At 37.6% G+C, this 144179-nt stretch overlaps 1 protein-coding gene across 5 annotated transcripts; it reads right to left on the minus strand.

The window, feature by feature from the left end:
- Window positions 1-17740: 17740 nt before the first annotated feature.
- On the minus strand, window positions 17741-81107 carry CEP162 (centrosomal protein 162). 5 transcript variants are annotated; one of them, XM_055136842.1, is made up of 29 exons: window positions 80893-81107; window positions 80532-80691; window positions 80270-80434; window positions 79777-79893; window positions 77163-77277; window positions 75624-75770; window positions 75117-75297; window positions 72600-72679; window positions 71354-71463; window positions 69761-69791; window positions 67988-68101; window positions 64111-64302; window positions 62840-62921; window positions 54946-55228; window positions 54321-54579; window positions 53449-53582; window positions 52952-53179; window positions 52292-52429; window positions 51433-51545; window positions 51233-51338; window positions 45967-46093; window positions 44140-44303; window positions 43211-43315; window positions 39041-39253; window positions 32488-33134; window positions 29527-29668; window positions 26353-26451; window positions 21031-21165; window positions 17741-19488 (listed from the first exon to the last, which is right to left on the minus strand). In XM_055136842.1, the coding sequence occupies exons 4-29, from the start codon at window positions 79831-79833 to the stop codon at window positions 19279-19281; spliced, it is 4212 nt and encodes a 1403-aa protein (XP_054992817.1). In that variant the 5' UTR covers window positions 79834-79893; window positions 80270-80434; window positions 80532-80691; window positions 80893-81107; the 3' UTR covers window positions 17741-19278. The 5 variants fall into 5 exon arrangements, with proteins under 5 accessions (XP_054992817.1, XP_054992818.1, XP_054992816.1 ...); XM_055136843.1 differs by lacking the exon at window positions 80532-80691 and having other exon boundaries at window positions 79777-79872; XM_055136841.1 differs by lacking the exon at window positions 80532-80691.
- Between the last annotated feature and the right edge of the window lie 63072 nt (window positions 81108-144179).

Genomic DNA, 144179 nt, shown 5'->3' on the forward strand with positions numbered 1-144179 from the left:
ATGCACTAGTTCTTTTTGTAACCTACAGGTATTTTTAGGGTTGTTATCACCATTCCTTTTATGCTTCTTGTGTTCAGTTGTTATTCATCCTGAGATTGGGATCAGACATAATTTTTCATTTGTCTTTGTTTACATGTTCTAATATTGTTTAATTTCTGAAAAGTGATCTTATTTGTGGTTGCAAACATAAGTAAAATTAGCATCTGCATCATATTAAATATATCTAAATTATATATATTTGCTATTATATAAGTTATTATATATTTATATATTATACATGATATATATCCATGGTACCTCTGCAAAATAGAAACATCAGCAATGTTTAGTCAAAAACCTTGGCTACATATTTATTTCACCATGGCAAGACTCCATGAAACCTATATCTTTTGTATGCATGACTACACTTTTCGACGAGACTATGCTTCAATCTATGATGCAAAAGCATTTGGAAAAGTTTCATAAAGACAAGGCTGAACCACTAGAATATTTTTGATCTTTTCAAGTTAAGCTCAAAACTAGACCTATGTTAAAGGTAATGTCTATTCAGAAATCAGTTTTACTTGGGGCTGGAGAAATAGTAGCAAGTTGGCACTAGCTGTGCATACAGCTGACCTGGGCTCAGTCCCCAGCACCACATATGGTCCTCCACCAGGAATGATCCCTGATGCAGAGCCAGGGGTCAGCCCTAGATACTTCTGGGTATGGTCCGAAATCCAAACCAAATTAAACAGACAAAATATTAAAAAAGAGAAATTGGTTTTGATCATTTGTTCTATTTTTTGTTTCATTTTGGGGCCACACCCACCAGTGATTAGGACTTACTCCTGTTAAAAGATCATTCCTGGCATGCTTGGAGAAAAACATTTTTTCTGAACAGTGCCCGAAATCAAACCCAGGTCAGCCATTTGCAAGGCAAGCACCTCAATATCTGTATTACCTCTCCAGATAGAATCAGTTTTATTTATTTTACTGGTTTTCTCAGGTGGTGCTTAGGAGGTCTGGGGCCCACACCATTGACTCTTAGCCTACTGGGCAAGCAGTTTAATTAGGAGGACTTGCCATGCTGCTTGGGCCCTGCAGGGCCAGGGCTTACAAGGGCCATCCTAGCAGAGCTGGGTCCCCATGACTGCTCCTGCTGATGCTTGGGAGAGACAATGTGGCACCAGGGGTTGAACCGTTGGTCCCCGAAACTATATTTTGTGTCCCTCCACAATGAGTTTCAGACTAGAGCGGTAGCACAGTGGGTAGGGCGTTTGCCTTGCATGCAGCTGACCCGGGTTCGATTCCTCCGTCCCTCTCAGATAGCCCGGCAAGCTACCGAGAGCATCTCGCCTGCCCAGCAGAGCCTCACAAGCTCCCTGTGGCCTATTTAATAGGCCAAAAACAGTAACAAATCTCACAATGGAGACATTACTGGTGCCCACGAGCACATCGATGAACAATGGGATGACAGATGACAGACAGATAGTGCCCCAATGAGTTTTAAATGAAAAAAGGCTTAATTGCATCTTCTGAGTTATCCAAACTTATAGCCAATGAAGGAAAAGCACACATTATAAGGGAATCTTGCATTTTGCTGGCAATGTCTGCTGTTATTCCAACTGTCATGAAATGATCAACTCCATTACTTAAAGTTCATCAGTGTCTAGGTATGCTGAAAAATTGGCAGATGTTGAAAACTAATTTGGCTCTCAGTTGAAAGTTAGTAAGTTTGCTTTGCAAATTGATGAATTGTGTTTTCCAGAAAACAGCATGATTGATGGCTTAATTTAGATACTTGTACAATGACAAATTGAAAGAGGCACTTTATGAGAAAAGATATTGTGCTTCAGAATATCTAGCCTATGCTACTGATGGTGCTGCTTCTGTGATAAGTAAATACCTTGAATTTTCTGCGTGCTTAAAAATGATTTTTCCAAAAGTATTCTTTCTATATTCACTGCATAGTTCACTGAGAACAACCCCCAGTTTCAAAACTGTCAGCATATTTGCATGGGTCCCTACAGACTCATAAAATAAAAGCATAAAAATACACTAAATCAAATGCACTTTAAGACCTTCTATTTGGACAGTTTGTGAGCACAATAGCAAAGATTGCACACAGAAGTTTGTTGGCAGTCCAAAAGCCTTCGTCACGTTGTTGCTTTGTGCGACTCCTTTGTGAACAGAGCAAGGAATTGGGAGAAAAGTTGGCCTTTGTTAAATGGCCTATATTTCATCAGTGGATGTCGTCACATTTTCATTCTGCTTATATTTTTGTTGCTGTTGTTATTTTGGGACCACACACTTGGCTGTGCTCAGATAACTCCTATCCCTCCCGGTAGCTTGCTGGGCTCTCCAAGAGGGACGGAGGAATCAAACCCAAGTTGGCCACATGCAAAGCAAACACCCTACCTGCTGTGCTATCGTGCCAAATAATTATGTAAATGAATAATTTGAAGCAATTTTATAATGCTATGGGAGTTCACTTTCATGATCTGCTAAACATGGTATGTGGGCCTGGGTCGTTGATCTATTTTCTGTCAATACTGTTGAAGCAAATGTTTCTTTGCATACACCTACAAAGCAACACTGCAGCCAAAATAACTTGCAATTTAAAAAATGCACTATTTTTGGCTAAAGAATATATATAATACCTAAGAATTTTCCATAGCTTTGGGGTAGGTTGTTTCTGATTTTGTATTTGGTAGAATCAGTCATGTCTGTGAATGACTCAGCTTAACTCAGAATCACCAGAACATAATGGACAGAGGTGATCCTCTGTTACCCCATCAAAGCAATAAAAGGGATACTTAAAAAGTCTTGTTTCTGTGCTGTGGGGTCACTTAAGGAGTTGCTCAAGAAATCATGTGGTTCTAAGGACCAAACCTCTGCCTCCTGAATACAAAACATGAACCATTCTACTGAGCTATCTCCTCAACCTCCAATTTATATATTTTGTACAAGTTATTTGTTATATTTTAATACTCATGTATATATTCAACACTATGCCATGATCAGGATAATGAACATATGTATTATCACCCACAAAAATGTTCACATGCCTTTTTACAATCTCTCCCTACCTATGAAAACTATTTTCTGTCACTATATTACTTTGCAATTTCAAGATATGTATTTATATGAACACATCATGTAGAATCTACTATTTAATCTAAATTCAGCATAATTATTTTGAGTTTTTTATGTTGTGTGAATAAATAGTTGATATATTTTTATTACTGAAGAGTTTTCATTGTGTGGTATAGCATATTTTGTTTCTATTATCTTATTGATGAACTGTCACTATTGACACGCAGGAGTTCCTGGGCTGACCAAGAGGCCAGCTTCTGAATCAGCTGTCCAAACTCTGATTATTGAGCACCGTCTCCAAGGAGGCAAGCAGCCTTTTATTTTTATTTATTTTTAAAATTTTTATTAGTGAATCACCGTAGGGTACAGTTACAAACTTATGAACTTTCATGTTTGCATTTCGTTTACATCCCTCCACCAGTGCCCATTCTCTTCCACCAATTTTCCCAGTATCTCTCCGACCACCCCCACCCCAACCCCCACCACCCCACCCTACATCTGCAGCCGGGCATTCCCTTTTGTTCTCTCTCCGGTTGGATGTTGTAGTTTGCAATAGAGGTATTGAGTGGCCATCATGTTCGATCTATAGTCTACTTTTGGTCCACAGCTTTCAAACCTAGTGGGTCCTTCCAACATTCTCTGCTAGGTGTTCCCTTCTCTGCTGCCTTTTCCCCCAGCACCTGAAGCCAGTTTCCAAGCTGTGGGGCAGACCTCCTGGTTCTTATCTCTACTACTCTTGGGTGTTAGTGTCCCATTCTGCTACTTTATATTCCACATATGAGTGCAATCTTTCTATGTCTTCTTTCTTTGGGGGAGGGGCGGTGTGTTGGACTGCATCCAACTGTGCTGAGGGCTTACTCCTGGCTCTGTGCTTAGGGATCACTCCTGGTGGGGCTCAGGATGCTGGGATCAAATCCAGGTCAGCTGAATGCAATGCAAGTATCCAATCTGCTGTACTATCTCTCCCACCTATTTGTTTTCCTAAGAAAACGAAGAGGAATGTCTAGGTCATATAACAAATAGGTGTTTACTATTTCTAATGTAGGGTCATACATGGCAGTGCTTCTGATGGGGTGCTCAGAGGCCCTAACGTAAAAGCAATTGAATTCAGGTTCTTGACCTGTTTAATATGTGCTCTTCTACTCAAGCCAAACACTTGACCAGGTGTTGAGCTTGTTAGGGAAACTGCTAAATGGCTTTCCAAAAACAATTGTTACATCTTACAATTTTTTGCAGGAAAGATGAATTCTGGTGGCTATTCTTTCTTGCCAATGTTCTAAAGTCTTTTATTTTTAATAATGTAGGAGCACTGTTATTTATTCAGCCATTTATTAAGCTAATTGAATTGGACATGAACTCCACATTACTTTTTTTAAAAATTGTTTAATTTTATAAGTTAGTTCACAATGTTTGATTATAGTCAATATTCAAACACCAATCCCACCACCATTACACCTTCCTACCACCAAATTCGGGATGTTTCCATCCCAAGTCCCAATCCCTGTCCCAAAACACAACCAAAATAATATATTCCCTATTGTCTGTTATGAAGAGCTGCTGAACATGCTTACAAAAAAGTGTTCATAAAGAAAACAGTGTGAAGATTGTTCTATTTTGGCAGGAGCCAGTAAGATATTCTATAGGATATTACTAACATGTTATTAAAGTTTGGGTGATGTGAGTTTTGGTATACATGTATCTGAAAATATGTATATATGAATATATATATTTCCCTCTATGATTTGTTGCCTACTATCTGAACCCCATCAAATATGGTATGGTTATTATAGAGAATGGATAGGGAGTGTTTACTCATATGTGAGGCTCAGCCTGAGCGTGTGGGGAGTGGCCTTGAGCATGGCAGCGGTCCGGTTGTGGAGGTTTTTGGCTGCCGGAACTGGGTCCAATGGGGCAGGGAGGGGGCTCCCTATGTGAAACAGCCTTGTTTGAAGTCTGGTGGCATGGTTATGGGGGCCTCATGTTATGCTCCCTTTTGGGAGAAGCAACTGTGTGATCTGGATGGTGGCCGATGGTGAGATAATCTGGCGCTGGTGGAAGGTGGTTTATGGGCGTGACCCCTAGGTCACTAGAGACTGGGGAAAGAAGGCAGAGGACCTCCACTCCTGGTCTCATTGAACTCAGAGTCCAAGGTCACAAAGTTCCAAATTACTTAGGTCCCATAGGACTTCACTCATGCGTGAGATTCGACCCGAGTGCGTGGGGAGCTGCCTTGAGTGTGGCAGCAGTTGGATTGCAGAGGTTTTTGTCTGCTGGAGCTGGGTCCTTTTGGGTGGGGAGGGCTCCCACCCGCCCCTTCTGGGGTACCTCTGTGAAAAAAGTCTGGCGAGGGGTCAGGACATTCTGCAGCGCTCTCTTTTGGGATTTTTAGTCCCTGGGTCTTGGCTGTTGATGAAATTACATGGTGCTGGAGTTGGGGTTGGGGGGAATGCAGTTTGTGGGTGTGACTGCCAAGCTACTGGAAGACTGAGTAACTGGGGAGGGGAGGCCCAGTCCCAATCCAAGTGGGCCTGGAGCTCTCAGTCACGGGTTCCCTCCTACCTCTGTGCTACAGGCCCTAACTGCATCTTTTGATCTCTTTTGAGATATATGGGTCTCCAAAATAGGGCCAATAAATGAGCTCATATAGCTGAGCTGGAGGTGGTTTGTGGATGTGGCTCCCACATATCTAATTTTTAGCCATTTGATTTCTCGGTAAACTTGGCCCCAAGTTGCTGGGGTCTGGCCAAAGGCATAGCAGCAATTTTGGGGTATCTGGAAGTCTGAGAGCACCATCAGGCTGCTGGTGTACTCGCCCCACAGGTACAGGTTGACTAATAGTGGCACCATACCCCCTTTCCAAAGTCTTTTTAACTTACACATTTTAATCTGCCTGCAAAGGTATTTCACTTTGGCCTCCAGTTGCATTTTGTTGGTGATAAATGATATTTACCATGATAGTTACCATCTTACTATATGGTTGATTTTGTAGCTCTGTATCTTTGGCAAAGCGTTTTTTATTTTTTGTTTTGGCACATAGTGTTGTGGTGTTTTGTTACTGAGTTTTGAGAGTTCTTTATCGTGAAGTAAATCCTTTATCACATATATGATCCTAAAATAGTTTGTTTTCAACTTGTCTCATCTACTTAACAGTGTCATTGAAGAGCAGACCTTTGCATTCAAATAATGTCCAACTTTTCAAAAGTAGATTCTACTTTTGGCAAAACCATTGTCAAACTAAAAAATCATAAAGGCTTAATCCTAAAAGCTTTTAATCATGGTTTTTCCTTTTTGGAATTTGAGATTTTCTACTTAGTTTAGGGTATACTTTGAATTCTTCTATATTATGACATTGATTAAAATTCTTTTTTAAAAAAGATGTACAAATATCCTTTGTTCTAGCATGCTTAGTTTATTGAAAAGATGCCTTTCCCCTTGAGTTTCTAATGAATCAGATTCTTACTGAAAATTATTTATATATGTGTCGATTTATTTCAGTTTCTTCTATTCTACTTTTTTTGGCCTAAAACTTGCTTGGTAATTGTAGCTTTATAATAACTACTGAAATCATATAGTATAAATTCTCTATTTTTATTTATTTATTTTTGCTTTTTGGGTCACATCAGTGATGTACAGGGGTTACTCCTGGCTCAGGAATTATTCCTGGTGGTGCTCGGGGGACCATATGGGATGCTGGGAATCAACCAGTTCGGCCACGTGCAAGGCAAATGCTCTACCCACTGTACTATCACTCCAGCCTCATCTAACTTTATTCTTGTCTAACATTTTTAAATTACTTTGGATCCTCTGTGGTTTTTATTTATTGGTTTTGGGCAATATCTCCCTGACAGTGCTCAGGGCTTACTCCTGATTCTACAATCAGAGATCACTCCTGGCAAGACTCGGGATATTATGTGGTGCTGGAGATCAAACCTAGGTTGATGTATACTGCTCCAACCCCTCTGCCCTTTGTTTGTTTTTATATGAATTTTAGAATGTTTAAAATTTATTTCTTTACACCTTTCGTGTGAAAATTATTTAAGATTAATTCCCAAAGGTATCCTTTCCAAAGAAGTTTCTTTAGATAATTCTGAAGGGAGTTTTTTTTTTTGTGTGCGTTCTATTTATGCTTCACAAATTCTTTTTTTGTGTGTGAATTCATATTTGGCTTTATTTACTTATCTCTTCATTCCTACTTCTCAAGATAAAGAATTTTTTCTTGGCTGGAGCGATAGCACAGCAGGTAGGGCGTTTGCCTTGCACGCGGCCAACCCGGGTTTGAATCCCAGCATCCCATATCGTCCCCTGAGCACCGCCAGGAGTAATTCCTGAGTGTAGAACCAGGAGTAACCCCTGTGCATCGCCGGGTGTGACCCAAAAAGAAAAAAAATAATTTTTTTGGAGGGCCACACCCTGAGTACCTCAGAGGCTCAGCATAAGGAATCTTATTTCCTCTGCTGAAAAAGCTACTTTTATTCTTTATAGGAATGAACTGTGTATTTAAGAGAGAGCTACAATAGACATCTAGCTAAATTCACACATATTGTCAAGAATCCAACAGATTTAGAATTTTTATTTTGTTTGACTACGACTCAGTCTTTATTATTTCTTTTGCTACTTCTGTACTTTAAGAATTCTGGAATAATCACTTTCCAAATTCACAGTACAGTTGACTTGTGATGCTAATTATATGCAGGATGTCTTAATAATCTATTGTCAACATATTCCCTCCTTACTAAACTCTTGAAAGGCTATCATATCCAGGCAGACAGTGATATTTTTGGTTATAATAGACTGTATCTCAAATGATACCAACTGTATTTTCACTAGTCCCCTAGACCTACTCTAAACTTACACTGGGAAAACTGCAGTTATGCCTTTGCCCTTAAAAAATCTTTTATTCTCAGGCAAACTTAATTTAGAGAATAATTATGGCTTTCTTATGGTATGTAAGTAATGTGGCAGCATGGGGATATTTTTAACCTGTCTTTTGTACAGTAAAACTGTTACATTAGGAACTGTTTATTAGCAACGTATATAATGAGGAAATTGTTCATCACCTATCAAATTAGCAGCATAGCTCTGAGCAGTTTTCTCAGCATATCCAATATTGATGAAACACTCACCTCAGGTAATGACTTCTGTGAGTGATTTGAAGCTCTACTACAGTTAAGAATGACTTTTTGTTTTTTCCTCACTTCTATTATATCTGGTGAAATATAAATCCTGTTTACACTACAGCATTAATTTTAAAGTCTCATGTTTTTAAAAGACTATTAGACATTGGTTTGACGCTAGAAATGCTCATAGACATTTCTCTTAAAGTAGAATCTTAAAGTAGTTACATCAGGAGTAAGCCCTAGACACAGTGCCAGAGTAAGCCCTGAGCACAGTTGGGGGTTCCCTTCCCACCCCCCCCAACAAAACAAAACAAAACTAAAGCTAAACTAGAATCTTGGTTGGTGGGTAAGGAAAATTCACATTAAAATCTTTTGTTTATGTGTTTTGGGTTACACTCTGTGATACTCAGGGCTTACTCTTGGCTCTGAGCTCGGGGATCAGTCCTAGTGGTGCTCAGGGGATGCTAAGGGGTGCTGGGAATTGAACCTGGGCCAACCGTGGGCAAAGCAAATGTCCTATCTGTTGTAGTATCATTCTGGAACCTGAAATCTTAAATAAAATTATATCACTTTAAAAATAATGAGCTGTTGAGGGCTGAATGAGGGCTAGAGACTGAGCACAGTGGCCACTCAACACCTTTATTGCGGGCCGTAGAAGCTAAATAGAGAGAGAGAACAGAAGGGAATGCCCTGCCACAGTGGCAGGGTGGGTTGGGGGGGGAGATGGGATTGGGGAGGGTGGGAGGGACGCTGGGTTTACGGGTGGTGGAGAATGGGCACTGGTGAAGGGATAGGTTCCCGAACTTTGTATGAGGGAAGTATAAGCACAAAAGTGTATAAATCTGTAACTGTACCCTCACGGTGATTCTCAATTAAAAATAAATAAATTTAAAAAAAAGAAAAAATAAATAAAAATAATGAGCTAATGGAGAATATCATTAAATAATATAGAAGTTTACTTCTATGCTAGACCTAATTTTGCATTAACTTTGCAGTAAGGAGCTAGTCTCATAATTGTCATCATTGAATTAATAGATGATTCTCGAAAAAAATATGAACAGAGGATGTGTGTGTTGTATGATGAGAACAATAATTAGATATTAGATACATGTGCACCATCCAGAGAACATAATCATGACAATAGATTGTGGTAAATAAAGGAATTGAGAGTTAGATGATCAAATGGGAAGAACATAAGCACAGGTGATGATATAGATGTCAAAGTCAGTAAATTAGAGGACTGGTTCTGTGAATGGAGTGTGGTAGTCAAATATTAAAATAGTTACTTATGAAAATGAACCCCCAGTGGTGGCTTTTGTGATGCTGGGAGGAGAGAGATAGTTACTTTCTCCCAATCCACCTCTGCCACCTGGGCTGGGAAGGCTAGGACTGATAGTCTCTGGATGAGCCCCTGCCCGGTACAGACCAGAACCCTGCCAGCTCCACCAGGTGACCATCAAGCCACACTTGATTTACGCTTGGTCTTCATGGTGTGAGAGCTAATCCCCACCAACCTGCTTTCTTGGGGAGGCTTGGACTCAGGCTGGAGTGAGGAATGCTCTTTGCAGGAAAGGAGAACCAGTCCTAGGCCTTACCCCGGATTTCCAGGTTCTTACCTTATCTCTCAGAAAGGAGTTTCAGGAGTAGACAAGTAGTGAAGTGAAAGCAAATTTTATTTGGAAGCTTTTAGGAAAGGGAAGGAAGGAGAGCAAAGGGAGAGAGAGAGTAATGTGCTCAAGGGAGAACAGGGGCTTCTCCAGAGATGGAGAGAGCCTCAGTACACATTTCAAGAGAGAAGATTCGGTGACACAAGTGCTCAGGCACATGTGCTCAGCCACGTGGGCACAAGCAGCACATGAGCTCGGGCAGCATATACACAAAATTCTTTGGTTCAAAAGTAGCCTTTAAAGGTTTTTTTTCCCAAAGTGCCCCAAGTGGGGCTTTCTAGCTAGGTAAGAGTCAGTTGCTAGGGTGGTTGCCAAGGGGATTGACTTGGGAATGATTTATGGCCTTCTTTGAAACTCCATTCCAGGCTTTTGATCCTGCTGGAGCTTCTCTGGAGGGGGGAGGGGTCCAGCCTCCTCTGGGTCTCTTGGAGGCAGGTGAAGGTGCTCCCAAGGTAAGTCCTTGATGGCCTTAGGACTATGTGGTTTTACTACTCCTTAGGAATTCTATAGGCATGGGGGTCTTTGCATGTCTAACTACCTACATCCAAAATATTACTATACATGACAAAAGGGACTATGAAGGCATGACTTCTTAAAGGCATTTGAGATGGTGAAATGGGAAAAGTAGCCTCAGTTGTGCAGGGGAGGCCTCTCTATTCTCAGGAATCCTTAAAACTGGAGAACCATTACTGCACTTAGAGTCAGAGGGAGATGTGACCAGAGGAGAAAGCTCAGGATGCAAGTTTTCTGGAATGATATGGATAAAGTGGGCAACTAGATGTGGGTGAGCTCTAGAACTTGAGAAAGTGCACAGCCCCCAGAAAGGATGTAGCTTTGTTGAAGATATCTTGATTGTAGCCCAGTGAGATCTGTGTTGGACCTCTGACCTACAAATCTGTGTGCTGTAAATCATTTTCTGATAGTGCGTTGTGAGCAGTAACAGAAAATGAATAAGGATTTGTTCAAGAGATGATAGGTTGAATTGAGAGTGGAGAGAAAGGCTGGTGTAAGACTGAATATAGTGTCCTGAAGGCTAGAGCAGAGATTTTTAAAGATTAGGAACAGGGTGAGTTGTCGGCAACACCTCAGGGCTTACTCCTTGCAGAATGTGTGCTAGAGGCCACATATACTGTCAGGGATTAAACCTGGATCAGGGTCAGCTGTGTGCAAGACAGCTAGACTAGCTCTCTGGCACTTAAGAGTAGGTATTTTTTTTTTTTACATTTACACATAGAACTATAAAGTGAAGAGGAAGCTGTTATGTCAAGCACAGACCATACATTAAGAATTGTGTAAAAACTGAAATTTGTTTACAAATCAAAATGTGTTTTTTTGGGGGGTGGGGCACATCTAGCAGTGCTCAGGGTTACTCCTGGTAGGTTTGGGGGGATCATAGTGGTTGCCAGAGTCCAAACCTGGGTCAGCACCTTATTTGCTTTACTATCTCTCTAGCCTGTCTGTGGTTTTCTTTAGGAAACAATTCTACCAAAACCCAGCATAGGAACAGAAATAATCTTTTTTTAAAAATTATTTATTTATTTTAAATTTTTTTATTTTTTAATGAGTCACCGTGAGACACATTTACAGACTTAAAAACTTTGGCTTTTACGTTTCAGTCATACAATGATCGAGTACCCATCCCTCCACCAGTGCCCATTCTCCACCACCGATGTTCCCATTATCCCTCCCCCCTGCCGCCTTCCTCCCCCCACCTTTGTGGCAGGTGCACTCCCTTTTACTCTCTCTCTCCCCTTTAGGGTGTTGTGGTCTGCAATACAAGTATTGACTAGCCATCATGATCAGTCTATAGTCTACTTTGACCATGCATTTCCCATCCAGAGTGGGCCTCTAAACACCCTTTACTTGGTGTTCCCTTCTCTATCCTGAACTGCCGTTTCCCCCAGCATGTGAGGCCAGCTTCCAAGCCATGGAGCAAACCTCCTGGTACAGATCTCTATTTTCTTGGTTGTTAATCTCCCATTCTGTTAATATAAATATAAATGTTCCACAGATGAGTGCAATCTTTCTTTGTCCCTCTTTCTGACTCATTTCACTTAACATTATACTTTCCATGTTGATCCACTTATATGTAAATTTCATGACTTCATCTTTTCTAACAGCTGCATAGCATTCCATTGTGCAGATGTACCAAAGTATCTTTAGCCAGTCATCTGTTCTTAGGCACTCGGTTTTTTTCCAGATTCTGGCTATTGTAAACAGTGCTGCGATGAATATACAAATGCAGATGTCATTTCTACTATACTTTTTTGCATCTCCGGGATATATTCCCAGCAGTGGTACTGCTGGGTCAAATGAGAGCTCAATTTCTAATTTTTTGAGAAATGTCCATACTATTTTCCAAAAGGGCTGAACCAGTCGGCATTCCCACCAGCGGTGAAGGTGAGTCCCTTTTTCCTCATATCTGTGCCAACACTGGTTGGTTTTGTTCTTTTGAACGTGGGTAGTCCCTGCAGTGTGAGATGATATCTCACTGTTGTTTTAATCTGCATCTCCCTGATTAGTGATGAAGAGCGTTTGTTCATGTGCCTTTTGGCCATTCAGATATCTTCTTTGAGAAAGTTTCTGTTCATTTCATTGTCCTATTTTCTGATGGGGTTGGATATTTTCTTCTTGTAGAGTTCAATCAGTGCCTTCTATATCCTTGATGTCAACACCTTATCAGATTGGTATTAGGTGAATATCCTTTCCCATTCTGTAGACTGTCTTTGTCTTCTAGTCACTGTTTCTTTTTAGGTGCAGAAGCTTCTTAGTTTAAGTCAGTCCCATTTGTTTATCTGTTTCCACTTGCTTGGCCAGTGGAGTGTCATCTTTGAAGACACCTTTAGCTTCAATGTCGTGAATGGTTTGCCGACCTTGTCTTCAAGTACCTAATGGATTCTGGTCTGGTGTTGAAGTCTTTAATCCATTTTGATCTGACTTTCGTACATGGTGTTAGATGGGGGTCTGAGTCCATTATTTGCATGTTACTGTCCAGTTCTGCCAGCACCATTTGTTAAAGAGGCTTTCCTTGCTCCACTCCGCATTTCTTGCTCCCCTTTTAAAGAAGAGATGATCATATATTTGGGGGTCTGTTAGGATATTCAACCCTGTTCCACGGTATGCAGCTCTTTGTTCCAGTATCATGCTGTTTAAATTATTACCGCTTTATAGTACAGTTTGAGGTTGGGGAAGGTGATGCCTCCCATCTTTTTTTTTTTTCAAGAATTGCTTTAGCTATTCAAGGGGGCTTATTGTTCCAGATGAATTTCACGAGTGTTTGCTCCATTTCTTTGAAAAATGTCATGAGTATCCTTATAGGGATCGCATTGAATGTGTACAATGCTTTGGGGAGTGTTGCCATTTTGACAATGTTAATTCTCCCAATCCCCCATGAGTTGGGGATATGTTTCCATTTCCGCGTGTCCTCTTTTATTACTTGTAGTGTTTTGTAGTTTTCTTTGTACAGGTCCTTTAACTCCTTGGTTAAGCTGATTCGAAGGTACTTGATTTTCTGAGAAATGACTGTGAACGGGATTGCTTTTTTTTTCATGTCACTTTCTTCTCTCTTATTTGCATATAGAAAAGCCATGGACTTTTGGGTATTGATTTTATAGCCTGTGACTTTACTATACAAGTCTATAGTTTCTAGGAGTTTCTTGGTAGAGACTTTAGGGTTCTCTAAATACAGTATCATATCATCTGTGAATAGTGAGAGCTTGATTTCTTCCTTTCCTACTTGGATTCCCTCAATATCTTTTCTTGCCTAACAGCTATTACAAGTACTTCCAGTATTATATTGAACAGAGTGGTGAGAGTGGGCATTCTTGTCTCATCCCTGATCTTAGAGAGAAGGCTCTTAGTTTTTCCCCATTAAGGATAATGTTTGCCATAGAATTGTGGTAGTTGGCTTTAACTATATTGAGGAAAGTTCCTTCAGTACTTATTTTGGTGAGAGTTTTCAACATAAACAGGTGCTAGATCTTGTCAAATCCTTTCTCTGCATCTACTGATATTATTATACGGTTTTTATATTTTATTTTGTTAATATGATGAGTTATGTTGATTTTCTGAATGTTAAACCATCCTTGCATCCCTGGGATGAATACCACTTGGTCATGGTCTATGATCTTTTTGATGAGTTGTTGGATTCTATTTGCTAATATTTTGTTGAGGATCTTTGCATCCATGTTCATCAGGGATATTGGCCTGCGGTTTTCACTTTTTGTGGTGTCTTTGCTTGCTTTTGGTATTAGGGAGATATGAGGCCTCGTAGAAACTGTTTGGGAGAGTTTCTGTTTCTTCAATTTCCTGGAAAAGCTTGAGAAGAACTGGCAATAAGGTCCTCTCTAAATGTTTGGAAAAATTTGCTAGTGAATCCATCTGGACCTGGGCTTTTGTTTTTGGGAAGACTTTTGATTACAGCATCAATCTCCTTGTTATTAATAGGTCTATTCAGGTATTCCAGATCTTTTTGGTTAAGCCTTGGGAGATTAATCCAGGAATTAACCCATTTCTTCTAGGTTCTCTTGTTTCACGGCATACAGACATTCAAATTAGTCTCTGATAATGTTTTGAATTTCTTTGGTTTCTGTTGTGATGTCCCCCTTTAATTTCTGATTCGGTTTATTAGGGTTCTCCCTCTCTCATTCTTTGTGAGTCTTGCTAGTGGCTTATCAATCTTGTTTATTTTCTCAAAGAACCAGCTCTTGGTTTCATTGATCTTTCGGATTGATTTTTGGGTTTCCATGTCATTGATTTCAGCTCTAAGTTTTATTATTTCTTTCCTTCTGCCTGGTTTGGTCTCCTTTTGTTGGTCCTTTTCTAAGACCTTGAGCTGTGAAGTCAAGTCATTTATGTGGGCCCTTTCTTCCTTCCTGAGAAATGCTTGCAGAGCTATAAATTTTCCCCTTAACACGGCTTTAGCTGTGTTCCAAGGAACATAAATAATCTTAAATATTCAAGAATATTCAATATTAAATATAACTCCAAATTATTTGCCTCTATGCTACTATGTTGCCTCTTTGTTATTTCTAAACTGAGACTATAAGGTGAGGACCCCTTGGATCTGTGAGCTGTAACAGTTACCATTTGGGGAGTTAGTTGATGTTATAAACTGAACTATTGTTATATTTATATTTATATTGTTATTGTTATATTTAAATTTATTTTTATTTGTTTTTTGGGCCATACCCAGTGATGCTCAACTGCAATTCTTAGCTCTGTGTTCAGCAATTACTGTTGGTGATGCTCAGATCATATGGAATTCTGAGGATCAAAGCCAGGTTGGCTGCATGCAAGACAAGTGCCTTGCCTGATGTACTATTCTCTCCAGCCCTAATAATTTCAACTTCAGGACTAGTGTGTTAAAACTCAAGGAATATGTGTGTCTCTCTCTTTCAGACATAGAAGGACTGCACTTATTTATAGAGTATAGAATAACATCACATGAGGCTGACACCCAAGGACAGTAGATACAAGGGCCAGGAGGATTGCCCCATAGCTGGAAGACTGCTTAATGAGCAGAGGGAAGAAGGCAGATGGAATAGAGAAGGGATCACTAAGAAAATGATGGCTGGAGGAATCAGTCGGGATAGAAGATGTGTGCCGAAAGAAGATAATGGACCAAACATGATGACCTCTCAGTGTCTGCGTTGCAAGCCATAATTCCCAAAATTAGAGAGAGTATGGGGAATACTGTCTGCCATGGAGGCAGGGGGAGCGTGGGGAAGGGAGAGTATACCGGGGATATTGGTGGTGGGGAATGTGCACTGGTGGAGGGATGGGTGTTTGATCGTTGTGTGATTGTGACCCAAACATGAAAGCTTGTTACTATCTCACAGTGATTCAATAAAATTTTAAAAAAAACCAAAACAAACTTAAGGAGTAGGGCAGCTAGTTTCAGTGGTTTGGGAAAAGAGCTGGTTTCAAATAGATTGAGACTAATGGGCAATTTTGGCATGGGTTGTGAATAGGTTCAGCATTTAGAGAGCAGAGTTACAGGTCCAATGTTAAGCTCTATCCCACAGGTTGTGATAGGTGGGCCCTAATGTAGAATAGATATGATCTAGGGGGCTGGAGGAAGAGTGGGGTTGTATTTGCTGATGGAAATTAAAAGGGAAGACAGCAATAAAGAGGTGAGAAGTGGGTATGCAAATATGATTTACATCTCATTGCCCAGGGATAGTGAGAGAATAAAAACTAACCTTTGAGTGCCTTCACTGCTCTCTCTGATTAAGGTTCAATGGAACCCTTACATTCTTTTCGCATGACTTCATTTTGCTATCTCACAAATCCTTCTCACAATCCTTCCCAGGCTTTCTTTTTCTCTCTTTTTTTTTTTTTACAAGTTACATAGACCTTGTCCTGTTTTACTTCTTGATCTTGTCCTTGGCATCAGGAGTTTCTCATTATAATACTAGTACATAGGATGGGAACCACTGTCAGGGAGACCAGGAGAGGTTCATGTGCAGTGTATTTTAAGCTTAGTTTTCTCTCTTCACTTTTGTTCTCCAAGGCTTTATACCCGCTATTTTGTTTTCTTGCTTCTGCTTTTCTATAAAGCTGACTCCATTTATCCTGCAACATAATTTACTAACTCATTCTACAATGTAAACTAACTATTTTACCTCTTATTATGCTACTTCTCAACAAACTTACTTTTTGAAGCAATCCTAATAAAAGGTATGGGTTGCAAAGAACAGATATAACACTAAGACTTAATCCCTTACTAAGCTGACATGCCCAGACAGGTGCTAGGAAGGATTATGTGTTTGTCACTGAACTCCCATCTCTGGGCTGGAGAGATAGAACAGGGGCAGTGCACTTGCCTTGGAGGTGGCTGATCCAGGCTCAGGTCCCCTGAGCACTGCATCAGGAGTGATCCCTGAGCATGGAGCCAATAGTAAGACCTCAGTTCCTCTAGGTGTAGCCTCAGAAAACCCACCAAAATACCAAAAAAATTTCCTGGGCTGCAAAGGCCACACAAAGGGCTAAAGCACATGCTTTGCAATGGGGGGGGGGGGGGAGGATGTCCAGGCACTTCAAGGTCCCCAAACACCAGGCCAGGAGGAGTCCCTGACCATTACTTTTAGTTTTATTATGTGGTCCCCAAATCAAAACACTGAAAATAGGGGCTGGAGCGATAGCACAGCGGGTAGGGCGTTTGCCTTGCACGCAGCCAACCCTGGTTCGATTCCCAGCATCCCATATGGTCCCCCGAACACTGCCAGGAGTAATTCCTGAGTGCAGAGCCAGGAGTAACCCCTGTGCATCGCCAGGTGTGACCCAAAAAGAAAAAAAAAACACTGAAAATAAATACTAATGGAAACTAAGGGCTATTAATGGATTCAAGCACTTAAAAAGAAATTACCAGCAATTTGGAAGGATTAGATAACTGGGAAACTTCACCCCTTCCACAGTCCATTGCTAAGGGGACTCTAAACAGGATCCGTAAAGCTCTGTAGCCACACAATGATTTTCCTTGTTATCCAACGTGCGTCAGAACTTTGGGTTTTAATTAGAGCCATTAGTAATTATGGATGGGAGAGAGGAAAACCTACTTTACTGTCTGAGGTTTTTTGTTGTAACTATCACAGTTCTGATATTTCTGATCTAAATACACTTATGAATTTTTCATCTTTATGTAGAATTGAATATACCTGCCATGAGCATGGTTAATTACAAAATGGATTACAGGATCCTCATCAAAGTAGGATGTACTTTCTTATAAGTAATGTTTAAGGCTTGACTTTTCTTATGTTACGGAACCACTCATGGTTATGGTTGGCTTGAACCACACAATTGGTTGTCAAAAGGACAAAGAGGGGAGGGGAAGTGGTAGGCTCGCAGATAAAAACTACATGAAACTGCATCCAAATAATAAAAATATTTATAACTTAAAAATTCTTTCACAATAAAAAATGTAAACTATAATGTTCTTTCTACCCTTAGGAAAAAGACATTTAAAAATGATAAATGTCAAGACATCAATTACATTTTTTATATTTAATTTTTGCATTTTATATCTGTTACCCATAATTTCACAAATCTTATTTCTTTATATTTTATAACTGTTGTTTTATTTTACTTCATGCTTACTGTTTTTGAATTGTACTTACTGGAGTTTGGTATTTAAAACCTGGAATATGGTTAGTTCACACTAATACAGTTAATACAGTTAAATGTAAAGCATATCAAAGTTTGAAGACTTCACATAGAAAAATTATTTTTATTGCTACTTTAGGTATGTTAAACTATATAACTCAAAATGTTGCATATTTGATGGTCACTTACTACCTGTATTGCAAACCATATCACCCAAAAGAAGAGAGAGAGTAAATGGGGAATGTGCTTGCCACAGAGGCGGGCTGTAAGGGGTATGGGGGGTGGGGATGGGGTAGGGATGGTGGGAGGGATACTGGGAACATTGTGGTGGAGAATGGGCAGTGTTGGAGGGATGGGTATCACTATCTTAATGAGACATAATCACAAAAGTTTGTAAGTCTGTAACAGTATTTCATGGTGATTCATTAAAAAACATTTAAAAAATTTGCATATTTTTAAATCTTTTCAAGCAAGTCTAATAAAGTTAAAAATCATATGTGGCTTACCAATATAGTTTTATTGGGCAATGTTAGCTCAAAACACTTGTAAACAAAGCGGCTACCATATTAATTTACTAGTGTCTTATATACCCACCATCTTCTTTTTTACCATAACAATTCAGCTTTTATGCATCCTTTGCTTTCTGAAAAATATATTACTTTTAAATAAATAAAAATGATATTTGTAATTTAGAATTTCAATAAATGATTAGCATTTAAGACACATACAATGAAAGATTAAAATAAAGTAATAAACCAAATTTCTGACTAAGTATAAAATATATTTTATACCTTGTGTCAGTGTAAAAACGAGGCACTTCAAGGTAGAAGTGGAAATCTGGAAGAATACAATCATCACTGTTTTCTTGTGCAGAAGTGACAAGTCTTGCTAAATTTTTGTGGAAGGTACATTTTTGTACTTGGCTAACTGTTAGTGTGACTGTCCACACCACTGCATTCACATACTTGTTTCCAGGAGAAAGAAGTGCAATTTTTCTGGCACCAGGAATTAACAACACCTAACTGGTCAAAATGTTGGTGTGGAAAAATTATCTTTCTTTCCATACCTATGGGGTCCACATATAAGGCTTTTTGCACTAAATCTCATTCTAATGGTCTGATATTAAAGGACACATAAATTATTTAAAATGTGACAATAATTTTCAGTAAAATACGTTATAATGCTCTTTTTCTCTTGGCAAAGGGCAATTTATTTTGAAATGTTGCTTTTGTGTTTGTTTTCAGGAAACATTGCGCACACCTGTTTTCAAAGGCTTCCTTTTGATTGTGACACAATTTCAGATGCAATACAAATTCCTAGTAATATTCTGGTACATTAACTTCATCTGCAAAAGCAACTGGTACAACAACCCCCTGCTGGTGCAGCTCTCGAAGAACATCCAGTATTGAGTCTAGTTCTCTGCGGAAATGATCTAGTTCTCGGTTCTTCAATTGTGCAAGTCTTTTCCATTTTTCAATTTCCTTGTTTTGCTCAGTTTCTACTACTTGGCGTGTCTGCTGTATTATCTACCAAAAAGAAAATTCAAATTATTGTTAGAGTTCATAGTGTTTAGGGTAAAGAACACTTGGAGGACCTCCAGGGCGAATGTGGAGCAAATGTAAGCTGTATGTCAGAGATATCGGAGCACTGGGAGCAGAGAAATCCCGACAGCACGCTAGTGGCTAGATTTTTATCTCCATTTCACAGGTAGGGAAATGGAGGCACTGAAAAGCTTAAAAAAAAAAACTGCCAATGGTCAGCTATAAGCACTGGATAGAAACTCAGGATTCAATCCCAGGTGGCCTGGCCCCAGAGTTCCTGCTCTTAACTACCCCATTTATGTTTGGCTCATATGGATTGATTTTCTCAACTGTGAAATGAAACCCTCTCCAGAGTTAACTTACAATACAGCTCTTATGACTTCAAAGTACTGTACTACAAAGAGAATTTGAGTTATAAGCATTACCAACCACAGAAGGCTAAGACATAAAAATAGGGGCACAAAAACAGTGTTTCTTAATAACAAGCATGCTTATCCCTCCTAAGATAACTTAGAATTTTGATTGAGTATAGAATAACAATTTTAAAATAGGAATGACCCAGAAATACTGTGCAAAAAAGGTGAGTGGGTTAAGGGAAAATAAAAATGCTGTATGATTAAAGACAGCGAGGGTTCCTGTGGTAGTGAGATCCACCATGAAATTGTGCATACTTTTGGTGCGTTTTCAGAATATATTACACATTGAAGCCTTAACTCTCAGTCTGGTTATATTTGGAGTAAGGAACAATGGTTGAGTGAGATGATGAGGAAAGGACCCTAATCAGATGGATAAGTCTCCTTATGAGATAGCACACAGTTCTTGTGCTCGATCTTCTCCCTTTCTCCATTCACAAAGTATATATACCAACACAGGCAATAAGCAAGTCAGAAAATACTTATACCAAAAACCAATTCAGCTACAACCATAATACTATACTTCTATTCTTCAGAACTGTGAGAATATGGATTATTTTCTTAACTGCCCCTTCTGTGGTGCGTGGTGATGGTAGGTAGAACAAGCAAACTGCTCTAATAAAGCTAAATTTCAGCACCCAGGCAGATGAATAAAAATAATAGCCTTTTTTCAGTTATCTATTATTTTATCTGTTTTTAATTAAGTGCATCAATTATAATTATCACTAGTGTTACACATAAAGTTTAAATTTATAAATTTGAAATGATTGTTTTAATGCGTAATCACTTCTGATAGAGCTGGGTGGAAAATGCTGGGGATTAAACACAAGTCAGCCACATGCAAGGCGAGTGCCCTACCCACTGGACTATCCACAATCCACTGTATAACAATTTATATACCCATCTATAATTAAGAACAGTATACAATTTGAGATTGAAAGTCTTATGTCAACAGCTCCAGATTTATTTGTCACAATAAAAAATAAAACGGAACCACAGATATTTTATTAGGAATGACAAAATCAAAGTAAGATAGAGGCACTTTAAAAAGTTATATAATTATTTACTTCTTAAGTAAATAATTATACAGATATAAAACATGATTTTACTTTACCCGTTGAAGTTCCTGCTCTCTTTGCTCATGTCTTATTTCCATCTGTTTAATTTTCTTTTCTAAGCCCGTGAAATGTTTCATTTCTGGTGTATGATTTTCTTTGGCTTCTTTCAATTCTTCGATAAGTTTTGTAATCTAAAATTGAAGTGTTTAGTAATTAAAGATTACAGTTACAAGGGAATAATTACAAAATTTTAAATAATCTTTTTTTTTTTTTTCAGAGGAGAGTGCTGGGACACACCTGGCAGTGCTCTGGAGACCATGTGGTGCTGAGGATTGAACCCAGATCTCCTGCATGTGAAGCATGCACTCAGCCCACTGAGCTATCCCTAGACGCTTAGGCAAGAATGTTCACTATATCTTGAATACATAGGGAAGAGGCATTTGTTAACAACAAAGGTATTTTGAGTATCAGAGTTACTATTTGCATTCCCTGTGTTCAGGAAATAATGGATTTTCTGAGTTGGTTCTGAAGAGATCTTATACATTGCAAATGTTTGTAATACTGGAATACTTTCTGCCCTTCCTGCATATTAGGTAATATAAGAACAATATAGCACCCCTCTTTTTTGGCAGTCAACCTTGCTATAAGGTTTTTGCCAAAAGGGCAGTTACGAATACATTTAAAGTAGTGAACATAGTATAGAAGAGAGTTCAATAAATATTATTGTTCTTTATTCAATTCCCTATAATTCTATTTATCTCTTAAAACTTATTATATACTTATAGCAAGTCAGTCCAAAATATGCACGCATATTAATAAAGTGGAGCTATGAAGTAATGTGGGGCTCTTTCTCCATTGGCTGCTGTCTTAGGTCATCAGGATAGAGATGAAGCCAGTCTCTGGGGTTGCTCAAAGAGGCAGAGTGCATAGCACTGCCTGGTTCCCGAGCACTGCTGAGAGCAGCCCCACACATTCTCCAAGAGTAGCCCCTGAATACCACGGGGGGTGGTCCAACCACAAAAACAATAAAGCAAAGGCAGGGTGTCTTCCTCCTTAGAGGTTAGAGTCCAGTGCAGTACCTCCTTCCCATGGCTCAAAGAGAAAACTAATATCTTTAGAGTACCAAAGTGAAAAACTGAGGAAATTAAATTATGTTTTATATGTGAACAACCAGAACCTAGTAGAATAATGCAGATAATATGAAATGGCCACAAACAAAACCACAAACTCTTTCTAAGGTAGGTTAAAAATTTTTTTTGGATCATTGTGAATTCCCAAATTGCAAAGTTATTCATGATTTTTAGGCATACAACATTTCAACACCACTCCCTTCACCAGAATCCTCTTCTCTCTACTGATGTCCCCAGTTTTCCTTGTAACCCCAGATCTGCCCCTCTATCGCAGGCACTTTCTCCCATTTTCTTTTTTTAGTTTGAGGCATAGCGATTTGCAAAACTGTTTCTGAAAGCATATCATGCATATCAGCTTATACTTTCATTCAGCACCCAATTCTCATCCAAACTTGACCACTTCCCAGTGTCATAATGGTTCCTTCCCTGTCCTATACACCCTCCCACCTCACCCCCGCAGTACACACACACACACACACACAACACACACACACACACACACACACACACTGTGACAAGTTTCCTACAAAGGAACAGTACTGCTGTCCCTTGGTTTCTATTGTTTTTGGATATTATTCTCCTATAATGTTTCTTTATACTCTGCAAATGAGTGCAATCATTCTGTGTCTCTCTCTCTCTCACATTTTACTCAGCATGATACTATGTCCATCCATGTATAAGCAAATTTTGTGACTTTTGCTGTGTAGTATTCCATTGTGTTTATGTTCCTAAAGCAGTTTTTAAAATATGAGGGGATCAGAGAGATAATAAAGTGCGTAAGGTGCTTGCCTTGCACATGGCTGACCTGGGTTTGATCCCCAGAACCTTATATAACACCCATTACACTAGGAGTTATCTCTGAGCACAGAATCAGGAATAAACCTTGAGGACCACTGGAAGTGGTCAAAAAAAAAAAAGACTATAAAAAAAGCACAAACTGTATATATATACATATATATGTGTGTGTGTGTGTGTATATGTATATACATATGCAAAGCAGAGGCAAATCAAAATACTTTTATTTCTTGGTACAGCCACACTCAGCTGTGCCCAAGCTTATTCCTGGTTCTTCATTCAGGGATCAAGCCTGGTGGTGCGTGAAGGGGGATGTGGGTGGGCAGGTGGTTCTGGAGATCAAACCAGGGCTGGTCACATAATCTCTGCACTATCTCTCTGGCTTCTGTAAATTTTTAAATGACTAAAAGTGATTTTTAATTGTTTTGGATAACATCTCTAGCCACCACTGTCTCATGATATTCAAAAGGAAACTACTTCTGGTATACCAGCTGGGAAATTCTTACTCGGACAAGTGAAAGAAGCAATTAGATGATTGAGAAATCTACTATGGGGTTGTACAATAGAGTTCACAAGGAGAGTCACCCAACTGGAAGCTGAAAAGGGCAACAGGTCTGAGGGAGCTGTACTTAAATGGAGGCTTCACAGGCAGAGGTGGGCTTATCATGTGCTATGCTAAGCACTTTGCTGATGTCTCAGTTAATTTTATGCATAAAGTCAGCCATTAATTTACTCATCTAATCCCCCAAAACGATAATTTCCATGGGAGCAGGAATGTCATCTATTTTATTCTCCTCATTTTGCTTAGTACTTAGACCTGTGTACAGCATGGCAGGTGTTTACCAATATTCATAAATAAGTGAATATATCTTTGACTGACCAAAGAGACATTCATTAGTAAATTACATAAATTCAGTTCAGGACAAAGCACTGACAGATTTTGCTTGTACTGACTTAAAAGCAACTTTAAGTTCACTAGCTGTGCTAGTTCACTAGCTGTGCTATTTTTTAGGGGTGGGGTTGGAAGAGGGCTTCCAATGTAGTGCTCAGGAGATACCAGGGGCCCCTCTTGGGCAAGCTGGTGGATGGTTCAGTGCACAGGCCTTTGGGTATGATGCATCACAGGTCCTGCAGTGCCAAGGTACTCAAGTCACCTGGGTGATGCTATGTGCCAGCTGCTGCACATCTCTGGCCCCTGTTGAGCTATGTTTTAATATACTTACATTTTAATAAACTCACAGTGCATGGAGTCAAGAAGGTGAACACTGTAATTTAATTTTGTTCCTGTGTTGTGGGCCATATCCAGTGGTGCTTGGGAGCTACTCTAGGCTGTGTTTAGGAGTCATTCTCTGAGGTGCGCAGAGGACCAGGTGGTGCCCGGGATTGAACTTGGGTTACCTATATTCAATGCATAAACTCAATTCTTTGAGGTACCTATCTGGACCTTGCATGTTTCATTGATCTATTTTCACTTTTGGCGTGGGGCAGGGCAGCACACCTGGCTCTTGCTTAGCGGGTCACATCTGACTCTGTGACTCAATATTTACTTGAACTTGCTAGGGAGTTTTACAATGGCAATCAACATCTGAAATCCAGATTTTATCATGAACTTTATAATCATTCTACTTCACTCATAAAATAATAGTAGCTAGCTACAGAATATTTCATATAAATTATATGGATTTTGATTCTTTTCATGAATGGTCAGAGTAGCCTGTCTTATTTGAGAAGTCAATCTCTCATGTTAATGAAAACTTAGTAGTATTATAAAGATTAAAACAAAACAAAACAAAATCTCACTGATGGAAGCAATTTGACCAGTCAAAATGCATATAATAATGCTTAATTGAAAAATAAAAAGTAACAGCATTATTTCTCTAAGTTGTTGATAGGGAATCTGAGTATAAATTGAAGTTCTTTTTCTTTATCCTTAGGGTACAAGGGAAAAATTAACAGTAGTTATTGTTGGAGTCAACTCAGATGGAAAAATAAAATCTAAAATCTAAAGTGCCAAAACATGAAATTATCATCTTTTTACCAGAATATTTAAAAAACACAGGTGTGAGGAATACACACCCGAGCAGCATCAACTGAATGAAGATACATGCTAAATACATGTTTGAGCTATGATGGACAAGTCTTTAAAAGGAAATTTTCTTAAGCTCTATATGAATATTTTAAAAACAAAGCTTGGGATGCTGCTCAGAAAATACTCGCCTTGCATTCAAACCTGATTCAATTGCTGGCACCAAAACACCCTTCCCAAATGAAAGAAATAAACAAACAGTCAAAACTCAACATTTTACCATTGTTTAAAAATGTTTTTAAAAGCAAAATGCTTTCACATGGAGCCATGAAGAGTCAGTGATTTATCTCCCCTCCTCCTTTCCATCAACTTCCAGAAAAAAACAAAAGCCGAAGGAAACCACTATTTCCTGCCTAACAGCTCTGCAGGACTACAGATCTGGAGAGGGGAAACAAACAAGATGAATGGAGACTGCCTAGTTTGTTGCCTAGAGAGACAGTGTCACAGCCAGTTGCTGTATAGATGAAACAATTTTGTTTGTTTGTTTGTTTTTTGGGTCACACCTGGTGATGCTCAAGGGTCACTCCTGGCTCTGCACTCAGGAATTACTCCTGATGGTGTTTAGGGGACCATATGGGATGCTGGGAATTGAACCTGGGTTGGCTGCATGCAAGGCAAATGGCCTACCCGCTGTGCTATTGCTTCAGCCCCAGATGAAACAATTTTTTGAGCTCCTACAGAAGTCAGAAAAAAGTTGGTATCTTCAAACCAATCTGAGAAAGAAAAATCTTGTAACACAGAGGGAATCAGGGATCTCAGTGGTGTCCTAGCAATGAGAAGATATTAGACCTGTTACAACAGCTAGCATAGATATGCTCCTTATTAAAAGATTATCATTATCTTTATTGAAGAGACAGAATAGGAATCTCTCTCACTCTCTCTCTCTCTCTCTCTCTCTCTCTCACACACACACACACACAAACACACACACAGAGGTGTATATGTGTCAAAACACAGGAAGCATAGCCTATCTGGTTCTTCACATTTTCTAAAATAAAGTATCTTAGAGTGATAATGATGGTGAGTTTCAGGAAGATCTATTTCCTGTAACAGTGTTATTAGTGATGCAGTATGACCATCATGATTGTTTTCTTTACAGAGTAGTATTAGTACTTCATGCAGATATGGTCAGAGCCATCCAATTTCACCTCCTGAACAGGCAAGAGATTTCTTCAAAAAATACCCAACCAACTGCTCAAAAAAATCTCAACAACAAATACAAACATATGAATAACTTAAGCTCATATTTATATTGTTTTGACAGATTGTCTATATGCAGTTAAGTCAAAAATATTAAACAAATATGACTATGACTGAAAATGGCTAACAAAAGTCTACATCAGCCCTATATTTTGTATATTTCCTACCTCTTTTTGTAAAATTTCTTCTCGAACTTGAGAAACTGCAAGAGACTCTTGTTTTTCCTGCAGCTCATTAACTTGACTTTGGAAATGTTTTATAAGTACCTAGGAAATTGTATTAGAAGTACTGAATTAGTAAAGCTCTTCCTTGCACATTATTTGAAAAATATACAAGCATCAACTATAATTTTTTGTACTAAAAATTGATTATTTTTAAGTTACCTGTTTTAAACACAAAAATAAATAAAAGAATATCAACTTTGAATGAATGAAACTGAGTAAGTCCATCATTTCCATTTCTTTCAACCACTATAATGAAACACCATACTTAGTACAAATGAATGACTATGTTAACTTTTTTGTACTTTTCTTCTGGACGCCTAAAACACATGACTCCTGAAATTAACCTCTATACAGTTTGAACATTTTGAAGAAAGTAGCATTTGAAGCATTTATAGTTGGCATCTGATTATGATTATCACGCTACTGACAAAAAAAAAGATAACATAAGCCTAATATCTCTGTAAAAGAAGTCAGTTCCATACTTTTTGACAAAAAAACAGAAGTAAACAAAAAAAATTTGTATTAAGAAACTGTAAAACTAGGAAAAGTGATTATCTCTTCTTTCTAATGCTTTCCTTTGACCAAAACAACTATGTTGAATTTAAATTATAATTGATAATATTTAGAAAATTGAGAAAGTAACCCTTATGGCACTATGGCATAATGACATTGTTTTTCCATCCAGGCTGCTTCTTACTACATACTTTATATAATGCTGGCAATGCCCACTGATACCCCAAAGTTGTAAAGTACATTAAAGAAAACAATGGGAGAACACTCCAAGATTTGTACCTCAAAGGTATCTGTACTGCAACCATAATACCCAAAAGGGTATGGAGAGGGGGGAGGGGGGAGAGAGAGAGAGACAGAGACAGAGAGAGAGGCAGAGGCAGAAACAGAGACACAGAGAGAGGCAGAGGCAGAAACAGAGACAGAGAGGCAGAGACAGAGAGATAGAGACAGAGAAAGAGAGAAGGAGGGATGGATAAAGAGAGAGAGGGAAGGAGGGAAAGAGCCATAAAGGCAGACTGGGGTGGGTAAAAGAAGACAAACTGGGAACACTGGTGGTTGAACCACTATGATCAAAACCCAATCATGAACAACTTTGCAACTATGTATCTCATGGTAGTTTAATTAAAAAAAAGATTAAAAAATGTATTTTCAATGATGTTATTTCATTGGCAAAGGAAGCAGAAACAAAAATAAATGGGATCACATCAAATTAAAGAGTGTCTGCATAGTGAAAATACAAAAAAAATCTAAATGAACCCAAGTGGTTGGGAGAAAGTATTTGTGTTTAACACATCAGACAGAGGTTTAATATTCAAGGTATGTAAAGAACTCACAAAGATGAACAGCAACAACAAAAGTCCCCACAATACTATGAAAAAGTGGGGAGAGGTAATGAACACTCTGAAGACAGAAGATTGATCAATAGGCACATGAAAACAAGATGCTCATTACTTATCTTCAGGGAAATTCAAATCAAGACAAGATACCATTTCATACCAGTGAGAAAGGCACCTTATCAAAATAAAAATAAAAACAAAAAGAAAAATAAAAAACAACCAAAAACAAAAAAACCAACCCCAAACTGGAAACAATCTGTATTGGCGGGCATGTAGAGAAAAAGCAACTCTCATCCACTGCTGGTGGGAATGCTGTCTGGTTCAACCCCTATGATTTTTCAGAAAAGTATGAATAGATTGTTGTTTTTTTAATTGAATCACTGTGAGCTACAGTTACAAAGCCTTCATGTTTGAGTTTCAGTCATACAATGATCGAACACCTATCCCTCTGTCAGTGCACATTTTCCACCACCAATATCCCCAGCAAGTATCCCCCGCCCTCAGCCCTCCCCCTGCCTCTATGGCAGACAACTTCCCCCATACTCTCTCTACTTTGCGGCATTATGGTTTGCAATATAGACACTGAGAGGCTATAACATTTGGTCCTTATCTACTTTCAGCACACATCTCCCATCCCCAGTGATCCCTCCAACCATCACTGACTTAGTGATCCCTTCTCTATTCCAGCTGCCTTCTCCCCCGGCTCATAAGACAGGCTTCAAACTACGGAGCAATATTCCTGACCCTTGTGTCCACTGGCCTTGAGTGTCAGTCTCATAATTATGTCATCTTATATTCCACAAAGGACTGCAGCGATAGCCCAGAGGATAGTCTATCCCACTCCTTCTGACTCATTTCACTTAGCATGATACTCTCCATGACCATCCACTTATAAGCAAATTTCATGACTTCATCTTTCCTAACAGCTGCATAGTACTCCATTGTATAGATGTACCAAAGTTTATTTAACCAGTCGTCTGTTCTCGGGCACTCAGGTTTTTCCAGATTTTGGCTACTGTGAACAGTGCTGCAATGAACATAGATGTGCAAATATCATTTCTAATGTGCTTTTTTGCACCTTCGGGATATATTCCCAGAAGTGGTATTTTGGGGTCATATGGAAGCTCAATTTCTAGTTTTTTAAGGAATGCCCATACTATTTTCCAAAAAGACTGGACCAATCGGCATTCTGGTCAACAATGAAATAGAGTCCCTTTGTCTCCATATCCACACCAGCACTGGTTGTTCTTGTTCTTTTTGATGTATGCCAGTTGAATACAACCCAACAATTCCACTCTGGGTATATACTCTCGGGATACAAAAAATTTATTCAAAAGAACATATGCACACTGTATTGCAGTGAGCTAAAAAACAAAAAACAAAAATAAAAAAACAAATGAACACCTGAAAGGGGTAAGGAAGAAGAGGTGGATTGAAGGGGCAGGAGCCTTGGACTTGGTGAAGAGGATTTACTTAACTATATAAACAAGCATGAGATCCAGACTATAGTAACAAAACAAGAATGTATCTGTCAAAGAGGTAGGCCGAGTGGTGAGGGGGATAAAGGGGGTCACTGGTGGAGGAACGCTGACACTGATGATGACAAAGATACTGAAAAACTGTATACCTGAAACCGAACTATGAATAACTTTGTATAAATCATGGTACCTAAATGAAAAAACTAATTTACAAATTAATTTTCTGTTAAAGAGTTCCACAAGAAAAAAAATCAGGAAAAGTAATGAAATATTGTTACAAAGTCACCTACCTCTTGAGATGCTATTTTACGATTTAGTTCAGCTACTTTGGAAGAAGAATTTTCTAGTGCATTCTGGCAAAGGAGTTTCTCTATTTCCCTCTGGTGAGATGCCTTGAGAGATGTGATTTGTGCTGTAGTATCTTCCTTGACCCTTTAGAGAAAGAGACCCATCTATGAGTATTTCTTTAACCTCTAATTCACAGGAAGCCCAATCGCAGCATAAGAAGTCAGTATAAAAATTAAACAAGGGGACTTGTTTCTGCTATCCTTGGGTATTAGTCTCATATTATTATTGTTGTATTTATTATTATTATTTTACTATCCTACAAATGAGTGCAATCATCTGTCTGTCCCTTTCTGAGTCATTTCACTCAGCATGATACTCTCCATGTCCATCTATTTATAAGCAAATCCCATGGCTTCATTTTTCCTAAGAGCTACATTGTATTCCATTGTTTAGATGTACCATAGTGTTTTTAAACCAGTTGCCTATTCTCAGAGGACTGGTCCATGGTTAGAAGCCTGCTTCAAGTGCTGGGGGAAAAGACAGTTGGCATAAAGAAGGGACCACTATGACACGATAGTTGGAAATGCTCATTTCTGGATAAGAACTACATGCTGAAAGTAGGTGAGGAAACAAAAATGAAAACCTCTCAGTATCTATATTGCCCAAAAAAGGAGACGGGGCGGGGGGTGGGGGGGAGAGAGAGCCTCTCTCTCTGTGTCTCCTTTTTTGGGCATTATAGTTTGCAATAATTATAGTTTGCGATGATCTTTTCTTTTTCTTTGGAGAAGAGTGGACTCACCTGGAACACGCTTGTGTTTTCTGCCCTCTCCTCTCCTCTCCTCTCCTCTCCTCTCCTCTCCTCTCCTCTCCTCTCCTCTCCTCTCCTCTCCTCTCCTCTCCTCTCCTCGCCTTTCCTCTCCTCTCCCTCACATCCCCTGCAGCATTAGCACTAAGGAGCTGACACACTTATTTTATTTATTTTTTCAGCCAAGCAGTGCCTAGAGGTCCCTGGGGACCAATCCTAGTGATACTTGACCTCTTGGGCCAGGAAATTTAATGCTCAGGCTGAGGAATAAGGTGATGTTAACTTATGGCCACTCAGGAAAATACTCAGGCTTGGCGGGGAGGTGGGAAACTGGAGACAGTGGGGGAGGGAAAGTCATAGAGGTGAGATTGGTGTTGGGACATTGAATGCTTGAAATTAACTGTATTATGAACAATTTTATAAACCAAGGTTCAAATAAATAAAATGACAATTGGAAAAAAATAAACAAGAGTTCTAAAAATTGAGATCATAGAAGGGACGGAGCGACAGCACAGCAGGTAGGGCATTTGCCTTGCATGCAGCCGACCTGGGTTCGATTTCTCCGCCCCTCTCGGAGTATCTTGACTGCACAGCAGAGCCTGGCAAGCTATCTGTTGCCATATTTGATATGCCAAAAACAGTAACAAGTCTCACAATAGAGACGTTACTGGTGCCTGCTCGAGCAAATTGATGAACAATGAACAACGGGAAGACAGTGCTACAGTGTGATATTAAAGTGGTGATGAGACTTGATATTCAAGTAAATATGTTTTAAAATGCCTCTTTCTTTCTTTCTTTCTTTCTTTCTTTCTTTCTTTCTTTCTTTCTTTCTTTCTTTCTTTCTTTCTTTCTTTCTTTCATTTGTGTGTGTGTGTGTGTGTGTGTGTGTGTGCGCGCGCGTGCGCGCGCGAATGTTTGGGCCACACCTAGTGATGCTCAGGGATCACTCCTGGAGATGCTTGGGAAAATATGTAGCACTAAGGACTAGAATCAGCAGCAGCCATGTGCCAAGATAAGTGCCTTATTCCCTGTACTATCTCTGGTGACTCCAGAAAAATGGCTGTAACATTTGGTTCTTTATACACCTGAGAGTCACTAGACTGACTCAGAGAACAATATAAATACTGATTTTTTTTTTCTTCTATAAGCAAGAAGACTTGGAGAAACAGAAACTGAATCTGGGAACTCAGTGTAGGGAAAGTGAAATAAATGTTAAGTAATATTTTTGAGGAGAGTGAAAAGGAATCAGGAAAAAGAACAAAAATAGGAATTGTAGAACTGCCATGTCTTTGAGGTTAAAGTAGAAAGTAATGCAGCAGATCTGATACTGTCAAGGAAAATGAGAACGGAGAAAACTCTGGAATGGGAAAAGACTAGTTTTAAAATAGTGGTGAAGATACAGGCCATATTTAACATATTTAAGGAAGTGAGGTGGAATGAAAGAAGAGTCTACTTATGGAAAATTGGTATTGAAAAGTGGACATGAATTAGAGTACTGTCTGATCGTCTGAAAAAGACTAACTACATTAGACAGTGGTTAGTATTTGGAGACTAGGAGAAAGAAAGGGAGGAGTAAAAGACTTCCATAGCAAGGGGCCAGAGAAATAGTCCAAGGTTATTAAGGCACTATTTTGCATAGCCCTTGAGCCCAGAGTCAGGAGTAAGCCCTAAACACCACCTGGTATAGTCCAGAACAACAACAAAAAACTCAAAACTAAACTTCAGTGGATGAATGTAAACTCAAGGTCATTGTGAAGAGTTATTTGGGAAGAGCAGAGGGTTCACTCTTAGCAGTATTTCAGGTAGTTTTAATGATGGCTGTTCTCTGATAGTCATGGGCTTGTGGTGATAATCAGTAATGATTTTCATTTACAAGATAGGCCAATGAGCCTGCTTATCAACAGTTTGGAGAGGTGCGGGAAGAGAAGAGTAGTCAGCCCTCAGATATGGTCTGGGTTGACATAGGTTCACCCAAGTCTAGGCTTTTAGCATATAAAGAATCCTATTCTGAAACATATTCATGTTCAACAATGGAATACAGTATCTTAAGAGCTGGTTATAATTTCAGTTCAGGGCTTAACTATTTTTAGGGAACAGACCTTTAGGATTATTTTCACTTTTATCCTTTAATATCCCCAAGCTAAAAATTTCATTTTACCTTTTTATGGAATCTTCAAGTTGGCTCACTGTTTCAGATTTCTTCTTCAGTTCATTCCTCTCCAAAATTAACCCTTCTAGTTCATTTTTAAGTCTGCAGTTTTCTTGTAAAATCTCTGAAATATGGGAGTCTGTGAAAGTATATGGCTGGTAAAGCTTGCCATTCTGGGTTCCAGAGAAGGTATTACTACCCCCTTTACTTGGGTGAGGAACATCTTTCTTTGCCCTTTTTGAAGTCACTTCTTCTCTGCTCTTGGAGTTCTGACTGGATAACATCACTCTTCTCTCCTTCTGAAGCCTTTCAACAGTTTTTGAAAGGTTTTGTATTTCTCTGCCCTTTGCAGCCAGCTCTTCATTGAGCCGTACTAATTTAGCTTTTGCATGTGCCTGTTCCACCCGGAATTCTATAGACTGGAAATCTTTATTATCTTTAGCATTTTTCTTGAGTTCTAGTTTTGCATTCTGATGTTTGAGAACGTCTATTTCAGCTTCAAGGTTTTTGACAGTGATTTGATGGGCTTCCTTAATTTCGCTCAGTTCCTCTTCTAGTGCTTTAACCCTAGAGTCATCACGTTGGTGCTGGGATGCTTCCTTCAATTTGCAGGCAAGTAGCTTCTCTTGCTCCTCTACTCTCTGTTCATACTGAATCTAAAGAAAAGAATCAACATAATGCCAAAAGTACTGCTATGTTAGCTCTTGCAGCCATGTTTTCTATCAAGTTCCGTCTCTCCCTTCAACCAAGCACTCACTATACATTTTGTGACTTTCAACAGAATTTATATCCTGTTCCTTGAGTCAGCCAAATATATTAAAATCTTGATCTATGAGAGGCCTAACACGGATCCTCAATTTTCGTTATGCAAATTCCACCACTCACGAATTCTTTATAAATATGAAGTTACATATGAATTTGTATAACCTACTGCCCTGTCTTTTAGGTCACATCCAGCAGTGCTGGCGGCCATGTGGTCAGGAGTTGCTCCTGCCAGTAATCAGGGGGCAATGAGTATCAGGACTATGCCAAGCATGCATGTGCTCAGCCCTCCCATTCATTTCTCTGGTCCTCAGTACCCTTCTTTTTATCCCAGAGTTTAGATAAAAAGAGTATACAACTCTTTAGAATAAAAAGAGTATATATACAGTTAGGGCATTGCTATCTCTGAGGAACAACTTTTTTTTTTTTTGCTTTTTGGGTCACACCCAGCAATGCACAGGGGTTACTCCTGGCTCGTGCACTCAGGAATTACTCCTGGTGGTGCTTAGGGGACCATATGGGATGCTGGGAATCGAACCTGGGTTGGCTGCGTGCAAGGCAAACGCCCTACCTGCTGTGCTATTGCTCCAGCCCCTCTCTGAGGAACAACTTACGTTCAACTTTCGAACATCAATTTAGAGACCTCACAGGGTAAAAGTCAGCATGGAATTCATATACTCTGGTGAACAACCTACGTAGTTTTCTCTAGGGAGAGAGGTTTCAATATTGCTTGTTCATTTATTTGTCCAATACTGTCTGAGCTACAACTGGATGTCAGACACTGATTCTCAAGACAGATCAAGCCTTACCTTCAAAGAGTAACATGCTAACAGATCAGTGTCCTATGAGAACTGTGATAATGGGTCCATGAATTTGTACAGAATAGATGAAGGACTGTAGGGTCTGTGCGTTTGAGGAATGTGGAAAAACAAAATAGAAGGAACATTTAGGTTCAACCTTGAGAGATGGGTGTCAATTTAAAGGTAAGTGAAAGTAGGGTTACTGTGGAGCAGAAAGAACATGGGTGAAGGGAAGTCAGTATTTGGTATACACAGGGAACCAGAAATTAAAGGAAGAAGTGGCTGGAAGTGAGCAAGAGGAAAAGGGAAACAGGCAAGAGGATAATTAGGGCAGACAGATTTAGAGACATAAAAATGAGGCTGGAATACTAATTCATAATATAATAATTAGAATTATTATAATTTTTTATTAAGTCTTTGGTTACTTCAGACATGGTACTGGGCTTTATATATTCTCAACTGTCAGTGCTTTACATAGACTCAACCATGTTCACCACTCACCCAACTACTCCATCAGTGAGAGGTTCATTTAAACACTTCCTCAGGATTTCCTCTCAGCCAGGTACCTAGCTAAATATGAAAACTGTAACAGTAACTAAAAACCAAACAGTTCTAGCCATAATGGCATACAGAATATGTGAAAGAAAGAGCACTAGTGATTCATTTTAAAATGACTGCGAATATAGAAAATGCAACGTAATGAAGGTCCATGGAGTTACAGTGCTTACAAAGGTACGTAATCTGTCTGGGAGTTCAGGGCAGGTGTCAACAGGAAGGCACTGCTTGGGCTGGGAGCTGAAGGGAAGAAATGCTTGACTGTGAGAAAGGAAGGCTAACTGTCAGTATAGCACACCTCAATGAAACCACAGGCTCTTTTTCCTAGATTACCACAATAAAGCAAATTTGCAATGCACAGAGTCATGGGAATATTTGTTTCCCAGTGTATGTAAAAGTTACACATCACTATGGTTATTAAGTGTATAATGACATTACACCTAAAAAAGTTATATAACTCAAAATAAAAACTAAAAAAAAGCTAAAAGAAGCCAAAATAAATAAAGTTAAAAAAGCCAAAAGAAACTAAGAAAAGTTACATACCTGAATTAAAAATCTTTTATCGCTTAGGGATAAAAAAAAACATCATCTGAACCTTGAACTAGTCATAAACTTTTGGTTCACAAGAGAACTTATTAAAAAAATGCCATTGGGCCAAGAAGATAGTACAGGAGTCAAGGCACTTGTCTTGCATGTGGCAAACTATGGTTTGATCTCTGGCTTAAGTCCTTCAGTCCGCCAGGATTGAGTGCAGAGCCAGGAGTCAGCCATGACATCTGTTGGCTGTGGCCAGCAAAAAGAAAAAAAAATTAAAATACCATTATTGTGAAGGGTACCTAAAGTGAAGCATAATATAATGAATTATATGAGTATATAATTTTTTTGGCTATAGAAAATATGGCAAAAAGAAGTAAGTTAGTATTAATGGATAAATGAAGCATGGTATGAGAAACACTGGAAAGAAATTCCCTGGCAATACACGGAATTACAGGGCTACCATTTATTATGAGAAAAATAGGATGTTATTGGGGACATAAACAAAGGTGTTTTTTTTTTTTTTACTTTTTGGGTCACACCCAGCAATACACAGGGGTTACTCCTCGCTCTGCACTCAGGAATTACTCCTGGTGGTGCTCTGGGGACCACTGGGATGCTGGGAATTGAACCTGGGTCAGCTGTGTGCAAGGCAAATGCCCTACTCGCTGTGCTATTGCTCCAGCCCCTCTTCCAAACATTTAAAGAGGACTTGTTGCCAGTTCTTCTCAAGCTTTTCCAGGAAATTGAAAAAAACAGCAACCTTCCCAAACAGTGCTCTAAGAGGTTCATATCTCCCTAATACCAAAAGCAAACAAAGACACCACAAAAAAAGAAAACTACAGGCCGATATCTCTGATGAACACGGATGCAAAGATTCTCACAAAATATTAGCAAACAAAATTCAACAACTCATCAAAAAGATCATACACCATGACCAAGTGGGATTCATCCTGGGGATGCAAGGATGGTTTAACATTCGGAAATCAATCAGCATAATCCATCATCATATCAACAAAGGAAAAGATAAGAACCATATGATCATATCAATAGATGCAGAGAAAGCATTTGACAAGATCCAGCACCCATTTATGATGAAAACTCTCGCCAAAATGGGTATAGAAGGGGCTTTCCTCAATATAGTTAAAGCCATCTACCACAAGCCTACGGCAAGCATCATCCTCAATGGGGAAAAACTAAGAACCTTCACTCTGAGATCAGGGACGAGACAAGGATGCCCAATCTCTCCACTCCTGTTCAATATAGTACTGGAAGTACTTGCAATAGTGGTTAGGCAAGAAAAAGGTATTAAGGGCATTCAGGTAGGAAAGGAAGAAATCAAATCCTCACTATTTGCAGACAATATGATACTATACTTAGAGAACCCTAAAACCTCTACCAAGAAACTCTTAGAAACAACAGACGTGTAAAGTTGCAGGTTATAAAATCAACACCCAAAAGTCCATGGCCTTCCTATACACAAATAATGAGAGAGAAGAAAGTGACCCCGTTCACAATTGTGCCTCAAACGATCAAATATCTCGGAATCAACTTAACTAAGGAGGTAAAGGACTTGTATAGTAAAAACTCCAAAATGCTACTCCAGGAAATAAAAGAGGACATGAGGAAATGGAAACATATCCCCTGCTCATGGATTGGAAGAATTAATATTATCAAAATGGCAATACTCCCCAAAGCACTGTACAAATTCAATGCAATCCCTATAAAGATACCCTTGACATTCTTCAAAGAAATGGAACAAGCACTCCTGAAATTCATATGGAACAATAAGCCACCACGAATAGCTAAATCAATCCTTGGGAAAAAGAAAATGGGAGGAATCAACCGCCTCAACTTCAAACTCTACTACAAAGCTGTAGCAATTAAAACAGCATGGTACTGGAACAAAGTCAGAGCTGCAGACCAATGGAACAGGGTTGAATACTCTGACATACACCCCCAAATATATGATCATCTAATCTTTAATAAGGGAGCAAGAAATGTGAAGTGGAGCAAGGAAAGCATGTTTAACAAATTGTGCTGGCAGAACTGGACAGCTACATGCAAAAAAAATAATCTCAGATCTCCACCTATCACCATGTACAAAAGTCCGATCAAAATGGATTAAAGACCTCAACATCAGACCAGAATCCCTAAGGTACATTGAAGACAAGGTCGGCAAAACCCTCCATGACATTGTAGCCAACGGTATCTGCAAAGCTGACACACCACTGGCCAAGCAAGTGAAAACAGAGATAAATAAATGGGACTACTTTAAACTAAGAAGCTTCTGCACCTCCAAAGATACTGTGACCAAAGTACAAAGACAGCCTACAGAATGGAAAAGGATATTTACCCAATACCCATGTGATAAGGGGTTGATATCAAGGATATACAAGGCACTGGCTGAACTTCACAAGAAGAAAACTGCGACCCGATCAAAACATGGGGTGATGAAATGAACAGAAACTTCCCCAATGAAGAAATCCGAATGGCTGAGAGGCACATGAGAAAATGCTTGACATCACTAATCATCAGGGAGATGCAGATCAAAACAACAATGAGATATCATCTTACACCACAGAGACTGGCCACATCCAAAATAACAAAAGCAACCGGTGTTGGCGTGGATGTGGGGAGAAAGGGACTCTTCTTCACTGCTGGTGGGAATGCTGACTTGTTCAGCCCTTTTGGAAAATAGTATGGACATTTCTCAAAAAATTAGAAATTGAGCTTCCATTTGACCCAGCAATACCACTCCTGGGAATATATCCTGGAGAGGCAAAAAGGTATAGTAGAAATGACATTTGCATTTCTATTTTCATTGCAGCACTGTTTATAATAGCCACAATCTGGAAAAAACTGGAGTGCCCCAAAATAGATGACTGGTTAAAGAAACTTTGGTACATCTACACAATGGAATACTATGCAGATGTTAGAAAAGATGAGGTCATGAAATGTGCATATAAGTGGATCAACATGGAAACTATCATGTTGAGTGAAAGGAGTCAGAAAGAGACAGACATAGAAAGATTGCACTCATATGTGGAATATAATGTAGCAGAGAGGTACGAGCTAACAATGATGCAACTTCTGGCAGAAATTTCTCTGGACTTAGTTACTAAAATACTAAAATACAGAAATCCAAAACCTTGCGGCCACTATTGTGGCCACACGACCTCATATCTCTTCATTCTCAGCAATGGAAAACAAATCATCAAATGCTTCCTTTCCAGCCGGTCTGTCTTTGGGGGGGGGGGGGGACTCCAAACAATAATAGTGAGTTTTTTGTTGAATATTGAATGTAGTCAAAGTAAAGAGAAAGTAAAGTGAAATTTATCAGCTACACAGGTGGGGTGGGCGGCCAGGGGGAGGCTTACTGTGGTTCTTGGTGGTGGAATATGTGCACTGGTGAAGGGATGGTGTTTGAGCATTGTGTAGCTGAGACTTAAGCCTGAAAACTTTGTAACTTTCCACATGGTGATTCAATAAAAAAAATAATAAAAAAATAAAATTACAAAAAAAAGTAAGAGAGGGAGGGAGAGAGGGACAGAAGAAGGAGAGAGGGTGAAGGAGGGAGGAAAAGGGAGAGAGAGAGAGCGCGAGCGAGAGAGAGAGCGCGCCTGTTATAGAAGCAGGCTGGGGACGATATGAGAGGTGATGGGAGGGAAACTGGAATTAGGGACACAGGTGCTCGGAAATGTACATTGGTGGAGGAATGGGTGTTGGAACAGTGTATGACTGAAACTTAATCATGAACCGCTTTGTAAGGGTCTATCTCACAGTGATTCAATAAAAAAAAGTTTTTTTAAAAAGAAAGTGTGAGAAAGCCATTTAGAGCAATCTATTAAATGTTATCTAAGAAGCCCCCAGGTCTTGCGTTTCATCTCTGAAGCACCATGGGGATTTACCTTCATCTTCTGAAACTGTTGTTCCATAGTACGAAGGCTTTTCTTTGCTTCTTCGTCTTTGCCCTCCAGGTCAGCTTCTAATTTTTTAATTCTTTTTTCCATAAATTCCACTGTATTTCTATCCACTGTATCACCAGCGGCAGATGCAGCCAATATTAAAGCTGGTAAAGAATTGGGGTATCTTCTCTTTAGAATTCCTTCCATTTCCTTAACCTATTAAGTATATTTGTATATGTGAAGGTCACGGATACATTATGATTAAGCATGCTTCTGTATAAATTTAGGTAATACTCTATTCAGTCATGCTTTGAATTTGAAGGAGTTTGTATTACATCTCAAGATTAAATCAAATACAGAGGAGCACAAGTTCATTTCAAAATTTTTATCTGTGGATTGTGACATTTATGTAAATGAACCAGTTTATTTACATAAACCCTCCTAGAATTTTTTGAAATGGATCTTGGGTTTTTTTTCTCTTATTCTGGTAATTGCTAGCCTTACTGAGAACAAACCGTTTCCCCATTTTTCCTCATGATGCCCCTGCTCAGATAATTATGTTTCTATGGTACTGATTGGAAAATCATATGCAAATAAATACGCCACTTTCTTGCAATAAATATAGATACGTAAGCACCTGTTCCTACAAGCAAAATCTTCACTATATCCCAAACCTTCTCCAACTGTCTCCTCCAAATGAAGCTTGAACTTTTAAAAATTGATTTTTTCCAATGTAAGAAAGAAGAATTAAATAGTATCTTATTATTATTATAAAAAGTTACTTTTCCTTTTTTTCTTTTCCTTTTGGGTCACACCCAGCGATGTACAGGGGTTACTCCTGGCTCATGCACTCAGGAATTACTCCTGGTGGTGCTTGGGGGACCATATGGGATGCTAGGAATCGAACCTGGGTCTGCCGCGTGCAAGACAAACGCCCTACCCGCTGTGCTATCGCTCCAGCCCCAAAAGCTACTTTTCTTAACAATGTAAGATTTTTAAAAATTTTAATAACTATGTATATATAATATGTGTATATATATATACATAAGCTACATACATGATTTTGCTAAAGGTATTATGGTTATTTTTGAAAAACACTGTAAAACACTAAACTCTTGAGTAAGTTTTTATTTTGTCTTCAAACAAGCAATAATATAAATAAAAGAACCCCCAAGAGGCAATTAGCATACAGCTGTTTGAGAAGATTTGGAGTTAGACTATGCCAGCAGCTTTATGACCTGTGCCAATTCTTCACTATAAATCTTTTGTTGGCAAAATGGGGATAAAATAGCACCAACTTGATGGATTTGGTGTCATTAAATAAGGGTCAAATGATTCACCTTGGTAAAGTGCTTTGCATCATACCTAGCACATGGCAAAGACTTGATAAGAATGTTTTTATTTTTTTTTTAAATGATCTGGGCTCAAAAATTATCTTTCTTAAAGCAAGATGGCTGTTGGTACTTAAAAAACCTGCTTACAAACTAAATAATGCTTAGAAGTATCATGTAATTTGTAAATTTAATAATACTTCTATTTATGAAGACTGTTTGAATATATTATTGATATTCTGAAGTGTATATTACATTTTTTTAGAGAGTGAATTTTGTATTATCTTTAATTTTACTTTTTCATATTATTAATGGTACTAGATAAGTGGCATAGAGAGTAATTTTGCAAAATTTAAAGAAAATTAAACTATAATAAAATATTCTAGTAAACAGAAGCATGAATCTGCACAGTATATAATGAATACATAAATTAATTAAATAATTTTAATTTATGTGCCACATAAGGAGAGAGTTTATTTAAAACTTTCAGAATTTGGTCACAAAAATAACTCTGAACATGCTGGAATATATCCTAGTGATAAAATATTTATTAATGTCTAAAACCCTAAGGACATAAACATTCATGGAAAGAGGATTATTAAGATCTGGAATGTACATGTAGTAAAGTAGAAAGTACTAATCAATGATATTTTTAAAAATATAATCTCAGATGATAAATCGATAAAATTTTAATGACAGTTAATCAAAGAGGGAGGTTACATTAAAAAAATATACTTCTGGGGCCGGAGCGATAGCACAGCGGGTAGGGCGTTTGCCTTGCACGCGGCCGACCTGGGTTCGATCCCCGGCATCCCATATGGTCCCCCAAGCACCGCCAGGAGTAATTCCTGAGCATCGCTGGGTGTGACCCCCCCCCAAAAAAAATATATACTTCTGGTCAATACGTATCAGTAGTATCAGTATTTCAGTCTTTTGCTACTAAGCATGCTCTATTTTTTATGTTCATCCATTTAGTTATATACTATTTCTTTAAGATCGACTAATGGAAAGCCATTTGCTTTGTTCTCGTCCCCAAGTTCTATACTGGCTAATCTAAATGTTAAGCACTAAATAAAAACCAAGCAATCTTGAACTAGAGTTCCTTCAAAATATTTCTAGTTCTTGAAACTACTTCTGTCCTGTCTCTTCCCAGCCACTGAATTAAATTATCCATCATACCTTTATATATAAAAACAGATCCAATGAAAGAAAGTTAATTTTGCTTTAAAGTTTGTTTTTTCTCATAAAATGAGGATAATATTCAGTTCAGTTAGGATCTACCTGGTCTTGGGTTTGTGATGTAATAATAGCTGTATATGTGTCATGATATGATTGATGGAATCTTCTCCCTGATAAACAGGACTCTAAAATTCTTTTAATGCAAACATTAAAGTTTTGAAAATAAGGAAAAAATTGTATATCTCACAAAATAACTGTTCCAATGAAAAAAAGTTTTCTTAAAAAGCATTATTAGATGATTAGAAAAAAATCTCCCACTCCAAAGGACCATAGCACTGTAGCACTGTAGCACTGTCGTCCCGTTGTTCATTGATTTGCTTGAGCAGCACTGGTAATGTCTCCATTGTGAGACTTGCTGTTACTGTTTTTGGCATATCGAATACGTCATGGGTAGCTTGCCAGGCTCTGCCGTGCAGGAGGAATACTCTCAGTAGTTTGCTGGGCTCTCCAAGAGGGACGGAGAAATCAAACCCAGGTCGGCCTCGTGCAAGACTAATGCCCTACCCATTGTGCTATCCAAAGGACCACAAAATGACTATTTCTAAACAATAAATGACAGAATTCACAATCATGGGCAGCTTTTAGGGATGCAAATGTTTCTACTTCAAGGGCATTTTACAAAACTTCCCAAGCATTTAGAACATGATTTCAATTCATGGATCTCCTTTCCTGTATGTTTTTCTCACTTATTTATCTCTGCTCAGGTGAAAGAAACCCCACTGACATATCCAGATTTTGAAATTCTGCTGATTCTCAAAAGTCTAAAAGTAGATGTCAATAATTTTTATCAATAGGTCTTCTCATAAGAAAGGCACATTACTCTAAAAATACTTTATTATTATTTTTGTTTTAGTTTGTTTTGGGGCCACACTGGCAATGCTCTGGGCTTACTCTTGGCGCTGCACTCAGCGATCAGTTCTGGCAGGGTTTTGGGCACCATATGAGATGCCAGGGATAAAACCCAGGTTAGCCATTCAAGTCAAGCACTCTAACCTGCTGTACTGTTGCTCCAGTCCCTGGTGCCCAAATTCTTTTCGTATAAAGTTGTATATTACATGAATGATGTAATTTGCTACTTTTAAAAATTATTATTATTATTAGGGCTACACCTGGTGGTGCTCAGGGCACTATAGGGGGTGCCAGAGATTGAACTTGAGTTAACCATGTAAAAGGCAAGTGCCCTATCTGTTGTACTATCTCTTCAGCCCTGCTGATGTTTTTTTAAAATGCAATATACCAAGTATGCTTAAAGAGGCAGTTCCATGAGTACTTAAAGGAGGTAAAGTGACATATAGAAACAGGCTGGGGGCAGATGGCAGGAGGGAAACTAGGAAAACTGGTGGTGGGAAATGTGCATTGGTGAAGGAATGGGTGTTGGAACATTCTATGATTGAAACCGAATCATAAACAACTTTGTAACTGTGTGTTTCATGTTGATTCAATAACAACAACAATAAAAGAGGTAGTTCCATATTAAAATAAATGGATAAAAACAAGAATATCTCAGGTTGGCTAAATCCTGTAAGAACTTCTGAAACGAAAGAGAAAAGCAAAGGTACACTGATATAAAATTCCTTGATAAAAATTTATTCTTAACACATACTTGTCGCTCCAGATCCTGAATCTTTTTGGCATCAGCTGCTTTATCTTTTAAACGTATCTTCTGCTGTAAAGATGGGTTTCCTGATTCAGTTTTCAGTTTTTCAACCTGTAAGTAATTAAAGAACCTATTAAGAGCCCAGGGTTAGAATGCAGAATGTAGCTCAGTGACAGAGGGCGGGTGTGCAACACAGGTTGTGATTCTCAGCATTAAAAGACAGAAGCTTGTTTAAATGTAGACAAGTTCCAGGAAGGAAGCAGATGTTTGTTTATTCATTCGTTTATAATTCTGGTTATTACACTGCACTGGGGATAGGGAAGACAAATAAGAGAAGCGAGGCCCTACTCTTATGAAGCTTATGCTTTAGTGAATGACTTAGTTGTTAGTTAATAGTTGTTAGTTAACAGAGTAAATTATAACTTTTAGAAGTGACAGGTTCTTTAAAGGAAATGACACAGTCAAGGAACAGGGAGAAAGAATTGGAAGAGGTAGGAGTGGCAGCCATGTCTGAAAAGGGCATTCAGGGAAAAAAAAAAATGGCTGAAATTCCAGAGTAAGATCTGGGAAGAACTGCAGCCAGAGAATTTCACACCAAGATAACACATTTAAGAATCAGAAGGTAATATGGTGAGTTTGAAGAGAGTGTCTTCCGGGGTATAGTACCAAAGGAAGCTGTAGAGACAGGCAGAGTTCTGTCTATATAGGGCTTAACATGTTGTGATTAGGAGTTTGGGTTTAGTTTACTCTAAAAAAATCAAGCTCAGTCTAATCTAAAATAGACTACATATTGAAAGCAAATAAAAATGAAACCCAGTTATTTTATTTAATGATGTTTAGAGTATTAATTAAATGACAATACAAGGGTAAGTAAAATTGATTTCTGAAAAAAACAGTGTTCACCCTCAGAAATACATTTTGAAATAACTTATTACCTCAAGTTTGAGCTTCTCAATTTCTTCATGTGCTTCTTTAAGCCGAACTGCATCTTTATCCAGAAGCTCCTGGTTTTCAGCATACCACTGCAATCTTTTTTGCAGACGAGCAACTTCTTGTTTATGTGTTTCTTCTAAAATCTTTATTTCATATAACTTTTCACCTAAAAAGTAAAGTAAATTAATAGTAATTCTTCAAAATATGAAAATAAACTTAGATTTTAAGATTACGGTCCTTTGTAATAGAAGTACTATGGAAAAATAAGAAAAACTAGCTGACATGTACATGACACTGTCTTATTCCACCTACTAGTGAAAGAAGGCAAAAACTGTAAATCCTTGCACTTAAAGCAATACTATGTAGAAATCTTTAAATCAAGAGTTAAAAAAAAATCACCTTTTCCAACAATTTCCACGAAAAAAGTAATTATTATTTTCATGGGAAGATGTTCGAGGTAAGAGATAAAAAAGAAGGATGCTTATAAGCATGTTGCACAGTAATGATGGGGAAGGCCTGGGAGATAACTCAAAGTGGACTGGAGTGTAGGCTTTCCACAAAACATAGAAGGCCCAGGTTCAGTTCCTGGTGCTACTAACTAAGCACCTTCAGCAGTGATCTGTGAGCACCTAGTCAGAAGCAGCTTCTCATTTTTCCTGGGTATGGCTCAAAATCAACAACAGCAACAACAAAACAAAACCCCCAAATACAGCAAAAACAAAAAAAGGGTAATGGTGGCAAACAGTTAGTTTACCAAGTATGAGTGAACTCAACAGACTTGTATGATGAATATCAATGTTCTATTTTACAGATGAGGAAAGCAAATGTAATTTTCTAATTAACATGTAGGAATGAATTTTATTATTTTAATTTTTACTTTTTTAAGTAAAATAATTTGGAGAAATATGAAGGGAGACAGAAATATGTATTCAAGAAAGGACATGGGCTTCTTTAGAGGAGAAAGCTGACATGGATTTTATTGTGCATGCTTTACATTGGTGATTATGTTATAGAGAAAACATCCATAATTTGGCTGAAAGGAACCCTTGCCCTGTGTCCTACCATCCAGTCCTCTAATCAGCAGGCACATTTAATAACAAGCTTACAAAATCTACGGGGTAGCCTTCCTCACTCTATTCCTGTATTTCTTTCTTGCTTTTTGGGTCATACCCGGTGATGCACAGGGGTTACTCCTGGCTCGTGCACTCAGGAATTACTCCTGGTGGTACTCGGGGGACCATATGGGATGCTGGGAATTGAACCCGGGTCAGACGCGTGCAAGGCAAACACCCTACCCACTGTGCTATCGCTTCAGCCCCCTATTCCTGTATTTCTAATGTTATCATCTAGCAACAGCTGGCCCTAAATGCCACCGCTCCCTCTCAAAACACTTATTAGCACTATCTCATGTTTACTTGCATTTTATTTTTTAAATTAAGCTTTTCTGCATTTTTATCTTTCCTTTGTTTTCCCTGTTGAGGAATGCCATATTTATCTTCTGTTTTCTACACAGTACAATGTATTCATTCATTTGGCAAATACTTGAGAGCGAAGGATTCGACAGGCCATGACTTTAGAAACATCTCAGTCTAGTTGGGATCATAGACATGTAAAATAAATTAAATTTAAAATAAAATAAACACAACACAAACTCAATGTACTGTTGGCTTTCTTGGATCTCTGATTACTCTCCTCAACAACTAATTAAATGCACATGTATCTAAATAACCAAGATTTAAAAATATTTCTGAAGATGTACTTCAAGGATGACGTTCAAGATGAAAACAATTACAAGTATAAAGGTAAACTGCTACAAGGCAGTGTTTTACCTGTGGCATAAGCAATCTGATCTTTGGCTTGATCTCGCTCTTTCTTCATTTTTTCCAAGTCTACTTCAAGAGCTTGTTTGTCTTGCTTCAGTCTTTTGATGTCTTCCAAAAAGCTGCTTTTTTCTTTCTTAATATTCAAAGAAATAAAAATGTCATATGAACCACAAACTGGGTTATAATCTTTTACCCAATCAATCATAGATACTGCAGCTTTTCCCCCCTATTTGTTATCACTTTATAATTCATCCCTTTGGAATAATTAATAGCTCCTATTACCTACAATAAAACCACCGAGAATCATTTCTAATCATCTTACCCACAACCTTAATGAATTCTAATTTTTTTTCAACCTTTTTACAACTGAGGATCACCAGTTCTAAATTGTTTTAACTTCTGGAACACTGTCTACAGTAATCTCCCAACAACCATCAGTCTTTCACCAGCCTCTCCTGTCAGCAGCCAGAAACTGTTCTGAAAAGACAGTACCGCTTATTTGCCTGAGACTCCTCTGAGTAACCCACAGTCCTTAACCATCACCTTCACCATCACATATCCCAGCCGTGCCTGTGTCTCTGATCCCACCTCCTACGAACATTCCTCTTCCCACTCCACTCCACTCTGCTTCTAGCTGTTCTTGCAGAGTGCCCAGCAAACTGTTACCCCAAGCTGTCTGCATTTAGAGTTTCCTCTCCCTCAGGACTCAGCCCAGGTAGAGCCAGGTACTCTAAATCAGTATCATGCTGTCCTTTCCCCCTACCCCCTGTACCCCTGCAACCCATGAGCGATTTTATTTTCCTGTCACAACATTCAATACCACCTGACATTAGACATTTCCTTGAAAGCAGGGTTTTATCTTGCCAATCCCATTATCATAAATGCTAAATGCTTGGAACATTGGAAAAAACCACTGGATTATTAAAATGCTCTACATTTCACAGCACTCTCAAAATCCCCATTCCTGTGCTTGATGAAAATTTTATTGTTCAACGCATAGTTCAATTGAGGTCATTCCTGAAAAATCCCCTCTGGTGCTCCCACTGAGGTACAAATTTTCACTGTACCTCTATGCTGCATTTATTACTTTCTGTTTCATATGACATTGATTTCTGTAGATGGCTTTTTATAGGCTAAAAGCTCTATAGAGAATCAGACTGATTTATTTCTGTTTATAGCACTAAGCACATGGCAGGTACTCAATAAATGCACATTGAACTAAACTCATAAGCAGTGAAGAAAATCATGAACTCATGGCAATACATCTGGTAAAGTTTCAAAATAAAACTTTTTTTAATGGACCGGTGTTTATTAAATTGGGGAGAAGTTCACAGATGTTTATTATATCCATCTATAGATCAGGTTGAACCACGGGAAATTGCCTATATTTGACTGTTTTAAACTACAAAAAGAGGTCAGTTCATATGGTTTGACTTAAGTTTTTGATCTGTGTTCCAAGAATACTACAGAAGAGGAGGCATAAACCTAGCACAGATTTTGTAGTGAAAAATATTACATACGATTGTACTGGTAATATGAATCCAACTGTTTTTTGTTTGGGGGCCACACCTGTCTGTTCTCAGGCTTATTCCTGGCCTTTTTTTTTGCTCAAGGGACCTCATGTGAATGGAACTAGAGTTAAATATATGCAAAGCAAGAGCCTTAAGGCCTGCACTAGCTCTCTGGCCCGTTACTGGTTTTTATTGTAGTTGAGGCAACCTGGTTACAAGAGTGATTATATACATTATGGTGTACATGATCACTGCTCCTCTACTACCCCTAGAAGAGTGCCCAAGACCCTTTCCCACTGTCCAGTGTCACTCCAGTCCAGCTCTCCTTCGACCATTACCCTTCTTCCACCTTGAACTCACATCTTTCTTAATTCAGAGTCCCAGAACTGGTTGCCACTAAGTATCATCTTTCCCTCACTATGCTTCTTTGAATAATGCATCTGAGTGAGATCATCCACTATTTTTCTTTCCTCTAAGGTATTTCACTAAACATGCCCAATTCTAGGTCTATCCAACTTGTAGCAATAAACAAAATTTCACTTTTTCTTACAGCTGGATGGTATTCCACTGTGGATATCTGCCACAATTTTTTTTTTCTTTTCTCACTCATCTGGACACCTGGCATGTTTCCGTATCTTTGCTACTGCAAACATAGCTGCATCAAACATAAGTGTGCACTTATCTTTGAGTCAGTATTTTTGTATTTGGGAGATAAATGCCAAGGAGTAGACTCGTTGGATCATATTGCAGTTTTATTTTAACTTTTTTTGACAAGCAGCAGCAGATGACAATTAAATCAAGAACAGATTAGTTCCTCTTCACTGCATGCCAGTCAACACTGGTTGATTATGCTTTTTTTTGTTTTTTTTAACGTTTTTCAGCTAACCAACTTTGCAGATCAACGAAAGGGTCTGAGGATGCAGTGCGGCTTGGATGCTGAGGTGCTGGGAAGACTGAGGTTGCCTCTCAGTGCTGAAGGCCTCTAGGGCCATATCCAACAATGCTCAGAGGACCATGTGGTGCCAAGAATCAAACCGCAATACTATCTCCTGGTTCTATTTCTGTTCTTTTTATACAGGCCTTTGTCACTGGTATGAGGTGGTATTTCATTTGACTTATATTTCTAAATTATAAAAAAGACAACAAGCAATTTTTCATAGGCTTATTCATCTGTCTTCTTCAAAGTGTTTATCTCCTCTTCCCATTTTTTGACAGGTTTTTGTTGTTGAACTTTCTAAGTGCTTTATACATTTTGAATAGTAGCTCTTTATCAGATATCGAAATGCAAACATTTTACCTCATTTAATAGCATGTATTTTTATCGTTGCCTGAGTTTCTGTGTATATATATGTATATATATATATAAACATACATATTATATATCACTGTGGTTTGATGATAGGGTTACATTCATTAAACATTCTGGTACCACAAATTCTAGCAGACTACTACCCTCCATTGTTGTCCCAATGTACCCCTCTCATCCTATTCCCTCCCATATGCACCAATGCACCCCTCCTCCATGCAGTAAGTTTTCTACGTAAGACCAGGTCTCAGTATCTGTCACCTTTGGATCTCTGTTCTTTCCCTACTGTGCTTCTTTATAATCCAGGTAGGAAAGTGAGCATTCTGTGTCTGTCCCTGTCTTCTGGCTGACTTCACTCAGCATGACAATCTTCAGATCTATCCACGTAGCAGAAAACTGCATGACTTTGTCTTTTCTCATAGCTGAGTAATATTTCATTGTGTACATGTACACAGTTACTTGATCTGGTCATCTTTTCTTAGACACTGAGTTATTTCCAGATTTTAGCGATTGTGAATAATGCTGAAATGAACATAAGGATGCAAACATCTTTTCTAAATAAAGTTTCTGGGCCTTAAGGATGGGTGCCAAGAAAGAAAATTTCTGGGTCATTATGAAAGCTCAATTTCCAGTTTTCTGAGAAGTGTCCATGTTATTTTCCCAAAAGGCTACACCAGCCAATATTCCCACCTGCAGTGTATAAGGGTCCCTTTCCCTCACATCCCTGCCAATACTGATTTTTTTCTTTTTGATGTATGCCTTTCTCATTGGTGTGAGAGAATTATTGTTTTTAATTTGTTTCCTTGATGATAAATGATAAAAAGCATTTTTTCCATATCCCATTTTGCAATGTGTCTTCTTTGAATAAGTTTTTTTAAAAACTTCTACCAGTGCTTTATATATCTTAGATATCAACCCTTTATTAAATAAGTAATAAGAAAAATTATCAACGAGTTCTTTTTGTTACCATCTGTAGAGATTGTTTGTGAGGCTTGTCTTGTTTTAAAGTAGCCCCTTCAAGGCTTCTTGTGAACTTGGTTTCAAGACTATGAAATTACTGAACTGTCACTTATGCATAAAGTCCTATGTCTATCCTTCAAATCTGAACCACAGGCTAGCGGGTATTCTTGGTGAGGTGTTCATATCATTGTGTGTATGGGTTTTTTGTTTTGTTTTGTTTTGTTTTTACAATATCCCATCATTTTCTCTTGACCTGTACAGCAGCACTTGATAAATCTGTTGTAAATCTTTCAACACAGTGTGTCTTGGATTCTTTTTATTTGGGTTTTGGGTTTCTTTTGACTGGGATGTCTTCAGGCCTTTAAAATCTGGATGCATACTCCTTACCTCTGGGAACTTCTCAGTTATAATTTCTCTGACCAATGATTCTTCATCAAGAGTGCCTTCTTGTTCCTTGGAGTCTCCAATAATTCGTATGTCACTCTTAAGCTCATCTCATAATTCTGTGGTGTGCTATTCATCTGAAATTTCCCACCTTATATTCTGTTTTTTCCTAAGAGTTTCCTGCATCCCCTCTTGGATCTCACTCACTTTATCTTCAGCGGCTGTTACTCTGCTGCCAGGACCGTCATGAGTTTTTTCTTTAGTTCTGCGACTTCTGATCATAGTTTTCTCATTTCCAACCTCTTGCTTTCTTGTACCTGTACTCTTGTTTCTTTGATCTCCTCAAGCATTACCTCAATCAGTTCTCTCTACAGTCATTACCTGAGAGGTGACAGAGCTGGTTAGTTTTGGTTGAGTCTTCACCCTCTCGTTACTTGTGCTGCTTTCTCACTGCATCTGTTGCAGTGTTGGGGGCATCTTCCGAACTCTCCCACCTAGGGAGCTCTGAGGAATACAGGTGTCACTCTCTTCCTTCCCTGTCAAGAGCTATCACAGTCAATTTTATTGTTTCTAATTTCTTGTTTGGAGTTTTGTGAGGGTTCCAGAGGTACTTTCAATGTCACTGGCCCTTTCTCCAGCTGCAATTTGGGATTCTATGATTTCGTACTAAAACATTTGTGAATTTTTCAGAGAATAGTGATTTGAAGCAGATTTAAGCTCAGTGTGACTGGGGACAGTCAAGCCACTGTCTGTGGGCAGCCAGAGTCTGTGGGTTCACTGCAGGACTCCTAAGGATATTTCAAATTAGGTATTAGGAAGGGAGCACGTACACTAAATTGTAATCTTAGAGATATTTCTTAATTTTTAAACAAAAGTAAACCTCTTGAATTATAAAACATGGGAATATGAGAATTTTTATTTAATATTATAAACAGGGTTGTGCTCAGTGATTACTCTTGGCTCTAAACTCAGGGATCACTCCGGGCAAGTCTGTGGGACCAGATGGGGTTACAGGAATAGAACCTAGGTCAGCCTCATGGTAAGGCAACTGTCCTACCCACTGTACTATCTCTCCAGGCTCGCTAATAGTTAAAATCCTTATAAAACTTACTTGTGCCAACCGTAATTCTGCTAACAGATCTGTAAAACTCTGGTTTCTTGTGGGCTCTGAATCTTCAACTACTTGAGACAGGAAATGACTTTTGTGCATCTGCTCTCTGATTTATTTTGAAAAATAAAAATATATTATTAACATTACATTTAATGCTTAGAAATAGTTTATTTGATTCTATGCATTTAAAAAGGACTTACTTTAAGGACGCTAACTCACTGAATAAACTCTGGTTTTCCTTGAACATTCGCTCCTCATTCTTCTTGTTCTGTTCTTGGAGATCTTTCACTTGTTTATATAACCTTTCATTTTCCTTTTTAGAAGTAGAGAATGTAGTTAAAAGCCATAGTACATGTAATATATGTATAGATGGTCACAATAAATAAATCCTTTAAAGGAAGTGGCAGGGAAGAATCAGGAAGATGTTTCACGTAACAGTAAGCCTGCCAGGTTATAAAGCCAGATGAATATTCCCAATATCACATCACACATCATAAATGTCTGCTTTCTAGGGACACGCAGGTTTTTTTTTTCTCATTTATGTCAGGTTCCTTTCCCACTCGTGGGTTGAAATTTATTTCAGATTCAGATTTGTAAATATAAACATCAAGCTAGTTAATTCACTTTTAAGAATTAAAAAACTAAATAAAAACAACAGTCTCTTAAGGAATGTGACTATTAAAAAATATTAACAAACAACTTTCACTGATGTGTACTGTGTGCCAGGCACTAAGAGATTGGTTTGCATTGTCTCGGTTTCATTCTACAACTAGCCTATGAGGCAGAAATTATTATTACCACTCTCATTTCAAAGATGTAGACTCTGGCTTAAAGAGGGGAAGGGATTTTTCCCAAGGCTTCACAGAGAGTGATGGGAGCTAAAACTAAATCTAGGTTCTTTGAATCTGAAATCCAGACTTCAGTTTTTCTCATGAGAAATGTGAAGACCAATCAAATCATTTCCTCACATATACTAGCCTGTTAAAATTAGTATTTTTATTTAAAAATTTTTAGACCTAGTACTTAAAGAACAAGCTCAAGGTTGAATAATAGTCATACCTGTTGATATCCCTGAAGAAGTGTCTCTTGTTCTTGTATTTCTTTTTGGATTTGCTTTAATTTTTCCTCCGTGATAGAATCAGTTGCTTCAAAATGTAACCACTTCTGTTTTCTGTTTGTCTCTTCAAAGCTATTTAACTTTGGGAAAACAAACCAATTGTTTTGTTTGAAGAAAGAAATGAAGTGAAAAGAGAGGAATAATAGGAGTTTTTCTGAGAACACAGTTCTAAAATTGTCTTATAATCACAATAAATGATTATAACACCACCCACAGTTAAATCATTATACTGTGTTAAGCTGATGGATCTGAGGATAGAAATCATTCAGGTATGCTATACTGTCATTTTCTGAATCTAGACTTTCAATAGCAGTTCTTTCCAAAACTATCTTCTATGAAGGTTACAACGTACTAGAAGGCTGTTTCCAAAACAAAACAATCAGTAGAACATTACCAAAATGATTCAAATTTTAAAAAATTTCCTCACAGAGAGATTAATTTAGGTCATACTACAAAGGAGGTACTCTTGGGGAACATGTTCATTTTTCATTCAACAAAATCATGACGTCAAACAGCCACAGGTTATCAGAATAACAATGTGCTTCACAGGAAGAATGCTTTTGATCAAAAAGGAAAAAAAATTCAGACAATTTGTTCTGTACCTTGGATTGAAGAATATAATTCTCTTGATTCAGCTTGAAGAGTTCTTTTTCCTGTTGTTTTTTCAGTTCTTCCATTTTATTTTCCAATCCTCTCTCTTTCTCTGAGAATGTAACTTTAATTTGTTCAATTAGAGATTGTGCACCCCTCCATTTGTCCTCTGCTTCCTGGACTCTTTTAAATAAAATTAATTCTGTTTCCTTGTTCCCACTTTGGTATTCTGAAGAATCCTTTATAGAAAAAACACATTTCATTAAAATAGTTTTCACACAGTTAAGATTTAAGCACTTGAAAAAAGTCTACAAAGAATAAAAATGAATGGTTAACAATAATTTACTATATAATAAAATCAATTAATGTTCAGTAAGAATGTCTTGACGTGATTAGAATATCACTCTTAAAGCAAATGAAATTTCATATATTGTATTTATTTATAATTTAGTTTTAGCTAATATTAGGACATAAAATTATGAATGCTATTCTGAAATTGAATACTTACATTCTGAAACTGATCACAGGAATCAACTTCTGTATTGTCTTTAGACTTCATAGGAATAGTCAGGAAACCTTCGGTTTTAAGAGATGGTTTATTCTGTGCTGCAGGCTTGATGAGCTTTGTTCCAGAGAAGATTTCTAAATAGTGTAAACAATTGATAAAAGCACTATAAATGCAAAGTTGAATATATTCAGTAATTATGTAAGTAGACATATAATGGGAACACTAAAATAAACGATCTCAAAATACTGATGAATGTGACACACCAACACAGCTGTTTCAGTACACTTAGAACTGCTTTCCATAATTAGCATCCTACTCAATTTGACAGTGACACTTGATTCAAGACTCATGTCAAAGAAAAATGAAGCTAAATATGAGGAGAAAGAGAAGTGGGAAAAATAGTGCATGGCTTTCAAAGTTGAAAGCCACTGTCAGTATAGTTACATTAGGAAATCACTAAAAGTGCTACTATGACATATAAAACTATTCATATATGATCATAAAACAGTGCATTTCCAAGCATATACCAAACTAATATCCAAGTAATATCCGTATTAGCCTACATTTGTGGATTGCCATTTGTATTCTGAGTTTATAGATCTTCTCTGATAAATATTTTGGATACTACAAAGTTAACCAGAAGAAAAGGAGTCTGATTCTCCTGTAGGCATTTCCTGAGTTTTTTGTAGGTCTCATTCAAGTAAATTAACTAGAATTAAAGATGAAAAGGAATCTTTCAGAAATGTAATATAGTATCTTAAGAGAAATTCTTTTATACAAATAATGAAAGTTCACAGGAATGAAGAAAACAGGCAAAATAAAACAATACACTATGTACACAGGCTTTTATTATGAAAACAAAAGAGGGCTACCTTTTTTCCTAGCTTGATTTGAGGTGGGAATGGATCTCAAGTTTTTGCCTTTCATAATATCCTTTGAAGTTTTCTTTTCAAGAGCAGAGAATGTCTTGAATGGTGAACTGGGTTTGCCATAGCCTGAGCTTCTTACTGATGCATATAATCCACTGTGAGGTTTCCTTTTAAGTAAAGGAGGTGCACTTCTGGCCTTCTTGTATGGTACCTGCTTATCAGCTGCAGCACCTTCTTCAGAACTGAGTTGTGATTTAAAAGTCTGTACAAACACAGACTATTTAGTATTTACATAAACTTCATACAGTTTCAATGGAGATTTAAAAGGTGGCAAAACACTGTGATTTTTAAATAATGTGGACAGCAGAAGGCCAACCTCTACTTAGTTAAGGCCAACCCTAAATTTTCTAAATGTAATTCATCAAAATTTTAATATCTTAAACTTATACTCAAAGTCAGGAATAAAAGTAAGCAAATTATATAACTATAATGAAAATGGAAGAGAACAAGGAAGCATACATTTTGAAATTATTATATTATATAAAATTAAGCTAATTTACATATGGATCAACAGTACATATATAACTTTATGAATCAAGTCAAGGAAATATAGATTATAAACACTTACTTTATTTACTTTGTTATCCTGAGGTAGTAATGAAGGAACAATAGATATTTTTTTCCTCAAAATATCAAGACATGTTTTATCTATCTCTTCTTCCATAGTGCTTACTCCTGGATCACTATTTTCCATATTTTTATTTGTTGTCTTTTGCAAAACCACATTCTCTTCAGTTTTATGAGAAAATTGGTTTACGTTTTGTGGCTCTTGAGACATAACATTTTGGTTCACCTCAAGTGGGAAAGGGCTAATGAATTCAGTTTCTTTGCTACCAGCCAGTTTCTTATTGCTATAAAACAAAACAACAAAAAGAATATGAACACTATATGACACATTTAATATGTATTTGTTTTAGAGTCACACCTGGTGGCACTCAGGGCTGACTCCTGGCTCTGTGCTCAGGAATCATGCCTGGTGGGGCTCAGGGGACCATATGTGATGTTGGGGATTACACATAGGTCAACCATAGGCAAAGCAAATGCATTCCCCATCCATGATACTATTGCTCCAACCCTTCTTTAATATATTTCATATATTATACATATATACACATACATATATATATACATACACACTATGTAAGTACATGTATGTAACAATTTATGTATGTACATATTTGTTGCTATTAAAACTAGGTCAATAATATTAAAAACATTATTTATGATTTTAACTCACAAAAGTATGCTCAAGGTGTAATACAACTGTTTTAAATTTAAGATAATTTTCAGGCAGTATAATGCAAAGAATTATGTGAAAGATGAGACTTATTTCAAAACTACAAATCAGAGTACATATTTTGTTGAAGTATGAGAAAAAATTTAAAACAGAGAAATCACTAGGCTTTTTAAAAATACATTTTTGTGGTTTAGAATTCAAATATAATATTTCATACCACTAAGATTTAAAAATATGGATATATCCTTTAAGAAAAATTTTAAATCTGGTTAGATATCAACATATTCTATATAAGTTTCAAAAATAGTGTCATTTTCATATTATTTATCCACTGTCAATTAGTTCATTTAGTTTTGCAACTTTCAAAATAAAACTAAAGTTTAAAAGACTACCATTTTCTTATATGGTAAATCTGTCTTGCAGCAATTGTTAGAAGCTTTCTAAGTAGTTAGAATCATCAAGAAATAATATTATTTCCTTCTTCCTGGGAATAAAACATGGTTGATGTTCATCAAAGATTTTCTGTTCTTGCTGAGTACAAACAAAACTACATTTCCTTGCCACGGAATATAGAGGTGGTCATGGTTACTATTTTTAGAATGTGTGCTATGGTGACAAGAACTTAAAATATGTGTGATTAACTCAGTGGTTTTGGGTGGCAAGGAATTGATATAGAAGCATGAGAGATAGCACCCTTCCTTTTCCCCTCTAACATTTTCAAAGCATTTGCTGAAATGTCAGCTAAGAGAAATACCAGAAGAGAACAGGGAGCTTTTGATTGTGAGCTACTTCTGACTACTTTTGACAACATTATGAGAAAGATGAACTGAAGACAAAAATATACTGGTTTCTGCATCAAAGAGAACAGAGTGTAAGGAAATCAAAGGGAACATATTGTTCAAAGGGTCTAGAAATATATAGCCTCAATTTTATATTTAGACTGAAACAGTAAGATCTTGCACTGAAAGAGGCAATATGAATGATAATTTCATTAAATGTCCTTATGGAAAAAAGCAAAATAGTCCCTTGGCAAAGATTAATGGTGCCATCTTCATACTTCAAGTACTGTTTTCAACAAGATCCAGGCATCTGTAATTAAACTGAGAAAAGAAACAGAGAGGAGAAAACAAGGAAGAAAAGACATAAAGCAGATTTAAAACCTTGTCTAGCAAAGAACTCTAAGAATAGTTCCTGGAGTTAATTGGAACCAATCATATCAGAAGCCTCAGAGCTTTTGGAGTAATTTAAGATGACAACAAAACTCTAACTATATATTTTTTAAAAAGACAGTGAGCAGAAGTAGACTAAGAAAGAGCACATCCTCCAAGATGGACATATCTTTCCTCATTACTCATGATAACAGGATAAAAAATCTGAAGAACTGGAACTAGGAGTTATATGGAACAACATATTTATAAAGCAGTACAATAATGATCTAATTAAGGAAAACTCACAACTTGAAGATAAATGGTTATTACAAAGATTTCCAGCCAAAATCTGGAATCAACCTGAGTGCCCTAAAACAGATGACTGGTTAAAGAAACTTTGGTACATTTACACAATGAAATACTATGCAGCTGTTAGGAGAGATGAAGTAATGAAATTTGCTTATAAATGAATAGACATGGAGAGTATCATGCCAAGTGAAATGAGTCAGAAAGAGAGGGACAGACATAGAAAGACTGCACTCATTTGTGGAGTATAGAATAACATCACATGAGGCTGACACCCAAGGACAGTAGATACAAGGGCCAGGGGGATTGCCCCATAGCTGGAAGACTGCTTCATGAGTGGAGGGGAGAAGGCAGATGGAATAGAGAAGGGATCACTAAGAAAATGATGGCTGAAGGAACCAGTTAGGATGGGAGATGCATGCCGAAAGTAGATAATGGACCAAACATGATGACCTCTCAGTGTCTGTGTTGCAAGCCATAATGCCCAAAAGTAGAGTATGGGGAATATGTCTGCCATGGAGGCAGGGGGAGGGTAGAAAGGGGGGGGTATACCGGGGATATTGGTGGTGGAAAATGTGCACTGGTGGAGGGATGAGTGTTTGATCATTGTGAGATTGGATTGTAACCCAAACATGAAAGCTTATAACTATCTCACAGTGATTCAGTAAAATTATAAAAAAAAAAAAAAGAAAAGATTTCCAAGTGGTTTTTAAGAGTGCACTGGTAACTACTCTTCTTATACTTTCCCCTTCTGAAATAAATATATTTGTTGCAGCTCTAACACTACATATTGGGCAGGGATGAGTAAATATATAAGCAGTCTTTTAAAATTCTTATTTAAGTAAGTATTAAGCAGTCTTTCTTAATTCTCTGATTAGCAGAGCTACCTTCAAACCTGAGAGGACTGTGCTTCACTTGAGTATTGTGACCTTTGAGGACATGCTCCTATATGAGGTACTTTGGGGAGGGGATGATAAGTATGAAGAGTGAAATAAAATGAAAGGGTATTATGGTAAAGACTGATTAGATGCACACCAAACTCATTTATTTTTCCTCTGGACACCTGAACATTCCCAATTTTTTTTTAAATTTTTTTTTATTTTATTGAATCACTATGTGATGGGGCATTACAAAGCTATTTGAGTTTTAGTCATACAATGTTCTAACACCCGTCCCTCGACCAGTGTGTAATTTCCCAGCACCAATGTCCCCAATTTTCTTCCCACGTCCCCCAGACACTCCCACCCCCTAAATCTTTTTGGTCTTTTTAGCTCCCGGGCTTACTCCTTAGAGTGGAACATAAGGTGAAGTAATATCATTTTTATGTTTGAACAATTAAAAGGAAGTAGAATAAATGATCTTCTTTCCTGTTTGGAATCTCCTTAGACCATGTATTGATGACAGAAACAGCATCGGTTTCCTCCAAATGACTGGAACAGGGACTCACTCAAAATCCACTGACACAAATAGGAGCAGACAGGACACTTGCCTTATACGTGGCTGACCTGGGTTTGATCCTCGGCAGTGCACATGGATCCCCACGCCCACAGGGGTAATCTGAATGCAGAGCCAGGAATCAGCCCTGAAGACAGCTGAGTGTGGCCCCAAATCCAAAACAAAACAATTAAAATATGGGATCCATATGATATGATCATATGTTTTTAATAAAATAATTCTGGGCTGAAGACACAGTAGGGGTTAAGTCACTTGACCTATACATGGCCGACACTGGTTTGGTCCCTGGGATGACATATAGTTCCCTAAGCAATGGTAAGTGAAGCACAATGTGCCCTTTAAAATACTGGGGCCACAAACTTAGTCCTGTGGATTAGTTCTGTGATGTTTTGTTTTGTTTTGTTTTGTTTTGCTTTTTGGGTCACACCCAGTGATGCACAGGGGTTACTCCCGGCTCTGCACTCAGGAATTACTCCTGGCGGTGCTAAGGGGACCAAATGGGATGCTGGGAATCAAACCTGGGTTGGCCGTGTGCAAAGCAAACACCCTATCTGTTGTGCTATCATTCCAGTCCCAGTTCTGTGATGGAATTATATAAACATGAAACTACCATTAGCAATATTTTAATTCAAATAATTAACCTATAAAATTAAAAAATTAATAAAGGGGCCGGAGCAATAGTACATCATGTAGGGCTGATCCAGGTTTGATCCCTGGCATCCCATATGGTTCCCCAAGCACTGCCAGAATTAATTCCTGAGTGCAGAGCCAGGAGTAACCTCTCAGCATGGCTGGGTGTGACCCCAAAAGCAAACAAAACAAAACAAAACAAAATAAGAGTTAAAAAAAACAACAACAACCACAAGGGCTGGAGAAATAGGCATTAAGGTGCTTGACTTGCATGCACTCTGGCTTGATTTCCTGCATTACAAAGTGTCCCCCAGAACACCACTCAAGGATCACTCTTGATCCTTGAGCACAGAACAAGGACTAAGTCCCAGGCCATAAGCCAAGTCTGGCCCCCAAACCTAAATAAAATTTGAAAAATTGCTAACTAGCATGGCAGCTCAGTGGGAGAATAGTAGTAATTTGGGAAGATGAACTTTATTTATTTTTGTTTGGGGGTCATACATGGTAACACTCAGGGGTAACCCCTAGCTCTGCACTTGGGAATCACTCCCGAAAGTGCTAAGAGAAGCCGTTTGGGATGCCAGGAATCAAACCCGGGTTGGCAGCATGCAAGGCAAATGCCTTATAGACAGCACTATCTGGCCCCAAGATAGATGAACTTTAGAGTAGCCTTATTTTCTATGCTAGCATAAACGAAGAAAGAAAGCCATAAAATCACTGCAACAAGGTTTACAGTGAGGGGAAGGTGGCATGAGAACTTGCTCAAAATGTGTCTGGTAAAAACATAAATGAACAGATGAACACGTAAACAGATGACAGACTTTTCATAGAATTATTTCATGGATATAAGAGATCTTACATTAGGTGCTCAAGCACATGTATCTTCTATATTCTCTGGTTATAGCCTTATGACCTAGCACAATTTATTTAACCTCTTCACACCTCATTTTCTTGATGTCCTGCAATGCAAGGGATCAAACCCAAGGCCTCACACATGCAAATCATATGCTCTAACACTGAAATTCATGCCTGGGCTCATCTTTATTTTTTTTCTTTTTCTTTCATGGGGTGCAGCCAGTTGAGTCATACCCAAAGGTGCTCAAGATTTATTCCTGACTGCTCTCAGGGGACCATATGCAGCTCTGGGTTAAGATCTTGAGTTGACTATATCCAAAGTATCTTTTTTTTTTTTTTTAGGTCACACCCAGCGATGCACAGGGGCTACTCCTGGCTTTGCACTCAGGAATTACTCCTGGCGGTGCTCAGGGGACCATATGGGATGCTAGGAATCAAACCCGGGTCGGCTGTGTGCAAGGCAAACATCCTACCCGCTGTGCTATCGCTCCAGCCCCCAAAGTATCTTAACCCCTGTACTATTTCTCTGGCCCTGTCCTCAGTTTTTTTATATGAGAAATGGAGATAATGAAATATGCCTCACGAAGCTGATGTAAGATGAAATGAAGTAGCATATGCAAACAACTTTGCACAATACTTGGCCTCTACTAAGTATGAGAAGAATGGCAACTACCAACATCATCTTTCATTATCATTGGCTCTTGTGAGAGCCCCATCATTAAATAAGGTTTACCTTAATATCATCTTGAACGATGGAGATAAATACGCCTGTCTTGTCTGTTATAAAGATCTCATGAGATAATGTCTATGACACTGTAATCTCACCACAAACCCATATTGTCCCAGGACAAGTGTATGGTAATGTGCTACTCTGGCTGGGGAAGAGAGCAGGATCCCATACTAAAATGAAATGTAGCTGAAACATTTTCACGAGCCTAGTTTATGTTGTGACCAAAAGGCTCACTCATAAGAAAACAGCTGGTTTGTGACTAAGTACAAAACTTACTGGTTTATAAGAAGAGGTAAATCTATAACTCATGCACAGAACAAAACGGATTTTCCTTCTTAGTATTTAAAGTAACTGTCCGTGTACTAATTAAAGGTAAAGGACTTGCATTTTTCAAGTGAAGAGCCTTAAGACTACCTAAAGGCAGCAATGTTTTTAGTAGCCTTTTAAAAAAAATTGGCACTTTTTTGTTAAAATATTGAATGTAATCAAAGTAAAGTGAAAGTAAATTGAAATTTACCAATTATACATGCCGGGTGGGGGGCTGGGGAGGTGGGGGGGAAGGGGGAGGTATACCGTGATTCTTGGTGGTGGATTATGTGCACTGGTGAAGGGATGGGTGTTTGAGCATTGTATAACTGAGACTTAAACCTGAAACTTTTGTAACTTTCCACATGGTGATTCAATAAAAAAGTAAAATTAAAAAAAAAATTAGCACAGAAGAATTTTGATGAACTGAGTAAAGACTAATAACAAAGACAGAGCAGTGCCTAACTAGTGGTCTCAGACATATTACCCATTAACTGTTCTCTGGGAACGATATTGTTAACATGATTGAGGAAACTTTGGTACATCTATACAATGGAATACTATGCAGCTGTTAGAAAAAAGGAAGTCAAGAATTTTGTAGTTAAGTGGATGGGCATGAAAAGTTTCATGCTGAGTGAAATGAGTCAGAAAGAGAGAGACAGACATAGAAAGACTGCACTCATCTATGGTATATAGAATATCAGAGTGGGAGACTAATACCCAAGAACTGTAGAAATAAGTACCAGGAGGTTGACCCCATGGCTTCGCGGCTGGCCTCATGTTCCGGGGAAAGGGCAACTCAGAGAAGCGATCACCAACTACATTGTAGTTGAAGGCCATGTGGGGGAAGGGAGTTGCGGGCTGAATGAGGGCTAGAGACTGAGCACAGAGGCCACTCAACACCTTTATTGCAAACCACAACAGCTAATTAGAGAGAGAGAACAGAAGGGAATGCCCTGCCACAGTGGCAGGGTGGGGTGGGGGGGAGATGGGATTGGGGAGGGTGGGAGGGACGCCGGGTTTACGGGTGGTGGAGAATGGGCACTGGTGAAGGGATGGGTTCCCGAACTTTGTATGAGGGAAGTATAAGCACAAAAGTGTATAAATCTGTAACTGTACCCTCACGGTGATTCTCTAATTAAAAATAAATAAATTATAAAAAAAAATAAAATAAAAAATAAAAAATAAAAAATAAAGTGAAATGAAGTAAAAAGTGAAGAAAAAAAAAAGAATCTGTGCCTGAAATAATCTGAGACACACCTCGGTTTATAGCCATAAATTGCCCTCCAAACACATTCTTCTTTTATTGGTGGGAAATACAGTATTGGGATATTCTTAATCTTTTAGAATCCTTATTATTTGGCTGTGGCATATTATATTGATTTTAGTCCAATAATTGAAGTGTACAATAATTTATTTTATTTTGTTTAGCTTGACAATATTTTCCTTATGATTTTTTGTCGGTGTTTGTTAAAGGAATTATAACATATGCACTACTTTCTTGTGTTACACTTCATATATTATGAAGTGCATTAATTATCATTTTGCAACTTGAATTATTTCATCAAATGAATACTTTTGGTAGTTTGTAATGAATTCTTCAAACTGTTGTAAGTTTCCCTGATACTTGAAATAAAGAAATAAAGGTAAAATACTTTTTCTGAAAAAAAAAAACAACAAAAAAAAAACCTCATGAATAACATGACCTAAAATCGTAACATAAAAAAAAAACTACAATAAATATGCAGCATACACAATTCATTACAAAAAACACATAAAACCCCAAGACGCATACCTGACAGGTTTGAAGTCAAATTTACTGACCCCAAAGGAATCTATTCTGATAGGTCTCATCAGCTCCTCTACTGTTGGCAGATCTGAGGGGCAAAATTTCAAAATAGCAAACAAAAACAATTTGTAAATTGCTTAATCTAATCCCTAATACCATCAAAATTAATTTTCTCTATGTAACATAATTAACAAAATGACAAATACAACAAACTAGGTTTCAGCCTGTAAAATTTTCCTATACGAAGAAAAATGCATATATAGATGTAATATACATATATTATGTATATCAAAACATCAAATATATGTGTATAGATCTGCTAAATATGTTCTTGATCCCAAAGTACCCACTACTTCTCCTCCTCCTCCTCCTCCTCTACTTCCTTCCTCCTTAACTCCCTCTCCCCGACCCCTCATGACTGAACTCAGGTCCATGCATGCAAGGCTTGTGCCCTATTCCTGGCTCCAATAGTCTCTATTTTTAAAATGATTATAATAGATGAACAAGGGAAAGATTAAAAAATGTGAAAAAAAATTGGGAATAGGGTCAACATCTGGCAGTGGTCAGAGCTTAATCCTAGCTCTTCATTCAAGGTTCACATCTTACAGTGCCTGGAAAATCATATGCGGTGCTAGGAATCAAAGCAGGGTTTGCGACATGCAAGGCAAGTATCTGCTAAACTCTCTCTTCATACAATCATAAAATGATTTCTTAATTTGATTAAGGTATACTGAGCCTGGCAAGCTACTCATGGCATATTTGATACGCCAGAAACAGTAACAACAAGTCTCACTTGGAGACATTACTGGTGCCCGCTGGAATAAAAAAATGAGCAATGGGATGACAGTGATACAGTGACAGTGATACTGGAGGAAGCACTAAAATCTTACCCTATACATTTGGTTCTGAATTTATGGGTAAGCCAGTAACTTCCAGGTTTCATTTGAACAAACGCTTTATATAATTTAGGATTGAAAAATCACTGCAGAAAATTATACTCATTTGTTTTGGGGGCCTTGAAAGCAGTGTTCAGAAGGTCTTAGGGGCCACTTGTGGCACACTTGGCCAATGCTAGGAGCTGCTGGCACCCAGGGTGCCTGGGGACTTCCAGGGCTACACCTATCAATGCTTGTGGGGAGGGATATGAGACATGTGTTGCAGGGCTGGAACGTTGCTCCCTATGCAAGGAAGGTCTACCAACCCACTCCTGAGCTACCTCCTGACTGTGCAGATAGAATAAAAACTGTCCCAGAAGTTTCAAAGAAATAAGCTTTTACCAGATTCTGTAGTGGAGAAGTTTTTAGAGGACTCTTCATTTTCTTGAGAATGTTCTTTTAGTAAGCTCTTGATATTTCCCATCTCAGTACTCTCAATTCTTTCTTCCCCTCCATCTCCCAAAGAATGGGCTATGTGACAATAAGCCTGATGGAGAGCTTCAATGTCACTATTGCTTTGTCCATAAGAAAGAGCTGTTGAAAATAAATGTCATTCCTCACATGATCATGCAAGAACAAGAGAAATACAAAACATTAGAACCATCTATTAAGGTCAATAAGAAGATAGGACAAAAAGAAAAAAACATGAGGCTTAAATACATATCTTGGCAATATGTTGCTATAGCCTACCAAAGTGAAACTCAAAGAGCAGGTTAAATGATTATAGAACTTTGCATCAAGTTTAGGTACATGATAGCTTTGTGTTTTGATTTCATAAGTTATAACCATCTTTTCCTACTACTTGATCCTTTATTTTTCTTTCTTAATGGTGCTGGGGATTGGACCCCAGGACTTTATGCATGTGACACATGGACTTTAGGACTAAGCCGAATTCTCAATTCACATCCCATTACTTTATTCTATACATCTGTATTGGAGAAAACTTCTCTAAAATTGTCTGAACTGACTAGTCCTTTCAAAGACTCTGCCTCTTCTTTATTACTATCAGTAACTATCAGTCACTTATTCCTTCCTCTCGATGTCTGCTTCCCCGTGCCACTAAGCATCTTGTGGTCTACATTTCACTCTTTAACCTTTGCAGTGCAGTATGAGGCCGAAAGAATTTCCTTATGAGCAAATCTAGTCATGGCTCATTTTCTTCAATACTATGAGGAATTGGGTACTGAACTAGAACTGGGAATTGTCCTCTGCATCACTTCTCCTTTCACCACTCTGATGGCTACTAGTCGATCTTTCTTGGTCAGGGGCACATCTCAAAGCTCTATCTTTAACCCTCCTTTTAAACTTACCCTTTATTTTCAACCTGGCTAATTTCACTAAGACCTTTGCATATGATGACCAAATCAGTCTTTTGTGCATATTTCAACTTTTGTATATTAACAGACAGTTGGACTATTTTGTATAAATAAATCACATATAACATAGCCCAATTGTGCTAGTCATGAAGTCATAGCAAAAAAAAAAAATTGGTACTTGCTTGTGATCTAACTATCCAAGTAAAAGGCAAGATATTCACTAGTGTTAGGAAAAAATGTCATTTTAAAAATAATCAAGTTCATTAAATGAAAGAAAGCACATAGAATTTCTCTCTCTATAAAAGTATGTATTACATATATAATGCAAATATATATTGCTTGGCTATGGGGTCATACCCAGCTGTGCTCAGGGCAGCTTAATTTTGGCTCTGTGCTCAGAAATTACTCCTGCTGGAACTCAGGGACCATGTGGGATGCCAACGCTCAAAGCCAGTCAGCTGCATGAAAGGCAAGCACACTCCTGCCGTACTATCTCTCCAGATCAATATTTTTAAAAAGATGATCTTTAACAAGGTATCACACACATGAATCTGCAAAATACCAGAAGAAACTGGCAAAAATAAAAGAAAACAAAACAACAAAGGGTTGGGGAGATAGCTCAAGAAATAGAGCGCATGCCCAGGTCAACATCCTGAGTTCTATCTCTAGGGCTGCATGGTCCCCGAGCACTGGCAGATGGTCTCTGAGCAACACTGGCCCAAGCACTGCTACTTAGGCTGAGCACTGCCAAGTAGGGCCTTGGGTCTCAGAGTATTTGGGGGTTGTGGTCCTTGTAACAAAAACAATGGGCCAGATAGTACAGGAGGTAAGGCACTTGCCTCACAGGCAGCTGCTTCCTATGGACCCTGGTTCGATCCTCTGCAGTACAAATAGTCTCCTAAGCACAGAGCCAGGAATATCACTTGAATACTACAGTGTATGGCTCCCAAACTGAAAAATGGAATAAAACAAAACCAACTGATTGTTTCAGTCATTAAACCATGTTCAAATGCTGATATGAGGATTTCACATTTATTTTTGAAATACTATGTAAATCCAATACCCCAGAGTCAATAATACTTGCATATTTATTGATAATTTTATTATGCATATTATATTTATTGCATAATATAATATTCAGGATATTAAATTCCAAAAGATGGAAAAATAACAACAATAATGAACACCAGAGAGGTTGCTACCGTTTGTTACTTTTTTTCTTCTTTTTTTTTTTTTTTTTTGGCAGCACCAGGAATTTAACACAGAACTTCATACACTTAAGGTAAGAACTCTACTCCCAGTTACAGTCCTATTCCTGCTTGTTAAGACTTATCAATGTACTATGTAATACTTCAGTAACTATCACAAAGTCTAATTTTAAAGAAAAGAAAAGAGACTTAGAGGAAGAATCAAATAACTATAGCATTATAGAACAGGTTGGATCATCTTAAGAGAATTTTTACTTTTAGAAATACACTTTTCATTTCTGAGTTTTTCTTACAACCTACAGTAGTGGTTTATTTTTTATTTTTTTTAATTGATCACTGTTAGATACAGTTACAAAGCTTTCATGCTTGAGTTTCAGTTATATAATGTTCGAACACCCATCCCTCCAACAGTTCACATTTTCCACCACCAATGTGCCCAGTATCCCTCCCACCGCACCCCAAACCTCCCCTCTGCCTCTGTGGCAGACAACTTCCCCTGTACTCTCTCTCTACTTTGGGGCATTATGGTTCAGCAGTGGTTTTCACGTTGCTTTCTGCTAAGTCATACTGTTTCAGAAAAAACTGTACATCCCACAAATGCTTGATTACAATTTCATCCGAAAACATGCTTTAAAACTTAAGAACTGTAATCAAATTAACCTGTAGATTCCAGTGCATCATTTATGTAAATGTGGTACATTCAAGACAAAATGAGTGCCAAAGATTAATATTCTCATTAATTTTGCAAGTAAATGTAGCAAATGTAAACATACTGTAATATTTAGCACAGTGGGTAGGGTATTTGCCTTGCACAAGGCCGACTCAGGTTCAATTCCTCCGTCCCTCTTGGAGAGCCCGGCAAGCTACTGAGAGTATCCCACCTGCATGGCAAAACCTGGCAAGCTACCTGTGGTGTATTCAATATGCCAAAAAAAGTAACAAGTCTCACAATGGAGACATTACTGGTGCCCTCTTGAGCAAATCGATGAACAATGGGATGACAGTGCTATAGTGCTATAGAGTTCTATATTTTATTTGGAGATAAGAGTTCTAGTCTATGTTTTGAAAGAGTCTGAAAAGGCATTGTCTTAAAGACCTTTATAACCTCCTAGAGTGATCTGAGGCATTTCAGAAATTGGGGATATTATCTATCTTTTCCCTACAGTAAAGGAGTTCTGAAAAGCAAATTATGTGTTTCTCTGCAACATCCCATGGCAAATACAATTTGAATACTCTAAATTTCTGAATACTCTTGAGGAACACAGAAAATAAGTTAATATTCATCCAGTACTATATCAAGGATTGTGTTACCATTAACAAGTTCAGATTAAATTGCTAAGAACAGGGGCTGGAGAGATAGCACAGCGGGTAGGGCGTTTGCCTTGCACGCGGCCGACCCGGGTTCAAATCCCAGCATCCCATATGGTCCCCTGAGCACGGCCAGGGGTGATTCCTGAGTGCATAGCCAGGAGTAACCCCTGTGCATCGCCAGGTGTGACCCAAAAAGCAAAAAAAAAAAAAAAAAAAAAAAAAAAACAATAAATTGCTAAGAACAGAATAAAATATGAATGCAAAATTTTACTGTGTATCTATCATATACCAATCATTACAAATTATGAATAAATCACTACAAACGAAGTCAATGAGGCATAAAATATTACATATTTTGAGAACAGACTCTTGCAAACACTTTACCTGTTCCTACCATTCCATTCCCAGTTATTTCTGGCAGGGTCAAGGGCTCAGTAGTTGCTTTATCTTCAGTAATGTTGGTCTCTGCAACGGAGTCTAGTGAATCAATCAACACCACTGCAATAATATAAAAGGAAAGCACATTAGGTGTGTAGAGAAATATGTACGGTTCCTTGAATGAAATATTTAATCATATTAAATTTAAAAGAAAACAAAAGATATTTTTATGTATAAAGTATATATGATATTGATTATAAACTGCATGCTTTTAATTCTCAGATATTCATGTGTATAATTATGATTATATGCATATGACTATGTACTAAAATCATCTATAATCAGCAATAAAAATATACAAAAGTAGACAAACATCAACATACGTATGCATGCATATATATGTATAGATATATACATATGCATGCATATATGTGCATGTATATATACATACGTGTGTGTATATATATATACACATATATATATATGCACTAGTCTTGCATGAGTGAGGCACTGGGTTTGATTTGCAGCATACCACACACACACACACACACACACACACACACAGAGTTTTTTACAGTCTTAGATCCTGTGTTCAAGGCATATTGGGTTGATTTGATTTTTTTAATTTAACGTAGGGTAAGATAGGGGTCTAACTTCATCTTCTGCTTATGACTACCTAGTATGTCATTTACCATCACTTAAAGAGGCTATCCTTTCCTCCCTGTGTATTCTAGGCCATAAATTCATTATTTATACATTAGGTTGATGTGTTGTTGTTTTCCAGGGCCTTACCCAAAAGTGCTCAAAAATCACTTCTGACAGTGCTCAGGAGAGTATAAAGGGTGTAGAGGATCAAACCTGGGTTGGCTGCATGCAAGGCAAGTAATTTCCATGCTGCACTATCTCTCCAGTGTGACTTTCCCCCAACAACATGCGATTTTTAACCTCCTTATTCGGATTCTGTTGAACTACGTATATAAATACCAACACCATGCTATTTTGATTATTATAGTGTTGCAAATACGTGTGAAATCAGGAAGCATGAGTTCTCCAATGTTCCGCTTATTTCTCAACATACTTTGTTTGTGACTTTTTTTCCCCTCAGTATCTGCAAAAATTGACATGCTATTTTAGTAGAGATTGCATTAAATTTGTAGGCCAGTTTGGGTACTATAGATTTTAAAAACAGTATTAATTCTTCCAATCTATAAAATACAATTTTTATCTATTTATATCTTGCACAATTTCTTACATTAGTGTTTTAAAAGCACCAGTATACAACCCTTTCATCTCTTTCTTATTTTTTTTTTTTGGATAATTTTTTAAACAGGATTTTCTTTTTCTAAAATAAAGAATTTAAAGATTCTTAACATATATATTTGATATATTTCATCCTAAAGTTATCTGGTCCCAAATTTATAAGAAAGAAATTTATTAAATATACAGCAAGAACTAAAGACTGGCATAAAGGAAATATAATTGAGAAAATATTTGAAATTGAACATATTAGTAATATTCAAAAATACAGATGTGATTAGGAATTATCCTGAACAGAGCAATGTTGCCAATTAAAAGATAAGAATATACACAATAGGGACCAGAGTGATAGTACAGCAGGTAGACGTTTGCTTTGTATGGGTCAATTTGGGTTCAATACCCGGCATCCCATATGGTTCCCCATGCACTGCCAGGAGTAAATTCCTGAGTACAAGCCAGGAGTAACTGCTATGCATTGCTAGGTGTGACCCCTCCCCACCAAAAAAAATACATAATATTTACCATTTGCCAGCATCCCAGTTTTCTCTTCTTCCTAAATCAAAACATGTAAATTATCATATCTATGATTTAAAATAAGGTTCTATTAAATGATCACAATGAAAACAATAGCAAAATATAAAATATATATTTTATTTTACCCCATTATGAAAATGGAATAGGAAATGTTTCGCTTTCTAGGTTTCTCTCATCACTCTCACCAATAATTCTTTAAAAGTAGAGAAGAGTTATGCGATAGCTCTTCTAGAAGTCTGTTAACTACTAGTAATTAGCCTAGGCCTGGACAAGTTTTATCTAAAGTATTTAAATGCTATATGCTCATCTACCTTGTAAAGAAACCTGTTTTGAACTATAAGATAACATAGCTATTTCACATAAATCACCTGGTATAGGAAAGTTACAAATCTCTTTTTCTCTCATATAACTTGTACTCATTGTTTCATCTAGCCTCTAATTTTTTAAAACCCTCAGGTTTTTAATCAGCAATATAGCTGAATTCATCATTATTATAGATTTATTTAAAATGATCTTGTTTAGTGTCATCTATATTTTTCACTTAGATAAGTGGAGTATAGGATCATCCCTTAAATTAAGAATTTTAATTACTTTCTATTTTGATCCTTTCTCAAAACGCTCTTTACTAAGGTTTCCACTTTTAGGTTCACAATTTTATAGCAGCTATGCTTTCTTAATCTCACCATCATGCCTCCTATTAACCTAGTTATTTTCCTTTTATTTAATAAAATCTTTATTTTTAAATTATATTTAGGTCACAGATTTATAATAGTGCTATGTTTATGTTTTTGATGACCTAGCTATTTTTAGAAATATACTGCAATTTCTGTGATCATTAAATTCCTAAGAATAATTATCAGTTACATTAATATTTTTCTATTTCTAAGTTGAACCTTCCTTTTTCTCCTCTACACTGACAGACAGTGACTTAAGGACTAAGTACTAGATAAAGTTATACACAAAAGCAGTAATAGCCTGGAAGTCTTCTTTGCTTCTGTTTGAAAGAGCTTATAATTTTACATATGGTCAATTACAGATCCTTATAAATAGTAATATAACAAATAGTGATTGTTCTAGAGACACCATAGGATAGCTAAAAGAACAGGTCCTATAAGGCTGCAATATAGTATCTTTAATCACCTTGATAAGAACTAAGAATTAAGAGAATTAAGGCACAGCAAGCTATTCTGAGCGTACTATTTAATTCATTATCTTACTTAAATAAACTCTAAACAATAATTCCAAATACTATGGAGGGAAATTAACTGTACTTCACAAGGAAGACTGACCAGAGAAAGGTGTAATTTAATACTGCTTAAAAATTAGATTTGAGATTTTAAATTAAGTTTTCAACTTCTAAAGCTTTTCTCAAGAAAACTACTTGGCAGAAAAAATTTAAAGAAAACAATTGTCATTTTTCATTAAGATGCACCCTAAAATTGACTTCCTGAGTAAGGAAAATACCACGTTTTAAAAGACCCTAACTTTACAGAATTGAGACTACGAAGATCTCTGATTTTGAGCTCTTCATACAGTAACAGTTAACAAGTGTTTAATGAAGTTTTAAAATGGTCTTTATACCTGTTTAGGTACATTTAATTTTTCTGAATTTTCTTTAGAATTAATCTCTTCATCTTTAGTAGCCAAAGATAAATCAATGTCCTCATCTTCAAAATCATCACTGTAGTTTTCTGAAGAATTAAAAAGAATTAAAAAGAATTTAAAAAGTAGGTAAGAATCACAAAGTCAAAAATGCCAAATTTTGGAAAAAGATTATTTATCCTCTTCCCATTTATACATTAAAACTATTTATTGAAATATTAACATAAAGGCACCTTTGGAGAACATAATGCTTTGTGCTTGGTATTTTGTTTTGTTTTGTTTTTTCAGAGATTTAAAAAATATCCAATTCATAAAACTATCTTAAGTCTTTTATTTTTGTGCTTTCAAGTAATTATGAGTTTTATGTGCTTGATCTTTTCTAAACAAAATGAAAAATTTCTACACCTGTCCAAAAGCTACACAACTTTAATAAGTTGTTAGACAAGATCTCAAACTGCTTACTTAAGAAAGATGGCATTTTTAATACTAATTCTTTTGAAAATATTTTTTTTTTTAAACCTATTTTTCAAAACCTACTTCTAGAAGTAGTACTTCTACTCTATGCTTTAAACAGTGTAAGAAAAGATGGTTTCTGACTGATTTACCTTTACTTCTCTCTTAGATAAAAAATGGTGACATGCACTGTTTCCTAATCCTGGTACTTCTTAGCTGAAATTCCAAATGACATGTCAGGGCTTTCTAACATGAGAGCTGTGTCCATGTTTTTTTTTTTGTTGTTGTTATTGTTATACAGTAGATATTTATTGACTCTCACTGCTGGCCATTGAAGTCTGGAACCAGACAGAGTCACATTAGCTCATATACTAGGGAAGACTCTATTTCAGACCACTCTACTGGCTGTTGCTTTTGTTGTTGTTGTTGGGGTCATGCTTGAAGGTGCAAGAAGGCTATTCCCAGCACTGTGCTTGGAGTTTTCCCCCAGCATTCAGGAGACTATGAATTCTGGGGCTCTAACCAGGACTGAATGCCCTCCTACTCCCCACTACCACCGCATTTAGTCCTTTGAGTTATTTCTTTACTCCATCTTCTTTACATATTTTTAAAGATGGTAACAGACTAGTAACATAAGAAATCCACTCTATCCTATCCAAAGCTCTTTCCAAGACAAGTGGATTTTTCTTTAATTCTCTCTTATCAATGTTTTTATTACTGAGTGCTATAGTATCACTTCAAATATTGCAAATAATAAAACCAATGACATTACCTGCCAGTTCTTCATGTTTTGATTCATTCTCATGTTTATCTTCAGTTAGTTCTTCAGTTAGTTTTATATTAGCTTGATTACTGGAAAAAATTTTAGTATAACAGGTTAATTTATTAATATTTCTATGCAATCCTTTCTGTACATATCTACATACACTTTAAAAATCTCAAACAGCATATATGTTTTTCAAGTACTCTTAAGCTTTACTGAAAGATAAAAACTGCGGTAGCAAAAGATATAGCTTCATGGTCTACAATACCTTACAAGTGTGAGGCCTTGAGTTCAATCCCTAACACTGAAAATAAAATACGGCAAAAATACAGGAAACTGTATAAAGAATCAAGAATCCTCAAAGCTTCAGGCTAGTCATAACTGCCAAATTAAAACAGGGAAAATGATTTTCTTTCCTAACTTTATATATAAATACAATTTTATATATAAATGTATGCATTTATATATGTATACACACACATATATATATATATATTAATAATCTTAGAACCCAGATATCCATTTGACACTAAAAATTAAGAATTGACCACAGGTTATGAAAACTAGTGAAGTCAATTTAGAGACCAGAAGAAAACAGCAGGGAAATTCAGAAATGAAGGCTGAAGAGAAGCTTATTTCAGAAAAATTCAGCCAGGTGGGAAAGGACCTTAAGAATTTTTCATTATAGTTGGACTAATTACCTCATGTATTGATTTCTTTCAACCCAATCTTAAGTGTGTTCATTAACAGATCCAAGAAACTATCATGACTATAATTCCAGTAGCAAATACTTGCTACAACGTGTTGCACTCTAAACTGTTCTAGAACAGAAGTATCAATAGAAATGAGAACAAGTTAAGAACTATTGCAGAGAGGCAATTGTTTGTGGCCAGCATACCCATGCAAGATTTATCTGTGTTGTCACCATTGGAGAGGCAATTACCATGGGCTAAGAAGGTTCCTGCCTGAACTGGCTGCAGGTGCCAAGATCTCTCTTTTCTATGTCATTTCTCTGAGTTAGGTGTGCAGTAAGTAACCCTGAGAAATGGAGCACTGTTTCAGTCCAAAGAGCAGGCTTGTTTCAATTTACTGGAGGTGTAATGGATTCCTCAAGCATAAGTAATCCTTTCCTGTAGAGCAACTCAGAGCATAGCTGACAACATATCCTTAGCACAGTCCCATGGAACTAGCAAGGGATAAAGAATGTGACACCAGGGTACTTAACATTGCGAGAAATAAAGTCCTTTGTTTCTGACTCAGAAATCTCGTGTCTACTTGCCTTTCTCCATAAAACTGGAAGGCAAACTTGTTAGATTACAAATACAGCAAAAATCTTGGATTCTGCACAGTCCACTACTGTGAACTGTACACAGTTCACACAGTGACTCTGGTACAAACCCATCTTCTAAAAATGTTGTTGATGGGTCTACAACCTGTGGAGCTTGAGGGTAAGACTTGAGATCCAGGTGGTGCCCAGGGACCACTAGGAATCCTGACAGTTCTTGGATGGCCCTGTGGTTCCAGGGATCAAACCCAGAGTTTCTGACATGCAAGGTTCATGCCGTACCATTGAGCCACAGCCCTGACTTGTTTTACTGTATTTCTATGTCTACATCTATAAGAAACTAAGCAGCTTAAGGAGACTGGGCAAGCTCCTAGCCAGAGGTTATGATTCTTCTTATCCTTACTATAGTTTGGAGTTCTCAATATCCTAAATTAAAGTGCAATTAAACTTTCACTCATTACTTAAAAAATTAAATGGAAACCTGCAAATGAATACATCGAGACATCTAATTTTACAAAGGTTTTGGGACAATAAAGGTCCCCTATTGAACAAAAGTGCTTAGAACAAAAGTGCTTAGTTGACTAGTAGGATTTCCAGGGTAACGGCTTCCTGGTAATCTTCAGGTTTAAATCATACACAAAGGTTGGACACAGACCAAATCTCTTTTTGCTCACTTGTTTTCCCCTCCCCTTTTAGTTTTTTTCTTCCGAAAATTAACAATATAGTTACCTAAACTCCCCTAAACACCTTCCTTGTGGAAAATCACTGAAGTTACTTCCAAGTAAGGTGTTTTTGACAAAGTGCTACTTATTAGTCATATCTCAGACAAAAATTTCAGGTATTTGAAGGCAATGTGTGCTATTAAATACAATCCAGCATATTCCTTGCATGTATAAAAAACCCTCTCCTGGGGCTGGAGAGATAGCACAGCGGGTAAGGCGTTTGCCTTGTATGCAGCTGACCTGGGTTCGATTCCCAGCATCCCATATGGTCCCCTGAGCACCGCCAGGGGTAATTCCTGAGTGCAGAGCCAGGAGTGACCCCCGTGCATCACCAGGTATGACCCAAAAAGAAAAAGAAAAAAAAAAAACCTCTGCCCAAAATAATGAGTGGAAAATAAAGTCAAAAGCAAGGTTTAATTTTTATCTGTTGATAATGTTTACCCCTAAGTTTATGCACATGCCAGCCTTGAAAATAAAAACACAAAATCATTTAATTAGTTTATATTATATTTCCATTACCTATGTAAATCTTTAAAGTGTGTTGAGTCGTTATAATCCAATTCCTTATTTAGTTTTGAGTAATCAATGGAAGATGTTATCCCTTTCTCAAGTCTGGCAAAAAATTGCTCTTTTTCTTCTTGTTCTTCTAATGTGTCCAACCCCAATCCAAGAACACTATGATTAAGATCAGAAACTATCTCTAAATAAAGAGAACACGTTTTGTGAGTCATAGGTTTTTGATAAAAAATTAATGCAATTATGTACTTATTGACATTATAATAGAATCTTTTAAATTAAAATATTTAATCCCTTATATATCAAATGCAGATTTATGTTCATAGTCAAAATGGGAGGTTGCATAAAGCTTCTCTATATGTGTAACTATAAATCTTCTCAAATGATTATTAGTCTACATGCTTCAGTAAAGTACACAGTAGTGATGAGTTAATTTTTGTAAAAAAATATACCATGATTATCAGCACAATAATTTATTACCTGTCAACTCATGTCCCTGACATTTCTTACCATTTGTTTCTAAGCTGTCAATGCTTAAGATAGAGGTTCCACTGCTCTTAAGAAATTGAATCCTTTCAGCAGACTCCTCTTCAATTTCCATAAGAGGCTGAGAAATCTTCTTTGTTTTCACATAGCTTACATTTGTTCCAAGCAATCCTTGGAATGAGATTTAATATAGTTAAATACTTATGTTCTAAAAACTGTTTTGGCCACACTGTCAACACCAGTAAAGTGTTACACTAATTATGTTCACAGTACTTATAAAACAAATCTAGTTTATTAAATAATAGACTAGTAGAATACATCAGACCCAAATTTTAAAAAGAATCTGTCACACCCAAAATGCACAAAAAAAACCCTATAATTCTATTTTGTTTGTAGGGCATCTTATTAAACAGAATGTTTCTAAAGTTGCTATAATAAAACAAATGTTTAAAAACCTTTTGATGTCATAGAGCCTATCAAGCCACTTTACAGTCTCTTCTGCGTCACATGATGCGTAGGAAAAGTCACATCCATGAGTCACCTCTGGTGCCAAGTAAGTTCACTCATCAGTGCTATACAGAGACTCATAAATAAATCTCGAAAGAGATAAACAAGTTTCAGAGACATGGCTGAGTAGGCTGGGGCACCCCTGAGGTATTGCCCAACAACAGAGCCCAGCATCTGCCCAAACCAAGCCCTAGCAGACAAAAACGTGTACAAAAATTTGCTAAACTGAAGCCAATGTGGTTCTTGGGAGATAACAGGAGATAGGGAACAATTATTAGAGCCCATGAGGCTAGAAAAGAGAGTTCCAGTCAGAATATACAGAAGCTTAACTGTTGCATTAAAATATCTGGACCCAAACTTATGCAAAAAAGCAAAAAAAGTCTAAAAAAGTAAAAAAAAGTCTAGTAATGAGTTTTTGTTATCATTAAGGAAGAAAATTACTTCTTTCCACTTCTGTTATTAACAGATATCAAAATCTATAGATATATTAAAATCTTCCTGATGTAACTTTATTAGTTCACCTTAAATCACTTTAATATTAAACATGATTACACATGTAATATGCATCATCTTAATTTATGTAAATAGAGTTATCTCAAGGACTAGAGGGGTAGCACTGCAGGTAGAGTGTTTGCTTTGCATGCAGATGACCCAGGCTTGATTCCTCCATCCCTCTGAGAGAGCCCGGCAAGATACCGAGAGTATCCCGCCTGCACAGCAGAGCCTGGCAAGCTACCTGTGGCATATTCAAGATGCCAAAAACAGTAACAAGTCTCACAATGGAGACGTTACTGGTGCCCGTTCGAGCAAATCCATGAAAAATGGAACAACAGTGCTATAGTGCTATATAGTTATCTCAAATGTAATACATCACAGGAAGTCCCAATTATAGAAAAAGTGAATTCAAAACTCAAGTCAAACATCAAAAATTAACATTATTAGTACTATGTTGGTTTTTTTTTAACTTATTTAGAGAACAGAAACAAGATCCAGAATTAGGTCTTGACTGACCCCTGGTGGTCAAAAACTTTAAAATTAAAAATCAACAATATTTACTGTCATCTTCCAAATCATCTTCAGTTAACCACCATGGCAATGCATCTTTCTTCTTCACTTCCTTCTTAGGTTGTCTGAGTGCTTTGTTTGAATTTTCAAAAGACTCATCAGAAAGCTAAATCAGATATAAAAATAAATATTCTTTAAACTTGTGAATCCAACATTCATCAATAAAAATGTTTTTAATTTTCAGTTCAGTGATAACTAGTATTACAATAGTGAATACATTCATATATCTAAAAACATGTAGAACTAATAATTTAAAAACCAAACACATATCTCTTAAAATCTATTTCACATTCAGATTCAAGCAGACCAGAGAAAAATGGCAATACAAAAAAGCAAAAATGAATATACAAACCAACCAAAGCATCCCTTTCATTCTTTTTATACTTGTCTTTTATATTCTAGCTTGTGGGTTGTGATTAAGGTTACTTTTGGTGGGTAGGGGAAACCTTGTGATGCTCAGGGTTACTCCTTAAAAACATATTTTTTTTCTCCCTCTCTCCTTTTGGGTATTGTGGTTTGCAATAGAGGTATTGAGCGGGGAGGAAAAGGGAATGCCCCGCCACAGAGATGGGACGGGGTGGAGGGGACGGGGTGGGAGTGCTGGGAGAAATACCAGGACCATTGGTGGTGGAGAAGGGCACTTGGGGAGGGATGGGTACGTGATCATTGTATGACTGAAATGTAAGTACAAATGTTTGTAGGCCTGTAACTGTACCTCATGGTGATTCACTAATTAAAAAAAATTTTTTTTCTTTATTGAATACACAGTTATATAGTTGTTCATGACTGGGTGTCACTCATATAATGTTCCAACACCCATCCCAGGGATCACGATTGACTGTGCTTGGGGACCATATGCCATGGCAGGGATCAAACCAGGGTCATCTGCATGAGAGGCTAGGGTCTTAACTCCTGTGCTATCCCTTCAGCCCAGAGAACATGGTTTTTTTGAAAACAACTTCTAGAAAAATAGGTTTAAAAATAATTTTAATGATTTATTATCAGTAAATGATTTTTAAACTAATTTCATATATATATAGCTATATATCCTGGGTCCTACAAAATTTCTGGATAAAAAGTAGAAAAGAAGCCCTGTTCATATAACCAACTTAAGGAGCTCAGCTCAACCCCTAAAAATCTGGTTCCGATATAGCAAATCTCCTGACCAAAGGCCTCCTAAATGTCACAGAAAAAGAACCACTGTCCTGAATCTTCCCTGATTACATCATGAAGTTGGTTGGTGACTCTTAATTCCCTTCCTGCAACGCTAGCACTGAATCCACAGCATCACTTCCTCCAGGTTATGCTCGAAGACCTTCCCCACCATCTATTTCACAGCTCTTCTACTACACTACACATCAAACTCCCTTTGGGAATAAGAAGATTAGTACAGGGATGCATAGAGAGCATTGGGTTAAGGCACTTGCTTTGTAAGCATCGGACCTCAATTCATTTTAAGGTAGCCCATATGATTCCCTGGGTCCCTGCATCACCCCATCAGGAGTGACCCCTGAGCGCAGAGATAGGAGTAATCTTTGAACATTGCCTGGTATGGCCTAGACACTCTTCCTTGCAATTTTTTTTTTTAAACTAGTATAATAATTTAAAGTATGATTCTCCTGAGTGCTGTATTCAAGGTCTATTTGTTTGTAGAAACATACAAAATATGTCAAGTAAACCCTCTAATTTATCCATTCTTCAAATATTAAGCCTCTAGCTACCATAGATCACAATTATTACAATGGAAGCAAAAACTGTACTCAAACCAGTAAATTACTGAATGGTGCTATGTATCACATACAGAAATATATTAGCTACTAAGAGTTGATTTGGTGATTACTTCTTATTGGATAAAAAATAAAATAACAACAACAACAACAAAAATAACCCTCTTTGAGATAGTTTTTCTTTTGTTTTTTGGGCCACACCCAGCTGTGCTAAGGACTTACTCCTGGCTCTGCACGCAGGGATCACTCCTGGCTGTGTTTGGGGAACTATATGAGATGCTGATGATCAAACCTGGGTGTGCTGCATGCAAGACAAATGCCCTATCCACTGTACTATCTCTCTGGCCCCATTGAGGTACTTAATTTAAGATAAGATCTTCAGTCAGGTTCAGAATATCTGAACGACATTATTGGCAGTCAATACAAAGATCCTGATGTGAAATGTATGGCAACCCTGGGAGTGTAAAAAGGCAATAGTTACATAAGTGAATGAGGGCAAAGAATAGTATAATGCCAGTTAGGCAGGCCTGAGAACAGTCATCCTACGCTATGTGAACCAGGGGAAGGGACCCATATGAGATGGAAGCCAAGGGAGTGTTTCACATCGTACATTCTAATTATGTCAAGATGTCCATTGCACTCTGCTGAAGAAGTTCAAGGAGAGTACCTGGAAATCATCACCGTACCCCAGTGTGTGAAGGTGGTCAGGACAAGAATGGGGACAGACAAAATGAGAGAACTAGAGGGATGGCTCAAATATGAAGATAGTGGTTACAGAGCTTGGTAATAAACTGATTCTATCTTAGAGGTAAGAGAACAGAAGGATGAGTCTCTTATAAGGCAATTTACAATGCAACTTATTGAAAATGAAAATTTACCTCTTTCATAAACTTGTCAAATTCTTCATCCAGCTCTTCCTTGGAATAGTGAGCCATAATCAATAATCTTCACTTCCCCAAAGTAAGCATTCCAAACTATTTATAACATTGGAAACACTAATGAGAAATATTGACATTTTGAGAAAATATTACTTGACATATAACCAAACCTCATAAATTTCTCTTATAACTTAGCAACTATATCTCAATTATTGTGCAGACTGATTTAGAAAAGATGTTTCCACATTTGATTAATACTCAAGATCCAGAATTACAATTTCACTGTTAATATCCAACTGCTGCTTTTTTTTTAAATATCTTTTGCTGTTTAGGTAACACGTGTCAACGTTTATGGTGCTGATGTACAAAGTTAATATAATACCCACCCCTTCACCAAAGTGCCCAAGACTACATTGCTGATGATATCCTACTGCTAATAGGTCTCGACAATATTTTCTACATCCATATTTGTGTGTGAGAGAGATTAACATACCTTATGCCAACCAGGTCCTCTCAAGAAATCTTCAAAAAATTATAAATCAGCAAATTCAAAAGTCAGTTTTCTTCTCGCAAAGCACTGTTCGAGCTGCCTTACAAGTTACGTATCTATCCATATTCAATAAGGGTAATTTTGCAGGTACGGACAACTGGAAATTACCTATAATAAAATTTCACGGAGTATTCAAGTGAGAACCAAACAACTCTGATTTGCAACAAGTAGGCCGATCAATACTATGCAATCACACAGCTCTCACCTCTGCTCCCTCATGAACCCAACTTGGAATTCTACCTCTCAAACCCCATCCTCCTTCTGCAAAGGCAGGGGTGCACTGTGCCTCACCGGATCTGCAAACTAGTACCCTGCCTCTGCTCACGAATAGCTTCGATCCGCGCAGGCAGGTGCGCCCGAGGTCTCTGGCACGAGAAGGGGGTCAGAATCAGAGTACAAGAGGAGTCAGTCGGTGGCTTTCAGCGGTGTTGAGGGGGGAAGACAGACACAATCGCCGTGGAGTCCGGAAGAAGGAGCGGGGGAGCCCCGGTAAATTAAAAGTCCGGAGTTGCATGTCTCAGGGCAGTCTGAACCCGGAGGAAAGCAACAATTCAGTCCTCACCTACCTTCGCTTCGGAATCCCGCGCTTTCCAGAAGGTCCGAAGGGCCCAACGGTTGCCAAGGTGATGCGGACCCCTCAGGTCACATGACCATCACCGGTCATGTGACCTCCTCCCGCAGGGACCCTTTGGTGCCTCTTGTAATGAAGATGACGAGCAGCCACGTTTGAGGGTGGTCCCCTGGCCGGTAAGAGCCGCAGCTGCCTCAGCCGTCGGGACTCCCCGACTTTCTCTGCGCCCCTGAAGAAGCGGAAGGCGCGAACGAGAGCCAGCGCAGGGGGTGATGGGAGTCGTAGGCGCGTTCGAGGCCTTCTGGGTAATGTAGTTCCCAGGATTTCCGTCCCCGCGACTGGCAGCTCCTGGGGTTTCCCCGCCCCGGTGCTTGGAACTACCTCAGGCTTTTCAGCCAAAATTGGGGGCACGTCTCAAGTGTTAGACTCTTTCTGTGCTCAATGCCCTGTGTAGGCGCTGTTGCCCTAGGTGGTGGTGGTGGCTGGAGGCCGGGGCTGGGAGTCGTTCTGCGCGAGGCTGGGAACGCTTCCACCATCTAGTGGACGAGCGTTCACACGAACGGGACGGTGAGACCCGCGCTGCTCCGAGCAGCAGGTGGGGCGCCCGCACCACCCATCTCCACCCATTCCGTTCGGGCTGCCACTCTCTCCAGTTTTAAAGGCGATCTTTATACTGTTGCACACCCCCAGTCCCATCCCAATCCCAACCCCATCGCAAGTACCAGCCGGAGACGGCTTGAGGATGATGGGAGCTGGAGATTGCGTGCACGCGGCCACATCCCCAGCTACCCCAACCCCAAATGCTCCCCCGAGCCCAGCCGGGTGTGGTCCAACGACAGAAACAAAGGCAAAAGAAAAAGAAAACGGTGGAAGTAAAGTCAATACAATTGAGAGAACTGCCGAAGGCTGATACAGCTCAGAATGTCATCATCTCTGCCCTAAACTTACTCAGCAAAAATATTTATCTAGGACTGGAGTGCTAGTAGAGCGGGCAGTGAGCTTGTCTTGCACGTGTCTGGCCCAGGTTCGACCCCCAGCTACCCACATGATCCTCTGAACCGGCCAGGAGTGAACCCGGAGCACAGAACCAGGAATAATCCCTGAGCAACGCCGGGTGTGCGCGCCCCCCCGCCAAGAAAAGAAAAAAAAAAAGATGTTTACTATAATTAAAATGTGACCTTATAATATAAACATGCATGCGTATAAAAGAATTTTAAAAGTTCTTATTTATTGACCATTTAAGTTAATAGAAGCTCCGTGAGCATGATTTTCACACAATCCTCAAAATCCACATCAGTTTAGATTTTTTAAAAGTTTGTACTAATCAACAAGTCAGTCATAATCCCTGCTCTAATAGAGTTTTACCAGATGGACTGATTTATAAGTAGATTCTTGCACTTCTCTATGACAACAGTTTTGATAAGAGAGAAATAGGGGGTGGGGCAGAGATGCACAGGTCGCCTTCTTTCCCGATGGACAGAGAAGACTTCCTAAAGACGAAGAAGCCCTGGGGCCGTTGTGATAGTACAGCAGGTAGGGTGCTTATGGTAGGTAGATCCGAGTTCGATCCTTGGCACCACGTGTGGTCCCACGAGGTCCAACAGGAGTTATTCCTAAACGCAGAACCAGGAGTAAGCTCTGGGTGTAACACACACAAAGAAAGAAAAGTCTTTACGGAAACCTAAACACTCACTGAGTGAAGAGAAAGTAGAAAGAGGTTTTTATGTTTTGGGTTTTTTTTTTTTTTTGGTCAGAAGGAATGCTTGTGAATACGATGAACAATATTTCAATGAAGCTGTCATAAGATAAAGTTGCCTTATTTGACAGATGGTGGAAAACGAAGCAGAAAGGTTAAGCAGCTTGGTCAAAGTCATAGTGGCTGAACCACATTCAAGCCTGTTTTCACTTATAAAACTTCTTCATTTCTATCATTCTTCCCATGTATTTGCCAAAAATGTTTGCAAATACTGCTGTATCCCATTGCCCTTCAAACTCACCTATCTAATGAAACACCTGCTATGGAGCCATTGAATATAACTTATAATCACCCAACAGACTGGACTATAACCAATTTTCTGAGATAACTCAGCTCCTTGGAGTATAAACATGAAGTAGTTTTCATTTTTTAAATCATTACTACTTTTAACAGTACTGCAAGGCATCCCTCCATCCCTTATCACTGTAGAATAATTTTAGCTTCCATAAATTTTTGTAGTATCCAGATGTTAAAATTTAGTTGGTAGTATAAAACAGAAAAAAAATTTAAATCACTGTTGTTTTTGTGTTTGCAAAGTTTTTTTTTTGGGGGGGTGGTGGTGGCTCAATCTACTCTACACAAATTTTTTTCTATCTATTCTAAAGGGATCTCTAAGAAATAGAATGGTTTGGGGGTAAGGGGAAATGACTTTTCATTAACTTTGATTATATTTTTCTTCTTATTGCTTGTCTATCTCTCTGGCTTATTAGGTAGCCAGAAATTTAACTCCAACGTCCTTCTGAGATTAAGCATCCAAATTTTGATTCTTGTGGGATGAAACTATAGTTTCTTCAGAGGTCCCAATATCGTTGCCTAAAGCATGGCATCCAGATCAGGCTAAGTTTTACATTATTACCTCTGTAAATTTCTATCACAAAACATCATAAGGCCACAACCTCACACTCTCTGTTCTACCATATCTGACCACTGAGCTGTTCTTGTCAGAGACATCCCTCAGTAAAATATCAGCACTAATTTAAGCCCAGCTACATTCTGGACTCTTCGTGTGACACATGGAAAGTGAACCCATATATGCCATGACAAATGGTGAAAATGCAGGATGCTGTAATTGTAATCCCTTTTCAGCCCTCTAGAATCCAATTTTATGACTTTCTTTCCCATCCATCTCTACTAGCAATTGTGGCTTCTTTCTTATATACCTATTTATGTCTTCCTGTCTGTATCTATATATCACCATAATATTTTCTTTATTCTGGAGGATCTTTTTGCTGTGCCTTTTAGTCTAGTCTCAATGACTGGGGACACTTCCACTAAGGTTTTTATTAGATTCATACAGGGGTAAAAAGGCAGTATGCTTGCTTTGTACATGCAGTGTGGATCATTTGTCAGATGATTCCGAGGACTTCTCTGATTATTGAAAGAATCGCTTTTGTACTCAATATTTGCAGCTTTTTAGTGTGAGGAACTTTCTTAGGTGGGTTGGAGCTGATAAATCAATGATTTGCCTTTTCATCGCTGTTATGGTATATTAATATCCATTTCTTAGACTTCTCCCATATGATCCCAAAACTTTTATTCACAACGGCATCCAGCCTGATAACTGGATTAGGGCTAACTATTTTTTTTTGTATTAACTTTCCATCCTCTTAAATTTCTTATTCCTTCATAAGCTATTCCTGAATAAATTGCATATGCAGGACTTTGTCTTAGTCAATCTCTTAGAGAAATTTTTGGAAAGATAGGTAATACTAAGATTAGCCACAGAAAAAAGACCCTCAGGCTAGTACTTAGGAATTAATAATTCAACAGTCATCTAGAAATGAAGACCGAAGACCTGTTGTTAAAGTGAAATGGAGATAAAGTGGTGGTAACAGTGGCATTCAGCTACCAAAATTCACAAGTAAGGTTAGTTGGGTTCAGATGCAGGTGAAATTATAGAGCTGAATCACACTCAGTATTATTCTTGAATGATGTGGGATAATTATGATATATGACAATTAAGCAATGATAATTATTAGGATTATAGAGAAGTCTAGATTACTTGGATGTTTTGAAATAAACTTGCTTGATTTAGTCAGACAAACTTAAGGCACACTGTAAGTACCAAGGACCTTTCTTCACCTTTCTTTGAGGAATTAATCACTTTCTTACAGCTGCAGGAGAATGTGTAGTGAAATAGGCCCAGGATTAAAATGTCAGAACAGTACAGGCCCCAAAATGAAGACACAAACCCATCACACTGGGAAAATTTCCATTCTCCCTGCCAACAGGGAATATCCTCCAATAGCTTAGAGCCTCCACAAAGATCTGGAGTTCTCTCTATGGTAGATATCACTAAAGCAATTGCTAACACCAATTTTACTAGCTGTCATATGAGGATGTTTTTGGTTTTGTTTTTTGCTTTTTTTTACATTGCAAGCAATTAGTATAGTTCACACCACTTTGAATGCCAATGTCAGGCAAATACAAAATTTTTTATTTTCTTTAGAAAAAGCATCAAGACCATTATCATGCATCTGTGTAGTATATCAGCTTACATCCATGGTTTTCCCCAACACTATACTGTACACAACTGTGTACTCTTCCAAAAGTAGTATATAGAGACCTTAACTTTTTTCATATTTTTAGAGCATCATTGTGAAGTACTATATTGATATGCTCATTAATCTTGATGGGTAGGAAATGGAAATTCCACAAAAATTTCAAGGTAGTGTCTTATTGATCAAGTTTGAGGTGATGTGATGGGACCAAGCAGACAGAATAATAAATTGTTGTATATTGAAATCTGACATTAAAAAAGGACTAGTAAAAAATCACAAGGGGGGTCGCGCGTGGGAGGGGGAGGCGTGTTGGTGGTGTTCTGTTGTCTGGGGGCACTCGGGGCAGTTCTCTCTCGCACACGCTGCTCGAGACCGGTGTTCTCCAGCCACTGTATAAGGACTGGATTGGAATGGCTCCTCCTTGTGCTGTTTCTGTGTGTGCCACTGTGCTCTCTTCTGTCTGTCTCTCCATCTCTGTCTCTGTCTCTGTAGTCTCTCCTCTGGTCCTTCCCAACCTCTCTCTGTCTCTGCTTCTGTGTCCTCTCTGTTCTTCTCCCATGTCCTCTCGTGTGTCTTCTTCTCTGTCTCTTCTGTCTTCTTCTGTCTCCCGTCAGTGCTCCCTTCTTCTTCTGTCTCTCCTGTCTTCCACCACAGTCTTAGTTTATATAGCAAATTACATAGGGCGGTAACACAAAGGTGGGTTGAACATTAACAAATCAACAAAGAAGGGTAAGACCATTTCTAGAGGAGATTAACAAAATTTCACTAAGGAGATTACTAGGAGATCCACTCAAGGGTCGGATACAAACAAGGGTGTGTCAGGGTGTGAGCTAGTAATCTGCTTAAATAGTTATAGTAAATTTACTTCTAATAGTTCTAGCAATGTCATTCTGTATGAGCACAGTAAGAGATATATCAGACTTAAAGTTTGGTTCTTCCTGACGACATTCACTATATATTCCAGACCACAGTCCTCAGGCCAGGTTAGTCTTCCTAACCCCAGCAAGGTCCTAGTCTCGTCGTTACTTTTGGATCATGACAGCATTTGTCTATGACCATGCTCTCAACTTATTGTTGAGTATTGTGGCGCTTTGGCTTGGCCCATTTCAATGCCAGTATTGCTCACAGGTTGGCCTGGGTCCATTCTGTCCCTCGTCGGGACCCTGCTTTTGGGGTGTTAGGAACTAGGGGTAATTGAGTTGAGAAAGCAAGTGCCCTGGAGTAAATATTGGAGTAAATCAGTTCCCAAGTTACAAAGCATTTTACTAACTATCTTCCTGTGTCCATATAGAAAGGCCATTGCTTTAAGGTAAACTAAGTTCCCTGTGGCAAGGCTAAAAGAACAAACCCCATGTTATCCTACAGACATCTTTAGATTTTAAATCCAATGTATGTTGCACTAAGGACATACTATACCAACCCGTTCATTGCACTTGAATGTCATCCAAACTAACAAAAGATTCTGCAGCTGTCCAGGCAGTTGTGCAAACTGGAAGCTGGACCATTTGACCCAGCATCTTGGTGGTATAAAGATCTGTGCCAAGTAACTAAAGAGAAAAAAATCTGGTTTTCTTTACATAGTAGGTTAGAGTGATGTACTTATGTAGCTTTAGATAGACAAGTTATATTACTGCTGCACTTAGAAGTATCCCTAAAGGAATATAGAGAAGGAAAAACTTCCATTGGGAAGAGCTCCAAGGAGAACACTTCATCAATTACTTTATAGAGAGATAGAATTGGCTTGAGGTTTTGATATATGTAGACTACTGGACAATAACAAATGGTTAGATGTGTCTGGTGAGGAGCCTCGATAAAGCAAGATAAAAGAACAAGAGATGTGGTGATTACTTAGCAATAAATACAAAGATTAAATCATCATAATGTAAACAAGAAATTTCATATTAGATAGTAATGGTATCTAACTTTGAAAAATCAGATGAAAAAGTCTGGAGAAAGAGGCATATATATATAGCATATATATACACACATATATATAATCATAGGTGTATTGCTTACAGATCATTGTCTTATTTTATTGCCTTCCAAAGAAGATTCATTCTCTGAACAAGGCATATAACAACCAAGAAAACATTAATTTTTCCTGTTGTACATGAGTTATACTCTCTTCTCAACTTTCTAAAGACATTACTTTTTTTATTTTATTTTTTTCCAGTTTTCCATTTTTATTTTTATTTATTTATTGAATCACCATGTGAAAAGTTACAAAGCATTCAGGCTTAAGTCTCAGTTATACAATGATCAAACACCCCTTCACCGGTGCACATATTACACCACCAAGAACCCCAGTATACCTACCCTCCAGTATACCTCTCCTCCCGCCCCCACCCCCCTGCCTGTGCAGCTGATAATTTTCACTTTACTTTCTCTTTACTTTGATTACATTCAATATTTCCATAAAAAACTCACTATTATTGTTTGGAGTTTTCCCCCCAAAATCAGACCTGCTGAAAAGGAAGTATTTGATAATTTGTTTTCCATTGCTGAGAATGAAGAGTTATGAGGTTGCATGGCTGCGATCACTGCCGTGCAGTTTTGAATTTCTGTATTTTAGTATTTTAGTAACAAAGTCTAGGGAAATTTCTGCCAGAAATTGCATCATTGCAAGCTCGTACCTATTTTTAGTGATCCTTATAAGATGCCTTCCTCGCCTGGAAAGGAAAAGCTGAGAGAGAAAAACCTTTCCCCTCCTGGGGCAGCACAGGCCCATGGCTTAGTTCACTGTCTAGAGACATTTCTGCAAGAAGCTACTGGTACCAAAAGTAGCTTAGCTGGCCTCCAGGATCGTGGTCATCCAGCAACGGAGAGGCCTCACACGTGCAGCCACTCGGGTCACATCTTGGCGGAAAGACATTACTTTTTAAACTGTAAATAGATATGACATAGTGACTAGAAAAAAACTAATCTGTGAACATAATGTCAAGGTGAGGCGCAGAGAGTCTCTTGCCTGCACGCCTGGCTGTCTTCCCAGGGGCCCTTCAGAGGGGATGGGCTCCAACTTCCCTCCTCACCCCAAGCAGAGCTCCTGGCAGCCGAAGACCACCGGTACCTAGCTACAGCCATGCTTGAGGCCCCTCTCCACACGTTCGGATGGGCCTCGCACATGAAGGTACTGGCAGAGGAACCCAGGTGTGTGTAATGCCTTCAACGGCCAACATCCAGAGACTTAAAATCGAGCTCCCAGAAGCTCTTGTAGCCTACTTCTCCCTCTGGGAGAAACTGGCAAGCTTCTGAGAGTTTCCTTCCCACATGGGACAGCCTTGCAAGCTTCCCATGGTGTATTCATATGCTAAATACAGTAACAAGCTGGATCCCATTCCCCTGACCCTGAAAGAGCCTCCAGTGCGACATCATTGGGAGGGCCACATCGAGACTTCTAAGATCTCAGGGAAAGGACGAATGGAGAGGTTACTGAGCCTGCTCGAGAAATCGATGATTAACAGGATTTCATGATCGTGATCTTGATCGTGATGTCAAGGTAGTACTTTCCTCAATGCTTAGTCATTGCTACTTTCTAAATGTCCATCTTGTTGATAATAGTGACTACACTAAGGTCTTCATCTCCTCCAAGGAGACAAGTCATTCGTTTAATATATAGTTAACCTTATTTGGTCCCTTATACCCTAGGGTTATGATAATTTATTATTGGTGGAATAAAAGCTTTGAGTGATGATCAGTTTGCATTCTTTGCCAGCAAATTATGCACCAGAATGATCAACTGAGGGTTCTCAAAATACCTGTTGATATGGTATACCCCACAGTATTGTCTTTGCTCAAGGAATTTTTTTTACAACAAAGGTGGATAAAACAATAGATGTGTATTGTCACAGGACCCACTGGATTGCCTTCCATCTCATTACCCAGAGGCAGTGACATTTTTAAATGACCTGCTAAAGATTCCATTCATGTTCTAAGTTGGAGAAAGGAAGTGGTATATGTTTATATGCACTGTAGTGGTGTCTCACATGTGGTGCCATGTCCCTTCATGAGCCAAGACGTGGATATACAATTAGTTATTTAGCTCATAAATCCTAATACCTCATTTTCAAAGTTTATGTTTTTTGTACTTAAAAGATTACACTGCTGGATCTGGGGTTCTGGCTCCCACAGGAAGGACTCGAACTCTTTATGAAAAAATAGTTCAAATATTTCACAGAACTTTTGACTCTCATATGGAACTTGAGGTACATACCTCATTCAAGTGATATGACTCCTCATTCTTGAATCAAGCAAAAGGGAACTACATGTTAATAATTTGAAATACTATTTTACTCTTACGAACAAAATAATCCAAGTCTTTGCTATGTAATGGAGACAAGGAAGAACATCCAGAGATAGTGGTGATTAGTGTATCTCCTGAAAGTGGCAAATGGGCAATTAAAATGTTTGGACTAAATAGGGACAAAACAAACTTGGCGCAAAAAACTCTGAGTTATTCAAGCAGGCAGGCAATCTTCTATCCTCTAAGATGCTGGCCAAAGTTGAAATTTAGAGTTAGAAGTGGAGGAAAGAAATGGTCACTATCAATAAGCTTTGGGACAAGCTTCAGTATCAGGATCAGTAATTAGTTCTATGAACACATGTGGCTTAACAGCACCTTAAAGGTGGCTTAGTGATGTATTAGAGTTAATGGAGAGCTAGGGTGGGCCTAAGTAGTGCAGAAGTTCTACTATATCAACTATCATTTGTGCATCAGTTAATACAGTATTAACTTACATGTTACTTTAGTATATGTGTTTCTACAACAATTTCTCATAACCGCTAATCAACTTCCTGCAAGTGTAACTGGAGAATACTTCACCTTTGGGCAAGGCATGAAACTCCCTTCTTTCCCTAAAACTTTTATAATATAGAATAGTGGAAAACCAGTTGAAGGACCTGTCATACACATTCATCCAGAAGGAAGAGAAATGCATGGAAGAATTCTTTCACCTTTTATTTCAGTGATTACATGAAAACTTTTCAGAAAGCTTATGAAACTCTGTATAGGTTGGCCATAGCTATAGTCATTTTTATAATACACTCTTATTTCAGCTTTTCTTTCTTTCCTGTTTTTACCTTTCTTCTATTATTTCAAATCTCTGTAAACATGTTCTTGATAAATCACTGATGGGGAAGCTTTTTGGGGAGGACCTGAATCTCAATAATGTTATTTATTAATTGAAATAATAAATGGAAACAATTCAGGTCTTAAAATAAATTGTTTTTTTATTCTTATGCAAAAACGTAAACAGTTATTATTTTATAATAAAACATTTGTTTCAGGTCAGAGAGAGAGTATGGTGAATAAGATAATTGCCTTGCATGCTGCTGATTATGTTGGATCCCTGACACCTGATATGGTCCCCTGAGGCCGACCAGGATTGATACCTGAGTGAAGAATCAGGAGTAAACTCTGAGCGTAGAGTAATAATAATCTAACATTATAAACAGTATTTGAAATACTATGAAATCATCTAACATTGTATTCTATATTGTCCAATGATTGGCACTATTTTATTCTTAAGATAAATATAAAAAGAAGGGAAACATTCTTCAGTAAGTAAGTGATAGGAATCTGTGGCATTCTTTCTGTTGGTATCTATGTCAGTTTATACTTTCACCATCAGAGGTCATGAAAGGACAATGTAGAACAGAACATTTGAGCTTTGTTTAAAATAAACTTACACTTGAGTTGTAATTTATTATAAACCTTTTTTAAAAAGGGAAAACAATATCTACTAAATGTTATTTATAAAGAAAGAAAAAATTAAGAATAAAATTATCTGGTGCATTATAATAACATCAGGCCTTTTTTAACTTTGATGCTTTTTATCTTTAAGAATATCATTTTAAATGTAGAATTATGTACTGTCTTGGAAATACATAATATTTAATTTCACTGAGTTTTTCAGATATATAGTAAACAAATTATTTTACTTATTAAAAGGGAAGAATATTAATGCAACTAGTACCTAGAAGTGTTTGTTAAAATACGTCATGTGAACATAGCATATACTTTATAAAACATAGCAAAGTGTTTCATCAACTTTGCATCTGTGAAGCTGACAGTATAAAATGTATCATTCATATTTGTGATAAATTGTATTTAAAATATCTAATGTTGGTAGGTATTTTGATGGTTGTAGGTAACAGATTGATTTAAAGATTTTATTAATTTAGATAAATTGTTACACATATGCAAATACAAAAATAAGTTAAAATAATTTTCATTTGGGTTCTAAAACCATATGCCATCTATTGCCATGACTTTTTAAAAATAAAATTTAAAAATTCTTATGAAATGGTGGCTTTCATTATTTGCAATCACTTAGTTTGCTGTTTATAAAAATTCTATGAGATGCAAAATAAATGATTTGCAAAAAAAACAAAAGTGATGTGATTCCACATATGTGAGACAACTAGAGTCATCAAATTCATAGAGACAAGAACTAAACGATGGCTGCCAGCATCTGTGGGTTATTTGAAGGGTGTAGAGTTTTAGTTTTGCAAGATTTGTAGAGTTGTGGAGATTTGATGCAAAACAGAGTGAATGTAATTAATACCTGAACCATGCATTTAAAAGCGGTAATATGGCAATATGGTAAATTTCACACATGAGTGAAGCCCCACAGAACCAGGAAAAGCAGAACTTTTCGATCCTGGACTCCAGGCTCAACGAAACCAGGAAACAAGATCCTCTGTCAGCTTCCTCCAATCTCTGGTGCTCCAGGGATCAAACCCAGATGCACCACCCTACCGGAGCAAGATAAATACCTCACCCACAGACCTTCACTACCTCCACTACCCAGCCACCGCCATGCTCCAGACCGCTTTCCGGACTGCGCAGTCATGAACACATCATAGGACACTTAATACCAACTTTCCATAATTTCTGCAACATATTTGATGGGGTTCAAACATGGTATGAACAATGGGAACACCTAGAAGGGCAATTGGAAGCCACCCTAAAAGCCTCTATCCCTCTCAGAGAGACTGGCAAGCTACTGAGAATACCCCGCCAGCACAGCAGAGCCTGGCAAGCTACCTGTGGCGTATTCAACATGCCAAAAACAGTAACAAGAATGGGCCTCATCTGCCTGACACCGAAAGAGCCCCTGATACAGCAGAATTAAGAAGGATGAGCAAGGAGAGACTGATAAAATCTCAGGGACAAACTAGACTGCCAAAATGAAGAGAGACTAAAATGACTGTACTTTCAACACACGTATGCTGGCATTGGAAGCATCCATCGAGGACCTGATAACGCAAGTGCAGAAGATCAAGTATGACATCAATGGTTCTGACTGAAACAAGAAGGCATCAATAACATCACACCATTTTTGACACTGGAGAAGAACTCTTCCTTGAAACATGCGACAACAGAGGTGTCAGTGGCATCAGTGTCCTTGTCAACACAAAGGCCATGAGCATTGATTCATTCGAATGCCTACAACCTTAACCGGACGATTACATTTGAATAGATTTGGCTCACTGCCAGCAGTTTCTATCCTCATTGTCTATGCACTGACATCCAACTACGATGAAGAAGAAATTGAGAAGTTCTACATGGAGCTGGAGAAGTTCTATTAAAAAGACCGCACCTTCTACAAGATCATTGTCGGTGATTTTAATGCCAAGATAGGATCAAGACAGTTGCTCAAAGAACTCCACATTGGGACCCATGGCCTAGAATCGAACAAATAGGGTGAGAGACTGTCTGAGTTCATCATATCGACCAAGATCATCCATGCTAACTCACAGTTCCAGAAAGCCAAATCTAAAAGTTGGACATGGGAGTCTCCCAGTGGACAGTTCCACAATGAAACTGACCGCATCATATTCAATCGAAGGTTTTGCCTGACTGATGTCACTGTTGTCCCAAAATTCCAAACAGGATCAGACCACCATCTCCTTTGTGCAAAATTCTATTTCACAGAACTGGGAGAAGGGTCTGCAAAGTTTAAGTTTAAGAAGAGAACTCCCAGAATGACCACCAACTGGGAGCTCTTTGGAACTGTTGCAGCAACATGAGAAGATGTTGTCCTTGACAACATCAACGAGGAATACAATTGACTGGTTCAGCACCTCCATGACTGTGTGAAGAATGCTGAGAGTGGGAAAGCCACAAACAGATGCCTGTCTTCAAAAACTCTCAAGCTCATTCACCAGCGTGGTTTGGCACAAGCCTCAGGCAATCACAAGCTAACGTCCAAGGTAGCAAAACTGTGCAAAGAAGTGATAAAGGAAGACCTCAAAGAGAGAAGAGCAGCAGTGTTGGCTGATGCGGCAGAAGCCATTAAAAGTATTTGCAATGCTCGCCTGTCCTTCGCCAACTACAAGACCAAGATGATTGCCCTCCAACATCCTGATGGATCTATCACATCTTCCAGAAGGGCAATGGAGAGGATTATTCATGACTTCTACTTGTATCTTTTTGACAGCCACATCCATCTGCCCACATACCAAATTCTGCAGGACGGATATGTCCAAACGTTCTCCCTTCCGAAATATGACATGCCATTTCATCAGGAAAGACGTGTACAGCACCTGGTCCAGACAAAGTCAGACCCGAACACCTGAAGAATCTGCTGCCAGTACTTGTCAATACACTGGCTTGGCTCTTCACACACTACCTATCCGAATGCAAGGTTCCGTCCCAATGGAAAACCAGCAGGACCGTTCTGTTGTACAAAAAGGGAGACATCCACGTAACATTGGCAACTATTGCCCAATCTGCCTGTTGTCCATCATCTACAAGTTTTTCACTAGGGTCATCCTGAATAGAACAGGCAGAAGACTAGACAAAGGACAACCATGCCGGGTTCCCAAAAAAATTCAGCACAATCGACCATATCCACACAGTGACCAAGCTCATTGAAGTTTCACGAGAGTTTAAGATGCTGCTCTGTCTAACATTCATTGATTTAAAGAAGGCCTTTGATTCTGTTGAGACTGAAGCGGTCATCGAAGCCCTAGCCAAACAGGGTGTTTAAATTCAGTATATCAAGATCCTCTGCAAGCTGTATTTCGGATTCACCACCAGGATCTCACCTTTCTACAAGAAAAGAAAGTGATCATTGACGTGAAGAGAGGGGTTTGGCAGGGTGAAGCCATTTCACCAAAACTCTTCAGTGCTACCCTCGTGAATGTCATGTGATGACTGGAATAGGAAGGAATGGGAGTGAAGATAGACGATTGGCATCTATACCACCTCTGCTTCGATGATGACATCATTCTAATATCACCAAACATTAGCCAAGCAGTACAAATGCTGGCCCACTTCAACTGCAAGTGTGGAAAGGTTGGGCCGCAGTTGAATCTCAGCAAAACAATATCCATGAAAAGCGAACTAGTCCCTGATGTTCCATTTGCTCTCAGTGGAACAAACATCTCTGAATGCAGCAGTTTTGTGTACCTGGGTCGAGAACTCAACATGAGGAAAGCCTTAGTGCCAGAACTGTGCTGGAGGAAGAGAGCAGGGTGGAACGCCTTCAAGAGCATTGAAGAAGTGGTTATGAGGACAAAGAACCTCTGGCTCTGGGCACATCTTTTCGACTCCACCATTCTTCCTGCACTAACATATGACTCAGAGAACTAGGCCCTATGAAAACAGGATGAGAATACTATTCGGGTATCCCAAAGAGGAATGGAAAGAGCTATGTTTGGAGTATCACATTTCACTCAAGTGAGAGAAGGAATTCAAAGTTCCAACTTCTGGTGATGATCAAGAATTAGGGACGCTATCTTGTCTGCCAAGGTGTCAAAAAATCAGATGGGCTGGACATGTAATGCGATTCAGAGATGATTGCTGGACTAGAGCTGTTACTGACTGGATTCAACAGGACGTCAAAAGACTGCGTGGCCGCCCACCAACTAGATGATCATACTTATTCATCAAAACCCTTAACGAACGTTTTGAGGCTCTTCGTGTTCCTGGAGCAAGCAGATACCATTGGGTTACACTAGCACATTACAGGGACAAATGTAGACTTTAGTGGCGCTCGCTTGAGCAAATTGAAGATCAACGGGATGACAAGTGATACAAGTGATGGTAAATTTTACTTTAAATGTATTCTACCATTTTTTCATGGAGATAAAAAATAAGGTGGCACATGAGTTGTCACTGGAAAGTCAAAATTCTTTTTATGAGGTGGAAGTGCAGTGTTAACAACATTTGTGTTCACTTGTGGTGTCTCTTGGCAGTTTTGGGTGTGACCAACTAGAGAAGTTACTGTGGGCAAAAGAGTTCCTGCAGAAAGGATAACTGATTGGAAGAAAATACATTTAACTTAGACATGAAGTTCAGATTGAAGGTTGGAACTGGAAGATAGCATGTTGAGTGAAGTAAGCCAGAAGAAAGACAAACACAGGATGATCTCACTTATCTGTAACAAGTAGAATACTGAATAAAGAAATGTATTGTAAAAGGAGGATGACTAGATCACCTTTGACCTCAGTATTTAGAGAGAAGGACAGAGAAGGAAAAAATCAAGGGGGAGGGAGGGAGAAGAGAATGGGAGTAAGGGGTGAACAGGTCTCAAAGATTTAGTTACACCATTTATATGAGGGAGTGGTATAGTCATAAAACCAAAACACAGACTCAACAAAACTGAAAACATAAGATCTAAGCTACAACAACTGAAACTTTGTAATGGGCCTTCAGGTTGACAGGAATGTGCATGAGATGTGGAGGAATGGGAACTCTGGTGAAGAGAAGTTGACACTGGTGGAGTAATTGGTGTTGAAACTTCATATGCTTAAAACTCAACTATAAATAATTTTGTGAATCTCATTTTTTTTTAAAAATTAAAAACTAGAAGTTAAGATTGAAATGTGACACCATCTATCCCAATGTCTTTATTGATGTAATATTGGTAGCACTGGAGCACTGTTATCCTATTGCTTATTGACTTGCTCGAGCGGGTACCAGCAACATCTCCATTGTGAGACTTGTTGCTACTGTTTTTCGCATATTGAATATGCCACAGGGAGCTTGCCAGGCTCTGCTGTACGAGCATGATACTCTAGGTAGCTTGCTGGGCTCTCTGAGAGGGACAGAGGAATTGAACCTGGGTCAACCACATGCAAAGCAAACTCCCTACCCGCTGTGCTATTGCTCCAGTCTGTAATATAGGTAAACAATACGATTTAAACCATAGTTAAAACATGCTAAAATTTATGATAAATCAGTCATATGATAAATTTATATGAACTGTGACTCGGGTACAAAGTACTATATTTTTGCTCTAGTTATTTACTGTCACGTGGCCGACCCGTGTTCAATCCCTCCACCCCTCTCAAAGAGCCCAGCAAGCTACTGAGAGTATCGCACCCACACGGCAGAACCTAGCATATTGGATATGCCAAAAATGGTAACAATATGTCTCACAATGAGAGACGTTACTGGTGCCCTCTCAAACAAATCGATTAGCAACGGGATGACAGTGACAGTGACAGTTATTTACTATAGTGTTATTTATGAACCATATCATAGTGGATATATGGGAAACAACGAATTAATGACTATTATTGTCATAATTGTTATCATTTCTCACTTTTGGGTACAAGAATGCTACTATTAAAAAATTGATTTGTTGATTGGAATCTTAGAGGCATCACAGTCATGAAAAAAAAGCCTTACAAGCAATCAAAACTCAATTATTTATCTCCAATAGAAGAATCTACCTTTTGAAAACTTTTTAATCTTTCATAAATTTTTATTTTGATTTGAGTTTGGGTCATGCATAATGAACTCAGGAGCTAGTTGTGGTCCCACAGCCTCTCCCAAATCTAAAGCTATTAATTAATTAATTTACTATTTATTTCACCATATTAAGTAAATTAATATATATTAATGTTCAATAAACATATTAATGTTAATATATTTCAGACTCTTCTTCTCTAGTTTGAAGTCACTTTGTTATTTTTTCCAATTTAAATTTTCTGTTCTGTGATTAAATCCAGGGACTCATTTAATCATTTATTAAACTCATTTAATAAAGCGGGTAGGGGGTTTGCTTTGCACGCTGTTGAATCCAGAGTATTATGTAAAACATATACTCTTCCCAAGTTCAATCACTAAGTACTGCAAGCTATGATCCCTGAGCATTGAAGAATATGGCTCAATAAAACAATAAAATAGTTTAGACTTTTGTTGCCTATAGTTGATCAATTTATCAGTAAATTGAAGTCTTTCAATTATATATATCCTGCTGTCTGTATGTAAATACTAATATGTTCTCCTAGTTAATAAGTACTCAGTTTTGTCAGTATTTGGTTACTTAATTTTAAAGGAAAAATATAAATTAATATTTCATATGAAATTATTGAAGTCCTTCTCTAAAGAACTCCTTCATCCAAAAATTCAGGGCACATTTACCATTTTCTAGTCACTATATAAATCTCATTGATAGAAAACAAGGTTTCTTTGAAAGAAAAAGAAAATATTAAGACTGTTTCTACAATTCCACCAAACCTTTCACCAATGCTTCTAACAAGTTCTAAAATGAATTTCATCTCCATGCCCTCCTTTGATTGCCCTCTAAAGGAGATTTTAATGAGTGATGGGCTGTTATTCTGTGGTGACAGTCAAAGGAATGGAAGTCCTGAATAATCCATGCACCATTCCACATCAACAATCAAAAATACTGAGATTATCATTAGTTCTTTAACACCGTTGCCTTATTAAGGGGATCCATTCAACTTTGGGGAAACTGTATAAGGAAAAGAATTCATATTTCATGTTCACAACCAAGCTCTAAGTGACCTTCTGATACTTGAAGTTGAAAATAATAAGGCTCTCCTTTTCTTATATTGCCAGTAGAAAAGTTATTTTTGAATGCCTTCACTTTCTCCTTCTCCCATTAGTTCATAAGGTTTTTGAGAGTGATTACTGTGCTATTAATTTTTTATCACATCTTTTTGTCAAATTTTTTGCTCATTTGATAGTTAATAATTATTAACTTCAGGGTTAGGAGCAAAAGTACAGATAGGGAGCTTGCCTTGTACATAGCCAACCTGGATTCTATCCTTGGCACCCCATATAGCTCCTGAAGACCATCAGGAGTGATCCCTGAATGCAAAGTCAAAAGAAATCCCTGAGTTCCACCAAGTGTGATCCAAAAATAAAAATAAAAGTAAATTATTGGCTTTATGTCTTTTAATTATATCTGATTGTTTCTAATGGTTGTTATAATTTTCTTCTTGTCAATACTTCTTGAACAGTTGTCATATGCATGAAATAAGATTCTCCCACTAATGTCTATCCCATTTCTATACACGAGGGAAAGAGATAATCCTTTAATCTGTACATAGACAAAGCACATCAATTTGTGTAGGGAAGATCAGGTTAGAGTATGAAGGAGTTCCCAGGCCATGATATTTCTTTTTTCACATTGAAAGCTCTTAAAATATGGTACTTGATTAAAGACCTCAACATTAGACCAGAATCCATAAGGTACATTGAAGACATGGTCGGCAAAAGCCTCCATTGAATCTACAGGTATCTTCAAAGAGGACTCACCACTGACCAGGCAAGTGGAAACAGAGATAAACAAATGGGACTATCTTAAACTGAGAAGCTTTTGTGCCTCAAAAGATACAGTGACCAGAATACAAAGACAGTCTACAGAATGGGAAATGATATTCACCCAATACCCATCGGATAAGGGGTTGATATCAAGGATTTACAAGGCACTGGTTAAACTACTCAAGAAGAAAACATCCAACCCCATCAGAAAATGGGGCAATGAAATGAACAGAAACTTTCTCAAGGAAGAAATGCGAATGGCTAAAAGACACAGGAAAAAATGCTCCTCATCACTAATCATCAGGGAGATGCAGATCAAAACAACAATGAGATACCATCTCACACCACAGAGACTGGCCCACATCCAAAAGAACAAAAGTGACCAGTGTTGGCCCGGAATTGGAGAGAAAGGGACTCTCCTTCACTGCTGGTGGGAATGCCGACTGGTTCAGCCCTTTTGGAAAACAATATGGACGCTTCTCAAAAAATTAGAAATTGAGCTCCCATTTGACCCAGCAATACCATTTCTGAGAATATATCCCAGAAATGCAAAAACTATATAGTAAAAGTGACATCTGCACCTATATGTTCATTGCAGCACTGTTCACAATAGCCAGAATTTGGAAAAAACCCGAGTGTCCGAGAACAGATGACTGGCTAAAGAAACTTTGGTACATCTACACAATGGAATACTATGCAGCTGTTAGAAAAGATGAAGTCATGAAATTTGCATATAGTTGGATCAACATGGAATGTATCATGTTAAGTGAAATGAGTCAGAAAGAAAGGGACAGACATAGAAAGATTGCACTCATTGTGGGATATAAAGTAACAGAATGGGAGACTAACACCCAAGAATAGTAGAGATAAGTATCAAGAGGAGTACTTCACAGTTTGGAAGCTGACCTCACATGCTAGGTGAGGAAGTAGCTCTGATAGAGAAGGGATCACCAAGCAAAAGGTGCTAGGTGGGCCCACTAGGGATGGGAGATACAGGCTGAAAATAGACTATAGACTGAACAAGATTCCTACTTAATACCTCTGTAGCAAACCACAACAACCAAAAAGAGAGAGTGAGCAAATGGGAATGCCCTGCTACAGAGGCAGGGTGGGGTGAAGGGGACAGGGTGGAGGTGGTGGGAGGGATGTTGGGACCATTGGTGGTGGAAAATGGGCACTGGTGGAAGGATGGGCACTCAATCATTATATGTCTGAAATGTAAGCATGAAAACCTGTAAGTCTGTAACTTTGTCTCACGGTGATTCACTAATAAAATGAGAAAAAAAACCCCCAAAAATATGTTACTTGGATGGAGTGATAGTACAGCAGGTAAGTGCACTTGCCTTGCATACGACCAACTCAGGTTCATCTCTTGTACCATGTATGATCCCTTGAGCACTTCAAGGAGTGGTCCCTGAGTGTAGGACCAAGAGTAAACCCTGACCACTGCCAGCTATAGCCTAAAAATCAAAATTAAAATATGGGATTTATATTATCATATTTTTGTTTTTAAAAAATAATTTTGGGTTAAAGACAGTACAGAGTTTAAGTCATTTGATGTACACATGACTGGCCCGTGTTTGAACCCTGTGACCACATATGGGATCACAGTGTAGGGAGTGATGCTTGAGCATAGGTTTAGGCCAGGAGTAAGCCCTGATCACTAATGGGTGTGGGCCCATCTAATTCCCCAACCAAATAATTAAAATAAAAAGATAATTATGTGGTCTATTTAAAACTGACAAGTAGGAGACAAAAGAAAATGAGTACTAGTAAAATACTATTGTGATGGTTAGACATGAGATATCAAGGATTTTAACAGAGGCATTGAAATGAAAGAGAAAGATACCATGACACACAAAAGGAGAGAGAGAACATTAAGGAATTCCCTGTCCCGGGGCGGGGGCGGCCCCCCCCCCCCCGACAGCACTGGAGGGGGGAAGGGTGGAGGGAGGGACCCTGGGGCCATCAATGGAAGAGAATGAGTACTGGTGGAGGGATGGGTACTCGAGTATTGTATGACTGTAATACAGGCACGAAACTCTGTAACTGCACCCTCACAGTGACTCATTAATAAAAAAATTAAAAATTAAAAAAAAGAAATGAAAGAGAAAGAATATTTGAGAGCTTACCCAGAATCCAAAAGTTTTGGTTGGTCTAGGTAATCTATGTGGTGCAATAAAGAGTACTTGATGATGACTTTGAGGTTTCAAGTTCAGAGGAATGGATGAATAGTTAGATGGGGTCATTGCCCAAATAAATTTGAAAGGTTTAGGGTGCATTGAACTATTGATTGCATGTGGAAGGGTGAGAACAATAGCTCGTATTTCTGCTTAACACACGGAGACCTGGATTCTATTTCTGGTACACATGGACACCCTCCCCTGAAGCCCCACCTGAAGCAGATTCTGAGCACAGAGTCAGGAGTATCTCTTAAACCCTGATTATGTAGTCCCCTAAAATTTAGGTGAATTGGTCCACAAGCAACATGTAAATTGAGTATGAATGAGGGATGGCGAGGTATGGATTACCTTTTAGGTGGTTAAAGTGGATGAAAGCTAAAAACTGATAAACAGTTAATGATAAAAAATTATCCACAGGAATATCAACAGCTCAAATATACATTTAAATTGATTTCATTCCATTACAAGTTATCATGTGAAAAGGTATTAAAAATCATAATTAAGAAAAGAACTATGATTTGTCTTTGTAGTGTATCTTTTCAAAGCCATAGTTTGCTTTTCCAAATGATAGGTTGCATGTACCCTCAACTTAGGAAATTTATAACACAGAGAGTTTTGCCAAAGCAGCCAAGGTATTCAGGGTCCTATATTTTGGGCTTACCCTTTATTTCTCAATATAACTTTTGATATAGTTCCTCAGAATCCAATTTCTTGGTCCAATGCACACCTGTATCCATGCATATGAAAACCTGAAATGGTAGAACTACTGCCTCCCTTCAGACTTTCCCCTAATTTCTGTGTTCACCATTGGATGTGTCTTGTTGTTTTTCTGTTGCCCTTGATTGTCTCTCCAAAGCCAGGTAGATGAGCTTCACATGTTCACAGATGCCATGAAAGCATCAACTTCTGTCAAGAAATTGAGACATAAGAGAGACCCAAGTGTACTCATGAAGCTCCCCAATTGGGTGTCAGAACAAGTCTGGATATTAGGTGTAGGTGGGCGTCAAGACCTTTTCTACTCTAAAAAACATGTTTTTCTCTCATACCCCAAACCTATTTGAATATTTCCATATGCTTATAGTAATTGTTCTTTTCTTTTAAATAAAAATTTTATTTTATTAAATCACTGTGTGGAAGATTACAATGCTTTCAGGCTTAGGTCTCAGTTATACATGCTGAAACAAGCATCCCTTCACCAGTGCCCATATACCACCACCAAAAAAAAAAAAAAACCCACACAGTACACCTCCCATCCCGCACCCCCACCCCCTACCTTGTAACTGATCAGTTTCATTTTACATTCTGTTTACTTTGGTTACATTCAATATTTCAACACAAACCTCACTATTGTTGTTAGGAGTACCCCACTAGATTCAGACCTACTGTGAAGACAAATAAGGTCACGCGGCCGCAGTAGCGGCCACACGGTTTTGAATTTCTGTACTTTAACACTAAGTCCAGGGACATTTCTTCCAGATATTGGATCATTGCAAGCTTGAAAACCCAATCTGTGGTCATTCTGCGAGGAGTTGCCCATGCTGAAAGAGGTTTTGCTGGGTCTGGATTCGCGCTTGTGCAGCTGCGGAGAGGCCGCACACATGTGCGGCCCCTGGGATCACATCTCAGCGGTGGGAGGGGCCAGTGCCTCCCACCTTCCCAAGAGCACCCTCGTGTCTTTTTGCTGCAGTTTTTGTCATAAATCCCATCTGTGGTCGTCTTAATATGGCGGACACTGCGCCCTTCATCCCCGGAGAGAAAGAGGCGAGAGAGAGAGAGAGAGAGAAATACCTTTCCCCTCCTGAGCGGGCACGGGGCCAAGGCTTAGTTCTCAGGCTGGAGACATTCTGCGAGGAGTTGCCCATGCCAAAAGAGGTTTTGCTGGGTCTGGATTCACGCTTGTGCAGCTGCGGAGAGGCCGCACATGCGTACGGCCCCCGGGATCACATCTCGGCGGTGGGAGGGGCCGGTGCCTCCCCGTAATTGTTCTTAACAGCTATTTCAATGTTTCTTAAGTTTACAGTTCCTCACCATAATAAGAAATAAAAGTAAATAAAGAATAAATTCATTTGAATATATGTGGTTCAAAGTTGTGATGTGTATATGTACACATGAGAATATATGTGGATATCAAGCCATCATTATCCAGTAAAAAATGTCTGGCTACAGTGGAATATAACCTAAAAACAACTGGACTGTTATAGAAAAAACACGGACTTTGTGACCAGAGCAAGACCAAGGTCTTATATATATATATATATATATATATATATATATATGCTGTATGTGTGTGTATATATATATATGTGTATATATGTATATGTATACAGCTGTGTGACTTGGGTTTTTAGTTACTTTGCCTCCTTCAGTATTAATTTATCAGTAAAATGGAAATAACAATATTATTCCTAGGACTGTTAAGATAGCTTTGGTAAAATTCTTGGCAGTGGAAGATGTTTGACAAATAATTAAGAAAATGAGCATGGTATTTTTTCTAGATATTTAAAATAAATATACTTAAGCATATGTTTTTAAAGTGAATTTCTACTTTGTAATCTTTGTATCTTCATTCAAAATTTATTATTCTATGAATGTGCACATATGTATTACAGAGCAGATATGTACTTAATACAGATGAAAGAAATACAGAATATGTGAAATCAATTAATATGTATGGAAAACTATCTTTTCTTTAAAATGCAGATAAGGTGTTTTTAAAAATGCTGGTCTGCAAGATACAATTTCAAAAAGACTTGAACTCCATAAATATTTTAAAAATACTCTCAAGTAACAATCTATAAGCAAAGGTGAACTTAAAAAAACATTTTGTAGGTGCATTTATGTTTTTTGCCTCCAAATACGGAGCACATTTGGAAAAAACTATGCTTTTAGAACATTTTCAACAAAAAGATTTTGGGAATGAAAATGAACACAAGGCCTATTGGACAAAGCCAAAAAAAAAAAACCCAGATGTTGACCACTTTCATTTTCATAAAATAGTTTTTATATCATTTGCTGTGACCTTTTCATACCATATGCCTTTCTCTTTGTCTTACTATCAGACAAAGAAAGTTCCCCAAAGAAATTTCTGCTCCTTGTTAATCTATTTATTCTTTCTTTCTTTTAAACAAAACTTTGCATGGAATAACAATTTGGTAACAGAGGGATTTAGTTTGCAGATAATGGCTTAAATTATCTATTTCAACCTTTGCAAAATTTTAGATTAGAAAAGCATCTAAGAGTGAGAGAGAAAACAGAATGTTAGAAATACAAACAAAAGCCTTGTGATTGTTGTACTTCTTACTTAAAACATATCGCCAGAAATAAGGCCATCTCTATGAATTCTGTTCACACATTCATTTATTCCATACAAATTTTGTGAGTACTAGAGACTGATTAATTTTAAAGAGCTTTAAAGGATAGATTCTTGCCTTGGACAGAGCTTAAACATGATCAAAATTAGAAAAATGTTTGTAAAAGCCTTGCAGAGACTACAGAATCTGTAACCATTTGTTTGTGTGTGTGTGTGTGTGTGACTGCTTATGTAAAGCTCAAAAGGTATTGTGAAGAATACATTTCACTAATAATTGTTGAATATCTTATTAATTTTTCTCCTACCATATATTTAAGTCAATTTTATTATATTGATGTGTCAATTGGAACTTAGCTCAAACATAGAGAACATTTTGGCGAAACAATTATTGAATGCAATCATTTATATTTTAAATGTACAACTATGCCATATTTAAGAAAAAGTACTTATTAAAATTTTGCCATTGTATGCATATACCTTCCAGCAACAATGGCACTTTTTCATGTTATGCTTTTATCTTTTTTTCTATTGCTTAGTTTGGTAAGACAGATTATCACTGTGAACGTGACAAAGAAGTAGTTTGAACAAAGTTCTTAACTCACCACTGTTTGTTTGCTTTGAATTCAGTATGAAACTGTAACCTTTAGAAAAAGACAACTCAGAACATAGCTAAATATTTATTTTCATAATCTCTCGTTTCACATTATTGTAGGTTCAGAACTGAAATTCTATATCTCCTCTGACGCCCCAGCAGTTAATGGAACAAACTTCTTATTTGAACTTTTCCCCCTGACTTTGTCTCTTAATTTTTTATGACTCTAAAAAAATCAAACATGGAAAGGCAAAGCCAGATATATTTTATCTTTCTTGTATGGCAGATATTCCCTCACCCATGTTTCATTAGTATAATTCATCTTTTGAGAACACAGAGATAGAGATTTCGGCCTCATGAAAAGAGAACTGTTTGTCCTGATTAGCAAGTCTTTCATAATAAGTCGTAGGGCCACACACTTCAAGTTTCTGGAAGAGAATGTAAGTTGAATTGTAAAGGAAGGAGCATGATACTGACATGTTGAAAGTAAGTACAAATGGCAGAGTGGACATCTGAATACAATATCTTTCATTGATGTCATCTTCAACTTACTAGTTTTTTTTAACTTATAAACAATGGTGAAACTCAAGACTTAAAAGAAGTTTCACTACTTATAAAGGCATAGAAACATAGGCGTTCAACTAGGCAGTTTTAATGAAGAAAAATTACAGAGATTAAATATGAACATTGAACAAATCAGAGACGCTATCTCCCAAACTGGCTTGCGATACAAGTTTTGCTTTCATTGCCACTGAAGGACAGAGATATGCTTTCGTTGGGATAAGCCCGATCTTATCTCAGTATAATGCTGGCAGAGTGAGGAGCTTTGCCTTGCAGATTTTTACCCAGTTATTTTTAGTCCTTCTGAAGCCTGGGAAATAAGAAATATAACCTCCTTGAAAAATCCGAGCGAGCCAACCATAGCAGAGCCTCTGAATCTGATTAGATAAAACAACAAAGAGGTTCTGTCAGGGCAGAGGCAGGAAGAACCAAGGTGGGTGGCAATCTCTTCTTTACTCAAGGGAAATGTAGCCTCAAAGAATTCAAAAGTGGGTGAAAAAAATAACATAAGCAATAGACAAGTTTCCCACATCTCAGGTCACTCTCTAAATACAGCTAGAAAAATTTTCCCCACACTAAATTTTTTAAAAAGTGGGTTTTTTTTGAAGTATAATAAACAGTATGGGAATGTATGTTTATCCTGAGCACCACACTGTGAAAGATATTCCCTCTCTAGCAGCATTTTGTTCTACGTTCAACAGTTTCATCCCTCTTATTAGCTTTAGAAGCTAAACCAGAACAACACTCAAGTTATAAATAATGAATATTTGTTGAAATTTCTTGATACGGCGTTGGAATAATAATACTTAGCAGCCCTTCCCCTCAATTATTCAAATGGAAGAAGAATCACCTCAGTTGGGGTGGATGGAAATCTCCTCCTAGATAGAGTTAAGAAAGAAAGCTCTGCTGCTTTATTCCCTAATTTTCCAATTTGTAACCTGGTGAATGGGAGGCAGACTCTACTCAGGAAGATGGGGGTGGCTGGTATGCTGACAGTTGTCATCAGTTGCTTCGAGAGAGTGACTGAATAAGCAATGTTACGTATCTTTATCCTAGGCATCACCACTTTGTAAAAGAAAATAAATAAAGAGGAGCAGGGTACTGAAATCTAAGCTAGTAGACATCTGGCTTCTTCCAGGCTTGGGAAGTCACTGGAGTTCCCAAGATGGGATTGTGCAGGGAGGAGGGCATTGTCTTATACGTCACATTGATTGGATAATCTGAAAATCACTTCCAATTCTTACCCATTGTTGATGTCAGTGAGTCAAACCAGAGAAGGCAAAAAGAGTCCAATCATAATGATATTTGTTTGATCAGTTTTTTAGATATGAGTAAGCAGTCCCACTTTACTTCCTTCTTTTTCCGCGTTTCTCAGCTTCTCTCTTGACTTAGCATAATCTGATTCCTGTGTAATACATTCTAAGCAGCTAAGAGCGAGAAGGTCTCAGTGGAGGAACTAATACATACTCAGGCCTGGAAAGCATTCAGGCATCCTTCACGTAAGAGAACAGGGGGATTCGCTGAGAACCCAGCAGAAACTGACTCCATTGGGTTCCACTTGTGTGTCAGGCCTATTTTCTTGTTTCCTGTGGGTGCACATGTCTCTTGTACAGTTCCAGGTTCCATTGCTGTTCTGGATGCTATGGAAATGTCTAGAAATAAATGTACAGTGATTTTTACCTCCAGTCCTTCAATCCTCAGAGCATCACTCTGGGACCAAGCAATAGAGGTGGAGCTGCTTCTTGATTTCTATTTCTCCTGCAAGGTGTGCTTGGCTTGTGATCAGTCATAAAAGTTGCTCTGAGCTCTTTCTGAGCCCTTTTGATATTTCAGGCTCTTTCCTGTTTTCCCGTGGGATAGGATTGAGAATGGGCTCCGGAACTTGCTACTCGGTACCACAGTGGCTCACTTTAGGAATCCTTGCAGTCAGGCTTGGACATCTGAGGGCTCCACCCTGAACCATGATCTCCACCTCACCTTGAAGCCTTTGGAATTGAGGTACTTCTTTCTATACAAGAGCACTGGGAGATTTGTGGTACTAAAACCACACAATAATCTGTATCATACCCAAGTGTTATTATGTATGTTGTGAAATAGAAATAAGCTCCTAATGGATTCTTCTTTTGGCCAGATTTTATGACGTCTGTTAGAACCTAGAGGCATTCTGACTCTGGTTGACAATTTCATTGTAATGGCTTCTTTTATTGCTTGTCAGATAGGCTGTGTGCATAAAAATTCTTCAATCAAAATACATTTAAAATTAAAATAATGGAACTAATTTTAAACTTTTCAGGAAATTTCTAACAAAAATCTTGTAAGTAAGTACAAAATTGGATCTTTAGTTATCTTTGTAACTACAACTCATTGGTTCCTCATTTTTAAGCTAAAATATATTATTTTTAGGATAGTTTCTCAGTTCACAATGTGTTTTCACATGTATTATCATTTTTGATGCTTCAAGTTTGGGCTCTACCTCCTAAAAGTTCTGTACAGCTTTAAAATTCTGTTGAGTCCATACCTACATTTCTTTGCCAAGACATAAACTGAAAGGTGGATTTCTAACAAGGAAACAATGGAAGGAACTAACCCATGTAGCTGAATCACTTACAAGAGCTCTCCATATAGTCCTTGTAGCTTCAGATAGCAGTTCTTAAAACCACCATATGGTGCTCAGGCTTTTTGCTTAAAGGGTCAGAGAATCATCATCTGGGGGTTCTGAAGTGGGCGAGGCAGTCTGGCAGTGTTCTGGAAGGCAGAGCAGCTGAGTATTTGAAGTTGGACAACCACCCACATAGCTCCACATTTGTCGCCATGGAACTGGCTGCATAAGCTCTGCACAGGAGCCCAAAGAACATGACACCTGCCCCCTTGTTTATTCCGTTTCTTTCAGCATCTTTTTAACTAATCACCTCTGAACTGCATCAGTTTAAGAAATAAACATTACTGGAACAAGCGTCCAACAAGCACTCAAAGACACACTGCAGCGTGTCTTGAAAAATAATACCCAGATTAAACCTCAAAATCAGAATGTTCTCACTGTCATTACAAGCATTTTGAAACTGTTCATTTTCTTTATGATAAAAAATAGATACATTTTCAAAGAAATGAGTATTTGTCAGGATCAATAAAGTCTTGATCAGCCATTGTAAAGAATAAAAACAAAACCTCTCCCAGGCTTTTTGTTTTTATTTTCAAAATAATTTAACCAATGTTATGGAGTGTTTCCACTTTTGAAGTCTATGTGGAGGCTTATTCCCTAAGGAAAGATTTTTGCCACATAACTCTAGCAGGATGCTCACAGAGTTGAAAACTACATTTGTTACTTACAAATTATTAGAAGGATGTTGGCATCTTTTCATGTTCAGGACTATTTTTGAACTATTGTGTGTGTAGCTAATTCTATATCCTGTTGGGCTCTATGAGGAGTTCTCTTCAACACCAGAGCAAAGGCACAATGGTTGACTCATCTTTGAGTAAGTCATATGTGGGGTTGTGTTTTGGATGGAGCTTTCTGGAATAGCGACACTCCATCAGAAACACAGCAGCACACCTGTACTCCAAATGGCTGACTAAGGCAAAACATATGACATCAAACACTGAGAGTTATATTAAAAAGGTGGAGGGGCGATTGCAAGCTGTAGTGAAGATAAAGACAGTACCAAGTCACTTATATACACTAAGAGTTAAGATTTTTACCTGTGGTCCTCTTGAAATGATTTATCTGTCATTTAAGTACTACTCATAAGCCATGTTTGCTCTGTCTGATATTGACATGAATACCACACAGACAGTATGTGAAAAGTTGCTCAAATGGATGTTTTATCCTAAAGAATAAATCATCATCACAGCTTGCACAAAAAGAAATGACTGCTTCTTATATATCCGAAGACTTTTGAAAACCCACACAGAAGGTAACAAACAAACTTCTGGAATATGCAATGGCAATTGATGGAGTGAAATAGTGCTTTTTTCTTTCTTTTACTTTAAGCAGTAATGTGAAAATTAGTGTTTAAAGGGAATTTTTGCTGTTTTTGTCATATAAAGTTTTTGTGATTACCTTTTAAATGTATACTTAGGCTCTTTAATGAAAATGTTTATAGAGTTAATCTAGGTGAGATTTTATGTGATTTGTTTTTTGGTTATAGATTAAAACAAAGGCAATGCATTTTTTTTCTTTTTATATCACAGCCATCGATACTCAGGAATTACTCCTGGTTCTACACTCAGGAATTATTCCTGGCAGTGCTGTGTGGGCTGGCGGGGTGGAGGTGGGCGGGGGAGTCAGAAAGGGACCATACGGGATGCTGAGGATCGAATCCTAGTTTGTGGCATGCGAGGCAAATGCCCAGCCCACTGTAAATATCCCTCCAGCCCTCAGGTAATGAAAATATTTTGTTTGTTTGGGTAGGCATCTCTACTTAACTGGCAGAATGAGATTGTTCTTGCATGGAAGAAGTATATGTATGTAGATGTAAACATAGAATTTCTGAGAGATTAAAATTTTATTTCTAGACCAAAACCCAATTTACAGGTATTCTCTTTGTACTTATTTACATGAATTTCTATTGTTTTTCATTGTTATCTTCATATAAGTATTTATAACATTTTGGATAATATTTCTATATTTTTTTCTTCAGGAAATGTTTCTATTTAGAAATTGCAATGCATTTTGCATACTATCCCTTTTTTTCCTTGTAAGAGCAAGAAAGAAAATATTATCCAGCTTTGACCCTTGCTGTATTAATTTTTAGAGTTTGAAAATATGACTTCCTAGTAACCACATGCACTGTGACTGATTCTACATAAAATACCAAGTTTTGACATTAAATACTCTCCCTCTCTTCTTCCTTCTTTTCTTCTTCCTTCCTTCCCTCCTTCCTTCCTTCCCTCCTTCCTCCTTCCTTCCTTTCCTCCTTCCTCCTTCCTTCCTTCCCTCCTTCCTTCCTTCCTTCCTTCCTTCCTTCCTTCCTTCCTTCCTTCCTTCCTTCCTTCCTTCCTTCCTTCCTTCCTTCCTTCCTTCCTTCCTTCCTTCCTTCCTTCCTTCCTTCCTTCCTTCCCTCCTTCCCTCTTTCTCTCTTCCTTTCTTGCTCTCTTGGGACTGTCCCTAGTGGTGCTGAGATAGAGGTGAGGGAATGGAAGGCCTTGTGGTACAGGGGACTAAACGCAGCCTTGCACATGCTCAGTACATTTTCTTGAACTACATTCACTGCCCTAAACACAAACTCTAACCCCCAGAAAGAGTATGAAAATGATTGCAAATATGAGTTACTTTTTATATTGGACAGTAGTAACATATGCACAAAGCATCTAGCTTAGAAGTTTGGTGCCACAGTGACCTTTATTAAAAACATGTGACAGACAATAGAAAAACTGGGAAATATTTTGTGGATTAATGAAAATAAATTAAGAGCTGAATTATATAAATTGTAAGGATCACTTGCACTTGGAATCATTTTCATGGCAGTGAATATAATGCTCTTTAAAATATTCAGACTGAAGACTAAGAATTACTTTTTTGAGTAAAATACTACATAAATCTTTCATTTGAATGCTAGAAAATATTTTTATTTAACTATTTTTTTCTTATTGCAATTTTCAGTTTATTTCAGAATACTTGTTAAGATATGATAAAATTCTTTTGTTGCATACTTTTGATTCTGGACTGATATTATCTCCTTGAACATTTTTTTTAGTTTTCACAGAATAAACCTAACTCGATCTTTGCTACTTATATGCAGGAAGCTGAAATAGCTTAATAGAGTGGGTTTTTAGAGTCAATTTGCAATTAATACTAGAATATTTAGGGAATTTTAAGAAAGACCATTTTATGGATGTGAAACATACTTAATTATCTATAGAATGACATGAATGAGTATGGTAAGCCTTCCATTATTTAAGAAGAAAATAAAAATATACTAATATTGACATTTTTTAGTTCACACTACCACAACCTTTTGTAAATATTTTATTGCATTACTCAACAAGCATACTACTTTATTGCATTGCCCAATAAACATTGATTACCCAAATAATAAATTAGTGTTTAGTATGTGCTAAAATATGACTAAAGCCATTACTATAAATTGTCTCAAGAAATCATTATAAGAACCCTATTAAGTACTTTGCTATTTCTACTCTGTAGGAAAGGAGGAAAGTGAAGTTGGCAGAATGTAGAGTGCTTAACTATTTTACTATCTTTCTTCTTTATACTGTATCTTAATTAAATTTGTTTTTCAAGATAGGTACAATTATCCCTCTTAATATATGAGGATATTATATATCGGATATTATGTAATGGCAATATTATAGATTAGATATTATGTAATGTGTGTGTGTGCGCTCGCGTGCGCTTTGGCCAGTAGCTCAGGGATTGAATAACTTGTACAAAGTCATGCAGTTAGAAAGTAAGAAAGTAGTATAACTAGACAATGCTAAGACTTCTATTTTCTCTATCATAAGAAGTACTATTTTCTAGAATGTTAATTTTATGCTTTATCAGCTACAAGTATGGACCTGGTAGGTTCAGGGATCATGATCAGGCCAATTGGCAAGGGTACCACAGAGCTCTGCCCAGAGCTGAGCCTACACACATGGTTCCAATTGGCCTCCTTAGCCATGCTGAAGGGTCAGTCCTCAGAGTGAACTGGGAATTTTATAGTGGTTTCCTTCCCAGAATGGTCAAGCACCTTCAGACAGGCGCTTTGTGGAAATCCCAGCGGGATTTCTACATAGCACACATATTTGTAATGCTTTCCTCTGCCTCAGGCTACAAGGGTGCTTTGTAGTTAGAACCTAGCTCATTTTGGTATCCCATCTGGTCTTTGGTGGAGCACTGGAGAAGGTGAACCATAGATTAACTCCCAAATCAGAAAATATTTTTATGGTTCCCATTTCCATAGGGTCACAAGGGTATATGGGAATAGAATGCTCAGCAAGAAACAAATATCCATACTCTTGCAAATAACCTTTTATCTAGTTCTAGTTGTATCTCTGCAGACTTAGCTCCTTATAAGATAAAAGGCTATGCACAGGGACCAATGTTGAAAAGTTGTGTTTTTTTTTTCTCATGACAGTAGGTTGAAAAGAACTATCCCCATGAAATTTTTTTAGTTCCAATGATTAAATATAACGAAGCATACAGTAAAGCCACACTTCATATTTTTTGGTGAACGCAAATGTCATTTTGTTATTACTGTGTGGTATAAATGCAAAGATGTTGTCAATATAAATATGGTAGCTTAGATTATTTTCTGAATTCAAGGGCACCAGAAGGTTTGTATTCCCAAATATCTTTCTTGGAAGGAATCACCTCACAGACTGAGTGCACAGCCATTCCTCTTACAACAAAGAGATTAATTTTATTTCTTTTGACTTTAGCAAACATCATTAAATTGACTCCAGCAAACACCAATAAATTAAGTCATATGAGTATAGGTCCAATGTGATAGAGGGCATAAGATTACTATAATCAGCTTGTGAAATGATTTTAGAGTTGAAGTTCTAAATCTTGGGTCAATAAGACATAGATAGACTTTAGTAGGTCTACAAATCCCTAAAACTGATTATAAACTTGTGGATCTATGAATTGAGGAAGAAAGAGACCTTTATTTATTAAAGTCCTATCATCTACAAAAGAAATAACTGATAACATGTAAATTCTAGTAGCGTTACTCTCTTCCTCTGTCTGAATCAGAGATGAAGAAAATTATATAACAAAACCACACATATAAACACTTGCTTTATTTACTGTTTCTTTAGGTATTATGTTTTTCTTTCTTCATGCAAAGAATGTCATATATCAAGATGTGTATCCTCTCTACTGATTTGCAAAATGTAACAAAAATTTCTTCAAGTAATATATAAAATAAGTATGTACAAATAATTCGATAACCTTCCTAGAAAAATAACAAAATAATTTGTAAATCATTCATGAGTAGCTACTGAAGGTCACAAAATTCAGTCAAATTCTTGGGATAGTCTATATTGGAATAAGTAGAATGCTGTTTTTTCTTTGAGGCTGAGATAAAAAAAATTACTCCAACTTGTAAGAAAGTCCTCTTAAAATTTTACCAACAACTCTTTAAGAAATCATAATTCAGCCTCGAATATAGATTCTTCTCTATAGAGAAACAGCATCCTGGAGTGCCTACCCTGCAGTCCATTAGCCAAGAATTCTTTCTCCCTGTGAAGCCATTTCCTTCCTCTTGTGCTCTCCCTTTTCTTCCTCCAGGCGGTAAGACCACTGGCACCACTCTCTTGACATTCCAGCTTTTACCTCCCAAGGATGAGTGTACAATGGTAACTGGGGCAGGAGTGATGGTTCTGTGAAGAAAGGGAAAGAGATGCTAAAGTAGAACATGTGGCTCTGTCCTGCGTGGTCTCCTCTCCAGTGAGAGCTCTTGCCCTAGAGTAGTGCACTGTGTCATCAGTCATATTGGCCTCTGAGTCCTTTACCACCCTCCTGTCTTTATTCCTGTTCTGTTCTATAAGTTGCTCCTGCAGTGGAACATACAAGGGGATAAGGTTTTCCTCTTGGATGTAGGTGAATCTTCTATCTTTTCCTTCAAAGATCCTTAATTAAGGGTCATGCTTACACTCCTTGCCACTGCCCTAAGGCCTTTGCAATTTTCTTTTTCTTTTGCCACTTTTTCCACATGTTTTCTTTGCTTGACTCCCTCTCTCACTCTGTCAGAATCTCTTATCAAATGAACTCATTAATTAGCCTTCCTATGTGATCTCCCTGTGTTCCTGTTGATTTGTTTCATTTTCCTTCACACAATTTTTATCATCACACTACAATCATGTGTTTTTTAAAAAATGTTTAGTTTATTATTTGTCTTTTCTCATCAGTGAGGGCAAAGGCTTCAGTTAGCTTATGAATCTACAGCCAGAACAATTTCTAAAAAATATTATTATATGCACTTAATAAATGAGCAACACCTAACACAGTCTTGTTCTTTATTAAGTACTCTGATATTTGTGGCTTTATTTAATTACCCCCGAAAGGTAGAGTCTGGCAAGCTACCCATGGAATATTTGATATGCCAAAAACAGTAACAATAAGTCTCAGAATGGAGATGTTACTAGTGCCCGCTCGAGCAAACTGATGAACAATGGGATGACAGTGCTATTTAATCATCAACTCTTTATTAATATTTTATCTTAATTTAATTTCTTACTTCTTATTGGACTGATGCAATAGCACAGTGGATAGGGCATTTGCCTTGCATGCAACCGACCCAGGTTCAATTCCTCCGCCCCTCTTGGAGAGCCTGGCAAGGTACCAAGAGTATCTCGCCCACACGGCAGAGACTGGCAAGCTACCTGTGGCATATTTTATATGCCAAAAACAGTAACAACATGTCTTACAATGGAGACGTTACTGGTGCCCGCTCAAGCAAATTGATGACAATGATACAATGATGATAATGAGTAATAAAACTGAGGCATAACTAGTCAAAATGCAATATGAAAATAATTATTTTCCTTAAACCCCTCCCCTATGTTGCAATTTGGAAAAAGTGGGCAATTTCTAGAGAAGGGCCCTTGCCTGGCCGAAGCCAAACAGTATTATAGAAGGTGCCCAGTAAATTTTTCAATATCTCAGGAATTTTTTCCTTAAATTAGGTTATAACAATTAATGTTAAATTAAGTACTGTTAATTTTATTTTACATAACTCAGTAATCACATCAATAAAGGACTGGTGTATAAAAGCAAGAGTACCAAGATTCTAAGTAAGAAGTATTTATCTACTTCTGTCTATTACCTTTGCTTTTGGTTTTTTGCACCATACCCAGCGATGCTTTGGGCTTACTCTGGGCTCTGGTTACTCTGGTTACTCCTGACTACCCAGAAATTACTCCTGGAGAGTTCTGGAGACCATATGGGATGCTAAGATTGAACCCAAGTCAGTTGCAAGCAAGGCTAGTGCCCTACCTGGTGTATTCTCTCCGGCCTATTTAGTACATTTTTAAAGGACAAATATTTATGAGAAGAAAAATTATAATAAAAGTTACTTGCTAAGCATATAAAACAAAGGAATCAATGTCAATTGAGTGATTATAATAACTATCATTAACCTAAAATACATGATGATGAATGTGATAATAATGGTTTTAGAATTGAGCACTTATTTGCCAGATTAATTTCACATATTTACATATCTATAGTTATTTTGCCAAAAAAGGATATGAAGATTAGAGAGACTAGTTGATTTTCACGAAACTGAATAGCTGATATAGGAGAGATTCAGGATTGAACCAGAGAGCATTTTGCATTTAAGGCTCCTTATCTAGTAGTGATTTTTGCCTTGTTCAGGACAGGAGAGAATTCTTTTTGAACACTGCTGTAGTCTTTGTCAACATTAATCTTTCTGAGTCTTTCTCCCATGCTTTTCTCTGATGATCAGTGATTACTGATTGAGGTATCATTGACTAGCTCAGTACCCATAGTCAGATATAATGAAGTCAGCTTCTGAGTTACCTATCTAAGGTGCACACCTGCTGCCACTTCTGATTCCTGTTTGAAGTATAACTCACAGATGATGTCTATTCTTTATTCCCAGGTTCTTAGATTATATCACTTCTTGTGCTTTTCAATTCTGAGTATCACTGTATCACTGTCATCCGTTGCTCATCGATTTGCTCAAGCTGGCACCAGTAATGCCTCTATTGTGAGACTTGTTGTTACTGGTTTTGGCATATCAAATATGCGACGGGTAGCTTGCCAGGCTCTGCCGTGCAGGCGAGATACTCTTGGTAGCTTGCTGGACTCTCTAAGAGGGATTGAGGAATTGAACCCGTGTCGGCTGTGTGCAGGGTAAATGCCCTACCCGCTGTCCTATCACTCCAACCATATTTTTGAAATTCTTCACCCTGGTTGCATAGGAGCATCATTGTGGAAGTTTAAAAATTACTCTTTTGAGACAATAGACAAATTAAATGAGAATGAAGAAATAGAACTGCATTTTGTATTAAACATACTCCAACAAGTAATTTTGATAGGAAAATAAATCAGTCTTTTTACATTTTATGGATTTTATAAGTAATTTCTTTGCTGACAATGATATATTCAGGATGTTCCCTTAAGTGTCCTTTACTTTGGAGCTCAAATTTCCTTTTTAATCTTCATGTATTAATAAATTCTCAAAATTAAGACATAGTTGACAGGTAACATTATTTCGTTTTGGGTGTCCAAAAGAATGATGAAACACTATCGACATTGCAAAATGGCAACCATAATAAATCTAGTTGTTGTCACTAGACAGTTAACTTTGTTCTCCTTATGATGAGAACTTTTAAGATCTACTCTCAGTAATGTTTAAATAGGCAATAAAATGTTATTAACTGTGGTCAACATGCTATACACAATATCCCCATGATAAAAACTTTGTACCTTTTAAATTTGCTTTTGAGTCACACCCACCAATATTCAGAGCTTATTTCTGACTCTGTGCTCGAGGGGTCACTCCTGGAGGGGCTTAGAGGGCCAAAGTGCAATGGACTTAAGCCTGGGTCAGCAACAAACAAGACAAGTTGCTTTCCCTGCTGTACTATCTCCTCAGCATCACTTTATATCTATTGACCCCCTTCACCCATTTCATCTATTCTGGAATGTTTATTATATATTTTTACTATTTCTGTGCTTTTATCTCCAAGATTGAGATCTCCATATGGATTGACACCTATGCATACAGGTCTCTATATGCACAGATCCATTGGTTTTGAAAATTAATTTTACTCAGATATTTAAGAAAAAAATAGCAATTTTTCTCAGATAAATTCCATAACTATTGTGGATTTTTATTCAAAATTCCATGAATTTTAAAGGCTAATACCTAAGATTTCCAACAAACGTCTGTTGCAGCTTTAGTTATGGTGATGATTCTTTCTGATCAAAGGAAGAACTTCACAGAAAGTAACAGACAAAGTTTTGGGAGGCAGAAAAAATCAACATTATCTTGTGTAGATAGTGATGAGTCAAAGTGACAATTGTTTTAGATTTGAATAGAAAAAAATTAGAATGATAAATGAAAAACAGGAGGGCCTGTATAAGTATTCAGTTAACAAGCAAGTCACTCAATACATATGTTTCAGACTATCCTTGTTAATGGAACTGAAGGAACTTGTGAACTGGTAGGAGGCAAGTACCACAGATGTATGGAGTACAATGTGATCAGTGCTGAGATAGAAGATGTGGAAGGTGCACTAGCTGATAATTAAAAAAGTTAAGAATAGATATAAAAATAGCACTGCATATTTACATAGTTTTCCCAGAGTTTCAGAGTGTTTTTATATGAATTACTTTCTTGCACTTTAATAAATGAGGAAAAGTTAGAGATGTGCTCAGCATCGTGTTACCTGATCATCTGTTTTTTCTGACTCCATCTCCCCACTGTTGTCATTTTTAAATATGAACCTCCTGGTATAATTAAGAAACTGGGATAATCTTAGCATTGTTTTTTATTGATTGATTGATTGATTGATTGCTTTTTTGGGTCATACCCGGCAATGCGCAGGGATTACTCCTGGCTCATGCACTTAGGAATTACTCCTGGCGGTGCTCAGGGGACCATGCGGGATGCTGGGAATTGAACCTGGGTTGGCCACATGCAAGGCAAACATCCTACCTGCTGTGCTATCGCTCCAGCCCCTGTTTTATTTTAATTTTTAAAGAATCAAAATACTAAAGAACTTTGGATCTGAACAAAATCACTTGCTTCTTAATATTTCATGATATCTGCAGTGTGATTATGATGGAGAGGCAGGGCGGTAGAGGTGGAGTGATTTTGTAAGGATTGTGAGCTGATGGAAACCCTCTGCCATAATCTCTCTGTGGTATAGAATACATCTTTCCTTTGAAATATGTAGGAACTTTCCCCCTGACGTTAAAGGTTAAAGTTGTCTAATTTGGTTTCCTTAAAAATATGTTTTCCAACTTGTGCTATGTGTGTTATTATAGTGAATAAAAGCATTAGCAAAAGCTCTGGGTTTGCTTTTTCCTTTAGATAAGTGCTGTGCTACTAGAACATATGACATCATGTTTGGCTCCAACGTCTGGAAATGAAACAGTATAAAAGATGACAAATCCTAGTAGCCATGTCATAACAGGGGATGAAATGTAAAATAAGACTGACAACATTTGAGGAAACTGTCTATTTTTTAAATTGTACGTTTATCATGACAGTTTGGGGGTTAATCTTTGGAAACAGCGTAAGAACAAATGATGTAATATTTGCACATGTTGTGGATAAGATAACCAGAGAAAGAGGGGGGAAGAGCCCATTTCCAGGCTAATGTGCAACTGAGATTATGTGTCTGATGGTTGGAATCACTGTGTGGTTAGGATAAAAAAAAGCGTTCAAAAAATGATGCCCGTGGAGTGGTGTGTACATTTGATCTGAAACTTTCAGAAAAGGGCCATGAAAAGAGGAGGCAGGAAAAGGAATAGGCTAAAGCCAACCAGGAGAAAGATTTGGGAAGCAAAGAACTGGGAGGTAAACTAGAAAACTCCTTCATATAAATGACATTATAAGGGTTGATAATTAAAACTTCACTGAAAAGTGAAATCTGGCGATAAAAAAGAAACTTAATGTTATTCATGTGTACATTATGGTATAAAAGAGATGGTAATGCTGATTCCCAATCACAGCTACCAGATGTTATTGCCATCAGAGAAGAGTCTAGAGGTCTGTTTGGACCCACTTTGTTTTGTTCTGTGGCTTTGAGGAAGGGGAAAGAAAGCACAGTTGAGGGATGTGTTGACTGAAATGCACCATTAATTTCATGTCTCTTTTGTAAAGAGCACTTTTAAAGTTAGCCAAGATATTTTAAGTGTTTCAACAACATACTTTTGTGACAATAGAAAAATGAGGGTACATTTTCATGGTATCAATAAAAATATCATAGTAATTTACAGGGCTGTACTGAACTCTAAATTGGATCACAATGAAGTTCTTTCAGGATGAACAGAGATAGCTGCCTCCTTTATTTTGTTCTTAAGCCAATGAGATCCGAATAAACATTATCTAGTTGCTTCTCTGGAGTCTGATCGCCAGGGGATTTGAGTTTTATGGCAGACCTCTTGGTTTTGAAACTTTCTTTTTTTCCCTACACAACAGGTCCCAGAGTTATAAGCTTTGAGGTCTTAAAAGAAAACGGCAGGGGAAGGCATATGTGCTCTTTTCTAAACTGATGTAGGTTTCCAGATGGTATTACACACTATTATTGGCTGAGAAGAAACACTTGTTTGTGTCTCAGTCTTGTACTTGGGTCCACAAATTTGGCAAATGGCTCACTTTGAATATCCAAGCAAATAAACAAAACATTGTCAGTATTTGCTGACACTCACTATCCCATCTGTCTCAAACTTTAACAGATGCAAATACCAGAGTCAATTTCTCTAGTTTTTGTTCTGTTCAAAACTTCTCTAGAAAATTATACTGGTGAGAATCCTGCATATGATTCTTTGTATTAATGTGTCTGTGGGACATGATTCCACAATTTACAGATGAGGTCAGTTGTAGATGCCAACAAGATTGGGATTGTGGATTCAACTCTGTAAGTATCATCCTGAGAGGACACTTTCACATCAAATCATATTCTTTAACTTTCTACTATTCTAGACATGGTAGTAGCCATTCTCTTATGTAAAGATGCTTTTGACAAAGTTCTAACTTGAAGTATCTACATTATAGACATTGATGAATTTGCACACATCTTTCTGGTTGATGAACTAAACAATAAACAGCAAGGGGGGGTAAAGTTGTGTGGAAAGAGACAAACATGGGTTTTGAGGTATGGATGTTTATGGGTTCAAATTCTGACTTGCTTCTCCAGAGCATAGCAGTTTAGATATGAGAACTGTGGATTCTTTTTCTGAGGGGAGTGAAAACTGATGTTAATATTGCAGGGACAACATGAATATGAAAGTAGCCCAACTTTATGCCTGATATTTTAGCTTTGGGGCCATATCCAGGGAAGATCAGGTCTTAATTCTGGCTCTCTTCTGAAAGATCACTCCTGGTGGTGCTCAGGGAACCATGTGTGGCTCTGGAGATTGAACCTGGGTTAGCTACATGCAAGGCAAACAACCTACCTGTTCTCCTATCTTTCTGGCTCACTTTGCCTGACATATAAAAAATGCCCAACAAACACTGTTCCCTTCCTTCAAATAAGCACTGGCTGAAGGAATCAGCAAGTAAAGTGGGCTTTCAGTAGAGTAGTGAATGATACAGAGAATTCCATACTAGTGGTTTGAAGAGTACTGCGGAGGAAACAAAATACTCTAAAGGTAAAAAGAAACACCTATATTTTGAGAATTATGTGACTTTAAATTTGACAGAAAACGGAGCTTTGTTTAGACCAGGTCATGGAGATTCAAGTGCTGTGTGAGGAATTATAAAATTCCAAGAGCAAAATACATCAGTGGGGGACTCTATATAGTTATCCCAAAGGAAGTTTAATCTGGCTGCATATGCATTAGGTTATAGTGGGGAGAGACAAAAGCCAAGAGACTGATTAGGAAACTAGTGTTGTTCAGAAGAAAAATAAGGAAGCTTAAACATGTGTGGCAGGGATAAACGGAGAGGAAGACAGGCCCATATGGGATGAGTGAAAAGGGAGCCAGAATTGCTTTTACTTCCACTGAAACAACACTTTCTTTAATTCCTTATTTGTGTCTTTTTGTTAACTGCATTAGGATTCTATTTGGTGTTTTGCTGACACTCACTGATCTTGCTGTATGCTGATTGTATTTTACCCATTTCAGTACTTCCAGATTCTATCACAGTCTGTGAATATATTCAATCTTTGGAGAGTTTTATTATTATTATTTTTAGTGTGAATATCTTCAATCCTTGAAATGAGTTGTATTTTTTTAGTGCAAGAATAATGGTTGAATAAATGTGAAGGACAGAAAATAGAATGACAAAAAGAGAATAAAAGGAGAGTAAAGTAAATGATATGTGAAAAAAAGAGTAAAGAGACACATGGAAGATGAGAGGGATGTTTTGGAATAGCTTGTGTTCATTCACAACTGGGGATGTGAAATATAGCCATTCAGAATTAGATTAACACTTCCCTTCATTTTTTCCCTTTACCCTGAAGACTTCACCCTCTGAACTGGTCTTAATAAATAGTACTTGATGAAGATGGTGATGATGTGTCCTCTTCATGTTAATCCAGGCAGCTCTAGGTTTATGAATCAGTTGGGTTCCAAATGTCTGTTGTAAATCGGGACTATTGGAATGTATTTTTCCTTTGAGACAATGTAACAGTCAGTGGTTAAATTCTCCAACTACATCACAAAAGGCTATTTAATGTACAAAGTGTTGGAATTGTAGTGCTAATGTACTACAGACTAGTAATTCCTCATAGGCATATTATATACTTTTAGATGGTTTGCAAAGTGCTTTTGCATACACTTAAAAAATGGAAGCTCCTTGCATAATACTTTTTCCATGGAAAAATGTGTTCCAAGTTTTAAATGAGGAGGTCAGTAACATCCTCCACCCACTCAGCTCAGTCTTAAAAAAAATGGCTTTCACAGAGAGACGCCCACACTGGGCGTTTTCCTTCCAAAAAGCATTTGCTCAGGGAGACCCCAAGCCAGGGAAGTAGGATGATTGTCGATTAGAGAGGAAGAACTCTGTGGAAAATGGAACCCTTACTGACTTATGGTGAGAAAAATCTCTCTGAGTCTAGTCGGTCACTTTCAATCTGAAAATTTGACATCTGTCTAGTTTCCTCTTCTGTAAAGCATAGATAATGATACCCACTTCATAGATTTTGTGACATTGAAGATGAAATGAGTATGAATAAGTACATGGTGAGGTAGGAGAGGCAGGAACTGCCAAAACTCACTGAAAAGATGGAAATACCCAGAAGGCCTTCTGAGTCTTGCAGCTACCAGCTTCTATAGGGTAATACAAAAGAGTTAGTTTGAAGCAGAGACTCCTGGGGTAAAATTCAAAACCCCTGCCTTTGAATTTTACCCTTTACCATTCACTTGTATCACTTGTCACTTGTCATCCTGTTGCTCATCAATTTGCTCGAATGAGCGCCAGTAACGTCTCTATTCATCCCTGTCGCATGCTAGTGTAGCCCAATAGCATCTGCTCGCTCCAGGAATACAAAGAGCATCAAACCATTCGTTCAGGGTCTTGAAGAAGTTTGACCATCTTGTAGGTGGGCGGCCAGTTGTTCTTTTGATATCCCATGTTACCCAGTTGGTAATGGCGCTAGTCCAGCAGTCCTCTCCAAATCGCATTACGTGTCTGACCCATCTGATTTTCGACACCTTGGCAAACAAGGCAGCATCCCTGATTCTCGATCGTCGACCAGGTCGGAACTCCAGATTCCTTCTCTCACTTGTGTGAAATGTGATACTCTAAGCATAGCTCTTTGGATTCCTCTTTGGGAGACCTGAATAGCATTCACATCCTGTTTTCATAGGGCCCAGGTCTCTGAGGCATATGTTAGTGCATTTTTACCATTACTTTACCATTACTGAGACTAAATTAAATATTAATTCATACACCACCGATATGCATAATTGTATCCTATAAATATGTGTGATTTATGAGCAAGCCTGTAACCCCCATATGCATGGGCTATACCATCAGTTCCACCAGGACTAGCCCAACCCCTTCATGAATATTTTAAGGCTTAGTTAACTTACCTTATAAAAACCTAGCTTTGGGAATGCACCTCAAGCACTGGAACTCTTCGTGTCACACATTAAGTAAAAGATCTGTGTAGTTTCTCATTAATACAAATAGTAATTAATTATCATCATCATCATCATCATCATCCCGTTGAACGTCAATTTTCTCAAGCGATCTCAGTAACATCTCCATTTGTCCCAGACCTGAGAGTTTAGAAACCTTTCTTTACTCGTCCTTCTCAACAGTGCCGCATTGGAGGCTCTTTCAGGGTCAAGGGAATGAGACTCATCATTATTACTAGTTTTGGCATATGAGTATGCCACGGGGAGTTTGCCAAATTCTCCATGCTGGCAGGAAATTCTTGGTAGCTTGCCAGGTTCTCTGAGAGGGAGAACTCAGCTGTAAGATGTCAACCACGAGTTTCCAGGAGCTTGGTTTTATAGTTTCTGGATATTGGCTGTTGATCGGATTACACAGCGCCGGGGGCAGTTTCTGGGTGTGAATGCCTAGCTACTGCAAAATGGGGGATCTGGGCAGAATAGTCCCAGTCCCAATCTGGAGATCTAAGCCCCCAGTCCCACACGCCTGGGTTCCTCCATGCATGAGGCTCGTCCAAACATGTGGAGAGGGGCCTTGATCATGGCTGTGACTGGTTTCAGAGGTCTTCGGCTGTCGGGGCTCTTACTATGACTCTCTTAAGTAATTAATTGTAAGTTTAAAAAAATGAACTGCAATTCAAGATAAATAAGAGAAAGTGGATGAATACTAGTTATTAAAGTACATGGAAAGGTAAAAACTATAATTATTTAAAGGCTTCCACCAACAAAGTATTTATGCCAAACCTAGCAATTTAAATTGACAGCAAAATAAAAAAAATAAATTGACACCAATTACTTTGGTATATCAGTACTGTCAGAAAACACATTTATGTGTGCTTGCCATATTATTCTTTTCTTCTTTAAATTATTTACTATGCTGATTCAAAATCTGGATATTCATGTCACATTCATGAACCAGTTGAATTGGACAGTTATCTATATTCACCTTCTTTGACTATTTTATAGGATTTTGGTGTGTAGTTACCCTCACAAGTCAAAGATTTTATAAGCTATCACTCTATTCTAGATACTAGAGGTAAAAAGATACCTATGCCATGAATCATCCCACAAAAGATAGTTTTACACTGGCTCACAAATCCAGTGAGCTTAAAGGAATCTTATCTGTTCCCAAATCAGGTTATCTTATTTGTAGAAACATTTATATGGCCTTTATGAAATTGTCCTAGCATAATGCGAATGTGCGTACGTATGTGTGTTTGTGTGTACATGTATGTGTGTACAAAAACACATGCTTAGGGCATACAAAAACACTTTAATGTTATTATCATGGAAAGCAGTGACAACTGCAAATTATGTTCCCTGTGTCCCCTGGTGCTGGGTTTATGAAATTTTTTTTCTAGAAAAAAATTGCTTAAGAAGCCAAATAAAAATATAATCTAAATGCATCCTATTCTAAGTATTCTTGTTTTGGGTATTCTATGATATTATCATTATCATCATCCCATTGATCATCGATTTTCTTGAGCCGTCTCAGTAACGTCTCCATTCGTCCTAGCCCTGAGATTTTAGAAGCCTCTCTTTACTCGTCCTTCCCAACGGTGCTGCATTGGAGGCTCTTTCAGGGTCAGGGGAATTAGACTCATCATTGTTACTGGTTTAGGCATATGAATATGCCATGGGGAGCTTGCCAGGTTCTCCTATGTGGACAGGAAAATCTACATAGCTTGCCAGGTTCTCTGAGAGAGAGAACTAGGCTATAAGATATATTGATTTAAAAATAACTAAAAAGTAGATATTTGCTTATTTCCAAAGAGCAGGAAGGGGGCTTCAGAGGGAAGAAAAATAACTATCTATACATTGCAACCCAAGGCATTTGCAGTCATTCTATCAACATGAAATCTCTCAGGGTATTTCTCATTTTATGAAGCATAATCTTATCATCAGAGATATTGTTATTTTTGACTTGTTAGAATCTCCTAGGGAGCTTCAACAATAATCTGAAACCCTCTTTATTTTGCATATCAGTTAAATATGAAAGTGAGAACTATCATTTTAATGGTCCCCGAGTGATTCCATTTTAGGAAGTATTTGTCAGTAATAAGGATTACCTTTTATTTGAAAAGAGCAAGTTCCAGTTAATAAACTCAATCCAACTGAGTCATGTTTCATGCACACATCTAGTCCTTGGGTCTAAGACATAAAAACTTTTTTCAAGTGTGTCGCTGTATAGTATAGGAGAGAGATGAAATCTAACTGGTCTGGAGGATGGAGAGATGCTGACAAGCTATTGTCCAGGTGTGAGACATTGGTTCAAATATATATTAATGAAAGGAAAAGGGGACATCATAGAAAAGATTTGATAATAGTTATGTTTTATAGCTGTATAAATTTGAGTATAAATGTAGGACTCAATAGGGGAAAAATCTGTGTAAAACGGGTATTAGAAGCCAGAAAACTGACTTCATTCTGATATACATAGAACATATATTTGTCTACCTGCTCCAGTCTTTAATAACAATTTAAAAACATTTAAAATGCTGTAAACTTAAGTATTATGCATGATATCACTTAAATAATTTCACGAAGATATTTTTATAGTAATTAGTATTTGATTTGACATTATCATGTTTAATTTTATATTAATCATATTATAATTTGCATACAATATTGTATGCACTAACTTTTTAAAAGTTGCTGAGCAGAATTCAAACGTTTTTATCAAAAAATTTTTATAAGTATGCTAATGATGGATATTAACTAGATTTAATACAGTGATCATTTTGCATTATGTAAAAATGATCAAATTACTGCATTGTGCACATGAAATAAATAGTGTATATTATTTTAAAACATACAAAACCAAAACAAAATAAAACAAGACAACAAATCAAGAATCATTTTCATAATTAAAAACAAGGACTGGAGCGATATGACAGTGGATATGACATTTGCCTTGTAACGCAGCTGACCCAGATTCGATTCCTCTGTCCCTGTCGAAGAGCCTGGCAAGCTACTGAGAGTATCCTGCCCACAGGGCAGAGCCTGGCAAGCTCCCTGTGGCATATTAGATATGCCAAAAACAATAATAACAAGTTTCACAATGGAGACATTACTGGTGCCTGCTCGAGCAAATCGATGAACAATAGGATGACAGTGCTACAATATATTTTAGATTAAATATGTGCAATACAACTTATGTAAAATATTTTGTAAAAAAAGAGCTGTTAGCTTGAAATGACAAAGCATTTTTCTCTTAATTGTTTAGAGTTAGAACTTTTACCAAGTAGCAGAATAAGATTTATTTTATAAGCTAATGGCAACATCTTAGTGACTAGAATCTAGAATATAAAATATACTGAAATATGCAAATAGACTGACATAATTACAAAAAGATACCAAAATAAATAATATCTACTGAATGATTGATAAATCATAATTCTGATTTCATTAGTTTTCATTTCTTTCATCAGTTAGGACTATTCCAGACCTTTCTCAAACCAGAATCTGGATCAAACTTTTTTTTCATTAGGTGGTTAGATATCATGCAAAAAACATTTATATTGAGCCCGTTGAGTTTAGAATCTGTGTGAATATGTTTTACTGTCAGCATAGTCAATAAATATTTGGTTGAAAAGATAGAATATTAACCCTAACAGATGTCAAAAGGTTCAGGTACAGATATTTTTACTTTTTACTTTAAACGAATGCTAATAAATTTGAATGGGAACATGTGCCAGTCTTTAGTTTCTGAAGTGCATTTATAAATTGATTTTTTCCAATAAACTTTGCTCAGGTATATTTCTCTGTCATCTGGAAGAATCCATGGTAATAGTGTCTAATAAAACTGAATTGACAGATTCATGCATAGCTTCTCTGTGTTGCCATAAGGCAGGGTAGCAGCTAGAAGTCTGGTGAGGAATTTCCAGGTATTGGTCAACAAAACTTAAATAAGAAAAGAACATAACAGTTATGTAACAATAGTTTTATATTTCCCTCAATTTGAAATATAAGATAACTCATATTATGGCTTATAATAACTGGACTTAAACATTGTGTTGAATGATCTAGAACAGAAGTTTTTATTTATTGTGGAATCTTTTTAAATTTTTGAAATTTTTGTCCTTAGGCCAGTCCAGCAGTGCTCAGAACTTTCTCGTGGCTCTGCACTCAAGCACCATTCCTGGCCAGCGCAGGGGATCATTTGGGTGCCAGGTGGGGATTGATCCTGCAAGGAAGTCCCTTATCCTCTGTACCATTCTGGGGCCTCACTGTTGTGAAACATTTTAGCTAGCAAAATTTACTATCTTGGTGATGCACGGATAAGTTAAAAACAATTTTAAAAGGTGGTCATTACTGGGTTCCAGGAATAACAGGTAAGGACAATTTATGAATTTTCTGTGACTTGGCTCATGTGTCAGTTCTTTCAAGTTGATGCTGGTGTTTTAAACTAAAACATCAAGTCAGTTTATACAACTGGTCTGACTTGGTGGTTTTCTAACTTGCCAATGTTAAATACTATACTAAATTTATGTTAATCATTGTTTAAAACAGCCACATCCTTCAATACTATTTTTTGGAAATGATGTGTTCTTAGAACTGGTACATACTCCCGCCTCAGTATTTACGGTGAAATCATGGGCTGAGCAGAGGTTAGGGAGGAAAAGAATACCAAGATTGCATTTGGACCATCAGTTAAGTCCTCGGTTGTTTCATGCGAGTGTCGATTCCATTGCCAAGGGGAAGATGGAGGCCCTTGTGGCCACACTGTCCTCCTCCCCTGCCAGCTGCAAACCTCATCACAGTTCCTGTGCAGTATATTTCCACAGATCGGGTTTCTGCCAGGGAAGACTTGAACAATTTACTCTGCTTTCCACCACCAACAATTAGTATTAGCAAATGGTTCAGGCCACTGCCTCAGATTACATATGATTTTTATTCAAAAAGGACAAACTTTTACTCAAACCAGACTCACATGCTGAACACTTGAGCTCCCCTCATAAGTATAATGAAGTTGAGACTGTTTCTATCTTTCATTTAAATAAAAAAAATCACACTCACATTTGAAATCAAGTTGGCTGTCTGCCCTTGCTGGGTTAGCCATCTGGTGAAGGGGACTTTTGGAGTTCTTAGGTTCGGGCCAGGAGTTTAGAGGGGGGAAAAAAAAATCATTATCCTTTTGTCCTTTTGTTCCTTATTCTTTTAATGTGGTCAAACTTTTTTTTTTAATGTTTTCACAGCAGGGCTTTTTTTTTTTTTCTTTCTCTTTTAGATAACACATATGGCAAATCAGTTAAATTCGTAATACATTTGACAGTCCAAATTTGCTTTTCTAGAGTTGTGGATCTGAAAAGCACATAACTGCCTGAAGTCTCTGCCACTCATTGAGAAATAATGGAAATTTAAAGAATTTTACTCTCACTCTACTACAGTCTTACTGCTGTAACATTATTTTTTCAGGATAACTTATTTCTTAAAGTAAGGTAAAGTCAGTTTCCCTTCCCTGCGTTTCAAAGGCTTATGATTGCCTAGAAGAAAGGCACAACAAGCTTGCCCAAGAGTTTGACAATTTTTTTTGTTAATTTTTCAAAAACGGGTCTTCATGTTGACTATATAGTTACTCAGGCTGAGTTTTTTCCTGAATAGAACCTTAGTACAAATAGTTAAGAAATCTGTCCAGAATCTGTCTGGTAAACAGAATCTGGTAAAAATTGTTTGATTTCCGAAAATCAGAGATAATCCACAATTGTGTTTCTTAGAATTGAAGACCCAAAAATATCATCATTCCGTAGATGAAGTAATTTGATTATAAAGAAATAAGGTGAATTTTCATGTTTTTGCAGCTCAGATACAGTGAAGATAGAGATAATGCTACAACTTAGACATACTTTATGCTCTGTATAGATTTGCTTGTTTTTCCATTTTGTAATACAGATGCATTAAAATTTTAAATGAAAAATTTCACAATAGTGAATATTTGCAGGATATCATTTATTTTAATAAAATACTCATTATGAAACTGAGTGGATCTCAACTAAGATCCTCTTGGTTTTGTCCAATTTATCTTTTGTAAGTTATTTGTAAGTCAATCAGTATTTAAAAGCTATTCATATTTATGCATGGTGCCCTATAATCATAGGAATATATTTATTATTTTACTATTTTTAGAAATAAAATCATTCTTAATGAATTCAACTATTTTAAGATTAAATTTCAAAATCAAAAGTGAAGTGGATGCTATGAAAAGTCTGTATAATGACTTTACTTTGTAATGTGTCAATTTGATCGGATTGAACTAAATTTAATCTCCTTTTATTTTCCATGGATAAGGCACCGGGGAGATTCTTGGGAGAGTTGGTAGCAGAAGGAAAGCAACAGCTATTTTGTATCCACCACACCAAACTGCTGTTTCACCTTGATACAAGACACAGGGACTGGCCTTCTACTGTCCTATCTCCCCCCAGATCCCTTTTCAGCGTCTTCAGCTGGGACCTGGTGTGGGTTTTGCATTGCTGCCGAGCGCCCTGGTTTCTATAACAAGTTGCCACAGGCATAGAAGTGTAAAAACAATTTATCTTACAATTCTATAGTTTAAATATTTGACATACATTTTATAGAAACAAAGCTCTTTCTATTTAATCCTATGTACAAACAGGATCCTGTTGGTGAAAAATACTTGGATTTATGAATCCCATACAACAGCATTATTTCTGTCTAAATTAGAAAATGTTTACTTGTGGAGAAGTTTCTACATGATTTAAAATTTTGCACAATTAAAAAATTTTTACTATTTAAAAAAAAGGCTGTAATATAAGAATATTATACACATTATGAGAGTCAGCACTATGAAAACAAAACCCATTGTATTAATATAGGCAAATATTATAGTCCTTCAACTCTCAAGTAAATATAAGAATGGGAAATGAATTTGAAAAATATTGAGATGTGGGAGAAAATGCTATTTTTTAAAAAAAGACAAACATAATTATGAAAAAAGTAAAATTTAAGATTTGTTTAATAATAATTTTTTAATTAAAAAATAAATTAAAACATTATTTTGGCAAGAGCCTTAAAACATATCACAAATTCACATGAAACATCTAAACATTTTTTGTCCTCATTTTCTATTTTTTCATCTGAATATATGTGGAATGTAATCATAGTTAGGCAAGTGCAATCAAATCATGTAAGTTTAAAAATATAGCTGTGGTATGTATTTACAAAATTTATGTACGTGTGTGTCTGTATGTATAGTATAGAGATGTCTTCCTCATAAAAATTTTACAAAGAATATTGATAATTACTTAGCATTGCCTAAAATCTAGTAGTTGTACATTCTTTGGAAAGAGCATGTTCAATTTCTCACCCTGCCTACTTCATTTAAAACTTCTGCATTTGTTGATCAGCTGGTGCTGATGCAGTTCCCGAAAGAACATCACTCCCTCCACAAGCATTTATTTAGCCACCCACAACCTGGCCTGGGGCCCACTGGCACACTTGCTCCCCTTCGTGAATCAGGAGCAGAGTATAAACTGTATCTGCTACACACACAATGGCACATTCTTGGAGCTTGGCTGTCTAGACCATTTCCTTCACAAAGTGGCTCAAGGGTCTTTTTATGAAGCGATTACTGGAATGTTAAATTGAGGGTAGTGGCTTCTTCGGCAGATTCTTACCCAGTTCCGACAGTGTGTTTTAAGTGGCCTTCTTCCACAGATTAGTTTGGTCATTAATGTGCCTATTCCTATTAGCTCCAAAAGTGAATTTTCTTGCAGCTGAAGTTCTTCACCTCTCACCTGTTCTCCCTCTAGAAGAGAAATTTGCCTCTACTTCCTTCCTTCTTGCCTTTTTTTTTTTGGTGGGGTAAGGTTGGTTTCTGGGAGGAATAAATGTGTTTTTGTGTGTGTGTGTGTGTGTGTGTGTGTTTTAAAAACAGAGTATTGAAAATAAGTCCCAGGTATGTAGATGCTCCAGCTAGTGTTTGTGGGTTTTGAACTAGTTTAAGGAAGCACAATAACTTAAAAAGCACAATTAATGACTATTTTTGAAAGTCCCTTTAATAGGCTAGAAAATTTATTTGTGTGCCTCATTTTATTTCAGCCTCAAAATAAAAAATGGTGCCCAAATCAGTAATATTAGCAGAATATGCATAGCTTTCGATTGTATTGTGATATTTAGCATATTAAATGAAAAATCTTTTGTCTATTCTCTAATTTATGAACTGTAGAATTAACTTGTCATAATTGCTAAGGAATTCCATTAAAATTGTGGTTATGTTATGTTGAGTTTCTAGAAATATTTAGAACAACTGGTAATTTCACACAACTAAATTTGTTCATTTTCCTCAGGAAAGGACATGGTCTATTTAGTTGTTATTTTATGCCACTTAGTTTATTTCTTAGTTGGTGGATAAGTGGATTTTACTATGTTTGGAGAGAAAAACAAAATGAAGACACACAGAGAAATTGTACAGGGGTTTTAATCTTGCCAAACCTGGTTTGAATCCTGGGCATCACAGATAGTTCCCTGAGGATATCCAATGAACACTCATAAACAGAGACGGCAGTAACCCCCTGAGCACAGGCAGGTCTGGCAGACCCCACTAAATACAGATTTTAAAAGAATGGAAACCACTCATCTTAAATTCAGTCAAACCATAAGTTCATTTTGTGATTGTTATTCTAGAAAAGGTAAAATTATAGAATGTATTAGTTTTAAAACATAAAATCACATAGTTACTTTGAAAATTGCACATAAAGCCTTAGTTCTATTATACCTCAGATCATCATTCTATAAATCTATATAAATAGGCAGTGTTGAATACTGTTTCCATTTCTGTCAGCATCTACATCCAGGTTTACAACACTTCTCCTTATATTTTCCTTCTGTAGTAACATGCCCTCTTTCAATGCCATTCAATTTTTGCAAATTTTGAACCATAAAAAGAATTGGTTTATAAATTAGCAACTGCAGTTTTCACACATTCTAACAGACTCACATCTGTGACCATTTTATGTGGAAGACAAGTAATGGGAGAAGGTGAAATCTTCAGAGTGTCTTGTAACAGAAAGAAAGCCTGTAATATATAAGCACAGAAGGCACAAAGGAATTACAACTAGTGTTCAGGCTAATGATTGGAGCCTCTGATTCTATGGGATGTTCTTTTGATCCCTGGTGCCAGTGTAGGACTTTGTGATCTGTCAGTTTCCTGATCATAGTCCTATAAGGGCAATATTTTTAAAGTGGTGTTTTACCATAGGGAAGAACAGTTGGGAGAAAAGAGAATTGGGGATTGTTGAAGGATACAGGTCTGGTTGTGGACAATCCTATGGGAAACCATTTTATTCTGTCTACTGGCTTTGAAATACCCTCATTGTTTAATGGCGGTGAGGGTCAAAACATTTGCCACTTTCCACCTTCCCTACTAGTTTGCACTCAGTGCTGCTTCCTTATGTACCCAAATTATTCTGTTTATACAGCACTGTAGCACTGTCATCCCGTTGTTCATTGATTTGCTTGAGCAGGCACCAGTAACATCTCCATTGTGAAACTTGTTGTTACTGTGTTTGGCATATCGAATAGGCCACGGGTAGCTTGCCAGGTTCTGCCATGTGGGCGGGATACTCTCTTGTTAGCTTGCCAGGCTCTCTTAGAGGGATGGAAGAATCGAACCCAGGTCGGCTGCACGCAAGGCAAACGTCCTACCCACTGTGCTATCGCTCCAATCCTATTTTTTTTTTGGCTTTTTGGGTCACACCCATCGATGCTCAAAGGTTATTCCTGACTTTGCACTCAGGAATTACTCCTGGCAGTGCTTGGGGGACCATATGGGATGCTGGGAATTGAATCCAGGTCGGCTGCATGCAAGGCAAATGCCCTATCCACTGTGATATCGTACCGGCCCCACTCCAATCCTATTTCTATTCCCATATATAAATGTTCTATTCCCATATATGAATGTTTATAATAGTTATTTATGTATTTGCTTATTTATACATAATCTCTTCCTGCTTAAGCAATAAGAGGGGAGTATCACATACAAAAGTATGTCTCACATAGGGGTTGGTATACAGAGACAGTCAATCACCAGTTATTCAATGGTGACACAAGGCAAGTAAGGCAGGAATAAAGAAAAAAGAAAACAAGGAGAAACAAAGGAAAAGGTGCCACAGAGTGGTAACTAAACAGATAGTGAGTGAAATTTTAAGTTAATTCTGAATCTGGAAACAATAGTAAAAATTTTATATAATACATTACTGGGTGTATCTCAAGACAGAAAACAACTTGCATCCAATGTGGTTGGATATGACACTTATAACAGGAAACATATGATGTAACCATAACCTCCTCATTGTAAAGTGATGATCATTTGATATCTATGTAGATTATGAAGCTTAACCACGTCATGATAACGTGTCATATAAAGAATCCTTATAAGTGAGATTCTGCTCTTTTAAAAACAATACGGACACTAAGAAACTAAGAACTGAGTTTCCATGTGACCTAGCAATTCTACTTCCTAGCATCTTCCTCAGGGGCCCCCAAATTCTATTTCAAAAAGACATTTGTGATCCTCTGTTCACTACAACACTAATTCACAATAGACCAAATGAGGAAACAACCCAAGTTTCTGATAACACGAATCATGAAATCCTGTTAATCACTGATTTTTCAGGCGGGCTCAGTAACATCTCATTTCATCCTTTTCCCTATTTTCTTTGACTCGGCCCTCCTAAGGATGTTGCACTGGGGAATCTTCAGGGTCAGGGGAATGAGATCCAGCTTGTTACTGGATTTTGCATATGAGTACACCATGGGAAGCTTGCAAGGCTGTCCCATGTGGGCAGGAAATTCTCAGAAGATTGCCAGTTTTTCCCAGCGGGAGAAGCAGGCTAAAGATATCCCTCCCCTGAGAGCTTGCTTTTAAGTCTCTCTTTGGATGTTGGCCATTGATAAGATTACACACACCTGGGTTCCTCTGCCGATACCTTCATGCATGAGGCCTGTCCGAACGTGTGGAGAGGGGCCTCCAGCATGGTTGTAGCTAGGTACCGGTGGTCTTCGGCTGCCGGGAGCTCTGCTCGAGGTGGGGAGGGAAGCTGGAGCCCATCCTCTCCGAGGGGCCCTGGGGAAGACAGCCAGGCGTGCGGGCAAGAGACTCTCTGATAACACATGACTGGAAAATAGAAAAAAAATGCGTGTGTGTGCTTGGCTATAAGAAAAGATGGAATAATGCAGTTTGCCACTATATGGATCAATCTGGATAGTATCATTCTGAGTAAAGTCAGCCAGATGGAAAAAGATAGATACAGAATGATCTCTCTCATATGTAGGATATAAATAAACATAGTAAGAAAATAATGAATGGCCAAAAGCAACAGAGCATGATAACTGGTCTATAGTTTGATGGCTACTTAACTCATTATCAGACTCAACATATTCTTCTAGCCTTTGTATTTCTGGAAGGCTGGATCCAGACAATCAATGAACATAAGCCCAATCTCTTTAACAAAGCTGTGGTTTTCAGAAGACACATACTGGCTGATTTTTGCCTTTTAGAAGTGTTTATAGTAGTGATGTTCAAATCTTGGCAATATTAATTTTCAAGGGTTGTAAAAGCACTTTTTATTTATTGTGATAATTAGTTTTTGTTTCTGGGTCATGTCTGGCACTATTCAGAGCTGACTCCTGGCTCTGTACTCAGAGAACACTTCTTCTGTAAGGACTCAAGGGACCATTTGAGATGCCAACCTGAGCTGACCAGCCACATGTAAAACAAACACTTCACCCGCTTTCTATCACTCTGGCTCCTTATTGTGATAATTTTACAAAAATATGACTTTTCTTTTCTAATGGTTACCATAGTATATTTCATATAGAAGAGAGTATGCAAATGATGGATTCTTTAAATTAATTAATATTTAAAGGCAATGAAGTGGTTTTCTTTTTTTTCCCCAAGACACAGCCCTTTTAGTCTATTTAAACTATTTTTGATCTGTTTGGACTGATCACTATTCTTCTTCTTCTTAGTCATTTCTCTCTATGTGGCAGGTAAAAACTTCTTTCAGTTTGGTTTGAAAGTTTTCTGACATTTAGAGTGTTCTTCATGCTCTCTGATACATACAACTAATTTTAAACATTTCTTGTTCCAGGCCTGGAAGCAACCACTTATCCAAGAAGCCAGCCGCAGTACCTATTAATAGGAAATGATACAAAACAACCATAATTGAGGCTTTATAATCACCCATCAGAATTGTATTCATAAGTGATCTTTGAAGTTTTCAGAGGATTCATTTACAGATTTTCAGTTCAAATATAGGATTGCAGTTTTTATGTTTTACCTTTTATGTTTGCTTTATTGTATATGTCTATGCTGAGAATCCATGTTGTCAAGGATTTAGGAGATGACAAAATACAATGTTCAGAATTAGTCTTTTCTTTGAGTCAGAAAGAGAGGGACAGGCATAGAAAGATTTCACTCATCTGTGAATATAAAGTAACAGAATGGAGACTAACACCCAAGAGTAGTAGAGATAAGGACCAGGAGGTCTGCTCCACACCTTGGAAACCAGACTCACATGCTGGGAGAAAAGGCAGCTGAGTTAGAGAAAGGAACACCTAGTAAAGGATGTTGGGAAGACCCATTCAGGTTGAAAGGTGCGTGCGGAAAGTAGACTATAGACCGAACATGACGGCAGCTCAATACCTCTATTGCAAACCACAACACCCAAAAGGAGAGAGAATAAAAGAGAATGCTCTGCTGAGATGAGCGGGGTGGTGGGGGATGAGGTGGGGGTGGTGGGAGGGAAGTTGGGAACATTGGTGGGGGAGAATGGGCACTGGTGGAGGGATGGGTAAACGATCATTGTATGACAGTAATGCAAACACAAAAGTTCGTAAGTTTATAACTATACACCATGGTGATTCACTAATAAAAAAAAGAATTAGTCATTTCTTTATCTGTGTTATGCATGGAACAATCTTATAACAACAAAACTTATCTTAAAATAAGAAATATGATCACATAAAGCAATGGGTATGTTTTCATATATATTTTGTATTCTTTACCTACTTTTTTCTGTTTGTTTTATATCTATATCACCTCATGCACACTTTTCTATTTATGATACTTTTCTATATTTATATCTTAGTTCTTTAAAGTAAGTGTATCTAATGTATATTTCAGTCCTTGTGTTAATGTGTAGTCATTTTAATTGTCTAAAATTGTTACATAAAATTATAAAGAAAATATCTACCAGAATATTACCTTAGTTTCTACATATTGATAATAGTTCATCTAGAGACTTTTGCATTCCTTTCTTTCAAGAGTAATAAGTGTATTACTATTATTTTTCTGGAAAAATGTGCAGCAGTCAAAAGGTTTGCTGACAGTGTCTATAAATCAGTTAGTATTTTCAGGTCTATGTATCCTAATATATTTTTTATTTTCTTCTATTTTTTTATTTTTTTAAATTTATTTTTTAATTTTTTTTTCTTTCTGGGTCACACTCAGCGATGCTCAGGGGTTACTCCTGGCTTTGCACTGAGGAATTACTCCTGGCGGTGCTTGGGGGACCATATGGGATGCTGGGGATCGAACCCGGGTCGGCCGAGTGCAAGGCAAACGCTCTACCCGCTGTGCTATCACTCCGGCCCCTCTTTTATTTTTTTAACCTTCGAAAAAGTTTTCTTAAATTATGGTCTTTATTTTTTTCTTTGCTTTTCAGGATTTTTTTCTATCAATATCTAGAACTTTCTCTCTTTCTTGTTAGTTAAAATTCAAAGTAAAAGTAAGTCCTTTCTTATTTGATTTTAAAAATTGAAGCAAAACATGAATAACACAAAACATTCCATCTAATTATTGTTAAATAAACAATCCAGTGATATTAAAAACATTTTCAATGCTCTCCAACCATCCCTTCCGTTCATTTATATCACGTTGGTGCTATAAAATATCAGTCTATTTTCTTCCCCATTTCTTCTTTAGCTTTTCAAAAATTTTCACTTTTTCAGATATTTCTATCAAGTCACTTTTTTGGTTACACTCTGTGATGCTCAGGGATCACTCCTGGCTCTGCACTCAGGAATTATTCTTGGTGATGATCAGGGGAACATATGGGATGGGGGGAGATCAAACTCAGGGGGGCTGAAGGAAGCCAAATCACCTACTCTGTAATATCACTCTGGCCTTTCAAACCCAGTGGTCTACTTTTTTTTATTTCTGTGTTGGTAATTTCTATTTTTCTTTTATTTTCATTAATTCTTTTCTTGCCTTTGAATATTGTTAAAATATTAATTTATGTTGGCCTTTGTGTCTCACATAATTTTCCTAATGCCTTTAAACTAATATTGAAATGCTATATTACAATTTTGACCCAATATTTTAGTATGTTTCCCAAATACTATAACTACAGAACTGTGATTCTACCTTTCTGTTTTTAAATAAGAGGTTATTATGGGAATTTATCTTAATAACTTGAATTGATTTTTTAAAATGTGACTTTATAGTTTTTCAGAATTTCAGAAGAAGAATTGGTTTGAGTGAATTTTCTGACTTTGCAGCATAACTCTTTGGTTGTTTTCATGTAGTATTCACAAGTATTCAACTTGCTTTTAGAGATTTCTTAACTCCTTGCCCATTCTGCTCCTGGGTCTCTGTTTTCTTTATGCTGCTTAAATTTTCTACTATACTCAGCAGTTTCTGTTCACAATGAAGTTCTGAGAAAAGAAGCTTCTGCTTGTTCACTTGGAGAGTTGACAGTGTCCATAAAAATGAAGTGCCCACTTTCAGTTTGACCTAGGACTTTTTCAACAAGTAAAGGAAAGAGTCTTTGCCTAATTTCTCAGGTCAGATGCTTTGTTGCAGATGTTTGTCCTCTTGTTTCTCCCACAAAACTGGCTCTGACTTATCTTATGTGCCTGTTGACGATTTGTCACTGCCTGTGTGTATATATATTTTTGGTGTTTGTGAAGATAGTTTGACCAACATTTTTTGGAATTTTGTTTATGAAAATTTTTGATTTTACTGTTCAGTTTTTTTCTCTGTATCTGAAAATTTTGGAAGATTCCAAAACTTCATTGTCAACACTGGCACACATTTTCCAACATCCTTATAAAATTCTTTACAAGTTGATTATTACTGCAGTTGAGAATAAATGAAAATGTTTTTAAAAAAACAGGTTCTTGTTACTAAAAATAGAAGTCTAAAAACAGCACCCCAAGCAAAATCTTTCTTTACAGGTAGTTGATTTGAAAGTGATCTCAGGACCTAAGGAACCAGGACAGGGACAATGAAATGAAAAGAAGAAAATACATGGAGTTTTGGGGAGAGAGAGATACAGTGCAGGCAACTTGCTGGAGCTGGAAGATTTTTCAGAGCTTTTTGAAATGCATCTTGGAATTTTCTGCTGGGGTGATGTAAGAAAAAAGCTTACATATTCAGTCCTGTACTGATCCGGGATTGCCGCACACTTTTAGTCTCCACACTTCCGAGTTGTGCAAATATAGAAGCAAAATTAATTTCTCTGGGCATTTTGAGATAGGCTCAGAGAATGTTGGATAGGAATATATAATCTTCTTGCCAGTGCAAGATGCTCTCCGACTACAGCATGTTGTGAGGTGGATCAAAATTTTCTCTGCAGCTAGTAATCATGACGAATTAAAAGGTGGCATTTTAAAGATATTAGCCATATCTTAAGAGCAACGTTGGTAAAAATTTTAGACAAGAAGTCTCTTTTTATATGAGCATTTAGGCATACTTTGAAATATTTTTGTTCATTAACTTGAATCCTCAGAGCTTGTATAATGAAATTTTGCTATGATCTTATTATGAGCCATGGGCTATATAGGAATATTTAATAATGTAATATGTGTGAAAATTTTCAAGTATGCCAGTATACCTATATATGTATAGTATCCTATACAAATATATTAATTTATTTGGATATTATAGTGAGGTGAAGTATTAGGTGGTAGTTGGAAATGTTATCCAGGTTCTCACAAATAATCAGCCTCAGGATCCCCTATTTATATTCCCCTTTTTATATGGAATTCAATACGCCCAAATCAATTTCTGCTTGCATTTCGTAAAACGAATCTTCCTTAGATCACAATTAATCTAGAATATGGTTTTCATGCCCAGTTGAAATTATTTTAAATGTAAACTTTTAAGAATTTGGTATGATTATATACTGCTAGACAAAGAATATCATATAAACACACTTACATAACTGTAAAAACATAATTGGAGGTAACTGAGATGAATTTCAACTTGAAAGTTCTTAGATTTATTGATTACAATAAAGTAATCACAAAAATTCTAAGTGTTTACATTATTATAGATGTAACTTTTATTTGGAAGTGTCTTATTTAATTTATTCTATATCAATGGCCATGTCATTTTATAATAGTCATGCAGTGTGTTTTAGTCAATCTACATAAACATATTTGATTTAACAAGATTTTTGTAAGAAATAACTTTCTGTTCAAGGAGAAAATGTTCAGTATTTAAAATGTTAAAAAATAGTTACAGTAATAGAGTAGCATGCTTTACTTCAGAAACTTGGCTTATGAGATAAGAATCAAAACTATTTTTAGGTTGAATTTGAATTTGACTGACTATTATGTCCCTATTTGTCTATTATAAGCCCCTATCTTTAGAAGTATAAAGTCTAAGTCCTTTTTGTGGAATTCTTCAGTCTAGATACTTCTCAGGGACTCAGAGAGATAGTATACACTTGTCCGTAAGTCACTACTTCTGACTGGCTTCTTTTTTTTTATTAGTGAATCACCGTGTGGTACAGTTACAGACTTTCAACTTTTTGAGCTTGTGTTTCACTCATATAATGCTCGGGTACCCATCCCTCCACCAGTACCCATTCTCCACCGCTGATGATCCCAGTATCCCTCCCACCCCTCCTTCCAGGCCCCCCCCACCCCACTCTGTGACAGGGCATTCCCTTTTGTTCTCTCTCTTCTTTTGGGTTTGTGGTTTGTAATAGAGGTATTGAGTGGCCATCGTGTTTGATCTATAATCCACTTTAGCGCACATCTCCCATCCCCAGCAGGTCCTTGAACCATACTTTACCTGGTGTTCCCTTCTCTATTTGAGCTGCCTTTTCCCCCAGTGTGTGAGGCCAGCTTTCAAACTGTGGAGCCAACCTCTTGGTACTTATCTCTACTATTCTTGGGTGCTAGTCTCCTATTCTTTTACTTTATATTCCACACATGAGTGCAATCTTTCTATGTCTGTCTCTCTCTTCTGACTCATTTCATTTAACATGATACTTTCCATGTTGATCCACTTATATGCAAAGATCATGACTTCATCTTTTCTAACAAGCTGCATAGTATTCCATTGTATAGATGTACCAGAATTTCTTTAACCAGTCATCTGTTCTCAGGCACTCGGGTTTTTTCCAGATTTGGGCTATTGTAAACAGTGCTGCAATGAATATGGTACTGGTACTAGAACAAAGGCAAAGCTGCAGACCAATGGAACAGGGTGGAATGTCCCTACACACAACCCCAAATGTATGAACATCTAATCTTTGATAAGGGAGCAAGAAATGTGAAGTGAAGCAAAGAAAGCCTCTTTAACAAACGGTACTGGCATAATTGGACAAACACATGTAAAAAAAATGAGTTTAGACCTCGACCTACCACCATGCACAAAAATCAGATCAAAATGGATTAAAAACCTCAACATCAGGAGGCTGTGCACAAAGCTAAAGGTCAAAGCCTTCTATCCTCAGACAATCTTGCCTTAGGCCTAGCTTGTCTTTAGTATTGTTTTTGACTTTTTTGTGGTAGTGTGCTGGAGCGATAGCACAGCGGTTGGGCTTTCCCCTTTCATGCGGCCTACCCATATTCGATTCCTCCACCCCTCTCGGAGAGCCCGGCAAGCTACTGAGAGTATGGAGCCTGCACGGCAGAGCCTGGCAAGCTACCCGTGCGTACTGGATATGCCAAAAACAGTAACAGTAAGTCTCTCGATGAGAGACGTTACTGGTGCCCGCTTGTGCTGTTATAGTGTGCTGAATCGGTTTTTCTTTTTCCTTTCTTTTTTTTCTTTTTTGGTCACACCCAGCAATGCTCAGGGGTTACTCCTGGCTCTGCACTCAGGAATTACACCTGGCCATGTTGGGGGACCATATGGGATGCCAGGAATAGAACCCGGGTCTGCCACGTGCAATGCAAATGCCCTAACCACTAGACTATCGCTTCTACCCAGGTGGTGAATTCTTTGAATTAAAAAAAAAAAAGGTATTTCAACAAAAAGAGCCAAATTAGAATTAACAAAAACAGTAGTGCAGGGCCTGAGGCACTTTGGTGGTGGTGAGGTGCCTATTGACAAAAAAATCCTTAAGCATTACCACAGTGTTTGTTACCTAGTTACCTAATTATGTTTCTTAAATTTCAGTTAAAAACAAGCACTTTCCCATCTACCATTGCTGGGACAATTCATCTTGTAGCAGTTCCTTAGGTTGCATGTAGAAGTTTTCGTCTCTCAACAACTTGTCTTAGGGATTGGTGATTCCTGACAAATTGACTTAGGTTCTAATCTGTGCCATAGCTTTTCTCTGGCCCTTGAAGAAGAGGGTAATACTTCTTAGAGAAGTAGCTTCACACAAAATAATTTTCCACTGATACATAGTATAATGCACATATTTCTGGACAATTTTCCAAATGAAGTCAGATAATATGGCCACCTTGACACATGATATGCAAAGTTGCAGAAGAGTAGGAGAAAGAGAGTGGGAGAAGCATGCTACATTGGTGACTGCTTTACTCTTTGATCAAATTCTGTTGACTAGAATTAATTTTATGATTCTACATGTAATAGTCAATTGGGAAACACAGTGGATGGGTGGGCAGTGACTTTCTAGAAACAGACCATGGTAGGAGAAAAATTTTGAAGAGAAATAATCATAAAAAATTGTTCATAGGGGAACAAAGAGATAGGACAGGGCACTGGGCTTACACATGGCCCACCCAAGTCAGATTCCCAATACTCCCTTTGGTTCCCTGAGCCACACCAGGTATGATCCCTGAACGAAGAGCCAGGACAAAGCACTGAGCATTGCAGAGGGTGACCCCTCCCAACAAATAAAAGTATGTTTATAATCTGAAGACTGAAGCGGTCATCCAAGCACAAGCCAAACAGGATGTTCAAACTCAATACATCAGGATCCTCCGTGAGATGTATTACGGATTCACCACCAGGATCTCACCATTCTACAAGGAAGTGATCATTGACGTAAAGAGAGGGGTTCGGCACAGCAACACCATTTCACAGAAACTCTTCAGTGCCACCCTTGAGAATGTCATGTGACGACTGGAATGGGAAGGAATGGGAGTGAAGATAGATGGTTGGCAACTACACCTCAGAGACCTGGGCCCTATGAAAACAGGATGAGAACGCTAGTCAGGTATCCCAAAGAGGAATCTAAAGAGCTATGCTTGGAATATCACATTTCACTCAAGTGAGATAATGAATCCGGAGTTCCAACCTCCATTAACGATCAAGAATCAGGGACTCTGTCTCGTTTGCCAAGGCATCAAAAATCAGATGGGCTGGACACATAATGTGATTCAGAGATGACCGCTGGACTAGAGATGTTACCAACTGGATTCCAGGGGATGTCAAAAGATGGTCAGACTTCTTCCTCAAAACCCTGAATGTATGGTTTGAGGCTCTTCGTTGTTCCTCGAGCGAGCAGACACCAATGGGCTACACTAGCATGCAACAGAGACAAATGGAGACATTACTGGTGCCCACTCAAACAAATCAACAAACAACGGGATGATAAGTGATACAAGTGATTATAATATTTTATTATTAGGAAAATGCAATAATGCGTTGTCACCTCATATTAGTGAGAATGGTTATTGTTCAAAAGACAAGAAACAAGTTATGTAGAGAATGTAAGAGAAGGGAACACTTATATATTGTAGATGGGAGTATAAATGATGCAGCCATTATGTAAAGTAGTATAGAAAGTTCTTAAAAAATTAAAAGTAGAAAATTCATGAGATCCAATTATCTCAGTCCTTGGAACTTACCAAATCAATACAAAACTGCTAATTCAAAGAGATATGTACAACCCCATGTTTATTTCAACATCATTTACAATAAAAACTACAAACAACTTAAGTGTTCATTTGAATGAAGATCAATAAATAATAAAGATTTGGTATAGATACAACACAGCATATCACTTAGTTATTAACAAAAAACATAAAAACATAACAGGGAAATACTGCTATTTGCAACACCATTGATGGAACTTCAGAAAATCATGTTTAGAGAAATGAGCCAGACAGAGAAAAGTCAAACATACATAAGTGGTATATAAGAAAAAATCCAAGTGAAAAAATGAAATAAAATAAAAGCAAAAGGCCAATTCATAGTTACTAGAAGGTAAGTGGGACAAGGGTAGATAAATCAGCACAAAGGAATTGATTATATGACGAAAAATAGAATTGAACTTTTAGCAATGAACTGAATGTAGTATATACACATGTTGATTTTCAGTGATGCATACCTAAAAATTACGTGCGTTAATGAAATGATGCATCAATAAAAATAATTAAATTACAAAAAAGAGCATTTGGGAATTCATTAATTATATAAACTACAGAAACCTTTCTCATGTGTATTCTTTCGTCACAACCACATTAAGAAAAATAGGAAAAACCTGATAGGTTTAAACTAATTCAGATTGGTCTTTTAGCTATTTGAGGGACCTTTGAGCAGGCAGCAATAAAATTTGGATTCTGTGGGGAAAGTAGGCAGTCAGGTTACAGAATCTTTTAGTCAACACAGCTAATGTCTTTTTAAAAATAGTTACACTCAGCTGCACATGAGCAGAAAATGGATGTTATTTGAGCTGCTGCTTCAAGGCAAGCTGAAATGGAGATAATTAGAGAAAAAACTGAATGATTTGAGTAATTTTGCCTAGCTACCAACAAGGTCTGTGTTTTGCCTAGAGAGTCATTTCCAATAGCCTATTTAGGCTGAGTTGTTTTTATAGCAAAGCTAATAGATTTTGTTTGACTTAACTGTGATGTCTTGCCTAGATCACCTTAAATATATTTATGAGATGCTTGGTCAGACTTAAGATCATG

The sequence above is a fragment of the Sorex araneus genome, chromosome 4, assembly GCF_027595985.1.
Source record: "Sorex araneus isolate mSorAra2 chromosome 4, mSorAra2.pri, whole genome shotgun sequence".
NCBI lineage: Eukaryota > Metazoa > Chordata > Mammalia > Eulipotyphla > Soricidae > Sorex > Sorex araneus.

Bases quoted from the DNA above. Each gene is read 5' to 3' on its own strand.
- CEP162 (XM_055136843.1), bottom strand. From the start codon at position 79,833: ATGGCTCACTATTCCAAGGAAGAGCTGGATGAAGAATTTGACAAGTTT. The intron at 68,102-69,760 runs GTAAATATTATG...ATATTATTGCAG, and splicing joins AACTGGGATGCTGGCAAATG to TGGTGTTGATTGATTCACTA. The intron at 55,229-62,839 runs GTATGCGTCTTG...TTTGTTTTATAG, and splicing joins TTTGACTTCAAACCTGTCAG to CAATAAGAAACTGGCTGGTA.